The sequence below is a fragment of the Mangifera indica genome, unplaced genomic scaffold (assembly GCF_011075055.1).
Source record: "Mangifera indica cultivar Alphonso unplaced genomic scaffold, CATAS_Mindica_2.1 Un_0086, whole genome shotgun sequence".
Classification (NCBI taxonomy): Eukaryota; Viridiplantae; Streptophyta; class Magnoliopsida; order Sapindales; family Anacardiaceae; genus Mangifera; species Mangifera indica.
The window spans coordinates 1-110,641 of NW_025401178.1; the positions used below are offsets into that span (position 1 = coordinate 1).

Below are 110,641 nucleotides of genomic sequence, written 5' to 3' on the forward strand. Positions count from 1 at the left end.
TAGGGTGCATACCCAATCAGTTATCCACAGCAAATGGCAAAAACAGCTGCATAAAGAAGGTCAATGACTTGGCTGCCATGTTCAACACCGTCTCATATCTCATTCAGCTCATCAACACTCTCATGCCAGTCTCCAGGCTCTTTCTTCATTTATCACAACACCTATGATCTATCTATGACATGGTCACCAGTCCTTCTAGATATGGTAACCACCACAATCCCCCATAGAACATTCCTTAATCAAAGAATTTTCTCACATATGAGTACCACTCTGTCTAATACTACAATAGTTATAAGATTGATCACAATACCCCATCTTGAAGCAATGCATTAACCATCCAGTCATAATATATAACTCGTTCAAAACTAGAAAAAGCAATGCAGCTTCTAATTATCTTCTGGGCTTGATTACTAGTTCGGATACTATAATAGCCACATAGAAACACCATGGTAACAGCTATCACCTAGATTGTCCAAGCACTCAATCAACCTTTTTAGATCTCCAAATGAAAGGCTCTTTATCTAAACTGTGATAAGCACTGATTTTCAGGGTTTGTGGTGCCAAACAGAGCTTGTTGTGGCAATGGGAGATATGGAGGGAATCTTACCTGCCTTCCCCAGCAGCAACCATGTGCTAACAGAAATCAATACATCTTCTGGGATCCTTTCCATCCAACCCAAGCTGTCAATGCAATTGTAGCTAGGAGTTGCCATGGCAAGTCAGCAACCAAATGCTATCCTATAAGCATAGATCACCTGGCACAACTATAGAGAGGAAAAAAAGACAAAAAAGAAAAAACTCCAATGCAATTGTTAATCTAATTTTCATGTGAATGGTGCCACTGAGAACTGGTATTATTATATGGCTTAACCATTCTATCTTGTTTAAAGCTTCACAAAATTAATTTGGAGAACATCTCAAAGTCTTGCTCAAGTAAGATGCTTGGTATCAGTCTAATTATGAAGTAAATGGCATGTTCAAGAGACAATATCCTCATTTATTAGCAAAAAGAGACAGAACAATACATCTATCCTAGTTGTAGAGCGGATACTATCAAGCTAGTTGAGAGACAAAAGCAATCAAAAAGAGAAGGTTGATTCAACCTAAAGTACCGTTTCCAAGACAAACAACAATAGAAGCTAAAGTCAAAATACTCTGCTGGTGATTCAACCATATCCACAACAGACTATTTTGTAAGGCACCGGCTATAAAGTAAATTTCTTTTAACTGATTACTATAGGAGCAGACAGTGAGAAATGCAATATTTGTGCAATACAAACTGTTGTGCAAGTTAAAAGTTTCATTAGAAATGCAGCAAAAGTTCTAAACGCATACAAAAACTAATGGATTATTTGACACAGAAAACACACTACAACAACTCAAACAACAAAGTCAAACAAGGATGAATGCCACACAAACCGAGAAGATAGCTAACAGATAAAGAAGTTATTATAGTTTAATGTATGCAACTTGCAAAAGGTGTAAAAAATTAAGAAAATTTTTTTCCACGCTTGTTCCCCAAACATCACCTGCTATGTGTACATCCTTTTTGAATCCCATCACTATTCAAGTTATCAAGTACAACAGTGCCCAATATACAGAGCCCTGATACACATGAAATCATATTTTTTTTATAAACAAAAACTGCTCCATGGACTGCAGCATGCAAAACAGCTAAATTTGAATAATAACTCAGCTTATAAGCATAGAGATCCTCATAAAAATTTGTATACAGGTCAAAAGATGGCTTTAGTAAAATAAGGGATAAGAAATGAAGATAATTCCCCCATAAGTCTCTGTAGCACATAAAATGGAAGCCATCCCGTTAAAATTTCCTTGTCAGCCAGGGGAAGCATCAAATCTGGGCTCATAAAAACAGACCTGGCTGTTGTATGACTGAAGAGCACACCCAGCAATCCAAGACCATATCTTCTTATCCACATCATAGAGAAGGCCCTTCCCCTGGTTCCAAGATGTGAAGCAAATCAAATTATCCTGTCCAAAGCACTCAAATCTCTCAGCCGATAGCCTTAGTAAAGCTTGAAAGTACTTCAGCGGCATCCTGCTTATTTCCACCCACATAATTTTCGCATGATCCAATTCCCAAATTCTCATACTCTGGAGAGTACTATAAAGACCAATCCTTCCAACTAAAAACAAGCGCTTCTGTGTACCAGCAACGAGATAGCCATCCAACAAAGACCGTGGGAACTTAGCAGGAATGTGTTCCAGCAACCTGTGTCTAGCCGATACATCATCAGCCCAAGTGGTGAAAGAGATTCCAAGTATAACCGAGAGTCACAATACGCCATCTTTGAGGAGCAAAGGTTAACTGCAGGCATTATCTGGTGGACAGACCACCTGTCAAGTTTTGAATCATACACTTCAGTAGGCAATGACTTATCACCATATATATCACTAGTGGCAATCACTTTGAACGACCGGTCAATGCGATCAACAACCATAATTAACTGTCTTTGCTGATTATAATGCATACTTGGCAATGTCCTCCAAGTTTGGGTTAGCGGATTACAGATTAATGTTCTGAAAGTTAACCCATCAAGCCCAGAAAAACAAACTAGGCCACCTGAAGAACCAACCAACCAGAATGCCACTGAGGCAAAAAAGCAAATGGAATCCTATACCATGTTTTCAGTGGCAAGCTAAAAACAGAGCATTGTGTTGTCTGTGCGTTCTTCCAAAATGTAAGAAGACAAGGCCCATGCGATGGCACCTGTGAATGGAATTTAAGAAAACTACTATCCTGAAGAATTGAATTCCAGCGCTTACAAACAGAACGAAGCCGAAAGATCATAAATGGAGGAACCCTAGCCAAAATCTCATTTAACAAGTCTTCTGGTAACAGTGACCAGATGTTGTCTTCCATTTGAACATCTGGTTGAACCGCTTTGCCAAACGTAGCAGCTGTCTCCTCATCTAAACCACGAGGTTTAGTCTTAATCACCTTTTGCCTAGAAGGGCTAGTATTTCTAGACCCTACACGACCAAAGGACTCGTATTCCTTGATCCACCACCCCTAATAGGTGACCCTTGCTTAGGACACCTCTCTTGTGGACTAGATAGTCCAGACCCAGATTCAGAAACTTGTCCAACACCATCCATACTAAACAATCCTCAAAAACCTAAATCTCTCCAATAACAGTTCTTATTCTTAACTAAACCCAACTCTACAACCTTAACTCCTAAGTTACCCAAACCTTCAAATTAAAATGCTGATTTTAATAAAACATCCTGTAAGAATGCTAATACAATGTCGATCCCATGCACCAAACAACAAAACCCACAAACCAAAGCGCTAAAACTCAAACATAACCAGCGTTAAATTTCACGTCAAATACCCATCAGATCCCCAAATTACAATCTCGTAAATGTAAAACGACTCCATCAACAGATAAAAAGAAAAACAGAAATCAATGCGTCAACATCATAAAGGTTCAAGCTCTTATGGTTTTAGATTATGGATTACCTTCGCATTCCAAAAGATTCTTCCTCGATTTGGCTTTTCTGATGAAATGCTTCACAGAGCTCACGAGAAGGTTAAAAGGAAATAAAAATATATATAAACGAGACTTTGAAATTAGCGAAGAACCTAACCTCCACAGTTTCTCTTAACATTTTTCCTTTTTTCTTTTTCTTTGTCTTTATTTGGTAAAATAATTAAAAAGAAAGTATTGCAACCACAAAATTTGAGATTTTCCTGTGCACCCCTGGGGTTTAGAAAAACAAATGGACACCCAGAGATTTCACAATGAAATATTTACACCCTTATATAAAAGAACAATGTTATATATACATACTGTTATTATATAATTTAGATATATAGATAATATATTATCATATAATTAAGTGTTATTTTATCTACAATTTAAATTTATCAAATCACATCATGACACGTTATTTGTATACCTAAATTATATACTAAAAATATATACATATAGTTTTATTATATTCAAACAAAAGAGTAATATTATATGTACATATTTTTTATACACAATTTGGATACATAAATAATATTTTATTATGTGATTAGATAGTCTAAATTAAAGATAAATAACAATTAATTATATGATAACATATCATCTGTATATCTGAATTATATATAAAATATATATATATATATACATAATTTTATTCTATACGAAAAATGATTTATGATTATTGTAAGGATAAACTATAACTACATGATAAAAATAACAAAATTTTAATTTCCTCCATTTTTATCTAATTATCAAAATTTAGTTAACATGTGAATGAAAACTTGTGGATCTTTTCGTTCGTTTCACAAACCTTAGTGGCCCAAAAACTGTTGTTGCCCTTTGTCCAATCAATGCATGCCACCTCATCAAAAAGGGATCAACGCATCATTGGTTCATTTTGATTAGTCTTAGAAGTAGGTTTTGATTATGATTTATTTATTTTATTTTTTTATTATTATTATCACCAATTATTAAGACATAATAAAAGAATCCCTCCTTTTTGTACGGTGAAAATCAACTTGATGGATAATAATTTTCTAATTTTCTGTTTTTCCATTTTTAAATATCTTATCTAAAATATATATTTTAAATTTTCGTTTATTAGATTATGCATCAAAATCTTCATTTTTATATTGTATATGATACATTGTATATTATATTATATCGGATGGTATTTTTTTAAATATTAATAATAATAAAATAAATATTTTAATTCAAACCAAATTATTTGACAAAATAAATCAAACCATCTTATAATTTTTAATTAATTTAATTTGATTTTATAATTTAAATTGAATTATATATATTTTTAATTATTTTTAATTTGTATTATATTGTATAATATATATTAAATATTATAAAATATTAATAATAATGTTTTCAAAAAAAAAAGGGTGAATATTTGGATTAAATGGACGGTGAAGATTGATGGGGAAGTAACGAAGAGAACATGTTAAAGAAAGAGAGAGAGGTAATTGGGGTCCACTAAATGGCGTTTGCATATGATAATTGGGGTCTACTAAATCAGAGAGCGTCGTGGCTGTTGAAATCTTTCATTACAATTTTGGACCTTTTCGTGTTCTTTCAAAACTTGTGTATGGTGGACCGGGGCAGAGGCCCTACAGATTCCGCGCAGCTTTGACAATTTCAATTTTGAATTTTAACGTTAACAAAAGCACCAAAAGCAAAATGATTCCACGTCATGTCTAGATTAATTAATTTTTTTAATCCACATGGTGTTGTTGCAATTTTTCAGATTTGATAAGATTTTGATATCTACTATTATGTAATATAAATATTAAAAAATAAAAAAATAAAATCATTGTTGTGAGAATTTTACCAATGAGAAATACATCGAATATAAGTAAACTTAAATATAAGAATATGATAAGATATAATGGAAAAAAATTGTTAATTATTTTATACCGTGGTTTAATAAGAATGTTCAATAATTTCTATCTATGATGTCATTATTATTGAGTACTAAGCGAATATGGAGCAATAAAACTAAAAACAACAGAGATTGTGTGTCTTAGTCTAGTTATATGGTTCTTCCTCCTTCATTTTTTCATCCGAGAATTTATATTACTGGAAGTTAGAATTACAAATGTAATTGTTTAAGATAATACAATAGTTAATTGTTTGATAAGTGTCGTCATCGTCTTTATATAGTAGAAGGGTAATTATACTCTATCTTACAATTGTCGAAATTGAAGGGAGTGATTATAGTAGGTTCGATCGCTATTTCTTGTTTTGTGACTTCTAAAAGAAAATGTGTCCTACTTGAGGCTCATCATGTGAGTTGTAGGCTGAAACAATGTTTGTTCATTAATTGTTGGTTACCGTTAAAAGTAATACCCATAAGTTTAGTCGATGAAGAATTTCGATTGCATAACATTTAGCATGTGTCATGTCCTACACCCATATCTGGAGAGTCCCCTATGATTTATGGATGTTCCCCCACCTTAGATAGAGTGAAAAGATGTTATGTGACATTTAGCATGTATCATGTCTTACCAGCATTTTGAGTTTTATGAACCTATTGCAGCATACCTATTGTGAATATATACATTTTTAATTAGGAACCGCTCACATTAGTTGGACGGGTAAACTTTTATAAAAGATAAGTCAAAATTTTATAAATATGACGAAAACTTAAACCTGGACTTTCTCATTGAAAGTTCTAATATCTACAAATAATTGGAATAACAAAAAGAGTGGATTTTATAATGTACTTAACTTTTAGTGTTCAATTAGTTAATCAGATGATATATTATTTTATGATTTTATAATATTTTATTTTTAATTCAAAATTATATGATTATTTATTGATATATTATTTATATACCTAATTAAATATTTAAAATTGGTTTACCATAGGTTTATTGATTTAGAATAATGGGCTAAGATTACATGCTATTGGCTTATTCAAGACAACTTGATTTCATAAATATGCATAATCATAATTGCCCAAGTGGACTTTGTTATTATTATTATCCAAAAATAGAGAAAATAGGGAGATATTAATTAAAATAATTATTTGCTATATATAGTCACTTTTTTTTTAATTATACATTTATAATCTAAAATATAAAATATTTAAAATACTTTTAAGTTTTATACTTATCCAATCAAAACTTATCTAGTCAAACATAAACTTATTCAATTAAAACATAAAACTCACTTATTTACTTAATCAAGACTGAGACATGAGATGAAAATAACTTATTTTTAGATGACTTTAATGGTTAAAAGGTTAGTTGAGAAGTTGGTTGGGTGGTTGGTTAACCAACTAAACATTCAATTAACCAATTTATTTTTAAAAACATAATTGGTTATATGGTTAGTTAACCAGTCAAATATTCAACTAACCAATTTGTTTTTAAAAATTAGTTGGTCAATGTTTGGTCGACCGACCAATCCATCCAATTAACCCTAAATCTCAAAATCTTATCTCTTTAAAGATAAAAATCAAATTAAAAAATGATTATATCTGTATAATAAAAAATATATAACTGTATATATAAAATAAAAAAAGGATATTTTAATTGATATCCCGAAAATAGGCCATACTTATCTTCACTTATTGATAGCTCACATCAATTGGACTCTAAAATAATGTCACAAAGCCAACCCACAACTTTCCAGGTTTATAATGGTGAATGAACATCTGGATAACAATTACCTAAGAAATAGCCTATTTATTTGTTTTTTACAAAGTCAAGTGGCAACCTCATTTCTTTATTTGTGTAATTGAATATTATTTTATTTTTAATTTAAAATTATGTAATCATATGATGATACATTATTCTTTATGCATATAACATTACTCTAACTAATATAACTAACTAATTTGATTAAATACATTTTTTACTTAGCCTTTAAACTTTCAAATAAAAAAAATTTGAACACTCAACTCTATCAATCCCTATTTCTCCTTAGCACTTATGTTAAAAACATAAAATCATTAATCAATGGTTTTAGTGCCCACTTAGAGAGTCGGAGTTTGGGTTTGAATTTGATTATTGTTTGGAGTTGTTAAGTTATGAATGTAGTTGAGATCGAAGATAGTGGAAACATATTTACATTAAATTGAATGATTTTCCAGTCAGTTTGAGAAGTATATATGAAATATCTATGAATTTTAACACAACCAATGTTACCAAATTGACATTAACTCTATGTTCAAGTGGACAAATAGTTACAATTTAATCAATTACAAAATTGAATTTTATACTCAAACCATAATAATTGAATCGCATATCATATCATATGATATATCTTTTAACAAATAAAATATTAAAATATTAATAAAATAATTAAAAAATTAAAAAATTCTCATATAAAATCCTATTACACTATCATTTTTTTTTTAAAGTTGTATCGAGTTATATCAATAATATATACTGTTTCGTATGATATATATTGTATCGTATGATATAACTATTATAACATATTAATTTGATATACTTTATGATATGTATTATTTTCTCATATATCGTATTATAGAATACTGATATTATTACTCAAATGTTAACTTTTCAATTGATTACATTAAAAATAAGATCACGATCAATTCTAATAAGGTAGAACATTATTAATCAATTGATAATATGGAGCAAGTGCCAAACTAGTCAAAGACATTCTATTTCGACAAGCAAACCGCAATTCAAACCATCTTTTCCATTGACTAATGGATTATCAGGAAGAGAACTACCATACAACAGCAAACTTTACAAAAATATGGCAATGTTGGGCACAAAAACAGAAGCATGGCCCATGAAAGCAAAAAATTTGAAAAGAAAGATAAGTATAAATGCATTTTGTTGAAGTGATTAGTGAGTGATTAATAGGTGGAGCCTATTTTGTGAATAAAATTTGCTTGAATCACTCACTAAATGTCAAATGAATTGAAACACTCAATTTTCAATTATGAGAAATGGTGCTTCCTGTTTCTCCTCCCTAATGACCCCAGCCCATGAGACCATCACCCTTTTGGCAGGCCAGCTTGTAGACTACTTTTCATTTTGATTTTGATTTTGGACAAATTTTCATCCTTCCATTAATTAATCTGTTCATATGTAAATAATGGAATTATGTGTAGCAATAAAATTAAGTATACCCACTTTGAATACACATTTAGTGCGTGTTATCAAGTGATTTTGAAATTAATTAATAAAGAGTTTTGACTCTTTGTCTATATTTTATTTAGTTTTCATCGAATTTAGACATTATTAATCAAAGAGAAAGTGCTGGAGGGAGAGATATCACTTGGACGAAGAGCGATCAACCGTCGTTCATCAGAAATTCATTGGCGAAATTTGAAACCCTAGGTAAAAGGGAAAATGTCATTTCTCAAAACTTAATTGTGGGGAAAATTGTTATTTTTCTAAATCAATGGGGTAAAATAATATAAAATTTTATTTTTAAATTTTATTATTAAATGATAATTTTATCTTTAACTCTAACTGAAATTTTTTATAGATTTTAACTCATAGATGAATGTTCGAGTTTTTGAAAGTTGAAGTAGTGAAACTTTAAAATTTTACTATACCTTGGGTGAGAATAAGTCCTTTGGCCTATTAAATACCATTAATTTATAATATAATGTTAAATTACATAAATAATAAATGATTAAATGCAGGGAAATAAATATTTTCAGATAAAACCTAAGAAAATAGGCACAGAAGGAAAATTTTGCTAATATTTACAAAATTTTAACAATATAAAAATGGATTTTTGTTATTTTATAAACTTTTAGAGTATGGTTAGATTCGAATCAATTTATTTAAACTTGAAAATAAGCTTGAGCTTGAGTTTGAAATTTTAATAATTTTAAGGTCAAACTCTAGTTTAAGGAGTGTTCAATTCACTAAACTCATGCGTTTGAAAAAACTAGATGTGAATCAATTAAAATGACATCGATTTTATTGATACATGTAAAAATGGTGTTACTTTAGTAATTTTTTTCTTTGTTCTAATATTGCATCGACTTAAAGTTTGTTTTTGTTCGACAATATAACTGAACTCGAACTCCATCTCAAGCAAGTCAAGCTCAAAAACTCTAAAAGAGTGTTTAGTTTGAATAATATTTTATTACTAACAATGAAATATTATTAAAAAGATATATTATTTAGAAGATTACCAAGTATAAATTATTACTATGTTTGATAAATATGAATAAGTATAAATAATTACTGTGTTTTGTTGGATATAATAAAAAAATACCAAAATATATTTTACTTAAATGTCCTTAATACATTATTCTAAAATATTATTCATGTTACTTATTATATTAATTTAAAATGAGGACATTTTAATCTTAAAAAATTAGTAAACAAGCAAAGAATTATAACAAATTCAATATCATCTTAGTAATATTTTATTATCTAAGGTAAATTTGATAAGAAGATTATCTCATATATTATCTGTTACATCATCACTATTAATAGAAGATTACCGTAATATTTTATTACTTACAAATCAAATAAAGTAATAACAATAATAAAAGACATATTATCAAGAGAATAATTTATTCTTTTAAATCAAACAACCCTTAAAGGAAGCTTGACAAGCTTGAACTTGGTTTGACTTGATCCAACTCTATTTCATCACTTGTTGTCATGACAATGAATGATTCATCCAAACGAATCGTCTTCATCTGGACAATTCGTTGATCAACCCTTCATCTTTGTCTAGACGACGACGATTTATGTAACATCCGAATTCAGGTGTGTCAGTAAACTCCACTCCCAAAATTACCCCTAGAATGGATTTTACAACTTGTTGTGTAAAGAAATTGTAAAAGAATTAGAGAAAACTACTAAATGAGCAATATTTTTCAAAGGGGGTAAAATGGTCATTTTACAAAGATTCAAGGGACAAAGTGGGAATTAAAATTGAAGGGCACACTTGAAATTATATGGTGGTGCTAAGGGTTTTTGGTAATTGGCTAAGGATAAAATAGTAATTTATGGAAAAGATTAAGGGCAAAATGGTCCAATAGGCTTATAAATTTATTTCTATTCATTTTCTCTTCCATTTTTGCCGAGAACCTCCATTGTTGAGCTAAAAACTTTCCTTAACCAAAATTCGTCCAAAAACCTAGCTAAACCACCTAATTTCCAGAGGCCCCAGTTATAAAAAGTGTAGATCTGTCAATTCTGGTCAGTTCTAAGGTAAGAAATTTAATTTTTAAGATATGTAAAATTTGGGAGTTTGATGGATGATCATATTTTTGGTTGATTAAGGTTGCCAGAAAGAAGAAAAGAAGGTGAATAAGCTTAAATCACCAAATCAGCAAAGAAAAGGTAAGAATTTCATACTTTACATACTTGAAGTAAATTTGAGTTAGGTTATTTAAATAACCTTTACTTATATCAGTATGTAAGGTATTAGAATTAAGGTGATTTATGCTTAAAAGGATAAAGAAATTCATTATGATTCAGGATGTAATTTTTGGCCATAAGGGTAAAAAGGTAATTTTGGCCATAAGGGCAAAAATGTCATTTTATGCGATATAGGTTAATGTTGTTTAATTATGTGCATGTTATGTGAAATAACCCTTATATTAAGCCTATATTGTATAATTGAAATTAATTTGAGACATGATATATATTTATATATAAATGCATGAGAAAATAACATGATGTTTGAGAAGGAATGAAAAGAATAAGGGAAAATAACAAATGCGCATATTTCATAATATGGATATATATATGCATACATGAGGAATCATAACATATGCATGATTTAGAAAAAAAAATAAAGAAAGAGGAAAAATATTTTCTAAGTCATGCATGCTTTCATAATGACTCATATGATACAGGAAAACAGAAAACATACTTAAAATCCTTACACGCCAGCTGTACTGTGTGGACAACAAATAAAATAATCGGTTGTACTGTGTGGACAGCAAATAAAATAATCGGTTGTACTGTGTGGACAACCAGCTGTACTGTGTGGACAGCAAAAGAAAAATATCAGCTGTACTGTGTGGACAGCAAAGAAAAATATTAGCTGTACTGTGTGGACAGCAAAGAAAAAAAAATGCGTGTAAGAGAGAATTATACTTGGTATGGTGACTGCAAGTACTATCATATGTAGTCTAGATTGATCAATGAGAAAGAGAGAGAAACAAATTAGTAAATATTTTATAAAAGTCATTTGCATTAGAATTATGCATACAAGCCTGTGTGGCTGATAAAGAGTTAAGAAAGATGTACGAACAGAAAATAGAAATGTCATGACACTCATACATGCATAAATCATAATGAGTGATTCATATCTGTATAATAAGGAAATGAATAAATGTGTGAAAGAAAAGAATTATGATATGTGTTAAATGCGTGTTCTGTGTCAATTATTTTGTTGTAAATAGTTCAGACACGCTGAGTATGGAAAAAATTATAAAAGATTAATACTGGTATGAAATACTTTAAGTGTTTAGTATGATTTTCTTACTGAGCCATAGTCGCTCAGTCCGTTTAATTTAATATTTTACAGGTAAAGAAATGCAACAAAGGTTCCCGGGGAGCACTAATGAGACATGAGGCTAAGGCAGGAAGGCACCATAATTTTGTTGACTTAAATGTTATGATGTATATGTAATATATATATATATATATATATATATATATATATATATATATGACTAGTTTGAAAAATTAGTTATAAAGTTTCTGTGGGTGATAATTTTTTTTATGATAGTTATTATTATGTACTTATTTTATTTATTATGATTATGTGATGAAAATCCAGTCGATTGGTAGGACTGGTTTGTGTGAATTACAAATTGGGAGTGTTACAGGGCATAATGAAAAAGAGAAAAATATTCCCCGGGCCCTCTAAAATTGGGGAACTCTTGCCATTTTTCTGTAACACACCCAATGGTTAGGAGAGGTTACAATTTATCTTCAGGCAAATTGTCATGATGACTGACAACAAAATTTTGACACCAAGAGAGATGGCTGAGAAGGAGAGATGGGTGATAAGGGTCAGTTGTCGACTAAAATGGAGATGGGCAGAGAAGAGAAAAAAAATCCTATAAGAGATTTAGTCACTTTTCAAACCTTAGATGGAAAAAAATATTATATTTTTAAACCTATGAAGAAATATGATAAATTTTTAGTTTTTTTAAATATTTTTGTTAAATGACATTTTTATCTTCAACTCTAATAGTATATTTTAATCCATGAGTGAATATTTGAGTTTTTTAAAGTTAATAGATGGGAATTGGGATTTCCACTAAACCTTGGGTGGCAAGCAGTATTTGGCCAATTATAAATTAGAAAGTGGTCATATAAAATGCTCAAATCAATTAGCTTTTCGTTTGAAATTTTGAATTATAATTATATTATAATGACAAGCAAATTGACATTATTAAACACTACATGAAGGCATGAATAGGCCAAATGGATGCAAATCTTTGCTATTTTTTAATCAATTATTGACTCTCTGAATGTTTTATATTTTTCCCAGAACTTATCTTATTGTATTTTAATCATTAATTATAATATGGAATCTTACAATCAAACTTTACTATAAAAATAATATTTGCATAGTCAAAATATAATAATGGGTAATAACAAATTCACAATACAATAAAATTATATATACTTATTTTACATATATAAATACATATACACTTATATGTATTATCATATGATTAGATAATTTTAAATTAAAGATAAAGTAATGTCAATTATATAATGACACATATCAATATATACATATTTATGTATATAAAATAAATACATTTAATATTATTCTTTACTGTAATACACTACATAAAGTAAAAATTACCTTATTTATACAATTATAATTTATTTTCTTTTATTGGGATATTTATTATCAACCATTTTATATATTAAATCATGTTTATATATTAATTTATACATAATACACTCATTTGTGTGTCATACACTTGTTTGTGCATTATTTGATTGATGTATAGGCGATCGAATGATGCATAAATCTATGTATCATCACGTTGATTTGTATGATATTATTCGACATTTTCATTGAATTTTGGATGGTTTGTGAAAACTACTAAGGAGAGAGATAGGGGGAAGGCTGATCAATAACCTTCTTGAATTTGTTATAAAAAAAATGATTACTTAAAAAAAAAATGAAATCTTAAAAGAGAAAATAAACTTTTTAAAATTTCAATAAAAAAATTGTAAAATTTTATCTATAATTATAATGTAAAATTTTAAGTGGGTGATAAATATTTAATTACTGTTCATCACGACAGAACAATTTTCAAATCTGAATCAAAAGTTTTTTAATTTTTTCCAAATGAAGAAAAAATCAAACAAATAAAATAATTAAGTAAACACATACTTTGCCCTACAAGGACACGTGTCACCCATACCCATACCCCTTGCCCCTTGACCGGAACCATCACCATCGCCTCGATCAATCACTTTAATTATATGTTACACGTGCTCTCTTCCTCTTCTTCTCCGGCTTTTCCTCCGCTTTTCCTTCACTTTCTCGCCATCTAAACTCTCCCGAACTCCAACTCTGTTCACATTTTGCTGTTCTTTGGTCCTGGATTTGAGTATTTATTGACCGAATAGTTTCGGAGTGAGAATTAAGGTTTGAGCTTTGTAGTTTTTTGTTTTTAAATGGGGGGCGTGACGTCTTCGGTGGCGGCGAAGTTCGCTTTCTTTCCGCCAAGTCCGCCCTCGTACGAGGTGGTTACGAGAGAGGGGGACGGGGTGACAGGGAAGCTGGGGATGTCGGGGGTGGTGTTGAGGGAAAACGTCGACGTTTTGAAGCTGGACACGAAGAGAGGGAATCAGGTGGTGGCGGTTTATATTAAGAACCCTGCGGCGCAGTTGACTTTGTTGTACTCGCACGGTAACGCTGCTGATCTGGGTCAAATGTACGAGTTGTTTTATGAACTCAGTGTCCATCTACGAGTCAACTTGATGGGGTCAGTATACTTCTTCTTAAATGTATTTTATGTTAATTTTTGGGGTTGCGTTTGTTTATATTCGTTGAATTTGTGGTGGTTTCTGCAGATACGATTATTCCGGGTATGGCCAATCAAGTGGGAAGGTATTGCTTTTGGATTTTTGTTATGTTTGGTTGCTCATAAACTATGAGAAAATCGGAGAGATTTAAATTTTGGGCCTTTTTATTTTTTCATTTAGCTTGCTTTAGTGTTCACGCAGATCTTACGTATTTACTAACTTCTTCTTTCTTGTTTACTAGAGTCTTTTTAATAACTAACTGAAGTACTGGATTCGATTTGACTATTGGGTTGTTAATCTATGCTCTGAACAGCCAAGTGAGCAAAATACTTATCATGACATAGAAGCAGTGTATAGATGTCTTGAAGAGAAATATGGGGTGAAGGAGGAAGAGGTTATCTTATATGGGCAATCAGTTGGGAGTGGACCGACTCTAGATTTGGCAACTCGACTACAGAGATTGAGGGCTGTAATTCTACACAGTCCAATCATGTCTGGTCTTCGTGTTATGTATCCAGTGAAGAGAACCTACTGGTTTGATATTTATAAGGTGTTTTTCCTCTGTATGATGCACTCTTTCAGAACTTTGAGGTCTTTTGATTATCTGGAAATAACTCATTTTAGTTATCATATTGTTTATGCTGCAGAATGTTGACAAAATACCTTTTGTGAATTGTCCAGTCCTAGTCATTCATGTGAGTATTTCTTCACTATTAAGTGATGGTTTAAAGTAATAGGATTTACCTTGTTCATATGATGGCAATTTTTTGGGCAAATGGAGAGGAAGATTTCATATTTTTATCTGGATATATATATATACATACACACACACATGGTAAGTTATTTGGAGGTATATTCTAGATGGGAACCATATTCATTTTTAAGCTAGTGTATCCTGTAGATCACTTTTTGTATAGTCTAGGGCTGCAAACCAGTTGAGGGCTGCAAATGAGTCAGGCTTGACTCGATTATTGTCGAGTTGAGCTTGAGCTACCTGTTGCTACCTTGGTGAGCTTGTTGGCTCATGGCTTGACTTGAATATAATATCAATTAATACCTAAAAATTTAAAATCTTATACTTACATCCCTAAAATTATACTCATTAACTTTGAATATGAGGAATAATTGATAAATATATAAGTTATAGGCTTATTTGTAATTTTTCAAGCTTAGCTAGAGTTACCATTTCTATCAATTGTTTGAATCTGCAACTCTTGATCTCGCCAAGCTTGAGTTTTATATAAGCCTAATTGAACTGAGTTGGAGCCAAGCAATACTTGACTAGGTTCAATTGCAACTATCGTATTGTCAAATGTTTTACTGGCAACTGAGTCTTGTTCTGAAATTCTGTTTAACTTATCTGAATAGGCTTGACTAGATAAACTTGACGAAGAATTAAGGCTAATCACCAAATCTAACTAGTTTAATCATCTTATGTAGTTATGTTCTATTATTAAACAACCGTCTATCAATTTTAAGGGGGTGCCTTCTAGGGCAAAATACCCGAATCAAAACCAAAACCATTGAGTATTCGATTTTCAGTTTCAGTTCTTACCCAAAGTTGGCCTTCTTCAGGTAGATTTCAATTCAAATTTTTGTGGAAATGGCTTGTTATGCTTCCACCTCTTACAAAATTGGATCTGACTCAAAATAAGACTTGAACCAAAGGTTGGGTTCCTAAACTAGTTTTTTTTTTTTTTCTAATTTTGCAACAGAACGACGTTGTTTTGTTGAAGAACAAGACAACATTGTTTTGTTACAACATATAAAAGACCACAAAAATGCCATTGTCGTGGTTGAATTCCGCTGTGGCATAAAATCAATTTCGTTTCTTATACCTTTTACTTTCTTTCACTTCATCTCATCTAAGAACAAATTGATTTTTTAACGTTTTGAAGTTTTTTATTTGTATGAATAGGGAGTGTTGAGTACCTGATGAACATACGTTTCCATTTGTATTGTAATTAAGGCGTATTCAAATTAACTTATTTTAAGTGGAACTGGGATTCATGGGGCTGTGATTAGGTTTTGTGATAATGTTTTTGTGTGTACTAGTTTGATTGACTTGTATGGTAATTGTAAGGAGATTGAGTGTGTACACAAGGTGTTTGACGAAGTGACTAACAGAATTGTTGTTTCATGGATTGCATTGGTTGTCTGCTATGTGAACGTTGGTGATTTAGCAGAAGCGAAGAAGGTTTTTGATTTAATGCTGGAGAGGATCATATTTTTGTGGAATGTGTTGATTAGAAGAGATCCAAAATTTGTAGTGGGTTTGCTGGATGTTGTGGCGAGTGGGTTTGTGAAAAAAATTTGCAAATGAATTTTAGTTGTTAAAATTCAATAGAGATTAAAAATTTTCAGTGGGTTTTTTCGTGTTGTTAGATGGAGAGTTTTGTAGGTTTGTGAAAAAAAGTGTTTACGAAATTTATTTGTAAAATTTTCAGCAGGGATGAGTGATGAGAAATTACAAGACAACTTCAAAGACAATTTTTCAGCAAAGATGAGTCGTTAAATTGAACAATGCCTGAAACCGGAGCCTACCAGATAGGTTTCAATTAGGAACTTGTCTGTATAGATTGCGGTTCTAGTTTTAGTTTTGGTTCCCGGCTTTTTCATGAGGGTACTTAGACCTAGGGCTACAAACAAGCTAAATCGCTCGCAAGAGGCTCAATTCGAGCTTGCGGCTTGGCTATAATATAATATTAATAAACCCTTAAAAGTGTTAAAATCTTGTACTTACACCTTGAAGCTTACATTTACCCCTTCCTTGTTAAACTTTTATAGCATAGTATGACAATTTTCATTTGGCCTCGTCAGCTTGTAAAGTTCGTATATACAACGTAACACCAGACTGTAAATACTAGGATACTTGATAAATATGTATGTTATGGGGTCTAACTATAATTTCTCGAGTCTAGCTCAATTCAACAGTTCCTATCTCAAGCTCAAGCCTTTCTTAAACCCAATTGAGCCAAGCTCGAACTCAATAATACTTGGCCTGGTTTGATTGCAGGCCTGCCAAGACCTGTTTACCTATAGTGCCTTCAATATATCATCCTTTTGATATCTTATTAAGGAATTTTGCTTTGTTCATCTGAATTTGAGGTATGCTTAGATTTATTTGAGCCCATGCACAATGAGATGTATGACACACTTCGGTGTTTTGAACTCGTATTTGCATATGAACACTTGTTATCAATCTCTCGCATGTTTGATTTGTATTAAAGCTTTTGGCAGGGCTTAAATGGGCATGCCCTCTAAATATAACTCTGCGTAACTTTAACATTTAGGCTATTGTTAAATAGTAGGCTTGTTATTCTCTATGGAGTGAAATTAGTCTCACACAAATTTCGCATCATAACTTTTGTAGATTGAGAAACAGCCTCATTCACCAATGTGTGCTGCTCTCTGACTTTGCATGCTCCTTGCAGGGAACTGCTGATGATGTTGTTGATTGGTCCCATGGTAAGCAGCTTTGGGATCTCTGTAAAGAGAAGTATGAGCCATTATGGATTAAAGGAGGGAATCATTGTGATTTGGAGCTTTACCCCCAATATATCAAGCATCTCAAGAAGTTCATATCAGTGATTGAGAAATCACATTTGAGAAGTGGATCTGGGCTTATTATGGATCAGTCTGGAAATCCCAGGAAGAGCACAGATTTTAGAGATACATTCATACCAAGTCTAGATCAGAGAGAGAAATACAGACCATGTATTGACCAAGGAGAAAGACCACGAGTAAGCATTGACCATAGAGAGAAATCAAGAACCAGTATTGATCGGAGAGAGAAATCAAGAAAGAGTGTGGATCGCCCTGAGAAAACTGTTAATGGGACAGAACTGCCAGAGAAAGCCAGGAACAGCATTGACCGGTCAGATAATCTAACTGGCTGTTTTGCTTAGTTTTTTTCCTGCTCCTTAAAGCATTTGTGCCACCATGGACTGGTACAGATTCTTACAACAACATGGTTTCTTGACTGTTGGAACTGAATTATTTTGGCAGGTTAGGAGACATGATGAGATCGGTAAGACTATGCAATATTGATTGTTTTAAGCCTACAGCAACAAGTGTCTAGAAAGAGGAAAGGTCAGTCCACAAACTGAAGTTGTAATTTGCTTCACGTTTTATTTATTTGGTTGGTCTTTGCGGTTGTCAAAGTGAAATGAAAAATGCCTTATTGGTTCTTATGTGCATTTTCAGAGTGAAAATAGGAAATTAATTTGATCAAGCATATTATGTATCTCTCTTTGTTGTCTTTCCAAGCTAATAAATTCTGCTGACTCGCTTGCCCACTCATTGTTTAATTTTATTTGGCCATGCCCAAATCCTTAACGTTGAGTTTTTCTGCCAGTAATAGTTCCAAAAGAAGTGACAATTTAGCGTAGTAAGAAAAAATTCCTGCCCAAATGCCGGCATAGGATAGGGAACCAGAAAGCAATATTTTGCAGTAGGTCTCTGATTACTTTGGCTTGTACTCACTCTGTAATAGACTTGAAGTTAGAATTTCAGCAATGATTATAGCTGTATGTAAATATCTGAGTGTTGCAGAAGCCTTGTTTGTATGATTCAAATAACTGAAATCAACATATTTCAAAGGACTTTGAGTTCTCTGACAACCATCTTGAGGGAGTATTGTCACATTTATTCACTGTTACTTTCTTGCTTCAGAAACTTTTGTTCATCATGCTGATTTATGAAGAAAGTTTTGCCCTTGTCATCAAATTAGGGTTTTTTTTTTTTTTTTCGGTATGCAATTTTTTCAGGTTTTACAAGCATGAAAGAGACTTGAATTCAAATCTTCCGTCTGAAAGTTCTAATACTCTACTAATTTTAGTAATCTATGATCAAATTATGTCAAATGTTTGCGAAAATGTCATTGCCGATTAAATTGTTCTATGGAGGAAGCAGTATATTTTTGGAATGGTACCATTTTCTGAAGTTGAAGAGGGATCACATCTTTCCAATGCATTTGATTGAGACTTCGCTTTGCATTCCATATGGAAAGAAACCAGAAGAAAAGTAATTGGTTTCAGGTAATACTCCTTGATATGCTTGGCCATTTTCCAACCGGCACAATTTTTTCATCTAAAATCTAACTTCGTTAACAGAAAATTGAGTTATGACATTGTTTAGGTTCTACAATTACCATATTACCCTTCCTAATTAACAAAACCTATCAATCAATAACCCTTCATCCTCATCGTCTCACCGCAATCCTCCTTGCCCGGTCATTCTCCACCCCGCTAAACCAAAATTAATCCTCCAAGATGTTACTTGATTTTTAGTTTTATTATAAGCATTGTTACAAGCATTTAGTTTTAAATACTTAATTAAATATTTAAATAATATTTTATTAGATAATTAGATATTATTTTATCTTTAATTTAAAATTATTTTATAATAAAATTATGTGTACTTATTTTGAATATATAAATAAATATATATTTGATATATATTATCAGATAATTGAATGATTTTGAATTAAAGATGATGTAATAATCAATTACGAAATGACACATATAAGTATGTACCGATTAATGTACTTAAAATATGTATATATAGTATTACTTATCATTTTATTTTATAACAGTATATCATTTAAATACTTAATTAGAAATTCATCAGTAATAATCTTTCAACGCATATTAACCATTTTAAATTGAAAATACACCAATTTACTTGACAAAAAATGAAATTTTAAACCCTACGCCAATGGAGAATTCAAACCTAACTCCAACTTTTGTAGTTGCCAATGATGAAATTCGATAGAGATGCTCAAATCACGAACTAAACTAACAAATAAACATTTTCCTTCTACTATGAATAATTTGTAAGCCCGAAAACATAAATATCAAATTGTAAAATTCAATAAACAAAAATGCGGATAAAACAATACGATCACTAACTTGTAAAGTTATTTTAGAGATAATTATGATTAAAAATATGAAGGAAATAGAATATTCGAAACCAAAATCATTGAAAATAGTCAGACGAGAATATTACATGTATGATGGATAGATAGATAAAAAGGAAAAAAAGAGATAAGTCGTCGATACATAGAAACACAATTTTTGTAATTTGTGATTTTTTTGTGGTTAAAATTGTATATTAAAAAAAAGAGATTCAAATTACACAATTTAAAAAAATAAAACTAAAATAATTAATTTTATTTTAAGGTAAGAGCGATGTCACATTTATATATTTTAAACACACAAAAGATGTATACAGATGATATATTATCATATAATTAGATATTATTTTATTTTTAATTTAAAATTATTTAATCATATGATAATACATCATCTATATATCTATTTTATGTACTCAAAATATATACATATAATTTATTTTAAGGAAAATTAATTACTCATAAGATAATATCGATAATTTTATTTTCAACATAAAATAATGTATAAAGATGGTGCATTATTATTATTATTATTATTATTTTTACATTTAGATTTTAACACCATTTTGTGAAATAATAAAACTATACTATTATTATTTTTTATATAATTTAAATATATAAATAAAATATTGGTTTGAGAAATGAGAAACCTATCATGCCAATGAAAATATTTGAGCCCAGAAAGAATGGAAAATTTATGAGCCCCTATAATTTTTCATTTCTTTTTAGGCCAAACAACTATTTCCCACCCAAGGTTTAGCGTTTTCTCAAATGTCCCCCCTTTAACTATGGAAACATCAAACACCCACCCATGACCGGTTAGATTTAACCAAACCCTAACGCCTAACATTTTTATCTCTTTTTGCCCCCCTAAACTTTAAAAACTAAAATTTTCCCCCAGCCTAAGTTTTAAAAAATCGTAATTTCACCCTAGGGTTTGGTTTTGAAATCTCCGGTGACCGTTCCGGCTCCGTTGCCGACGGTCTCTCCCTCCCGAAGCAGTCTCTCCTTTCGGCGAATGCATTCCTCCCATTTGGAGGCTCGATCGGCGTCGGAAACGGGAAGAGGGACGAAGAACTTCGTCGGGGAAGACGAAGTTCTTCGTCTCTCTAGACGAAGACGAAGCCGTCGTCTTCGTCTCCCCAGACGAAGACGAAGTCGTCGTCTTCGTCTGGGAAGACGATTGTCTTCCCAGTGGGAGGACGATCGTCTTCCCAGACGAAGACGACGGCTTCGTCTTCGTCTGGGGAGACGAAGAACTTTGTCTTCCCCGATGAAGTTCTTCGTCTCTCTTCCCGTTTTCGACGCCGATCGAGCCTCCAAATGGGAGGAAAGCATTCGTCAGAAGGAGAGGCTGCTTCGGGAGGGAGAGACCGTCGGCAACGGAGCCGGAACGGTCACCGAAGATTTCAAAACCAAACCCTAGGGTGAAACTGCGATTTTTTAAAACTTAGGCTGGGGGAAAATTTTAGTTTTTAAAGTTTAGGGGGCAAAATTAGATTCTATTTTAGTTTATTTTTAATATTATAGCAAAAATGACGATTTTACCCCTACCACCGTTAGGGTTTGGTTAAATCTAACCGGCCATGGGTGGGTGTTTGGTGTTTCCATAGTTAAAGGGGGGACATTTGAGAAAACGCTAAACCTTGGGTGGGAAATAGTCGTTTGGCCTTCTTTTTAAACACATAAGGACAATTCCGAACAACGGATGATGGATAGAAGGATACGCATAAAAACCACGAGGTTTAAGCAGGGTTCTAACTTTAAGGCGGCTACTTCCTCTTCTGCTCTATGAATTCATTTCCATTACAAAGCCATTTCATTTCATCTCCAAATTATTCGTTTTCAACTTACATTCCATCATTCATTTTCGTTGAGCAATTTTTACTTATCAATTGATGTCCAATACCAAAACCTCCGTATTCTCTGCCCACATCTTGAGTCTTTGTCAAAGCAACAAACCGGAGCTTCTTTTTCAAAGCCCGGAAAGTATTTCCCCAGTTATGTTGAGAAACGTAGCTAGACGAGTAATTTTGAGATCTTCTCCCCTTAATTGTAAAAAGCCCTTTTCACGTCCTTACAGCTTTCTGGGGTTTTCTCAAGACTCAAATTTTCGTGAAAAGTGCAAATTTGGATGCTTGCAGTTGGTTTCTGGCGGAACTCATGGACTGGGTTCTCGTCCAATTGGTGAGATTCTTAGTAATGAGGATTATTCGGGTAGGCCACGTCTTGGATTTTTTAAAAATGATAATTGGGGTAATGTATTGTGTTTAAGAGGGTATACCAGTGTAGCTGAGGCTGTTTCTTCAACTGACATTGAAGAAGATGTGTCAGTTGTTGACGAAATTCAGGAGTTGTTGCAAGAAATGAAGAAGGAAGAGCATAAAGAGGGAGTGAACACTCAAAGTAAAAAATTTGAGAAAGGAATGGGGTCTACAAAGTATCAAAAGCTTAAGCGAAGGCAAGTGAAAATTGAAACTGAGGCGTGGGAACAAGCAGCCAAAGAATATAAGGAGCTTTTGAGGGATATGTGTGAGCAAAAACTTGCACCAAATTTGCCATATATGAAGTCACTTTTTCTGGGATGGTTTGAACCTATGAGGGATGCTATTGTTATGGAGCAAGAGCATTTTAGAATAGGGAAAAATAGGGCAGCATATGCACCATATTTTGTTCAGTTGCCAGCTGATATGATGGCGGTTATTACAATGCATAAGTTAATAGGGGTTTTGATGACTGGAGGTGAACGTGGACAAGCTCGGGTTGTGCAGGCTGCTTGCATGATTGGTGATGCCATTGAGCAGGAGGTGGGTGAGATTCAGTGTTATATTCAATAACTGACAATCTAGACTTGAATGCTTTGTTACATTTGTTTTGAGTATGATTAAGCATATGATTTTTAGTAGGCCAATGTAAACATAGGCATGAATGTTACCTGGTGAAAGTTAATATTTCCTAGCCGGGTGTCAATGTAATGCATTGTATTTTGGGCATGCCATTGTGAGCCTACGCAGTGCAACGTCATGCCATCCACCTCCTCTTTTTCTTTTAAACCGAGTGCTGATGCAGCATTATTTCCTTGATGGTTCAGGTTAGAATTCATAAGTTTTTGGATAAAACAAAAAGGAAAAAAGGTAATAAAAATAGTAAAGCTGCAGGAGAAGAATCTGACGCTGCTATTACAGAACAGGAGAAGTTGAGAAAAAAGGTCACAGATTTGATTAAGAAACAAAAGCTTCCTGCAGTGAGGCAGATAGTGAAGGAACAAGATGATTTTAAACCATGGGCTCTTGATGTGAAGGCTAAGGTCTCCATGCTCTCTTACAATGTCTAGTATGAGTTTGTGTTCTATATGATTATTTCTTTTTTTTAAATATGTGGTGTTTGGTCTTGTATTTTCCAGGTTGGAAGCCGCCTGATTGAATTGCTGATGCAAACAGCTTATATACAGCCTCCAGTTAATCAGTTAGCTGATATCCCACCTGATATTCGACCTGCATTTGTGCATACAGTAAGAACTGTGGTAAAAGAAAACAAGTGAGTAGTCATTCCTCACTGTCACTCTGACAGATATATTTTTCTTGTTAATCACCTCAAACCAGTGTTTTTGGCTTTCCTTTGAACAGGGCCACTAGCAGAAGATATGGTGTTATTGAATGTGACCCTCTAGTTTTCAAAGGGCTGGAGAAAACTGTGAGTGAATCCTTGCATTATTGTAGTTCATTATTTTGGAGATATTGGAGTTGCTTGTCTTCAAATATTTCTCTTTGCATTCAGTTTTTCATGCATGAGGAACTATAAATGTTGTTTCTTCAACAGGCAAGATATATGGTGATACCTTATATGCCAATGCTGGTGCCTCCAGTCAAATGGACAGGGTATGGAAGCTTAAATTCACGTTGCTAGTTTTGCTAACTTTTCTCTTATCTTACCATGGAACATTTTGCATTTCGTGTAGACTTTATAAAAACTTTACCAAGCTTTGAGACTAATTCTCCTTAAATAAACCTAAAGGCTTGTTCAATTGACACTGAATCTTACTTCTAATGGCCAGACATAAATTAATAATACAGAGACAGAAACTGAATAACTTGGAAATCCAGTATTGATCTTCATAATTGGGGTCAACCATGGCTTTCAAAGGTTCACCATGCCTTTTAGATATATTTATAAACAGCTTGTCAGGCTAATTTTAAAAGCTTGCATGGTCAACCCTTTATTTGCTACCCTATATTAATGTTCTTTGCAGTTATGACAAAGGAGCACACTTGTTTTTGCCATCCTATGTCATGCGAGTACATGGAGTTCGACAACAACGTGAGGCGGTTAAAAGGGCCCCCAGGAAACAACTAGAACCAGTTTTTGAGGTTTGAAAAATATTTAGAATTCCTGTATGATTGAATTTATATTTTTTCTCTTTGATCTGAAAAATCTACTATACTTAGCTATGGGAGTCCCTCTGCTTTAAAAGAATGCTTAATCTTAATCATTTGTCTAAATAATCTGTTCAGGCCTTAAATACACTCGGAAATACCAAATGGAGGATAAATAAGAAGGTCCTTAGTATTGTAGATAGAGTATGGAGTGGTGGAGGCCGTCTTGCTGATTTGGTGGATCGTAATGATGTGAGTTAACTCTGTTAGTTTTATCCTTTGTCTTCTTGACTTTTCAATTTTTCCTGTTCAGTATCTTCTATGAGATCCAGTTTGATTGATTCATAGCTGCTAACTTCCGCTTGGCAGATTCCTTTACCAGAGGAGCCAGATACTGAAGATGAAGCACTGCTTAGGAAATGGAAGTGGAAGGTCAGAAATGTGAAGAAAGAGAACAGGGAGAGACATTCTCAGCGATGTGACACGGAACTTAAACTTTCAGTAAGATCATGTCCCTTGATCTTTGGTAAAATATTCAAAAACATTTCCTCCTAGGATTTATGGGAACTTTTTACAACTGGGGAACAGGTAGCACGGAGAATGAAAGATGAGGAAGGTTTTTATTACCCACACAATCTTGATTTTCGAGGGCGTGCATACCCCATGCATCCATACTTAAATCATCTTGGTTCAGATCTGTGTCGAGGTATTTTGGAGTTTGCAGAGGGACGTCCTCTTGGCAAGTCTGGCTTACGCTGGTTGAAGATACACCTAGCTAATCTTTATGCTAATGGTGTGGACAAATTATCTCATGAAGGTCGATTGGCTTTTACTGAGAACCACTTGGATGATATATTTGATTCTGCAGACAGACCACTGGAAGGAAAACGTTGGTGGTTAAAGGCAGAAGATCCTTTTCAGTGCTTGGCTGTTTGCATGAATCTTGCTGAAGCTTTAAGAAGCTCTTCCACAGAGACATTTATATCACATATTCCTGTTCATCAGGTATCCATTTCATTATGTCCCTGGAATTGTGTTATATATAGGGTTTTTCATGTGAATGTTATGGATTTTTATTGGTGACTATCAAATTAATCATCTGTTCTGTTGCTTTTTCCTTTATGATATCAGTGATTCAGTACCTCATCTCTATCTGTATTTTTGGTCACCCTCTGGTTGGAATCTGGTATATTATTATGGTTGTAGAGCTGAAATGTTTTTTCCCTCCTTGTTTTCTCTAGGATGGTTCTTGCAATGGTTTACAGCATTATGCTGCACTTGGAAGAGACAAGGTTGTGGTTTTTCTGCATTTGGAAGTTAGAATTAAAGTTTTTATCTACATACTATTTTCTGATTGGAAATTCTCTTTTCAGTTGGGAGCAGCCGCTGTCAACCTGGTTGCAGGAGAGAAGCCTGCGGATGTTTACTCAGGAATAGCCGCTAGGTAGGCTGTTTTTCTCTTTATGAAAAAGGAATCCTTCAGGTCACTGCTTTCTTTATTTTGTTGAAATAGTGAGATTCAAATGAGTATTTAAATTGCTTCTCCCAGTGCCACTGTCTTTCAAGAAGGAAGAAAATATGTAACCATAAATAACTGTGCTTTTGTTGAAACAATCTATAAGTATAGGTTTATCTGAAATTTGAAAATATAAAGAATATAGTTTTAGTGACAGAAGTTAACTTTTAATTTGATAAAGGAGGTCCTGAACTCTGGAATTTCATACCATTTCCTGACAGAATAGAGGAAGCTTTTCATTCTGGAAAAAAATTGGGAAAAATGTAGAACTAGTAGCTGCAATGAGCATGCTCCCATACTTAGTTTTTGATGACCATAGTGTGATGCTAACTCTTCATTAGTTTATTCTGAACACCTGTAGAGTTAAAGTAGGGAGAAGTCTGGCCATGAACTTGTTTGACATTATATATCTTTGTTACACAAGATCTTATTATAATAGCAGGTGTTGCAATTTGATATCAAGTTCTTGAAAACCAGAAAAACTGACAATTAATTGTATATGCCTGATAAGTCTAACATTTTAAACTGACATCTGCGCTTAATTACTGTTATTTTTGTTTAATTGTAGATTCTGCTTAATATCTGTAAAGATATTTTCATCTTATATCTAATATTTATGGTACAGCAATACCTGTTAAATTATTGATTAAGTCTGTCAAGGAGCTATATAATGATAAGAGGTCATATTTGCTTTGCAGGGTATTGGATATTGTGCGGAGAGATGCCCAAAAGGATCCTGCAATATTTCCTGATGCTTTGCATGCAAAGATCTTAGTTAGCCAGGTTTTAAGCTATCTTTTTTTTTTTTTTTCAAATTAGAATGGTATCATCAAATGGATATAGAATTTAGATGAAATTAAACTAGTTGATAACCGTGTATATTATTTGGTAGATACATGGTAGACTATATGCACTAATTCATGAGAGAATTGGTTATTTGGGAGTGTACACTGCCATTTACAGTCCATTTGATGTGGTTTCTTTAATTCTATGTAAATTATTATTTAAAGAAAGTATAAAGTTAAATTTCTGTATAGTATCGGTTATCCAAAAGAGGCTTATCGGAAAAGTTTGCCTTGAATGTTAAACAAGTTATGTCGGCACCTGTAAACTTCTTTTGTTCATAATGAAACAACATAGTAAGAACTGAAAAGAAGAAAGAAAAAAAAGGAAATTTATATTAAAACACTCTTTTGAACTATGGATAAGCCATAGCAAATGCATTTGCCTGTTTTGGTTTGTGATTTTGTCTTGTCAATGATAATTGATTTTGATGGCTGGAAATCATCTAGGTGGATAGGAAACTAGTAAAGCAAACAGTGATGACATCAGTATATGGTGTGACTTACATTGGTGCTCGTGATCAAATCAAGAAAAGGCTGAAAGAACGAGGTGCAATTGCAGATGAAACACAGGCTTTTGGTGCTTCTTGTTATGCTGCAAAGGTAAGACAAGTACTCATTCTGTTCTACTTTCCTTTCATTCCTCAAATTTCAATTGCTTGCTCTTGGAAATCCCATGAGTGTCTGTTCTTGTAAGGATTTTATCTTTAATGGCAAGATTGCATTTTTCTCCTTGAACAGGTAACTTTAACTGCTTTAGGAGAGATGTTTGAGGCTGCACGTGGTATCATGAACTGGCTTGGTGAATGTGCTAAGGTTTGTCTTTTTTCTTTTTAATGTTTATATCACACTTGTCTAAAATATGCTAAGTAGTCACTATGATTATGTTAAAATCCCACTGGTAAACTGACAAAATTCTCCAAACATAGCATCAAACAGAACCAATCCACAACCAATGTCACAAAACACAAATGATTCAAGAAGAAACTAAGTCTCATTCTTCAAGCTGGAAATAACAGTAAACCTCACTCAATTACAATTACACCTCTCTTCACACACTTCCATTTCTCATTTAAACAAAACTCTAGCCATCTTGCCTTAAGATACCTAAAACTCTCTTTTTTTTCCTCCCCTTTCACAATTTTTCCCAGCTCAAATTATAGTTGTGAAATCACTCTACTTCTCATCTCTTATTGCCACATGGCCTTCTATAACTGTTTTAACCTGCACACAATTTTCACCTTTGTGTGCATTGACAAACTGCACTCCCAAGCACAAAATCCCTTACAGAACTCTTCGGTCCTCCCCAAAATAAAATTGTTAGAATCTTTTTATGGGGGGAGAACTATGGAATTCAAACAAAAATTGAGGAATTAAGACTAAATTCTTTTATAAAGTGTCATGTTTTAGCATATACCCTGGATGATTGGTGGGATCCAATGATAAGTCATTGGTAATTTTCTTCAAGCACTTATCCTTAGTAATTTCACCTTTGATGGCCTCAATACCTTTTACCCTCACCTTTGATAATGACAAGAGTTCACTCGACTCAATTGGTTGCTAAGACAAGGTGTCAGCTACCTTATTTTAACGCCCTAGTTGATTTTCTCAAAATCAAATCCCAAAAGTTTCATAAACCTAGTTTTGTTGATTAGCCCCCAACCCTTTGCTCCATTAAAAAATGTAAGCTTTTTTGATTCATGCAGATAATGAAATGTTTTCCAATCAAATAATGGTGCCACTTCTGAACCATGAGGACAATAGCCATTAACTCATATTCATAAACTGATTTAATATGGGCTCTGTCCAAAAGCGCACGGTTGAAATAAGCGATAGGGCGGCCATCTTGCATGAGGACAACCCCTAAACTAGTCCCCAGAGCGTCCATTTCTGGCATAAAAGTCTTGGTAAAATCAAGTAAAGCCAAAATGGGTGCCAATAATAATAAAGCTCACTTAAGGCAATGAATGCTTTATGTGTTTCTTTTGACCACTAAAAGCATCTTTCTTCAGCAAATGAGTTAAAGGTTCAAAGACCTTCCCATATCCTTTTACAAACCCTCGGTAGTATTTGGTAAGCTCCAAGAATCCCCTCAATTTTTTTTAATATTTCTCAAACAAAACTACTTGGCCGTACTCTTTGCTTTGGTTGAATCGGCTGCCACACCCTCAACTGAGATGACATGCCCTATATTCTAATTGATTTTGACCAAAATAATACTGTTGATGAATAGATGGTTATCCCTTAATATGCTTTGCATCATTCTCAATTGCTCTAAATGAGTCTCAATCCTAACAGAATCCCAATCCTTGTTGTATACAAATATATCATTGGAGAACACTAGAATGAATTTCTGTAATTGGTGAAAGAAAATTTCATTCATCAAGGATTGAAAAGTGTTTAGTGTATTTGACAGGCCAAACCATATCACTAAGAACTCAAAATGGTCTTCATGCATCCAAAATGTTGTTTTCTTTATATCTTTATCTTGCATCTGGATTTGGTGATAACCAAATTTGAGGGTCTAGTTTGAAAAGAAATGTGAAATTGGAAACTCATTTGGTATGCTCAGCATATTCAATACCTGATAATCTACGCAAAACCTTCATCAACCATCCTTTTTCCTTACTGATAAGATAGGGTTAAGAAAGGGACTTATGCTAGGCTTAATGATCCCTGCCACAAAATTTCTCCAACAATCCCCTCCACCTCTGTATTTTGAAAATGGAGGTAGTGGTAGGGTTGTATGTTTGGAGATTGAGCTCCCTCAACTAATCTAATTGTATTATCTTGCGCTTTCTTGGTTGGAAGCTTGGTTGGTGCCTTAAACTGTCCCTTAAATTCATCCAACATGACCACTAACTCCCTGCTGATTGTCCCTTGTTTCTCGATTGATGACACTAAAATTGTTGTTAACTCTTACCCAATACACTTCCCTTCATTGTCTTCACCAGACTCCTAGCCTAGACTTCTAATTTAGTTAGAGATTGATCGCCTTAAACGACTACCTGTGCAGATAAGTTTCAGCCACTTGAGTTGTACCATCTACTTCCATCGCTTTCGTGTGAGCCTCTTTCACCTAGTGTGATTTAACATCCTCAACAAATAATATCAACAGCTCAACGGAGTCTCTTCCGATAAATCCTTCCCAGCCTTCTTTACTTGTGATTCCATCCTTGTTCCAACTATAACCTATTTTAAGCCTTGCTCTGATACTACTTTGATAGAATCCCACTGATAAACCTGCAAAATTCTCCAAACACAGCAGCAAACAAAACCAATTCACAACCAATGTCACACACTAACAATTCAATATCTTTTCAAGCTGGAAACAATAGTAAACCTCACTCAACTACAATAAGAGCTCTCTCCACAGTTCCATTTCTCAGGTAAATAAAACTGACCATCTGAGGTTCTGGTAACCTTCCTAGCCTAAGCTACCCAGAATTCTCCTTTTTTCCCTCCCTCTTCAGCACTTTTCCCTGCTCCTATTATGGCTGCCAAATCATTCTACTCTCTCCTCTCCTCTCTTGCTGCCACGTGGCCTTCTATAACCGTTTTACTCGTCACACAGTTTTCACCTTCGTGTGCTCCTTTCCTTCCTTTAGTATAGACCTTGAGAAGTCTATCAGATTACACATCTTTAATTGTTACAGGTTATTGCATCTGAAAATGAGCCAGTAAGGTGGACAACTCCACTTGGCCTTCCTGTTGTGCAGCCTTACCGGAAATTAGGAAGGCATCTAGTAAGTATTAGATACTATCAGCAATATTCTAATCAGCTTTGTGAAGACTTTAAAAACATGTTCAGTCAATTACCTTATTTATAAATTTGATTCAGGTCAAAACTTCCCTTCAGATTTTAACTCTACAACGTGAAACTGATCAGGTATGTGCCTTTGTTGTCTGTTTTATTTTCAGTAACCATGAAACAAATTTTGTTTTGCTTTCTTTTTTTGTTAGAATTGTTTATTTTGCTTTCTAGATATTGTTTAGTGGTGTCCGTCTTCCATGCCTAGCACATCTAATTGGGAAATTCTCTGATAACATGCTTCTGCAACGAGCTGTTCTATTCTTGGATCTTAGCATTACCAATGAGAAGCATGCTATTCTATAGTGTAATTTGATTCATCAGTTACTAGGATTCATTTAATATTTTAGCCGAATCTCAAACAATGTGGTTCTTTTTCTTCTATAGGTCATGGTCAAGCGACAAAGGACAGCTTTCCCTCCAAATTTTGTCCACTCCCTAGATGGTTCTCATATGATGATGACTGCCGTTGCCTGCAGAAATGCAGGCTTAAATTTTGCAGGTGCTTTTCATTGTATTTTCTGCCGTTTAGCTACTTAAATTCAATATTTCTTATTATTGTGTACTTGTATATGATTACAGGGGTTCATGACTCATATTGGACACATGCATGTGATGTTGATGAAATGAACACGATTCTTCGAGAAAAGTTTGTTGAACTTTATGAAAAACCGATACTAGAGAATGTAAGTATTGTCATGTCTAAATGTTCATGAATAATATAAACAGAAAATTTTTCCATTATCAGATATTATCATAAACAAGTTTTAATTTAGATAGGGATATATCCAAACTTTTCTTCTAGTTTGTCGATGTAATCAACTCTAAAGTGATGCATCTGCACTTCCAGCTGGTCTTTTTTTTTTTTTTTTTAAATGGTAAAAGATAGAATACTTATGCATTTTCATTATGGCTTTTGATAACCCAACATTACCTACATTTCTTTGATTAATCATTGTTTCAAAGCAAAGTAGATGTGATATAAGATATGGTAATATCAATAACCTTGTAAACAACCCCAAAAAAAATAAATAAATAAATAAAAGAAAAAAGGAACAGAAGGAATATGGATATTGTATTCTATCTTCTAATAGAGTGGTGATGTAAATTGTTGTTTGTTTTGTGCACAGTTATTGGAGAGCTTTCAACAATCGTTCCCAACATTGTCTTTTCCCCATTTACCTGCGAGGGGAGATTTTGATCTACGTGAAGTTTTAGAGTCTCCTTATTTCTTCAATTGACTTCTTATAAGAGCCTCCCTTTTCCTGATATGCAAGCAAGCCCATGCTTCAGAAGATCAATTTTATGACTGACATGTAGCATGTGATTCGGCATGGTGAAGGAAACTTGTCTGTGTCAGAAAACATGACAATTCTTGGAGACTTGCAGCACACGCCTGTATATATATGGAGAAAAGCATCAACAGGATCACCATATGGTATGTATAGCTTCACTTGGTCCTAAACTCAGATCTTGTGATGCCCCTATAGAGCGCATTCATGCATTCAGTTGTGGTAGAAGTGTAGAGCTGATACATTGAATGAGTCTTCTGATCAAAAGCTCAGAGTTGAAATTTTATGTTACTTGAAGGGTCTTCACAGTTGATTTTACAGATTCACTTGGGGGACGTAGACGGTTGCGAGTGTGGGATGATGATTGCTCTGTTAAATGCTGCTGCAGGCTGTTAGGAAAAAATTGCTGCCGTAAAAAATGCAGTTTGATTGCAATCTGTAATGATATTGTTATTTACAATTGTAACTCAATTCATCCAAGTCCCAATGATCATGCCATACAAATGAATAAGAAAGAAATATTAAGATCAGACATGCATATTCTATTGTGTGATGCACAAATTTTTAGCCTTCTCCCATTCCCAACTCTCTCTTTTGCACTCAGCTGATATTGCTGCAGCTTGGGTTCAATTACGATACCTCCTAACTGGACTGAAACTGAGCCCCTAAATGGTTATCAACATGGCATCACATAATATACGACTCAACCCATTTAACTGTTCATCCTTGACCTCCAATTCAAACTTAGTAACATCTGATCATCATAAAGATTTTCATCTACTACTTAAAAAGTTGTTTTCTAGTACAAAACATTGGCATACATAGACAGAATGAAGCTAAAAATAAAATATACAACTTGTCTGAACCATTAGTGCACTTTAATATTGAAGAGAATCTACCAAACCGACAGAAAAAATTACAATCCGTGGTTGAGCATACACTGTTAGGCTCAAGTTGCCTTAATGTAGAACCTAAGTTTTGTACATAATCTTTTTACAATTACTTCCCATAACTATCAGTCAATTTTGGGTTACAGAAAATAAAATATACATGATCTCTCAAAATTTTTACTAATTCAACTTGATCAATGACATTAATGGCATAATCTTCAGAGTATCACCTAGAAGCAAAAAATTACTAATGATACCTCTTCAACTTAATTTCAGTTGTTGCATCTTATAGACCTAGACTCAACTGTCTCACGGTAAAGTTTTTTGGTGCCCCTTCAGTGAAGTTTATTAAACCGGAAGTCATGCACTACAAGCATCTCAATTCAGTACCCATATCGCTCATTAAGTGCAGTTCGTCCATCTCCGGATTGTCCTATATGATGAACATGAAAATCATAAAATCATGAGAAAATAACAAATAATCAATTTTGCTGATATAGACATGAAATACAGAAATGAAGGAATTTACCTTCAGGAGGCACCCATGATTCATAGTCTGAACTGCTATTGAGAAATGCAGGCTTCTCAGGCCCAAGCACTCGTTTAGGCTTTTTCTTATCTTTTCTCGGTTGATTCTCACCCGGCATTTCTCCACTCTTGTAATTTCCCTCATCATCTTCTCCATGATACCCTCTTTTATGTTTCAATAGAAGTGCCACAGCATCCTCAGCCTTCAGTTCAGTTCCAACAGAAGAAGTCGTTGACTGATCAAGAGCTTTATTTTCAATACCTTCAGGCTGCTCAACTGGGAGCTTTTTCCTTAGAATCAGACCAGAGGTAGTGGACTCAATCCTAGAGTCCACCTTCAGCAAAGCATCATCTGATTTGCTCAGCATTTTTTGTCTGTCCTTGTAGCCTACAAATTGATCAGGCTCTTCAATATTTAAAGTAGCCTCTTCCTTTGGGGCTTCCTGTGTTTCGATGTCCTCTATAGCCCCAAGCCATTGAGGCTTTGCAATAGTATAAGCACCAGTTTTCTCCTCATTTGTATCACTGACAACCTTGTCAACTTCAAGCTTCTTGTTTGATTCCACAGGAGTGACTGGAGTTGTCTCTTTCTGCATGGAGACATTTACTGATTCTCCTGATCTACTTTCCCTGGGTTCCTCCGGAGCTTTCTTCTTGACAGAAGTAACTGGCAGTTCGGATTTGAGGGGTTTTGGCTCCTGTGCTTTTGAATCTCTTCTTTTAGCAGCTTCTCCAGCCGGATCAGCAATTTTCAACAAGTAGAAGATCCTATCCAGTTCGGATTGTAGAGTTGATATTTCCTTCTGAAGTTGTACTGTTTCATCAAGCACTGATGGCAAAATATGGAAAATCAGCAACAATATAGTAAGTTTCTTTTACAAAGAATTAGCTGAGCATAAACTGAAAAGGGAAAAAAAATACACCATCCATAAAGAAACTGAAATGAAAACATAAAATGGATTACCAACAGTTGGCATTTAGTCTATGAACAGGAGGTGACAACCAGGTGCAAATTAAAGAATTTGAAATTTGGATCATTAGTGTGGGTAACTCATGACACACTTTTATATGATTATAGATAACTTACCAATACTATAGTCTGCATATTTGAATAAACAAATTACAAAAAGAAAGGTACCTTATATGATAACATTACATCTCATTATACTACATACCCTTACTGCCATATCCGCTTACCCAAGAACAATTGTGTTCAAATAATAACAGGCACAGACAACTTATGCAACCATAAAGGGACAAAAAATTCAAGATGCTGAATGAAATTTTATATATGAATTATTAAAAATCAAGCATAACCATATGTCTAGCGGTTTTATCAGGTGTAAAATTCCCACCTAGCTGAGATGAAAGTCCAGACATGAAGGCATCAAGTGCATCTCCAGATTCAGTTTCTACTGAAGTTTCTGATGCCATTTTGTTCTTCTCTTTCTCAAGCAACACTTTCTTGTCTTCCATTTCTTTCATGATTGCATCTCTCTTGTCAAGAAGAGTATCAGCAGTTTCAACTGATTGGTTTTCACCAGATTTCCGAATGGGCGCCCGCTTCTTTGTCCGGTCATAGAATTCATCATCATCATCACTGGGCAATGACAAGCATTAAAAAATGAGTGGTATTACTTCAGCACAAATAATCATGATCTCTCTAAGAAATAGCATAGTTATATCCTTTCACAACTTTAAGAAAGCCAAAATTCAGCCTCTCATTTAATAACTAAGCACACTATGCATTTTCATTGAAATTTGTGAGGAGATGCAGTCACAGTACGCATTTTCATTCATGCTAAAATCATTGAAATTTGCCACTCAAAGAGAAAAAAATTCTGATAAAAAATTACCTCAAATACTCTTCATCATCTTCTGCATCTCCCATTTTCTTGCCACGAGATATCTTTCCAGATCGCGCACCAATACTTTCACGTATACTATCGTTTAATGTCTCTTCCAAGTTTTCAAGTTCTTCCATGAGCTATAAAAACTTTCATGTCAAAAGGAAAAAAAGAAAGAAGATAGGAGAGAGTAAAAAAGGAAAAAAAAAAAAAAAAGAGAACTGGCCCCAAAAACAACCAGACTTTTAATATGACTGGGGCCAGATAACAATTCATTTACAAAGACCCCCACCTGTGTTATTCTTTGTTCATTCCTAGCAATCTGAGTTTGTTGGCCCTGTGTTAACCCACCTTGAGCAATATCTTTAGCACGAATTTGATCTATTTCTCTCTTCATATGAGCTATCTGTAGTTAAAAATGCAGTGCATAAGCAAACAAGCAGGAGCAATAATCCGAAATAGAAAACACAAGAAAACCACAAGTTCAAAGTTTAATGGCTATTAAGCCGCATTTCACTATGCTGTTGATGAAGTACTGATATAAGTTTGATTAATTAACAAAAGCTATTATAAAATCCTAACTAACGGATACTGCAAATCACAATAAAATATGGCATGGTTGGTATGCATTGCATAACAGGAGAAAAACCATGCTGCCATTTCCAGCTTATAATGATAGTGGCAACTGGCAACCCAACAATAAACTGAACTATAATCGTTTGTATCACTCAACAGTAGAATACAACTATTATCAAAAAGGTATTCATGCAACACAACAACATGGGTGGGATTTCTGTACAAATGTGAGGAATGCTCAAAACTATATATCTTCTTCCTTATAATAGGACCACAATAATGATAAATACTATCAAGGAGAAAAACATGACAGAAATGAAAGTTAAGCAAAGAAAGAAGAATGAGAAGAAATATATCAAGCACTAGTTAATTTTGCAGAAAACCAAATTGCAAGCAAAAACACCTCCAAATTCCCCTAGGAATTAAAAAGTCTTAAATTGTTCAAACAACTACTTCCTCACTACTTAGATTGTATTATGAATTGTAGTTTCTTGAAAGATCCGGCTATGAGGAACAACTTTCCTACTTCTCACTCACTTTTTTATCTTTATAGTGTTTCTTAACTCTTATCCATCACTCAAATTAAGAGTACCATACCCTCCTTATTTAGAGGTTTAAACCTTCATCAAATGCAACCTTGGCAACCCCCCACTCCCCCACTTTCTTTTCTTTTTCAATTGAAGCTCTCAATTGTCCTGGTTAATTTCAAGTAACCAGCTGCTAATTGAGCACTTTGCATAACAGAAATATTAGAGGAAAGGATAAAGTTAAATGTGTGGCAATCCAAGTCTTCACTTAAAAAAGAACAATGGCTAAAACATTGATGTTTAAGGAAAAAAATCGAAACAACGCCACCAAAGTTACAGCCAGAAGTTGTTTTAGACATTTTATTGCTAGAAAGGAAGTATAATAAAGATATAATCACTTGCCTTTCCAATCCTCTTTGTTACTTTCTCACGGGTTTTTTCCTGCTTCTCTGTAAGCTGTCCTTTATAAGTTTGCCAAGTTACTTCATCAATATCATCCTAGAAATGCAAAGGTAAATGAGTAGGAAAGACTGACAATAAAAGCACATTCTGTATTTCACATCAAAAGAATCCAAACTTTGAATCAGTAATATACAGAATATAAGGGGCAATCGATGTAAAAGTTTCTGAACTTCAGACTAGAATTTGTAGTCAGTCTAAAACTTTTCAGGAAACTTAGATTTGAAATTTATTAGAATGTATGGATAAGCATTCTCATCCAAAATTATATTAAATTAAAGAAAAACCTCAGCTTCTTCAACAGCATCTTCTCCCATGCCCCATGAAATACCATCAGCAAGAGATGCATCCACTCTTGCTCGTTGAAGTGAATTCTCTTGATCTAACAACTCTTGTCGGATCTTAGATTCTCTAATTATTTTCAAGTCCTTTTCCTACAACAGAAAACCAGGTAATACAATATAGCAATCAAAATACATGCAAGTTTAAGCATGAATTTTTTTTTTAATTTATTATTATTATGAGATCACAAACACAGAAATTTATCAGTAACCTCAGCCAAAAGTAACACCAACATATTCTATCCACAAAAGTTAAGATCCATCTAAAGGATCACAAGAAGATCTATACAATGTTGATAGAACAGCTCAAAACATCTAATGATCAAATTCTTTCTCTGTATATGGTCTAGGATCAATGATATCACATCCTTTATGTAAATTATAACACAAGTTGTAGACCATGAGATCAAGATACTTCCAATGGCTGAGAATGCGTGTAATATATAAAATTTTTCAGGTGCATTAATTATGTATGTTAAATTCCATCTTATTTGCAAAATATGCCTTGGTCAACTAGCTTAAAACAGTAGAACTGTGTCACAATTTGTGGAAAAAGTATGGTGCCATTGATCTCTCTCTCTCTCTCACACACACACACACGACCGAGTGATTAATACTTAGAAGAAAAGGAATGAATGTAGAACTCTAATATAAGGAGGGCAGTTTGCAAATTCTCAAAATGGGGTACTTGAAAATAAATGAAAAATAAACTCCAGAGCCAAGTAATTTCACAATTGACAAGTAAAATCTGTAACAGGAAATTATATCATATTCAACTGCCAAATAACTAAAAACACACACACACATATATAATTGAGTCATTTATACATAGAAGAAAAGGAGGAAATGCAGAACTCTAATTCAAGGAGGAGAATTGTAAATGCTCAAGATTAGGTAACTGAAAATAAATGAAACAATAAACTCCAGAACCAAGTAATTTCACAATTGTTAAGTAAAATCTGTAACAGGATCTTATATCATGTCAAACTGACAAATAATGATAAAACATATATCGTCAAAGAAGCCTTACTGGTGGCATCAAGTCAGATGGTCCCTGAAAAATGTATAATCGAGATGACCTGTGAAAGAATAATCATAAACAATAAAAAACATCTACACTTGTTAATCATGTAATTAGGAAAATCATGAGCATTTACTGGTTATATCCACAATTTTTTCCATTTCAAAATATTTAACATACAACAGATAGCCTAGTCGAGTAGTAAAATATGTTGACATCACACAGCATGACAACAATGCATCTAAGCTGGACAATTACCACAAGTCTAATGTAGTGATAACAAAGAATAGATAAAATAACACCATTCACAAAGGGGAAATTGAAACTGCTAAATGGTCAACTTTGCAGACAAATAATGTTAGGGAAAAAAACAAGGCTTGTCAAAATTTCCAAGTCCTGTTTCAGCGTTATAGATCACCCAAATAGTTTTTGATAGAAAATCAGTGCAATTGGCTCTCAATCGTAACTTGATGCAGAATCAAATTCACATTTGAAGTTTAAGCTGTTTTAAGATGTTATTATAGAATTCTTTATGACCTGTTTGCAAGTAGCTGCTTCTAAGGAGCTTGTAAGGAAGCTACTAGCTTCACAAGTATAACGGCAACACTATTGCCATAGTCAAACCACCCATGTAGCACAGAAACGGAAACGGAAACGGAGAAACGCGGAAACGGAAATGTAGAAACGTTTTTTTTTTTAAATATAGGAAACAGAAACGTGGGAAAACTTATAAATATGAAAAATATAAGGATTTTTTTATAAATACTAAATTTTTTATAACAAAGATATATAAACTTATATAATATAAAAATAAATAATAAAAAAAAAATGAAGAAAAATAATACTATAAAATAAAATTATAGAACCTATTGTAAATTGTTCTTGAACAAACACACATAAATATTTAAGAAAAAAACAACAATATACACCAATCTATATGATATGTTGGGGAATAGATGAGTAACACATTGAAGAATAGAGAGGAGATGAATTCAATATGAGATTTAAAGACATTTTCGTTTTGAAAATACAAAAGATATATGTTTAATCGATTTCACAATTTTTCTTCTAAAAGAAATGTGTTTCAAAATTTTTCAAAAATTTTGAAATGACCCGAAACGTTTTCTACAAGTTTCAGAAAGTTTTGAAAACAGAAACGTTTCCAAAACGTGGAAACGCACCCCATTATAAGTTTCCGTGCTACTTTGCAAACCACCATAGATTCATCAAGATACTACTTAGTGGGACTAGTACCCACAAAACATGTCAGAATTCCTAACAGATAAAGCATAATCTACTATAATATTTAGATACCTGGCGTCTGAAAATCACACTAATCAACTGCAACACAAAATCTGAATAAGGAGCATCTAAAAACATAGAGAAGGAATGATATCACAAAGTCATTGTAGTCATGTTAGATTTCACTCACTGGCCAAAACGAATGACATCACCAACACGTAGGTCCACATAAACCCTTTTCTGCACCTGTGAATGTTGGAAAATTAAAGGACACGAAAAAAAACAGGATTATTGTATAACACTTGTTAAAAACAAAGAAAAAGTATTACAAGTTGACCAGCATTCCTATTAGAAAAAGGCATAAATGAGTTTCACAGGAAAGACTATTTAGATAGACTAAGATAGTATCAAACAAACATGAACTTGATAAAAAGGGTAAGATATCATTCTGATACAATTTGTGTGCATATATTTCAATGTGAAATAACAGAATGCTAAAATTTGTGAAATCTCAAAAGAGTTATGTAGTTGCCATGGTTTGAAAATTCTAATTCAAATCACTAAAGTAAAATTATAAGGGCAAGGCAACGTTAAAATTTCTTTTCAATTCCTATGGTATGTTTTTCACACACAACTTGGAGTGGGTAACTGAAAAATAATTGCATTGCAACCAACTGAGAAAATTGAATTAAAGCATTCAATTAAAAAGTAGAAAGATTTGCCTATCTCTAACCATTTGAAAAAAGCAATACAATTAGACAAAATCTATAAACAAAACAATAAGTAAAAACAAATGGCATTTCGATACCTGATACTTGTTAATAAAAGTACCATGAGTACTGCCAACATCATACAGATATGCTTCTCCACTTCTCTTAAACTGAATAACTGATAAATTTAGGAACAAGAGACTAAGTTAGAAGAACAGTATAATTAACCAAAGGAAGCCAGCTTAGAAATATATTATTGGGTAAGAAAGCCTGAAATGATGCGTAGCAAAGAAGAAAATCAGAGTAAAAAATATCTACCTGCATGAAAGCGAGAAATGGTAGGGTGCTCAAGAACAAAATCACAGAGGTCCACACGTCCAAACATGTAAGCCCCCTTCTTGCACCTGAATATTAATAACATCATACACATCAACAATCAAGGAAACTGCAATTTTTAACGCAAATGCTGGCAATGTTAATGGGAACAAGAATTATGATGCAGTTTGAACAACAAGCTGGAACAGAATTGCAGCAGATGATAGATGAAGAGAGGAAGTGGAGTTGGCACAGAAGGCCGTTAGCTGTAGGAATAAAGGAGCAGAGTTACTTAAATAATACGGCATCATCGTTTGAGATTGTTGAGAGTTACAGGATATATTGTTGTTTTCTTTGGATGTAATTTGGAATGTAATAGCTGGAGACATGTGCGACACCGTTTCATGATTTTGCATTGTAAATAAAATGGAGAGGAAATGAATGAAAGTGAGTTTTGGCGCCTAAAGAATTTTTCCCCCTGTTTCTCTGTTCTACCTTTTCTGGAATTCTTCCCTCATTCTTTCTTCACTTAGTTCAATTGATTCGCAATGCTGTGCATCAAATTATTCGAACACACAGCTTCATATTTCTTCACTTCAACATTGTGACTAAACTCAACAGTTTTAGGACAAAAATGTTAAATTGATATTGTCTAATTCGTATTATAACATTCAACATCAAATAAGTAACAAGAACGAGCTACATAACTATTCACGGCCAGTAGATAAAGAATCATCGTTTCATTAGTTTAATAAAAAGAAAATAAACTTACACGTCGAATTGATCAACAATGAAGCCATCCTTGAGGACCTCGAAGTAGAAATTATGACAGGGAGGTCCACTCCATTCAGGAATCTTGTAGGGCACGGAGCCATGCTGAGTAACGGAATTTGATTTGTCTTGTTCTTTAGTATCCACTGAGGGGTTTTCAGAACTCGCTTCAGGGTTAGGGTTCTTGGGAGGGGGTGGGGCCATAGGGGCTATCGTTGTCGTCGTCGTCGTTGTTGATGTTGATGTTGACGAGGTGCCGGGTTCTTCGGCGGCGGGTTTGGACGGTGGAGGAGGCATGGTGGTTGCCGTCATTGTATCAAAAAATTGAACGAAGAATTTTGCGATAGAGAGGTGATACAGTGCTAGCAAATTTACTTATGGCTGATGGTGATAGCAATTTTACAGAGGCGGCGATCCGGCGGGTCGGGTCTGATATTGAAGGGGCTGGCCACGTACGTAAAATGGGATTGAAAAAGTTGGTGAAATATTTTTTCCACACAAGGTTTGATAGAATATCCTATTACACCTTTTAAGTTGAAAAACCATTTTCATTGAAGCTACAATTAATTTTAATGTAAAAGAATATTTATATTATTTCATCGAAATATTATAATAAAGTTATATTAACTATTATTTTATTATTAAAATTTAAAATATTATAATAATAAATATATTTTAGAGGATTTTTTAATAATAAATTATCAAATTTAGTTTTATATATTTTAAAAATATAATTATAATTTTAATAATTTATAATATAATATTTATATCTTTACTTTGTTGTATATTATTCAATTATTTTAGATATAATTATTATTTTTAAAATTATCAAAATATCTAAAAATATTATAATCACTCTTTAATTTTGTTAAATTACTAAAAATTTCTTTTGAAAAAATTTATTAATATTTTTAAAAATTAAATTCACCCTAATATATAATTATATGGCATTGATATATTTACTTATATTTGTAAATTTTTATTATTTTTAATTAAAAATAATATAAATTATGAAAAATTAAAGAATTTACAAAATTAATTTCAATTTTGGATTTAGGAATTAATGATTATAATGTTATTGGATCTTTAAAATAAAAATTTAAGACAGATATAAAATAAAATAAAATAAAATCCTTTTCCACATTAATGGGATTTATTGATTAATTTCTGCCTACGTTCCAGACTACAATATTAGCGTTATTACACAACATGCTCTTCGTTCAATGGAGAAAAAAACACACAGACACAGTGTTGTCGGGGCTTCATGTTAGATCCTGAACAATGACACCAAATTCGACGTCGTTTTGACCGGCATCACTACTTTCAGGTACTTGTAATTTCGTTTCTTTAATCATTTTCTCATCTAAATTTCAGGATCCCTAATTTGGTTTAGTATTTTTTTCTTTCGTAATTAAGTGTGAAGTTAAATCTAGAAGATGAAGGCAGGCAGCGCTGCCAAGTTGATTGTAGAAGCATTGTTGCAGCGGTTCCTCCCGCTTGCACGACGTCGTATCGAAACCGCTCAAGCTCAGGTCCGTCTTCGGTTTGATTTTGTCGGTTTTTCATTTGATTGATACTGTGGAGCGCTTGCATATGCATAATCGAATGTCATGGTTTCTGTAAGATTACTTGTGAAATATTCAAGCTTTGTCTTCATTTTATCTTTTAATGATGTGATTTAATAACAATGGATCAATAAATGGTATAAATAGGTAATTTGTCATTGGCGTCAACCTTATAAGATTTCATAAGATTTTGGTTTTTTTTTTTTTCTTGTCATGCTGGCATTTCCAGTAAAGGTTCATATCTCATGTTTTGTAATTAGCTTTTCTTTTCATGGGGAATTTGCAGGATGGACAATATCTACGTCCGTCAGACCCGGCCTATGAGCAAGTATTGGATTCTCTAGCTATGATTGCACGGCATACACCCATCCCTCTTTTGGAAGCTCTACTTAGGTGGAGAGAAACGTGCGTATTCTATCCCCCAATGAACTTCTGAGCTTTTATTTTTGTTTAACTTTCTTTTGGGGATATCAGTCTCTGAGCATAGATTTTTCCTCTTTCCATCAAGCTTCCTTTGTTGCGTCAATAGAAATGGTTTTTGTATCACTGGTCTAGTTATTATGCTAAGTAAATTGATTGTGTCTAGTATGAAATATATTGTAGCTGTATTATTTGAATCAACATTTTGACTTCTAAATATTAATTGTTAAATTTAGGGGATATTGTTCTTCCATTATTAGTTGTAATATAAAAACATCACTATGATATCAAAGCATTTTGTTCTTGAGTGGTACTCATGTCCTAATCACTAGTTCATTTCTTTTTTAAATCTTTATTCTCTTTGGGGATATTTGTTGCAGTGAATCTCCAAAAGGTGCAAACGATGCGTCAACATTCCAAAGGAAGGTTTGTATTTTTTTTAGTGGCTTGCAAATCTCAATACCATGAAACTCAGCTATGTTTTATTATATGTAATGCATGTTGTGGATACTGCTCTTAGTACTATACATACACTCAAGTTTAGTTTGAAGCTAGAAATCAAATTGGTTGTTGATTGTTAAAGACAGACTACCTTACTCATGAGATAAATCTTTTTGAGTTGGTATTTAGCAATGGGATTACTGTACATAATGAATGGGATAAAAGTTAGATCCAATCAAATAATAAGCGGGCCTTGTTTCCTTTATGAGTGAATATCTACATTTGAACCATTGAGGAATATTTTAGTATATCTTTTTTACTAGTATAATATATCTACTTGATACTGGTTTTTTGCATTTAGTGTACGGATTCAGTCAAGGGTAAGTAGGGTTGATGTTACCTTGAGTTTGTCGTGATCATACCCGTGATCCAAGCTCTGTTTTGCCTGAACTAAATTTACATGTCCAAGTCTGAGCTGGCCTGAATTAGATTAATTATTAAATTCTTAACAATTAGTTTAATTTGTTTTAGACATTTTTTGTTCTTTTGAAAAAAATTTTTTAGGCATCTTAAAATAGATTATTGAGATATTTTCTTTTGCTTACTTTATTATGTGTTGATGTTTTTTATATAATTTCCTTATTAATCCCATCCCAAGTTATGGAGATCTATCTGCATATATGGAGATAAAGCTTATTTCCCTTAAAATATCCAGTAAAGGTAAAAAAAATTATTTAATTTACATGTCTCTACCTTATAAATTCAAATTCTATCTTTTACTCATTCCTAAATTATTGTCCACTGCGATTGGCTCTTTCTACCTCACTATTGATATGTCATATTTTAAAGCTTTCCCACCAACTAAAGCTACCTGTTGGTATGTTTTTTACTGTTTTCTATTTACTATACTGTCTCATGGCTCAATTATTGTTTATGTGTTTCTGAATGCAAATTCTGATGCGGGCTTGACTTAATTTATAGAAATTTAAATCATACTGTGTGGTTTTTTCTCATATGGATTCTAAAGTAGGTTTGGTTCTTTTTTCTCTTACCTGATAAAAATGTGATAGGAATTTGACTTATGAACCATATATCTTATCTTTATGAGACACTGCTATGCATAGCTTGTCAGAGAAATGGAATTAATTGATCACAAGTTCAATAATATATTTGTATGGGGTTCAGCTTGCTGTGGAGTGCATATTTTGCTCAGCATGTATTCGCTTTGTGGAGTGCTGCCCCCAAGAAGGACTTACAGGTTTGCTCATTGCATACCCATAGTTATTATCTTCATCTGTGCTTATTATTCTAAAATGAAGTTGCTTGTTTTCATGGCAGAGAAGCTTTGGTCTGGGCTTGAAAATTTTGTATTTGACTGGCTAATAAATGCTGACCGGTAAGACTGCAATATACGGATTCACAACCTTTAAAGAAAAATTTAGAACTGCATATTATATAAATTTGTTGTTGGGTAAATCTCTTGTTTGATTGAGGTTATGTGAGCTATATTTGCCAAACAAATTTTTGGTCTCACTTTTCATTTTCACCTCAGCATGAGATTTATGGAAGCACTCATACTCTTTTTACACTTGGATGATGACCATCCCATGGATGCTTTTCCATAGTTTTCATGCAACAGTTATTTTGCATACTTCCCCATTAGAGGCTTTATTCTGTGGAATATTGCACTTGTCATTGATGTTATTGTTATTTTCTTCTCTATGGAAAAAATATACTAGTGAGAAGAATACCTGATGTTGTTCTAGTTAAGAATTTTTAGTTAACCACCCGATGTAAGATTAAGCCTATGGGGTTGATAACTGTTTAGAATGCTATTTAATGTTGATTTGTTTTGTGTTTAGTTTGAATTATTCCTATAACATGACTGAGGTTAGACACTATTTTTTTGGCGTTTGCTTAATATATTGTTAGTGCAGTGTTGTAAGCCAGGTTGAATATCCCTCATTGGTTGATTTACGAGGCCTTCTCCTGGACTTAGTTGCTCAACTCTTGGGTGCCTTATCACGAATCAGGTAACTAGTTTATCGCCAAATGATGATTGAAATTGATGGTGATTAACATTTTTGAAAACTGTTTAACATTCAAAGGCATCATTTATCTTTAGTATTGCTTAGGTTGCCTCTGTATGTGTGTGGTTTTGTTGAACTGCATATCTACGTATGGTGTAAATATGAGTGAAGCTTTCTTATCTTAAACTTAACAAGCAAGAGAATAATAGTAATAAAATATCACTCTGTGGATAGAGAGTTATCAGCATTCTTTTTGGGCGTTATTTAATCGGAAGTTTTTCCCCTATGAGATCCATTGTCATGCGTTAGAGAACTCCTCTGACCATTCAGATTCATTCAATCTAACACAAACAATTTGACAAGATCAAACTGTTTTGTTGCTTTCAACACACCAATATTCTGTCTTATTGTAAGATAGATAAAAAATATGCCAATCCTCCCCTAGGTCAAAACCCCTTGAGTGATTTCCCTGAATATTTCCTTGTATTCACCTCCTATTCTCCTCTCTTTCTATAGTCCTCTCTCAATTTCAGTTTCCATTTTTCCCTCCATTATCCTTAATTACAGTTTGTCAGTTTTGCCCTTATTGGAGCGTATTTGTATGTCTGGATTGATGCCTTTGTCTTGCTATTTTGTTTAAATTCTTCAGTTATTTTATCCGAAATTACGGAAGCGAATTCATTGCCTGAATATCTGTCTTTGACTCTTTTAATTCTCCTTTTGTAAACTTGCTTGAGTAGTGGTCTAACATCATGCTAGCTTCATAATTGTGCTTTCAGGGTATGCTGCCTTATTGATAGCGACATTAACTTTTACTGACTTGATTTTTCTATCCTTTCTCTCTATATTTATTTATTTTTTTCATTTTCAGTGAAGTCCTTGTTATGCTAAAACAGGAATCGAATTTGACAGCTTAAGAAGTGTTGATGATATTGATTAATAATAATTATTTTCCTAAAAATGTAATCTCCTTCACGCTTTAACTGGTTGACCGAAACATATTCTCAAGTTATGACAGAAAATTTGATGCTGGAGGTCACATTAATTTGCTGTGCTAACTAGAGTAAAACTTGTCTAACTTCTATTGTTTTTTGTTTTTCTTTTGCAGGTTTAGTTCTGTAACTGAGCGCTTCTTTATGGAACTCAATAGTCGGAGACCTGATGCTAGTGTTGCCCGAAGTGAGACTCTTAGTATCATTAATGGGATGCGCTACCTAAAGCTTGGGGTATGTGTATAATTACATTTTCTCTGGAGCATACTGCAATGAATACTGCAATATGACAATAACTATATTAACCAGGTTTTGACTGAGGGTGGACTCAATGCATCAGCATCATTTGTGGCAAAAGCAAACCCTCTTAACCGTACTGCACATAAGCGCAAAAGTGAGCTTCACCATGCACTATGCAATATGCTGTCAAACATCCTAGCACCGCTTGCAGATTGTGGAAAAAGCCAGTGGCCTCCTTCAGGTGTAGAGCCTGCACTTACTCTATGGTATGAAGCTGTTGGGAGAATTAGAGGGCAACTCATGTATTGGATGGACAAACAGAGTAAACATGTATCAGTAAGTGGGATCAGATTATCTCTTTCTTTTTCTTTTTGAATTTGTTGTTCTGTAATCTGAAAAGTTATTAATAATACTATTTCCATTTTTTACCATGAAAATTCTGCAAATTCTATTTCTAGTCTTTACCATGAAAAGCGTGGATACTTCCTAGTTACAAGCTTGTTAGTTTTATATTACAGCTGAATTTTCTGTTTTGCTACAAGCCTCTGGATGAACTACCATCTGCACTTTATACTTGCTCATATTTATTTATTACTGAAATTTTCCTTCTATTAGGTTGGCTACCCTTTGGTGACTCTTCTTCTCTGTCTTGGTGATCCTCAAGTATTCCACAACAACTTGAGTCCACACATGGAGCAACTCTACAAGTATCTAAGAGTGAGTTTATGCATATAAAGTTTAGCCTAGCACAATTTTTTTTTTTTTTTGTCTATGGATTGTTTTCTCTAACATTCGAAGTGGATTGTTTTGGAGGATTGATCCTAGGTTTATATACTGTTTTATTTGTGGTGCTAAGTGACTTTGTTTGATTTTATTGTGCAGGACAAAAACCATCGGTTTATGGCCTTGGACTGTCTTCATCGACTTTTGAGATTTTACTTGTGTGTTCATGCAACTAATCAGCCCCCTAATCGTATATGGGACTATTTAGACAGTGTGACCTCTCAACTTCTAACTGTTTTAAGGAAAGGAATGCTTACTCAGGATGTCCAACACGATAAGCTAGTAGAATTTTGTGTTACCATAGCGGAACATAACCTCGATTTTGCCATGAATCATATGATATTAGAATTACTGAAGCAGGATAATTTAAGTGAAGCAAAAGTTATTGGTCTTCGTGCTTTACTTGCCATTGTCATGTCTCCTTCAAGCCAGCATGTAGGCTTGGAAATATTTAAATGTAATTATCAACTCTTCATATATTCCAAACTGTTGATATGTGGCTCTAATTTGGTAACCATAACATCATTTATTGTTGTTGGATAAGCAGTTCATGATATTGGGCACTACATACCAAAAGTGAAGGTTGCTATTGAGTCAATTTTAAGATCTTGTCACAGGACCTATAGTCAGGCTCTTCTAACTTCTTCAAGGACTACCACAGGTAATATTTTGTTTTGGAATTTGCATATGCAAATGGCATTTTTTGAGAGCTGCTTACTTCTAAGTCAACAAAAGGGAGACCATAAATTATGAAATCGATTTTTGTTTGATAGCATAGATTGATATTAATGCATAGTTCTCTTTCGTCACAGACATAATTTGGTTAAATGAGTAATTGTTTCAAGTAATCCAATTGATGTAGGAAAGGCAAGGTTTTAGTTTAGAGGGGTAGAAATAGAGATGAGTAAGGAGAAAGAAGATGGAGAACTTAAGAGGAATTTGGGAAGAAACGTATAAACTTGGTTTGTGGGGGGGGGGGGGGGAGAGGCTGATGTTTATAATCAATGATGACAAGTGTCTAGTCTCTTCAAAATTCTGTATAGGTGATGAAGATCACAGAAGAGAAAATTTATGAGAAAGTTATAGAAGTGGAGAAAAAAGACAAAATTTGAGGGATATCAGTTTTAATTTCTCAATCTGTAATTTTAATCAAATCTGAAAAATTATACGAGCCTACGCCCCCTAGTAATTTCTTGTTTTTTTCCTTTGTTTTAATGTTTATGGGTTTGCAGTTGGCTGAGCCTTTGCTCAATATGAGGCTTTAAGACAATTAGAAAAATTGAGCTAACTGATGTCGGTCAGGGTGAGTTGGTCCTTAAATTGCTTGTTAGCTCTTACAAGCAAAATGGTTTTAAATTTAATTTAAAAAAAATATCATATGATTCTTTTTTCCAGGGCATATGTATTTACTGTGAGACTTGGACCTATTTTTCATCTTTGTAGTAAAACTTGATTTATATAGCCTAGGGCATATGGTTACTTGCAGTTGAAAAGGATGAAGGAAACCTTGGTTTATGCAATTTACTGGATTGCTCTCTGTTTATACTGAATGAAAATTTATGCTATTTTGCTGCAAGGGTACATACCTAATGAATTTTATGCCTTTTCAGATGCTGTAACCAAGGAAAAATCTCAAGGACATCTCTTCCGGTCAGTGCTGAAGTGTATACCATACCTGATAGAAGAAGTTGGCCGAAGTGATAAAATAACTGAAATAATACCTCAACATGGCATAAGTATTGATCCTGGCGTTCGCGAGGAAGCAGTGCAGGTGCTGAACCGGATTGTAAGATACCTTCCTCATCGTCGCTTTGCAGTTATGAGAGGGATGGCCAACTTTATCCTACGGCTTCCTGATGAATATCCTCTCCTCATTCAAACATCATTGGGTCGCTTGTTAGAACTCATGCGTTTTTGGAGAGCTTGTCTGGTTGAAGATATAGTAGAATATAGTACTGAAGATGCCAAGCGTGTTGGGCCTAAAAAGGAGGGATTTAAGAAGCCTTCTTTCCGTCAACCAGGAGAGATTGTTGAGTTTCGTGCATCAGAGATAGATGCAGTTGGTCTAATATTCCTTAGCTCTGTGGACAGCCAGATTCGCCATACAGCATTGGAGTTACTGCGCTGTGTACGTGCCTTGAGGAATGATATACGAGATCTCACAATTCAAGAGCAGCCTGATCATAGTATGAGATATGAACCAGAACCCATATATATTATAGATGTCCTGGAAGAACATGCGGTGAGATATACTAGGCTTGCTGTTGTATTTTGTTTTATTTTGTTTCAGCAATCTTGTAACCATTTACCTGATAAATATCTTAAAATTTTAGGATGACATTGTTCAGAGCTGCTACTTGGATTCTGGTCGTCCATTTGATTTGAGACGAGAGTCTGATGCAATTCCTCCTGATGTGACCCTTCAATCTATAATTTTTGAGAGTCCTGATAAGAATAGGTGGGCTCGGTGTCTTAGTGATCTCATCAAACATGCGGCTGAGCTTTGCCCAAGATCTGTTCAGGAAGCAAAGTAAGTAAACTTTCTTTATATAATGAACCAAAATAAGTTGTGTTACTTGAAAAACTTTTGTTGTGTTGCATATTATCTTTCTTATTATACATAGCTGAGTTTACTCATAATTTAGGATGAAAGGTAGAATCTGTTGGGAAATAATTGGTTGACTAGTTGTGTTGAAACTTGTTCTCCTGTGTATGTTGATGGTATTTTCTTCCTGCCTCTGCTAACGTGCTTTGCAGTTTCTGATCAAATTTCTGTGTTAATCAATTCCATAATTAAATAGTCTATGAAACTCATATTAATTTGATCTTAATTTGCAGGCAAGAGGTTGTGCATCGTCTTGCTCATATTACACCTATTGAGTTAGGAGGAAAGGCTCATACTTCACAAGATGTAGACAACAAACTGGATCAGTGGCTGATGTATGCGATGTTTGTATGCTCATGTCCCCCAGATACTAGAGATGCTGGTAGCATTGCGGCAACCAAAGATCTTTACCATCTTATTTTCCCCTCTTTGAAGTCTGGTTCGGAAGCACACATTGTAAGTGAATATTAAAAAGAAATCTTCTGGTTTTTCATGATTTGATATATAATTCAACCTCATTGTATAATAATGTCTTAATAAGCCCCTCTTCTGAATTGTGAAAATGAAAGACAAGGATGAAGGGATTATTTGTATGCTTTATATGATTTCTCTGGTTCACATGGATTTGAAATGCTTTTCTGCTGAAGAACGTGTGCTTTCAATGCATTCATTCTCCCAAATTAACCAAGATTGCAATGCATCAATTGATTCAATTGTCCAAAATTAATCTAGATGGTAATGCATCTGCAATGTCAGTTTAGCTAGTTAGATCTTTTGGGCTTGTATAAGAGGTTTTGGGGTCAAATGCCACTCACATTGAGACTGGGGGGTTCTTGTTTTAAATTTGAAATTTAAAAAAAGAAGATTAAGAAAAGTAATGAATCTATAATCAAATAAAAGAACTGCTGAATAGCCCTGTGCATATATGCAAAATGTACTTGTCTTTCTGTTGTCATCAATCTTTCAGAATTCGCATAACTCTTCCATTGTTGAATAAAATAATATAACTAGTGAGGGAATGAAACAAATTGTTATCAATCCCATTACCTCGTATTGTGGAGTGAGAGGTCTGGGGACTGTTCCAATTCATACCAGCTTAATGGCAGTAGGATGGAAACTCTCTATTTTGCGCATATGGGTAGGGTGTGTTAAAAAATCTCATTGGTAACAAGAATCTCAATTACCTCTCAGCTGGGAAGTTGTAAGGCCATCTCATGGTTTTTGAGATGGTGCCAACTAGCTATATACCCTTGTGTAACTCGGAAATTTTAGATGATCATCTACGTATTTACATATTTATTCTCAGCACTGTCTTTAAATTATATTTGCCATATTCCCAGGTTTGACTACTTCATTCCATTTCATTTGGGGTGGAGGTGGTAAAAGAACATGTGATATACATCCAATGTTCCATACACCTATAGTATGATGACATTGATGGAGCCTGAAATTGTCATGCCTACTAGATTTTATTTTATTTTATTTTTGGTTTACGCTACTTAATATGCAACCTTGCAACATGTTATATACTTGCTATATGTTCAAAACTGTTCTGGTAATATAGTAAAGGATGGAAATAAAAGTTTTATTGTCCAACTTGAGTGCATGGTCATTAGGTAATACTCAATAATGAGATGTGAATTCAACACAACATGAACTACAAAGATAGAACCAGCTAGGTTGATTTGTAGAAAATTACAGGCATTTTAGCTTTTAGTCTCTTATAGTTAAAAAATTTCTTCTTTATTTTTTCGCGACTACATCTAGATCTAGCTAATGCTTTAATTGCTTTTGTTCCTTCTATTGTAGCATGCAGCCACCATGGCTCTTGGCCACTCACATCTGGAAGCATGTGAAATAATGTTCAGTGAACTGGCATCTTTTATTGATGAGGTCTCTTTGGAAACTGAAGGAAAGCCAAAGTGGAAGGTATGATATATGATTATTTGGTTGCAAACATCTTTCATCTGTTGTTTTGTGAACGTTAGGGCAATTTTGCTGAATGTTGTAACATATACATATCAACAGTGACTATCAATCCTGGTCCTGTAAGTGGCTATCTAATTTGCTATACTTTGATGGGTCATGTGATAATGTAGACTTCATGTTGTCAACGTGTGAGTGACTGCAACAAGTCAGTAGTAATATTAGTAAATACATTTTTAGTTCTTATCAAGTGCAAAGAGGCTTTTCTGAAAAGGATTATATTGGTCAAGGGGTGACTTGAGTAAACCTAAATAAGTATTTCAACTTGGCAAGTTAGAGTAAAACGGAGTCTAGAAATTGCACATGCATAAGCCTTGTCAGGGCTAGAAGTGCTAGGGGTGCTAAATATTGTATCAAATAGAATGATTGATTATGATTCAATTGCATGGTTTCAATTGGTAATTTATTGTTGCATATGGGATTGCATTTGCAGGCACCTTAACTTATATTGGTCATACAACTGCTATAAGTCCTATCCTCCTCCAGCTCTATAAGATATTGGAAAAGAAATGTCTAACCATGACTTTTTTTTTTTTTTCAAAGACTTCTTTTTATCTTCCAATTCTGCTTCAGCCTGTTAATTATCTTGTGTTTTATTCAATAGTTGGTTGACAAGCCATTTGTTACTTGTTTCTTTGTGGAAAGTAATCTTACTTCTTTAAGATATATACAGGGAAATCGACATATCCTTTCTTTTCCTTGGAGATGCCATCTGGTTGTTTGGTTTGATTTATGTAAATATCTGTTGCTAACTGACTGAAGTTTGACAGTTGACTCCAAAAATAAAATTATTAATAAATACTAAAAATCTCTTGCTCTAGAAGTTGCTTAAAATTATTTCATTTCCTGAAGTTTGAAGTATAGTATAGACTGCATACAGTACATCTTTTTCTTTTTTCCTTATAGGAGCTTACAGTATATCTTACTCCTGTATATGCAGAGTCAAAAACCTCGTCGTGAGGAACTTCGTACACACATAGCAAATATATATCGCACTGTTGCTGAAAATATCTGGCCTGGCATGTTGAGCCGTAAACCAGTTTTTCGTCGCCATTATCTGAAGTTCATTGAGGATACAACTAGACAGATCTTAACATCATCTGCTGAGAGCTTTCAAGAAACACAGCCTCTCCGTTATGCACTTGCATCTGTTTTAAGATCTTTAGCTCCTGAATTTGTTGAGTCCAAATCAGAGAAATTTGATATCAGAACTAGAAAGAAATTGTTTGATCTTCTTTTCTCCTGGAGTGATGATACAGGCAGTGCATGGGGTCTGGATGGTGTTGGTGATTATCGACGTGAAGTTGAACGTTATAAAGCTTCACAGCTTACCCGATCTAAAGATTCTGTAGATAAAGTTTCATTTGATAAAGAATTGAGTGAGCAAATTGAGGCCATCCAGTGGGCTTCCATGAATGCTATGGCTTCCCTTTTATATGGACCTTGCTTTGATGACAATGCTAGAAAAATGAGTGGCCGGGTAATATCTTGGATAAATAGTTTGTTCATTGAGCCTACAGCCAGGGCTCCATTTGGCTACTCACCAGCTGACCCAAGAACACCATCTTACACTAAACACACAGGAGAAGGTGGACGTGGAGTTGCTGCTCGAGATAGGCATAGGGGCGGCCATCATCGTGTTGCTTTAGCAAAATTGGCTTTGAAGAATCTTCTTCTTACAAATTTGGACCTTTTTCCTGCTTGCATTGATCAGGTAATCTTGTTCTCCTACTGTTGTGCACCAAATGCCCCCAAGTCTGTATGCATAGAATTCATGATTGGGGAGATTGATTAGTTATTAGTGGGTGTCATATTCCACTGACGAACCTTCAATTTGGGAGAAAACTTTAGCTTGCTGAGTAGGAGTAAAGTCAGCTGTTGCAATGCATAAAGATCTTTACAAGAAAAAAGAAGTATAAAATGATTGTGTTTTAAAACTTTACCTGCCTTGAATAAATATTTGCATAACCTTTCATTATTTAGATCCTTTTTAATATTTATGCTAATTTTCTTCTGCTGCATTAGATTGCTCTCTGTGCTTTACCTGTGATCACATAACTAGCTTGATTATATAAATCATGACTAATGACATTTTCTTTATGCGGAACTAATCAACTTTTACTTTTAGTGCTACTACTCTGATGCTGCCATTGCTGATGGCTACTTCAGTGTGTTGGCTGAGGTCTACATGCGCCAAGAGATTCCAAAATGTGAAATTCAAAGGCTCCTGAGCCTCATACTCTACAAGGTTGTTGACCCAACTAGACAAATCCGTGATGATGCCCTTCAGATGCTTGAGACACTTTCTGTCCGTGAGTGGGCTGAAGATGGCATTGAGGGTTCAGGAAGCTATCGAGCTGCTGTTGTGGGCAATCTACCCGATTCCTACCAACAATTTCAATACAAGCTCTCATGCAAACTTGCAAAAGATCACCCTGAGTTGAGCCAGCTCCTCTGTGAGGAGATCATGCAGAGGCAACTGGATGCTGTTGATATCATTGCACAGCATCAAGTTTTAACCTGCATGGCTCCATGGATTGAGAACCTGAACTTTTGGAAACTTAAGGACTCAGGTTGGAGTGAAAGATTATTAAAAAGCCTTTACTATGTGACCTGGCGCCATGGAGATCAGTTCCCTGATGAGATTGAAAAGCTTTGGAGCACAATTGCTAGCAAGCCTAGGAACATCAGTCCGGTTGTTGATTTTTTGATTACAAAAGGGATTGAAGATTGTGATTCAAGTGCTTCTGCTGAAATAAGTGGTGCTTTTGCTACTTATTTCTCAGTTGCAAAGCGGGTAAGTTTATATCTGGCAAGGATATGTCCACAGCGCACAATTGATCACCTGGTTTACCAACTGGCTCAGCGTATGCTGGAAGATAGCTTGGAACCAGTTGGGGCAAGTTTGAATAAGGGTGACGCCAATGGAAATTTTGTGTTGGAGTTCTCTCAAGGACCTGCTGTGGCACAAATTGCAGCAGTCGTAGACAGCCAGCCACACATGTCACCATTACTTGTCAGAGGTTCTCTTGATGGTCCTCTCAGGAATACTAGTGGTAGCCTGAGCTGGCGAACAGCAGGTGTAACCGGGCGAAGCGTCTCAGGCCCACTTAGCCCAATGCCTCCTGAGTTGAATATCGTCCCAGTAACTGCCGGCAGGTCTGGCCAACTTCTTCCAGCAATGGTAAACATGTCAGGGCCATTACTTGGGGTTAGAAGTTCGACTGGAAGTTTGCGTAGCCGTCATGTTTCCCGCGACAGTGGAGACTACCTCATTGACACTCCAAATTCTATTGAAGATCCTCTGCATCCTCCTGGTATTAGTTCTACAGAACTTCATTCGGCTTTGCAGGGGCATCAGCAACATTCACTCACACATGCAGATATAGCATTGATTCTGCTTGCAGAGATTGCATATGAGAATGATGAAGATTTCCGCGAGCACTTGCCTTTGCTCTTTCATGTCACATTTGTTTCCATGGATAGTTCAGAAGATATTGTGCTGGAACATTGCCAGCATTTGCTTGTTAATCTATTGTACTCACTTGCAGGTCGACACTTAGAGCTCTATGAGGTAGAAAACAGTGACGGTGAAAACAAGCAGCAGGTTGTCAGCCTGATCAAATATGTCCAGTCTAAGCGGGGGAGTATGATGTGGGAGAATGAGGACCCTACTGTTGTGAAAACTGAACTTCCAAGTGCAGCACTCCTGTCTGCTCTTGTCCAAAGTATGGTGGATGCTATATTCTTCCAAGGAGATCTTCGAGAGACTTGGGGGGCTGAAGCACTCAAATGGGCGATGGAGTGCACATCTAGACATCTAGCCTGTCGCTCTCACCAGATCTACCGTGCATTAAGGCCTAGTGTCACAAGTGACACATGCGTATCACTCTTACGTTGCCTTCATAGATGTTTGGGAAATCCAGTGCCTCCGGTTTTAGGATTTATCATGGAAATATTGATGACTTTGCAAGTAATGATGGAGAATATGGAGCCAGAAAAGGTGATACTCTACCCCCAACTCTTTTGGGGGTGCGTGGCCATGATGCACACAGATTTTGTTCATGTCTACTGCCAGGTCCTTGAGCTCTTTTCACGTGTGATTAACCGTTTGTCATTCCGGGACAAGACAACTGAAAACGTGCTTCTTTCAAGTATGCCTCGAGATGAGCTCGATACGAATGGTGATGATGGAGATTTTCAGAGGACGGAATCCAGGGGCTTTGAGCTGCCACCATCCACTGGGTCTCTCCCTAAATTTGAAGGAGTGCAGCCTCTAGTGCTTAAAGGACTTATGTCAACTGTTAGTCATGGTGTCTCTATTGAGGTCCTCTCACGGATTACAGTGCATTCATGTGATTCCATTTTTGGGGATGCTGAAACAAGACTCCTAATGCACATAACAGGTTTACTTCCCTGGCTTTGCTTGCAGCTCAGCAAGGATGCCATGGTGGGGCCTGCTTCACCGCTCCAACAACAGTACCAAAAAGCTTCCTCTGTGGCTGCCAACATTGCAGTATGGTGTCGATCAAAATCATTGGATGAATTAAGTTCTGTGTTTCTTGCTTACTCTCGAGGGGAGATCAAAAGCATCGATAATCTCCTTGCATGTGTCTCCCCGTTATTGTGCAACGAGTGGTTCCCAAAGCACTCAGCTCTCGCTTTTGGACACTTACTACGGCTATTGGAAAAAGGTCCAGTCGAATATCAACGTGTTATCTTGCTCATGCTTAAGGCATTGCTCCAGCACACGCCCATGGATGCTTCCCAGAGTCCTCACATGTATGCAATTGTGTCTCAGCTGATAGAGAGCACTTTATGTTGGGAGGCATTGAGTGTATTGGAAGCCCTTCTGCAAAGCTGTAGTTCATTGACTGGTTCACACCCGCATGAAGCAGGGTCATTCGAAAATGGAACTGATGACAAGATGCTTGCTCCCCAAACCTCATTCAAGGCTCGAAGTGGTCCCTTACAGTATGCCCTAGGATCTGGGTTCGGCGCTGGTTCAACTGCAGCTGCTCAAGGAGCTGCAACCGAAGTGGGGATGTCACCTAGAGACATGGCATTGCAGAATACACGTCTGATGCTGGGCCGTGTGCTCGACAACTGTGCATTAGGGAAAAGAAGGGATTACAAAAGGCTGGTTCCTTTCGTGAGCCCCATTGGACACCCATAAGTTGCAGGTACTCACTGTGATCACATATGTATTTTGAATAGAAATGTGAGAAAATTTTGGGGGCTGACTTGTAAATAGGACCATGAAAATGGTGCAACCCGTAGTTTCAGCATTTTAAAAGCCCCATCCCCGAGTAAATATTCGTTGTATCTCTTGTTTTTGTAAATTATAACTTGCTTTTCTCACTTAAATTCCAGTTATGGTAAGTGGGAAATTAATTAAATTAGCTCTTTTTTATAATGGATGGATTCAAAAATAATCTCGAATAAGCAATACTATGTATATATATTTTTTATACATAATTTAAGTATACAGATGATATATCATCATACGATTAGATGTTATTTTATTTTTAATTCAAAATTATCCAATATGTTTATATAATTTTATTGATCTTATATTTTAGCTAATTTTTAAAATTAAATACAAAATTATCTTCGTCTCAAACCTTTTTGAAAAGATGTTATATTCTATACGGGATTTATTACTCACTTCTCACTTTTACCATTTTGCAAAATAAGCTTGTTCGAATAGATAAAAAGGTATAAAATCAAACGTGAGTAGAGAGGTTAAGAATTTTGATGCCGGGAATTTACAATTCATGGTTTATATGATTTGGGATAATTATACATAAAACTTTGAAAATTTTTAATTTTTTAAAATTATTATTTACAAAGAATTTAGAAACTATTATGAGGTGGAAATAAAAGTTTTATTACTGAATTTTTTTATTTAATTTGTGAGATAATAAAAATTTTTAATAATTTTAATTTTATTACAATTCTATAATTATTTATTGATTTTCTCGATTAATATAATAAATAATAAGAAGAATATTTAAGAATTATTATACCTCAAAATATTTAGGACAAATAATATCTTGGTATTTTTTTCATTACATCAAATCAGGTATAATAATTATTTATATTTATTAATTTTTATCAAATATAATAATAATTATATTTAGTAATATTTTATAATCTATATTTTATAATTTTTTATTTTTAATAATTAAAAATTACTAAAACCAAATGAGGTGTTTGATTTAAGTAATATTTTATTATCAAAATTAAAATATTATGTTAAAAATAAATTATTTAAAAGATAAGTGAATATAAAATATTACTATATTTGATAAAATTTAGTAAAATTTGACAAGTATAAATAATCTTTTTAGGTAAAAGTAATAAAAAATATTTGTATATTATTTTAAGAATAATTATTGTAAAAAATATTTTTTATATTATTTATTAATTAAAAATAAAATTATAATATAATTAATATTATTTTAATAATATTTTAATACTTAATCTTAATATTATAATAATAATAAAATTATTTTTATATTAATTATATGTTATTATTAATAATAAAATATTATTATAATATTTTTTATTTATAAATAAAATAAAATAATATAAAAATAAAAAAAATAATATTTAAAACCCGATAACCAAAGGCATTTGGTTTGGGTTTTTTAAGAAAACCTTGATAATATATCTTTTATTCCCTTGTTTGATTTGTCAGTAATAAAATATTACAGTAATCTTCTATTACCAATGCTAACGTGGTAGGTAATATAAGTGGTAATCTGATTATCACATTTACCTTAGATATTTAAAAATATCCGAGGTAATCTTGATTTTATTATAATTATATTATTATTTATTAATTTTTTGAGACAAAAATAAATTTATTTTTAATTAATATGACAAATAATATAAAAATAATTATATTTAAGGGTATTTAAGTAAAATAATTTACTAGTGATCTTTTATTACCTTTAACTAAATACAATAATTATTTATACTTATCAAATTTTATCAAAAATAGTAATCATTTATACCCAGTAATCTTTTAAGTAATCTATTTTTAATATAATCTATCTATTTTGATAATAAAATATTACTCTAACCAAACGTCTCTTAAGAGAAATCTTATAGATATAAGTCACTTTCCAATTCGGATCTTTTCGGAACTCTGAGGTGTTAGATTTGTACTTCTACAAAAGACAAACCAAATCCATTTTCAAACATCAAGCAACACAATAGTCTGGCATAAGATGGTATACAGGCCTCCACACAGTTCTTATTAAATTACAGTTTTTAGTGAACGTCGATGGAAATCCTAAATTTTCTTTCTACAGGGATTTTCCCATGTCAATTTTTTACCGAAAAAATGGCCATACCTCACACTCCACTTGGTGCTGACATCCGAGTAAGACGACATATCACTCAAGTGGTGATGCATTCTTTATAGAAAAGGCATTGGCATCACAGTATATGGCCACTGAATTTGAGAATACAGCAAGCACAATCATGAAAACACTAAGGATCTTGTCCTTTTTTGTTGCTGTGTGGTGTTGATCCCTGAAATGGCCAAGGAAGATAGTGAAATTAATAACAGATTTAGACTGAAAAGAAGTTTTAACCAGAAAGCTGTGTATGTATTTTTAGTATATAATTGAATATATATAAGATGTGTTTTTATGTGATTAGATAATTTTAAATTAAAAATAAAATAACACTCAATCATATAATGATACATCATTTATAATCTTAATTGTGTACTCAAATGTACGTGCACATAGTATTACTATGTGAGAGCAACATTTTTTATTTTTTTGTTTGTGCAACAGTTTCCCAAGTTATTTCTATGAAATTTCATAGCGACACGAAATTTACGTGAGAGTGATGTTACGTATATATATTTTTGAATATATATTAGACATACAAATAATATGTTATCATATTATTGAGTGTTATTTTATATTTAATTAAAAATTACTTAATTATATGATGATATATCATCCGTATATCTAATTTGATATTTAAAAGTATGTATAGGTGCTTTTATTGTTTACGTGGAGTAGGGCTAGATACGAGCCGAGCTAAGCCCGAACAGGGCCCAACTCGTTTTCAGTGAGCCCAAGCTCAAGCTTGGGCTCGGGCTTAGGCTCAGGCTCGCCGAGCTCGCTAAACATATGTTCGTATTCAGTTGGTTTCATAATTTTAGTGTTCAGGTTCGGTTCGCACTTAGCTCGGGTTCGCTTTGGGCTCGTATTTCAAAGAACAAACAGTGTCGTTTGTTCTAAGTTAAATGTTTTTTTATTTGAGTGCTTGGATCGCGAGCCGAGCTCGGCTCGCTTAACTGGTGTTCGGATTCGCACTCGTATTCGTTTTTTACTTAAAATTCAGACTTGTGTTCGGGCTTGGGCTCATTCAAGGCAAGCTCGGGCTCTGGCTTGGGCTCGTTCGAGCAAAGCTCGTTTCAAACCCAAATAAGCTCACTTCGAATCCACCCCTAACGTGGAGAAACAATTTTTTTTTCTCCAAAGAAACTTCTCCATGTTGCACGGGTGGCCCTTACAATAATTAAACATGAAAACTTATGCCAAATCCTAGTCTAGTATGCAAAGCTTGATATAAATTTTTCAGAATTTATAGCCGAAGTTTCGATTTCAGAATCAAAAACTCACCTGAGCGTAATGGCAGCAGGAAAAATGTAACCAAGGCCAACTGCAGCAGTTGCTCCAGTGAATTGAAAAGCATCCCAGATGCTGGGGATGAAATTTGAACCCAAAAAGATAACAGTGATGAGCCCTGTGGTGATCAGTGCAAACCGCATATTAGAAGACGCTAGAGGCCTTGCTGAGGGGAAGAGGAGGCCATCCATGTTGAGCCGCAATGGGTAGAAGACAATGGGGAAAACAAGCATGAGGTGAGCAGCATAACTAGCACGAACTGCATCGTTAAGTAGGGAGCTGTAGGGAATGCCGAGGTTAGTGTCAAAGTTGGCAAGCACATCATCAAGAGTATTGTCACCAAATAGAAGGAACCCACCCAAAGAAACTTGTCATTATGTACACAGATGAGCAAAAAGCAAGTGATGTACGCACAACTTCTTTAGTCTGTGTAGAGTCCTCGAGTTCATTGTCCATACTGTGAACTGCAAAATAAGCATTCAAGAGATCAGAGCTAGAAGTAAAGCACCCCCCATTTGATTGATGGGAAACAGCGCTCTCCAGAAGGAAGTTTCAACTAAGCTAGGCCTTTGAAGAAAAAAAAAAACCACATCATCTGTGTATCCAATTGCGTACTCAAAAGTATGTACATGTAGTATTGCATTTTGCAAGAATATACAAGATTAGAAACTAGTCAGGTTATATCGGTGGTCATCCCTATATAACCTGACCAGTGTCTGAATCTATAGGTTGCCCCTGTATAGTTGATCATCCCTTCTTGGGGTTTCAGCACTCTTGTGATCTACTATCCACTTCTGTAACTTGATCTTATTCTCAATATTAAATCAAATTCTAATGGTGTTTATTATCAATAATTAGATATTAAGTAATCAGCTTGCTTATCATTGTAGTGGCAGATGTATGCTGTCACCAGAACAGGGACTACAGTGAAGAGCTTAAACACAGATGGCAAATCAGTTACATCAGGCAGTATTCTGGGCATCTGTATCCCTCCACTGATCAACTTCACAATTGAAATGCCCACAGTGATTACAAGAAACACAACAGCCAGTGCAAATGAGAAGGCGGATGTGAATTTTAAAGAATCTGCAGCCACAAAATTTGACAAAGTGAATGGGTAAGGCTAAAAATTTATGCAATAAATAGAATACCATCTTCAACTTAAACTCCACAATGACTGAACAGATGTATGAGATTCTGATGATCAGACAATATAAACAACAAAGATAAAAAATTCAATGCTGCCACATATACCAATGATTCGTAAAGTGTATGCATGCCAATATTATTTTAATGAATATTAAATACTATCCTATAATGGATCATTTTATAATACATATGAACATATGGATAAAGATCACCTCATAGTTACCCAATAGTTGCCATCCCTATCCATGTGACCATAAGGACCAGGCACTAATACCTTTCAATAGATAGAAAATTCCTTTACAAAGAAGTATTGTTGATATAAAAAACTACACAAATGCTGAGAAAAACAACAAGGTGGGGGAGACAAACAGACAATGATTTTTCACCACTATCTCAAAACCCAGTGTCGAATGTAATTCCAGCTTAAGGGAGGTTCGCAGGCTGTTTTTTTATGTTGCCAAAAAGTAGTACATATTATCAAATTGATTCAAACACAATAAACAACGTATTCACATCCAAGCAAACACGGCCTAAAAGATGCTTTATTTGTATATGCATCACTAAATTATGAAAAGATACAACACCAACTTATATGTTAATTCTATCAAATGAAGGAAATTCATTACCAATTCGCTTGAAGCGTGCCAATGGAGAAAAAATGCCAAGTGTTACAATAAGAAGAATACAAGTACGCCCATTCCACCAGTGATCTCCAAACCACCCTTCAAGAAGGCCATAAAAGTGAACTCCGCTTGAAGATGTTCCAGACAGCACATCACCTTCAATATCAATTAATATACAATACTTACAGCTTAAGTGTGAAAATCCCCCAAAAAAAATCATAGAGGAAATAAAAAATTCATTCAAAGCAAATTATCAGAACAAAGCAGAAATGAATATAAAACAACAAATAAACATGAAACAAACAGTAAAATATAGCCATACCAATGATAATCATGTATACGACGAGTACACCAATGTTGTTGACTAAAACACAAACTTGCACCAAAATCTTTCCACACTTCCCAAATGCTTCCCCTATAAGACCACCATAAGAAACTGATTTCCCTACCCAACTGAACCTAAGCAACAACTCGATTGAAGCATCGGTCAATATGTCCATAAAGATGATCAAAGCAATCCCAAGACCAAGACCGAGCACCTTCAGGGTAGCAGGCAGGGCCATGATTCCAGCTCCAGCAATGGTAGTTGATAAATTAAAGACTGCCCCCAGTAAATGAAGATCCATTAAATTCATCAAAACTACCCTCTTCCACCTGCTTTTCAGGCAACAAAGGAGCCTTCTCATCAACAAGCTGTTTACCCCTCCTTGATTTCTTCTCTTCTACTGAAATGTTCCCAACCGTCATCTTTCTACAGCCAAATTTCACAAAATCTCAGACTTCAGTTTTTTAGTACACCCCAACAATATCTGTATACACCAAAAACAAAATTAGCTTCCAATTCATAATCCAGTAACTTTAAAGACCAACTTCAAGTTTATATGTGATTTTAACAGTCCTAACCTGTGATATTTCCAAGAGTTAAAGTGAATATGATGAGTACACGGGCTGACAAAATCAATCCTTTTCAGGCAACGAAGGAGCCTTCTCATCAACAAGCTGTTTGCTCTTCCTTGATTTCTTCTCTTTTACTGAAATGTTCCCAACTGTCATCTTTCTACAACCAAATTTCACAAAATCTCAGACTTCAATTATTTAGTAAGCCCCAATAATATCTGTATACACCAAAAACATAATTAGGTTCCAATTCATAATCCAGTAACTTTAAAGACCAACTTCAAGTTTATATGAGATTTTAACAGTCCTAATCTGTGATATTTCCAAGAGTTAAAGTGAATATGATGAGTATACGGGCTGACAAAATCAAGCCTTTTTAGCTCAAATTAATATAATTCTCATTTACAACCAGAAAAGAGGGTAAAATGAGCAATCCAGTTCTCGGTAGCTGTTAAAACGGTCACCAATTGAACAAAAATAGATCAAATAAAACAATTCAGAATGAAAATGATATTAGTCAAGAGAAAGACGATATCCAGATATAAATCAATAGTTCTTATTTCAATCCTAAACAAGTCCGAATCCAATCCAATCCAATTCAATACGCAGAGAATCCGGACTGACACGAAACAGGGATGAAACTAAGGAGTTTAGAATTGTCAGATATAAGAAAATGTTGCTGTGAAATCTTCAACGGGACGAAAACTAAAAGAGAAGAGAGAAAGCTACACGTAAACAGCCTCTGATTTGACCTCAGCTTGTACGTATAGGTTTATTATCTGTGCGGTAATAACTGACTCACTCACTCACTCACTCACTGACTGAGTCACTGTAAGTTTCAATTCGTCTCTTCTCCATTTATTTGCCGCGCGAGGAAGCTTGACTTGAGTTTGAAAAAAATATGTGCTACACGTGGCAGTCTTCTATAGGTTGTATAATTTATTTTAAAACTTTCTTTTCATTTTTAAAAGCCATGAGATATTTTGGTCTACTCTATGTTTCAGTATTTTATAATTTATTTCATCAAAATTATTAAATTAAAGAATCAATTATTTTATATTTAAATTATTAAATTTAATCATTTACTACCGTATTTAAAATAGTTTACGAAAATAATTTAATTATAAATTATAATTAAATTTTGGAAAATTAAATTAGTTGTCAAATATAATAAGTTTAAAACAAAAATACTCAAATTTAAAGGATTAAAATGAAAATACCTAAAAGTCAAACAACTTAAAAAAATTATTTAATTATTTTTAAAAAATACCAAAAATATCTTTCATATCTTTTATATAAATCCCCACCATTTATATATTTATAACACCATTCAAATTTTCAATTTTACTCGATATTCAACATTATGGATTTGTTTGTTTTTTCTTTAAATTTCTAGAGCATCCAAATCATAATCTAAAAATTAGAAAGATTAGTTTTTAAAATTATTGTATTTAATGAATTAATTATTTTCCATTATAATATAATATATTTTAATACAAAATAATCAATTATTTATATTATCATAATTCAATAATCATAAGACTGTTAAAATGACATTTCAAATTTCTCGTATAAAAGCTAAACTATCGAACATATCAAATATTTTAACACAAATAATCAGCTTTTTAAATTATTTGTCAAACATCTACAATGATATTATGATTGTTTATAATTCGATAATTATAAATAGCATCAAATATATAATAATTAATTATCACATAATTAATTATTTTTATGATTATAATCAATAAAAAAAAAATCTATAATGAATTAATGGTTATTTAACTCATTAGTTTCCCTTTTTTATGTCAAACCCTCTTATGACGACTCTTTTTCTTCAGGGTTTTTTTTTTTTTTTTTTAAGTTTTGAAAATGTGATGATGGGATTTTTGATATATATATATATTTTGGAATGTTTATATTTGGTATTAAATAATTTATGAAATTACCATTCAAGTGGGAATGTACAGACTATTTAACCAAGAAAAATGGAGGAAAACATTGAATTTGAAGTTGTAAATGTGTGACAAGGTTGACAGACAGGCCTGCAATATTTATTAGGCCAAAAGACTTGCTCGCAATCGGGTATACTGAAACCTTAAAGTTTTATACTCTAATTTTTTAAATTTTAAATATTCACCTATAAATTAATTTTTGTTAAAAATTTCAGTTTACATTAGAGATAAAACTATTATTTATTTAAAAAATAAAAGTTTTATCACATTTTTCTCTTTCGATTTAAAAATCTCACAATTTTTCTCACTCAAAATTTAAAAAGTAACTATTTCCCCTTTGACATTTTTCCCTTTTCTTTCGGATGATTATTTGTTGTCTCCAATTGTTGGTTGTACTTTCTCTCAGTCTCTCTCCCTTATCTCTTCAACTGTGTCTTCGTTTCGGTCAAAGATGGTCAGAGAGAAAAGAGAGAGACCAAGAGAGAGAGAATACGAGAGGGGAGACGATTGATGGCTAGATACGACAAATTGTTGTTAGGAAGAAGAGAAAAATACCTTAAAGAGAAAATGAGTATTTTTCAAACTTTATATGGCGATAAATTGTGAGATTTTTAAACTTAAAAAAAAAATGTGATAAAATTTTAATTTTTTTAATAAGTAACAATTTTATCTTTCATTTTAATTGATATTTTTTATAAAAATTAGCTCATAAATAAATATTTAAATTTTTAAATATTAAAGGATGTAGTTTTTAGATATCATTATAGCTTGGGTGGGAATAAGTCTTTTGGCCTGCTTATTACAGGTGTAATTTGATTTGTCTTTTAATCATAATTAGGCATGCCGTTACAGTGTTTTAAATTGCATGAAGGCCAAATAGTATTCCCGCCCAAAGTTTGATAAAATGCTGGTTTGACCCTTTCAGTTTGAAAAACAAATTTCACACATGTCTATTAAAGTCGACTATTTGCTTTGATAATCAAAATGTATTTATGTTATTTGATCAAAGGCCAAACGACTATTTCCCACCCAAGGTTTAATGTTTTCTTAAATGTTCTCTCTTTAACTATAGAAACATCAAACACCCACCTATGATCGGTTAGATTTAACAAAACCCTAATGCCTGAAAATTTTATCTCTTTTTGCCCCCCTAAACTTTAAAAACTAAAATTTTCCCTCAGTCTAAGTTTTAAAAAATGGCAGTTTCAACCTAGAGTTTGGTTTTGAAATCTCCGACGACCATTCCGACTCCATTACCGACGACCTCTCCCTCCCGAAGCAGCCTCTTCTTCCGGCGAATGCTTTCCTCCCATTTGGAGGCTCGATTGACTTCGTCTTCGCCTTGGGAGACGAAGACGACGGCTTCGTCTTCCCTGACGAAGACGACGGCTTCGTCTTCCCTGACGAAGTTCTTCGTCTCCCAAGGCGAAGACGAAGTCGATCGAGCCTCCAAATGGGAGGAAAGCATTCGTCGGAAGGAGAGACTGCTTCGGGAGGGAGAGGTCGTCGATAATGGAGTCGGAACGGTCGTCGGAGATTTCAAAACCAAACCCTAAGGTGAAACTGTCATTTTTTAAAACTTAGGCTGAGGAAAAATTTTAGTTTTTAAAGTTTAGGGGGGCAAAATAGAATCTATTTTAATTTATTTTTAATATTATAGCAAAAATAATGATTTTACCCTTACCACCATTAGAGTTTTGTTAAATCTAACAGATCATAAGTGAGTGTTTGATGTTTCTATAGTTGAAGGGTGGATGGGAACTTGAGAAAACATCAAACCTTGGGTGGGAAATAGTCGTTTGGCCTTGATCAAACTAACAAAGCTTGTCGAGATATCCATGTTATTTTTTTTATTTTTATCAGTGAATGCCTTTCCACTTTAACAGAAAATTTATATTAATTTAAATCAAATTTAAAATAAAATTTTAATCGAACCAATTTCATATTTTAACTCATCAATTTAAAGTTGGCTCTTTTAAATTTAAGTTGATCTGATTCAAACTCGATCTAAATCAAATTCAAATCTAAACTCATTAATTATTATTTTATTAAATAATATAATAATAATATATCATCATATAATTAAATAATTTTAAATTAAAAATAAAATAATATTCAATCTTATAAATATATATATATATATATTATTTATAAATATATATTTAAAAAATTGCAAATAGGGTCGAATACAATTTCTTATATAATAGATGAAGTCGAACCCACTAAACGGGCCAAACCAAACTACAATCCGAATCCGTATCCATTTAATTTGAAACCGGAATATATTCCAAGTTCCAGCAACTCCACCACTATGGACAAGTCGACGAAACTCAAACATACAGAAATGACAAATGTTCATGCGCACGTGTCAGATTAGTCTCGTATCAATCTGCCGCAAACCTCTAACTAGTGTTAACAAAATTTCAATATTAACCTCCATTTTTGGTACAATAATTTAACAAAAAGGAAACTCCTTAGGGTTACCGTCTGTTTCTTTTGCTTTCCAACTGTGTGAAAAAATCGAGGTACAAGCGTTTTCGTTCTGCTCTTTTATTATTTTAGTGATTTTCTTGAGAAAGTGACAGAAAATGAATTGGATTTGTTCCCAAGATTTGTTTGGATATGTTGGCTTTGAGCGTTTTTCGCTTCTTTGTGTTTATATTTTGTTTATTGATGTGAATTTGTGAAGTGGGTTATCGATACTTTCTAATATAAGAAAGTAATCAATCATTGAATGTGGGACATTCTTTTGTTTTTTATTTGAAATATAGTACTTATTGATTGTAGCGGTTAGGAATTTTCCTGGGATGACAGCTTAATATGTTTAAATTTTGGGTGTGTGTGCGAGAAGTGGTGTAATATGTGTTCTGTAGAGTACTGCTAACGCAATTTATGTGAAGTAATTATCTGATATGTGGGTTAGCTTTGTGGGGCGAAGTTGGGTTGCGGCAATAAATGGACGTGTGGGTTAGCTTAATATGTTTAAATTTTCGCAATTTATGTGACTCTCCATCTGCACACGTCCATTTTTTTATGAACGAGGTTGTTATTTTGGCAAGAATTGGTTTCATGATTGCTCGGAATTAGTTTTCACATTTTCACTTGCATAATTGTTGTTTTTGGAAAGTAAGTGGGCCTATTTGATGTGTGAAATGTGATATTTGATTGGTTAAGTGAGGTTGAGCTGTGGAAAATCATAAGAAGGATAAAACACAGGCATATATTGACTGTTGTTTATGAGTGCACATGTAATTTTGGAGTTTTAAATATTGTGAATACTAAATCCTGATTAATGTAATGTAAGAGTGGTTTCAATTGTGTGGGCATTTCTCTGATCTATGTGTGCCTTTTGTTAGTGGATATCAAAGTGATCTATCCAAGAAAGAATTAGATTGGATGCTGATTTAGACTAGCACAGATGTTGTAATCCATATGTTCTTTGCGAGGATAGTTTCTGTGAAAAGTACTCCTTTAAGTATCCTTGCTGAAACTAAATCTGGCTGTTAGTCCTGCTATAGCAAATTAGATTTTTCTTTATTAACCTATGGCATGTTCATGTAAATAATAGGCTTTGGAATATCTAATGATGTGAACTTTATACAAACTTTCGAAACTTTTCTGCCCGTTATGGGCTTGGATGTCATTGAATCTTTGTTTGTCCTGGTAAGGACTCTGCTTGTTGAACTTGATCCTGCAAAATCCTCAAAACGGGGATGTTTTATTGCTGCACAAAGCAAGATGACAGGGTTAATGGTGCTTTTTATGCCAGTGTTCTGCTTTTAAGCATACGTACAATCTATTGCAATGAAAAAAGAAAGATAAAATGGAATATGAAAAAAATAAAAGAAAGTTCCATTTGCTGTAAAAAGTTCAATATCTCAGTTCTTCTTTTCTTTTTTTTCCTCTTTCCTTACTGAGATTAATTTCTCTCTTTTTAATTTTCAGGTCTTGGGATTGGCAGCCTAAGTAGACCACTGAAATGGATACTGATATGGACAGGGAAACAAATGTCTCTGTTGTTGTCAATGTTGGTGATCCGGAGGCAGAATTGAATGGAGTTGACTTATTTGAAGGGATGTCATCTAATGGTGAGGTGGTCGGTGACCTAGGAAGTGCCAGCGAGGTTATAAGCAGAGTGGAATTAGATATAGCTTGTTATTCAGAGAAATTAGTGAACTTAGATATACTTATGATGTATGTGGCAACCAGAGAAAATGAATTTGAAGCATTTGCTTCAGACAGAGAGCATATCCTGGCTGATTCCCCTGAGAAGGCTCTGGAATTTGATTTCTTATCTGGAATACTAGATTCAGAGGTTAGAGAACTTGAAAATTTCATGAATGCTCTTGAAGTAGATATTATCAATGCCCGTGAGCTCATATCTTCATTTAGGCACTTGGGAAGAACTTCCATGAAAATGGAAGAGAAGTTATTAGATTCTGAAAATTCATTGAAGCAATCACGGGAACAGATATTCGAAATTAAAAAGCAATCTGCCCAGTTTCATAGGACCTTGTCATATCTTGATGAAGAAGGAAATTGTAAGCTATCGATTCTATTGACTATGTCTTATTTATTTATTTTTTGTTTATCGGGCATTGTTTTAAAACGAACTTATATTGAAATTCTTATAAATGAGACTGGTATGCATCTTCCAATGTGAAATTGGATTATGCATGGCTGAGAAAATGCTTTTTATTTGTTTATTTAATTTTCTTTAATTTCAAAGGACACTATGGGCTTTAGGCCTTGGCTATATAAGAGAAATAAAACACAGGCTGTAGGTATTGACTTAACTCTTTCAGAGCATTGTCATGCTTTACTGGCAATATTATCCTGCTTCTTGAAAAATAAAATTGCATGGTACATAAAGAAATTGTTGTTTCATACTTATCAGAAAAATAGAAGCAATGCTATTTTCTGATCATGTGCCTTTTTAATGGCAAGAAAAGACTTGCAATACTTAAGCGGAAAAAATTAAAATCATTGCCTCACCTTTTTATTGCATGACTATTGGCAGGGAATGGTGGCAAGGGTACAAACTTTTCAAAAGGTAATCAAGTGCTGAATGCGAATGCAAAAATAAAAATGCAAACTGCTGAACAACAAAGGCATTTTTTGAGAATGTTAGAAAAATCTTTGGCAAGAGAGATGGATCTTGAAAAGAAGTTTGCTGAATCAAGACAAATTGATGAGGAGCTGAAATTGAGACTAATCTCTTTGGCAAGAGAGATGGAAGAAGAAGCTATAAATGCTTGTGAAAGGTTGTTTGAGGCAGAGAACATTGCTGAGATCCTGAAGGGAACTTCTAAAGAATTACTTGGTCAACTCCAGCTTGTTCGGTTCAATATGAATGGTTCAATTCAACGAGAAACTGAGCTAAGGTCAAAACTTAATAGTTCAATGGAACAGTTGGAAGTAAAAGAGAATGCCTTGCTGAAGCTAGAAAGCAGAAATGCAAAACTCAATGACTTGCTTCTAGTACAGACAGGCCGCTCAAAGGAAGCTGAAGATAAATTAAGTCTTGCCAATTCTGAGAACTTCACTTTGAGGGAGAAGGTAGACTCACTTGAGAAGCAGCTAAAAGAAGGGCAGCATAAGGTAGATTCTCTTGATCGGCAAATGAGGGAAAGTGATATTCAGCTACAGCACGCTGTTGCATCTGCTGAAGCTAGCCAGGAGAAGCAAATTATGCTGTATTCTACAATCAGAGATATGGAGAACTTAATTGAGAATCTGAAGTTGAAAGTTACAAAAGCTGACAATCGTGCTGATAATGCGGAGGACAAGTTAATTGTATTATCTGAAACTAATGCTGGGCTAACTGAGAAATTAAGATTTTTGAGGGATAGACTTGAATGTGTGGAGGCATCTTTGCATCAAGTTGAGGAAACCAAGTTGGCAACTGCTAAGGACATTGCTATACAAACAAAAGTAATAACGGATCTGTTAATGCGACTGGCCATAGAAAGAGAGCGCCTTCATCAGCAGGTGTGGAGCTTCTTTCACTGTAGATTTGTTTTCATGCTCAAAGTTAGTCTTAATATTTTTGTAGTGTCTATTGTTACCAGACTTGGTTTGTTGGTTTAGCACTTGGGTAATAGAAAGACAAAGTATGAAGTGCTTTATAACCATCAATGATTTATATTGACAATGGAAAATCTGATGAGAAATTGCATTTCACAGCGCAGCAAAGCCTAGATAACCTTTTACAGTGTACCGGTCATCTTTCACCTTACTCTATTTTTTAGATATGACAAATCAGAAATTCTTGGTACTCGATGAATTATTTATGATTTTAACTTATTTTGAACTGTCTGTTTTATTCACTTTGGATGTTTTCATAGTTCATATGATATCAGATACAAATATTGCTGTTCTACATTTGTACCAACTTACATTTTCTTATAAGATTTTCTTCACAGTTTAAAAGGAACAAAATTTGGATTTTGTTGTGGAAAGTTTCAATTGTCATTGGGAATAACAGAGGTTTCACCTTTTTTTAAATTCAGATCAAATACTTCTGACTGAAAAGTATTTTATATTGTGACATGCAGATCTCTTCATTAACATTGGAGAATAAAGCCATGGCAGTGAAGTTGCAGCAGACTAACAAAGACCCTGGTATTCTTATGCATGATTCGACTATTGCTTCTGTGACAGAAAGTAAGGAAGAAGTAACTGAGTTGTCAGCTGCCATTTCCGAGGTATTCATTTACTAATTTTTTTTTTTTAGTTTTCTTAATTAGTTAATTGCACTTTTAATGATTAGAAGTAGATAATTTACCTTATACTTTCATTTTTCATTTCACATACACCAAGTCTATGCAAACATCAATTGTGTTTCTTATAAATTTGATAGCTTCTTTTTTTGGACCTTGCTTGAATATGGTGTGCTGTTAGGGTATCTCATATATATTCTCCTCCTCTCTTTCCTTCTTGCTGTTAATAGTTGTAGTTCAGTGAAAATATAGTTATGCTAGTTGGGGGTCTAAACTAATTGGACCTACGAATTTTTGGCTGATGGAAAATTGATTTTAGCTTTCTGGCAGTGAAACAATGGATATGTGGTTTGTGTATCTATACTCATAGGTTTATCTTTTATTAAGTTACAGGCCGTGATCTTGTATCATTTCTGTTTGGCATTCCTATGCCCTTTTATGCATTTAATTTTGAGCTCCTAATTGGTCTTTACCTCTATTTCACATTTACTTCATTTTGTACAAATTGGGATGGGAAAGAAAATCACCATTACTTTACTAGTAACCCCTAAGGTTCCCATTCTATGTAGAAGGAAATGATTTTTTAGCATCTTTTGATGAACTATTAGTTGATGGGATCAGAAGGCTTCAAATGCTATAGGCCTAGACCTCGTCTTTTCCATTCCACTCTTTTCATTGTTTCTCTGAGTACTAAAAATGTAGTTACCATAAACTGTTTTTGTGTTTTGTCTGTTTCCAGCCTGAGAATACTCAGAAAAATGAATCTATTGATAAGATTGAAGTGGCACCAGTAGACTTGACATCTGAGCATGGAACTGTCAGGACAATAGCTGCAGGAATTCTTAACTACAAGCATGTCTTCAGGGCATTGTTTATTGTGCTAGTTTCTGCAGCAGCTTATTTCTTCATAAAACAGAACTCCCAATTTTGATGGTGATGCCAGTCCCAGAGTTTGTCATGGCCTGGTTACGAGTAAAGAAATTTAAATGAAACATTGTGTAAGCATCATTTTGAGGTTGATCAGCAACTAGTCGATAAAAACAAAACAAAACAAAATGGTAGGAGAGGAGAGATATAGTTGATGAGAAATTTTAATCAGTTTCTTGCTACACATATCTGGCATGGAAATCTGCATGAGAATTGTTTTTGTATTCTCAATTGTCATCTTTTGTGCAGCTCTGAAACTTTCGATTACAAATGTCTGCCGAATCAGCTGGTACAAAGAGGCTAAATTCATGGTAGAGTTCTCATTCCACATGTTCAGGAAGAAACTTTTGACCCAAGTCAATTGGGAAAACACCTCCATTTACCGGAGCTGGTTTCATTCATGGAGAGGTCATTACTGGGAAGTTGCTTGCTTGTATTGTTTTGTCCTTGGCAAAATGAAAGAATTTGAGTTTTTGTTTCTCTGTAGTTGTCAGAGCTTCATCTTTTTTAACTATAACAATGCAATTACTATGTGATTTTACCACAAATGGGCAATGCAAATTTTGGTGTAATGTTGTAGAGTAAAATTGAAATTTGTATTTTCTAATTATTGTATATCTGAATGATGAAATCTGAGATCTTAAAATCATTAATGTTTTACTGCAACTGTTTGTATGCCCCATTACATAGAAGCTTCAAACAAAACTGGTAACTAGTTCATGACCCACCTCTTGTTGGCCATGACTATCTTGGTATCGCATCAGATTTAGACCTGAAGATGGTGCTGTGGCTTCATACGACCAGATCTTGGGATTCGAACATTGAGGCAGAGCCATTGTTGGAGCTATGAATGAAGTCCTCAGCTATGGAAGGGCTGGTTAGCACCAAAAATTTTTCTGAAATACAATTGATTGGGATATTTTGTTGTGAAACTATAGATTGCACATCCTGATTCTGGGCTCATATTGTTGCTTATTTTCTTCTGTACTCTCATTAAGTAAAAAGGCTGCATCAGGCACATACCCAGCCCTCTTCATTTCCCAGTTTAGTAAACCAAGATTCTCATATATCTTTTCACATTTGGGATGAGCCTTGTCCCCAACAAGGAATGTAAGCACCTCATCTTTTACCTCAATCCAGCTGCAACCAGGCTCTTTTTTAAGCCTGTTCTGCCTCATCATCTTCCTCACATATGAAACTTTGCCCCACATACCGGCATTAGCATAAATATTTGATAGTAGAATATGAGCGGACGAGTCCTGTGGATGCATTTGCAAAATCGAATTGGCTGCCTCTTCTGCCACATCAACATCCCCTTGGATCTTACAAATGCTAAGCAGAGTTCTCCATATAACATCATCGGCTCCAAAAGGCATCTCTTGAATTAGTTTTAAAGCCTTGCCAACTTGGCCTGACCTTCCTAATATATCGACCAAGCATGAATAATGCTCCAGCTGAGGATCTAAGTCATATTTACATAGCATTATCTTGAAGTAGTACAGCCCTTTTTCAACAAGTCCCATGTGAGCACAAGCTCGGAGCACTGAGACAAAAGTTGTGTGATTTGGCTTCACATTTTCATGTTCCATGTTCTCAAAAACCTCGAGGGCATCAACTCCATACCCATGCTGAGCATAGCAAGAAATCATGGCATTCCATGTCATAAGGTTCTCCTTTGGTGCTTTATCAAATGCTATCCGTGAGTCTTGCATGTTTCCACACTTTGAGTACATATCAATGAGAGCTCTGGATATATAAACATCTGACTGCAATTCTTCCTTAATTACTTGTGCATGAATTTGCTTGCCAAGTCCAACAGTAGCCAAATTAGCACAAGTATCTAGAACTATAGCATAAGTGAAGTTATCTGGCTTTACACCCATTTCCAACATCCTCGAAAAATATCTCTGAGCATTTTCACTTTGTTTTTCTCCTGAGAATCGCGAAATTATTGCATTCCATGAAACTATATTTCTTTCTTTCATTCTGTTGTGGATCTTCTCAGCTTCCTCCGTCAATCCACACTTGCAGTACATATCAACAAGTGCGCATCCAACAAACCAGTTCAACCCCATTCCTGATTTGATAGCTCTGTTATGGATCTCCATGCCATAATTCAAAGCTTGCTGACTGGCACAAGTTTTTAATATACTGCCATAAGTGAACTCATCAGGTTCAATCCTTGCACGGAGCATTGAAACAAAATAGGATAGTGGTTTCTCTTCATTTCCATTCTGCTCATAAGCAGCAATAATTGCATTCCAAGATACAGTATCCCTTCTTTCCATTTCATCAAAGACACGACAAGCTTCAGTCAGAGCTCTGCATTTACCATACATGTCTATAATGGCATTTGCTACACAAATATTTAATGTAAGAGAACTCTTAATAGCAAGCCCATGTAGTTGAAGCCCCTCCAAATACCCTTTAATCATTGCACAAGCACTAAATGCCCCTGATAAACTTGTATCATTGAATCCAAGACCAGACTTTGTCAAAAGGGAAAATAACTGCAAAGCTTCATAGCCTTGACCATTTCGTACATAGCCAACAATAATGGCATTGTAAGATTGCAAATCATGGTTGGGTAATGCGTTAAACAACTTTCGAGCATCTAGGATATCGTAACATTTTGCATACATGTCCAAAGTGGCAGTTCCAATAACAACATCCGACCCAAAACTGTTCTTCAAAGCATGGGCATGCAACTGAGTACCTAACCTGAATGCAGAAAATCCTGCACTCAACTTGAGGAGACTAGCATAAGTAGATTGACTAGCCTCAATTCCTTCCTTCTGCATCTCCTTGAATAATTCCAAACCCTTGACAAAGTCATCATTCTGAGCACAACCAGTTATTACAGAACTCCATGAAACCCTATTCTTCTCAGACATTTCACGGAATAGCAAAAGCGAATCATCCAATTTCTTACACTTTGCATACATATCTACCAATGCAGTCCCTGTGTCCACATCCCTATCAAAACCCGTTTTCATCGCAATGTCGTGAACCTGAACCCCCATATCATAGTCCTCTAATATTGAGCATGCTCTCAAAACAAAAGAAAAACTTCTCCTATTATATGCCACACCTGATCTCCCCATCGCCATAAACAAACAAGTCACCTTGAGACAATCCCCCGCGTGCAGAAACCCTGAAATCAACGAATTCCATGAAACTACATCTCTTTCAGGCATTGCCTCAAATAATGAACTTGCAATCTCCATTTCCCCACACGCAGCGTACCCAAAAACCACTGCATTCCAAGAAACAACATCCCTGTCGGGCATTAGATCAAACACCCTGTGTGCAAGCCCTAAATTGGAGCATTTTATGTACATCTGGATTAAACAATTGGTGACAAAGATTCTGGGCTTGTATCCAGATACAATCATGCGAGCATGGGCTTGTTTACCTGGGTTTTGCACTCGTTGGTGCGTACACGCTTGGAAAATGTGAGAGAAGGCTTTTGTTTCCCATTTTGTGGGGACTTTTGTTAGCTTTTCAGGTGCTGATGAAGAGAACGATGAGATTAATATTGGTTTGTATAGGGATTCTGATAAGAGACTTGTTACACGAAGATAATTTCCCATGATATTTGTAAGTCATGCTTTGGCGGGGTTTTTGACCGTTACTAAAAGAGTCTGGGAGGTAGGGACGAAGCGGTTGTGTCTGGTTAAATCTAAAACTATCCACTTCAGCCCAGTTTACGGTGCTCACGGGTTGTGCTGTATCGAAACCTATCAATTGACAGGTCTTATGGGCCGGTTGGCCCAGAAGCACGAGTAGTCTCATGGCACAGCTAAGACCCCAAATCGAACTTTTGTAGGTCTTTAATGAACCGATCCATATGCCCCGCCAGTTTAGCACATCTTGCAATTTTACAGATCGTGCCCTTTTAGGTCGTATAAAAAAGAAAAGGGGACTGGACTGGGCTGTGCTACAAGCCGATTCAGTAGGGGTGTTAAAAAAAATCTGATTATCAAATCAAACTAATTTTTAAATTAAAAATTAAATCAAAAAATAGATTATTTAAAAAGTAGTTTAAACACTAATTTAAAAATATAGAAAAAAACGATTTTTTAATTCGGTTACTGATTTGTCAAAATTTTAAACCCAGATAATCAAACCTTACAGCTTTTAAAAAAATTGAATAAAAAATAAACAAAATATTAAATATATTTTTTTAAAAATTAAAAAAAAATAGTAAAATAAAACAATCCTTTAAAATTCAATTCAAAACGAGTTAACTAAAAATTCAATTCGGTTAATTAATAATTTTTGGTTTGATTCAAATAAATTGATCTTTAAATCAATTCAATTTCGGTTAATGATTTTTTTCGAATAAAAAATTTAATTTGATTTAAAAAATTGTCAAATTAATTCAATTAATCGGTTTGGAACACCCGTATAATTCGGCCCCTTGACATGTCAAGCTTGAGGCATTATCATTGAAGGACACATTTTACATGAATTCATAAGGACAAAAGTTTTAACATGGCAAAAAGGAGACAGTTCCAAACAAAATAAAGGGTCTAAACAAGTCTAGCCAAATAGAAAAAGTTTTACCTACAGATTATTTGTATAAATAACTGAAATTCCAAAATCGCCCTAACATTACAAATCAATCAGTTCCTAACATAATTATAATATCATAAAATAGTAGAAAATAAAAAAATTAATGTTCCTATCTCAATAAGCTTACCAACAATTCATGAGGCCAGCTTATGTGTTGCATACAATTTATGCAGCTCAATTGCTGACTTAATTTCAGCTGTTTCCTGTATGAAATTCTGGCAGTACCAAATTTTCTGAGAATTCCGCTGAACACTAGCCTTACAAGGTCCAGCCGGTAACAAAAGCAAAAGGCGTTGAGTATAGAGCTGAATGCGGTAGCAGAGCAGCAATGCTGCAGGTTAAGCAGTTGACTTACCATCATACCTCCTCCCTATTTGTTTCCAAAATGAAACATAGTGGCTGCACAAACAATGCAAGCCATACACTGGCTGCACAAGAGCATAACTGTAATGCAGTTAAGTTGGAAAGGCCAACATAGGAGCACACTAGCTTGGGACGAGATGAAACATGGGATGCAGAGATCGATCCAAAAAGCTCTGGATGTTACCATAAATACAAGATACAAATTTGTTTCCAACTAACCGGGTTTTGCCTTTTTCTCTTTCTAGAGGACGATTTGGGAGTACTGAATATTTATTTTAACACTATAGATTGCACATCCAGGTTCTGGACTCATCTTGCTGCTCAAGTTCTTCTGCCTCCTCATTGAGCAAAAAATCTGAATCAGGGACATATCCAGACCACTTCATTTCACCAATTAGCATGCCAAGCTCCTCATAAATTTCTTCACATTTCGGATGAGCTTTATCCCCAACAAGAAATGTATGTACCTCATCTTTTACTTCAATCCAGCTGCAACCTGGCTCTTTTTTCAGCTTATTCTGCCTCATCATCTTCCTCATACATGAAACTTTGTCCCACATTCCAGCATTAGCGTAAATATTTGAGAGAAGAATACAAGCAGAGGAGTCTTGTGGGTCCATTTGCAAAAGAGAATTGGCTGCCTTTTCTGCCAGATCTACATTGCCATGGATCTTGCAAATGCTAAGCAGAGTTCTCCATATAACATCATCTGCTTCAAAGGGCATCTCTTGAATAAGTTTCAAAGCCTCTTTAACTTGGCCTGACCTTCCTAATATATCCACCATGCATGAATAATGCTCCAACTGAGGATCTAAACCATACTCACTCAGCATTATATTGAAGTAATGCATCCCCTTCTCAACGAGTCCCATGTGAGCACAAGCTCGGAGTACTGAGACAAAAGTTGCATGATTTGGCTTCACATTCTCATGTTCCATTTGCTCAAAAACCTTGAGGGCATCATCTCCATAGCCATGCTGAGCATAGCCACAAATCATGGCATTCCATGTTACAAAGTCCCGTTTTGGTGCTTTCGCAAATATTATCTGTGAATCTTGCATGTTTCCACACTTCGAGTACATATCAACGAGAGTACTGGATATATAAACATCTGATTGCAATTTTTGTTTAACAATTTGGGCATGTATTTGCTTGCCAAGTCCAACAGTTGCCAAATTAGCACAAGTATCAAGAACTGTTGCATAAGTGAAGTTATCTGGCTTTACGCCCATTTCCAGCATCCAAGAAAAATATCTTTGAGCATTCTCACTTTGTTTTTGCCCTGAGAACCCAGAAATTATTGCATTCCATGAAACCAAAGTTTGTTCTTTTGTTCTGTCATGTATCTTCTCTGCTTCCTCCATCATCCCACACTTACTGTACATATCAACAAGTGTGCTTCCAACAAACCAGTTCAACCCCATTCCTGATTTAATAACTCTATTATGGATCTCCATACCATAATTTAAAGCTTGCTGACCTGCACAAGCTTTTAAGACACTGCCATAAGTAAATTCATCAGGTTCCATCCTTGCATGGAGCATGGAAACAAAATAGGATAGCGTTTCCTCTTCTTTCCCATTCTGTTCATGAGCAGCTATTATTGCATTCCAAGATACAGCATCCATTCTTTCCATTTCATCAAATACATGACAAGCTTCAATCAGAGCTCCACATTTACCATACATGCCTAGAATGGCATTTGCTACACAAATATTTGATGTAAGAGTACTCTTAATTGCTAGCCCATGAACTTGAAGCCCTTCCACATGGCCTTTAATCACTGCACATGCACTAAATGCTCCTGATAAACTTATTTCATTGAAACCAAGACCAGATTTCTGCAAAAGCAAAAATAACTGCAAAGCTTCACAGCCTTGTCCATTTCGAGCATAACCGACAATAATGGCATTGTAAGATTGCAAATTATGATTGGGCAAGGAGTTAAACAACTTTCGAGCATCTTGTATATTGTTACATTTTGCATACATATCCAAAGTGGCAGTTCCAACAATTGCATCTGAAGCAAAATCATTTTTAAAAGCATGGGCATGCAACTGAGTACCTAATCTAAATGCAGATAATCCTGCACACAACCTGAAGAGACTAGCATAAATGGACTGACTAACCCCAATTCCCTCCATTTGCATCTCTGTGAACAATTCCAAACCCTTAACAAAGTCTTCATTTTGAACACAACCTGCAATCACAGCACTCCAAGAAACCCAGTTCTTTTCAGAAATTTCTCTAAACAGAAAAAAGGCATCTTCCAAATTCTTGCATTTTGCATACATGTCTACCAAAGCACTACCCGTTACCACATCCTTATGAAAACCCATTTTCATTGCAACGCTATGAACCTGAACCCCAACATTACTGTCCTCCAAAATCGAACACGCTTTCAAAACAACAGCAAAACTCCTCCTATCATATGCAACATCCACTCTCCCCATCTTTATAAACACCTCAATAACCTTCACACAATCCCCAGCCTGCAGATACCCTGAAATCAATGAATTCCACGAAACTACATCTCTTTGGGGCATGGCCTCAAACAATGACTTCGCAACCCCCATTTCACCACACGTAGCATACCCAAAAATCAACGCATTCCATGAAACAACATCCCTCTCAGGCATCTTATCAAACACCTGATACGCGGAGTCCAAATTGGAGCATCTTATGTACATTTGAATCAAACAGTTGGTGACAAAAATAGTGGGTTTGAACCCAGATACCATCATGCGAGCATGAGCTTGTTTTCCAGGGTTTTGCGCTCGGTGATGGGTGCATTCTTGAAAAATGTGAGAGAAGGTTTTCGTATTCCGGTTGGTAGGTGTTTTTGTTTGCTTTTGTAGAGTAGATGTAGAGAAGGAACAACTGGGTACTGCTTTGTATAGAGATTGCGATATGAGTGAGGCTAGCCGAAGATGATTTCCCATGAAATTTGGAAGTCATACTTGGGCGGGGTTTTCGACCGTTACTTTCGAGTTCAAGATCATGAGCCTCAGCTCCTCAAAAGGATTCTTCGACTAAACGCACCGTTCTCAGTTGTTTTTTTATTAACAGAGGAGTCTTTATGAGATAATATAATATAATTAAATAATAATATGTATCTTAAAATATATTAAATTAATATAATATAATAAATATATCATATAATATAATAGATATTATGATTTAAATTGTATATTTTTTTATAGAAAATAATAATATAATAAAAATATATATGAGAAATTTTTAAATTTATATAAGTGTTTGTGACATTTTTTAAAATAATAATCTAACAAATAAATTTTTTATTATTTTATTTTTAAAATTAAAAGACATATCTTATAATACGATATAATAAACAATACAAAAAATTAGTTTTTTAATATATAATATAATATATGATTCAACTATTACAATTGTATTATATAAGACATAACAACTATAAGACAATATACTAAAGACATGTTTATAAAAATAAATGATAATTTATATCGGTACTTTAACTAAAACTATAAGAGAGTGGAGACCAGTTAAACTGCAATTGAGCCAAGTAGAGTAGAGTTAAGTATTGTTTGGTTTGAGATTAACTCGAGTTTGATATAAAAACGATTCACTTGAATTCGGTTTAAGTTTAGGATGAATACAGTTAATTCAAGTTTGGGTAAAAAAATTTAGTTAAACCTTATAGTATATATATTTATCAATTATTTTTTATATTCAAAGTTGAGTAAGATTTTAGGGAGTAAATACAAAATTTTAAAACTTTTAAGAATTTATTGATAGTTTACTTAAGATAAACCATCAACACGTCTCCAAACATAATCAAGATTAGAATACGAGTAGTATTAGATATACAACTTTATATATATATAATGATATATCATTATATGATTAAGTAGTTTTAAATTAGAGATAAATAATACCGAATCACATAATGATATATTATTATTTGTATATAAAATTATATATATTATTTTATACGTATTTTAATTAATAAAAATTTAGATATTGACATCTTGGAGCCACTCATGTAACCATGTAAGAGATGGTTAGACGAAATAAAATTTACCTATATATGGGTGGAGAAAGAAGAAATAAAATTTATCTTTAAGATTGAATATGATTCAAATAGATTTGGACTCAACTCGTCATTTGGATCGAATGAATCAAGTTTGAAACAAAGATTGAGTTTATTTTTATAAACGAATTGAGTTTAAATCGATTTGAATATTTAAGTTTGAGTTAGGTTTAAATTAAATCTAAAATTAAGTTATTTTTAAATCGAATTCAAATATTAATTTTACAAATCAAGTTAAGTTTGGGTTAAAAGAAATTTTCAATCATCAATCTTAAGCAGACCATCGTTTGGACTTGACTTTCAATGAATTTAGCCCTATGTTAAAATATTCTTAAACAAAACTTCCAGGACAAAAACGTTATTAAAAAAAACTCTATAATATAAAAGGTAATTCAACCAAAACTTAGGGATGGCATTGAATTATTGCCAAAAAGTCTTCATTATCCAACTTCCAGGATGTTTCCGTCTACTTTCTGTCAAAAAGAAAATTTTGCAGAATTTAAAGCATCCTCATGCCACCTTCCTCCCAATTTCCATGGTAATTCATTCATTTTCCTCTGAACTTTCCCTGAAGCTTCAAAGAAATCTTCCCCACTTCACACTTCCTATATATCCCACACATACAACTGCCCTCATCACCATTCTCATATACGCCATTGGGTCCATCTGTTGTTCCCAGGATGAAATTCAGATCACTGTGCACAACCGTGCTGCCCCTCAGTCACGCCGTCCCCGTCGTGTGCATAAGTGATCATCAGGGGTGGCCACAGCGAGTGCTCTACTCCGACGAATTGATATTCAATTTCACCGTCATTGCTCCGATGCTAATCTTGCGGCTTCCGATGACATACATCGATGGAAATCTAGTACCGACAGTTATATTTGACGATCAACAGTATACTTTCCAGGCATTCCTTTTTTGCATTGTGGGGGCCTGTTATGGCTCTGCTTACTCCATTTTTCTCCGGGAATCAAAGCCAAAGATTGCAGGCGTTGCTCATACTTTTGCTGTAGCTTCCATCGCCATAAGTGTAGCACTTTTCTTTTGGGCCTCTGCTTTCTCAGGATTCAGGTCCTGCCTTCGATTATTCCCTAGTTTTGCTGCATAAATTGCCTTTTACAATAATTTTTTCTGCGTTGGTTGTATGCACAAATTAAGTATTCTGTATATCTCAAACATAACAAGAAAAAGGCCAAAAAACTTATTCCCACGCAACGTTTAAATTATTGACAAAATCCCACCGATTAACTGTTACCGTTAGTTACTCCGTCAGATACAAGGGTAAAAGTGACTATTTAATGATAACATTAAAAATCGTATATTTAGCATCCAGAGATACGCTCATCTCTCCCGGAGTCTCCAAAAAGCCAAATCAGTACACTCTCAAGTGTATCGAGCTTTTAAAAGAAAAATATCTGAAGTCAATGCGATCATCCTAATATAGGATTGACTTTTAGATTTGAACTAAATTTATTTAAATTTAAATTTTATTTAAATAAGTTTTAAATAAATTTAATTTAAATAAATTTGAATTTAAGTTTAATATTTTTTAAATTTAAATTTGAATTTTAAAATATTCAATTTATAAATTTAAAAAATGTGATATAAAATAATATTATTTTAATTTTTATATATTAAAATAATATTATTTTAATAAAAAATAAAAATAAAAATTTAATTTAAATTTAAACTAATTTCTTTTTAAACAAACCAAACTTAAACTTAGGTTTTATTTCAAACCCATTCTTAGGAGCAATACCCTCAACAGTACAGTCAGAGGATAGTTTCAGCGAAAAAAAATCAATTTTATGAGAATGTTAATGCATATGGTTAAATTTCGATCGAGGATCGAGAAATTTTGATACGGAATCAACAGTTTGGATCGTTTTAGAGACTGTGAGAATTAGATCCTGACGCGTGGAGGGTGCAATCGTCATTTCACTCTAAACGGTTAAAAATCTTCAATTAAAAATTATTTTTTCGAATTGTAAATGAACTTGAAGGCGACACGTGGACAATTGGCTTTATGCTTTAGGCAGGAGAAGAGAATTCATTTCGTTTCTCTTTCGAAAATCCAGTGCAAGTTTGTCTGAGGGAGAGTTTTACGTGGGTGAAAATTAGAGATGATAATTTGAATCCGATTTTAAGGATCTCGATCTTTTTCGACCCTAACGGAGAGGAGATTTTCTGATAAAAATAGGAAAAGGGGTAGGGATGGGGATGAAAAAAATCTCCATAGTCAGGGACGGGTCGGGGACGGGGATACATATTTCCCTGCCCCGCCCTGCCCCTTCCCTCTCCTCCTCGCCCCGGCCCGGCCCATCCCTTAAATCTAATATATTAATATAATAATTTCTAAACTATTAAGTTCTAGAAATTTGTACATTATGATTTATTAAAACTATAACTTTAATTTTACTAATTTTTGAATTATCAGTTATCAGCTTTTACTAATTTCTGAACTATTAATCTAATATATTAAAAAGCCGCAGAATCTCATTATCATAAAATGCAAATGCACCAAATTAATTTTATTTCAACTTCAAAACTTAGTTAGTCAATCCACCAGGTTTTACACAAAAAAAATAAATTATAAACTTGATAAAATCAATTGAAGTGAATGAAAAGTGTTAAATTTAATGTTATTATAAAATTACCCTAAATCACATACATAAAGAGCTACTAATGAAAAGATTGATTATTGCATATTGTTAGATTTTATGAAAACTTTGTATTTGAACTAAAATAATAATGAATATTTTGTAGCTCTTGTAGCAAGTGATATTTTGGGAGAATATGATTTATTTTATTTATTGAAATACATAAAGGAATTAAAATTTATATTTACGGGTATTGAGAGGAGATTTTTTCCTGCGGGAACGGGGAGGAGATTTTTCCCCGTGGGGACGGGAAGGAGATTTTCCTTCGCGAGGAGGGGACGGGGATTATTTTTTATCCCCGTAATAGGGATGGGGAGGGGATCCCCTCCCCGCCCCTCCCCATTGCCATCCCTAGTGAAAATCTTCAAAGAAAACACAACCACGGCAGCGACGACGACGACATCAACGAGTACGACTAGGAAAGACGTGCTAAGGATCAATGATTTTTTGAGTTCTCTTTTACGATATTTGAGGTATGCGACGACGGTGACTTATATTTCTTTCTGAGACCGAAAATTTTGTTGACAACGTCTTACTGTTATGGAACTGTTCTCCAGCGACATTTTAGATCAATTATTATGAATGAAAATTTGTTTCGAGTTTCAAACACTGCTTCGAGAATTTTGCATGCTCCTTCATGTTTTCAACATAAAATGCAGAATTCCGAGCAAACTAACATTCAAAAAAAATTCTAATTAAATTGATATAATTTATCAAATTTCATTTTATAAATAAGGGGTAATTTGTAATTTCAATCAAAGAGTATAAACGTGTGATCTAAAATTTATCAACTTTTCAGGGCATCTGTAATTCATTTTTAATCTAACAGAATTGGAAGGAGGGTGAGATTTTAAATTGTTAAAAATTAGCGGATGAGATTTGGCCGAATTTAACCTTGCTCAGGAATAAAGGATAATTTTGTAATTTTAATTAAAAAGCGTATATAGGTTTCTCTAAATTATTTATTGAGAAGATATGAGTAAGGATGCAAAATAAAAGTAATAATTTAGAGTGTTCATGACAAAAATAGTAATTTAGACAAATTTCAACTTGCCAATTAAGATATTGGACTTGTTTTTATAAACAAATCGAGTTTAAATTGATTTATACATTCAGATTTGAGTTAGGTTTAAATTAAATCAAAAATTAAGTTGTTTTTAAGTTGAGTTAAAACATTGATTTTACAAAATGAGTTGAGCTAAAATTAAAGAAATTTTTGGTCGTTGATTTCAAATAAACTCTTGTAGGATTTGACTTTGATCGAATTCAACCCTATGTTAAACTATTTTGAAACCAAACTTCAGGGACAAAAACGTTATTAAAAAAATTTTGCAAGATAAAACAGTTAAACCAAAACTTGGGGATGTACTTGTTATTATCCCCAAGTAAAGTTTTCGTTCTAATTACCCAACTTCCAGGATGTTTCTGTGTTCTTTCTCGGGAAAACGCCACTCTTCTGTAAAAAAGAAAAATTTGCAGAATTTAAAGCACCTTCATGCCGACCTTCCTCCCAAGTTCCATAGCAATTCAACCACACTCTACTGAACTTTCTCTGAAGCTTTAAAGCAATCTTCTCCACTTCACACTTCCTATATATCCCACATACAAACTACCCTACCCTCATCACAATCCTCATAAACCCAATTGGATCCATCTGTTGCTCTCAGGATGAAATTCCAATCACCATGCTCAACCGTGCTGCCCATCAGCCACGCAGTCCCCGTCGTGTGCATACGTGATCATCAGGGGTGGCCACAGCGAGTGCTCTACTCCGACGAATTGATATTCAATGTCACCGTCATTGCTCGGATTCTAATGTTGCAGCTTCGGATGACATACATCGATGGAAGGCCAGTACCGAATTTTATTTTTGACGATCAACAAGTCACTTTCTACGCCTTCCTCTTATGCATTGCGGCGGCCTGTAATGGCTCTGTTTACTCCATTGTTTTCCGGAAATCAAAGCCAAAGATTGCAGGCGTTGCTCATACTTTTACTCTGGCTTGCATCGCCTTAAGTATAGCGATTTTCTTGTGGGCTGCTGCTTTCTCAGTATTCAGGTCCTTCTTTTTTTTTTATTTTAAGTAAGTAATTAGGGGGTCTCGAACTCGGGACTTCTCTCAGTAAGTTCTACGGTATTCAAGTCTCGCCTTGCATTATTCGTTAGGACTGTTTTTTACAATAGTTTTTCTGTATTTGTTCTATGTATGAATTTACTATGTATACATATATACCTCAAGCATAATAAGAATTGGGAGAGCAAAATTAGTATTAGGTTAACAAAACTGATAAAGTACTAGAACGTTCAAAAAAATATTTGAGTTTGAGTCTCGATCATATTTATAAAACATTCATTTGATTTACTTAAAAAAATAATAAGAATATTAAAGTCTATTGTTGCATAATGTTCTTAATTTCAAAAGTAATTAGTCAATACAAAACTTTGTCCTCTCATATTCAGATCGGTAAATCTTTAATGGTGAAATATAACTAAATTCACCAAAACCAAGATTACATATCAAATAAGTGAAGAAAAATTATTAGCGGAAGCCTACCTTAACCCTAAAGGTGGCAAAATGGGCGGATCACACGGCTAAATACAGGTATATGTTCTAGATTTTTGGATCTGTATTTAGGAGTAATGATTTTTGTAGGTGGGTATGCTTGCGGGTACCCATGGGTCAATTTTTTTTTTTTCTATTCATTTTTTTTTTCACTTTAATATCAAACTTATAATATATCTTATACAAATTTTACATATTTTCTTTCCTTTTGCCATGAAATGAACTCAAATTCACCCTAAAATTAAAAAAATTGTTGTGTTAAAAATACATTTAAAAAATATGAACATTAAACATTTTGTTATAAATATTCATTGTATGTTTAACGTTAAAATTCTTCAAATTTATAAGAAACATTTTTATAATTTGAAGTAAATTTTTGTTTCTCCACATAATATTTACGTATTTGAAAAGAAAAATATTGAAAATTAAGAAAATAATATATGAAAATAATAAAAACAAAAGAAAAATAATAAAAAAATAATATTAACGGAGAACTCGTAGGTTGACTCGTACCCATCAGGTGGGGTACAAGTTTAGAAATCATCACCTATATAATTTGATTTGTACTAGTTTACTCGCATCCATATCGATCCGACCCACACTTGGCCAGACTTGCCAAGTCTACTAAATCTGTAGCAAAGTGAAATCACGTGATTGATCGTCTTTTATGTTTAGAATCTATTTGGTGTGAAAATCTCTTTGCATTACTCAGTAAGAAAGTCTCTTTTTTATGTTTTTCTAATAAAAATGCATAATTTTTCATTGACAAATCTATTCCATTTTCCTCAAGTGTTTTTTTTTAGTAAATAATTAATTATAGAGTTTATAAGTATGGTAAAGACTCGAATCTAAATCTTCTCTTTAGAAATTCTAATATTCTACAAATTCTGTTAAGCCTTGATTTATCATCAAACTTGTTAAACTCCATATTTTCAAATAGAGTTTACAAATTTTTGAAGGCAAGTCCACTACTTTGATTTCCATTTATCCTACCTCTTCAAACTCAACTCATATGTTTGTAGTGATCCAATTAGCTTATCCAAGTCCATCTTCTCCATATCTCTACACTCTTCAATGGATGTGACTTAGAATACACAACACCTTCCTAACAAATTTAGCATTAGAATAAATTTTACCCGAGACATAATTCATTTGAAATACCACAAATTTGAGCATAATAGTCAACAATACTTTCACCCTTGAGCATAATTAGGTTTTCAAAGTTTGTGGTTAATCTTTTAAGCCGAGTCATTTTTTCACCGTTTTAGTTGCTTCATTTCTAATAAAAAGTTTATCGCAAGAATCGTTAGCAATGATTTCATATTTACCAATAACTTTCATTTGATTAATTGAAACAACGTTAAAAATGACATAGATAATTCTAAATTTTGAGTTAGCAAATTCTAACTAAGTATTAGTCCATAGTTTAACAAGTTTGGGTTTGAAAATACCATCATCAATAACTTTAGGGGGTGATCACCGTTTGCAACAAATACCCAAAATCTTTCATCAATAAATTTTAAAAAAAGAATGCATCCTTTCTTTCCAATATGAGTAATTAGTTCAATCTAATATGAGAGGTCTAGTTTTAGAGTCACATTCATGAAACATATCCATTCAAAGGAAGTAACAAGGTTCATTAAAGTTAAAAACAATTTCAACAATAATATTTTAGAGATTCAGATGTCACTTTGATATCAATTGAAAATCTACTATATGAGTTTGATTAGACACTTTAGACTGTGTTAGGGTTATTAGTCTCTCACTTCACTCTTAAACACACACAATCAACACTAATTAGGTAGAACATTTTTTTATATACATTCAATAAGATTACAAGATTTCTCTAATTATATATATATATATATATATATATATATATATATATATATATATATATATATATATATATATATATATTATAAATTGTTTATATTCTAAAATTCAGTTATTTTATATATTAATTCGATGTTTGAAACCATTGTTCTTTTTTTTTTTTTTTTTGCTTCCATGATTCTAAAAAAAGATTAGATATAAATTATAATGGTAGTTTATATTTGTTTGAATTGGTTATTTTTTATTTGGTGGGGGTGTTTTTTTATATATTTTTAAAATTATAGTGTTTTATAGTTTTTAAAAATTTTATGGACAGACTTCAAATAGATTCTAAGCCCAACTCAATTTAATGAATTAGGCTTGAACTAAAATTTTGAGGCCCAAATAGACAAACTCAAAGTATGAGCTTGAAAATCTTTTTGGGCTCAAACTTAAACAGATCATATTTAATTCAATAGGTCTGATTGACATGCCTAATTGCTAGCATTTTGTTCTAGTGAAGGATCATATATTGTTATTAAGTTTGAGTACTTTTACATCGTTGTAAATTGGACACTTATACAAAGTAGGCTTGAACTAAAATTTTGAGGCCCAAATAGACAAACTCGAAGTCTGAACTTGAAAATTTTTTTTGGTTCAAACTTAAACAGATCATATTTAATTCAATAGGTTTGATTGACATATCAAATTGTTGGCGTTCTGTTCTAGTGGAGGATCATACATTGTTATTAGGTTTGAGTACTTATGCATCGTCGTAAATTGGACATGTATACGAAATAGGCTTGAACTAAAATTTTACATCGTTGTAGATTCTAGCCCAACTCAATTTAATGAATTAGGCATGAACTAAAATTTTGAGGCCCAAATAGACAAACTCGAAGTTTGAACTTGAAAATTTTTTTGGGTTCGAACTTAAACATATCATATTTAATTCAATAGGTCTGATTGACATATCTAATTGTTGGCGTTCTGTTCTAGTGGAGGATCATACATTGTTATTAGGTTTGAGTACTTTTACATCGTTGTAAATTAGACACGTATACGAAATAGTATGTTCATTAAGAAAATCATAATTAATTAAGGCTATTTTGCATGTTTATATTGACAATCAAAGGTGCTTAACAATGAATATGTCTACCATTTGACCACATAGTGATCAAACAAGGATTTTTTGAAGAAACTAGGTATGAGTTGCGTTTGTTCATGATTGTAATTATAGCATTAATTACTGATAACAACATTAGTGAGCAAATGCAAGAATTAATGCTATATATCCAATGTTATGATCAGATTCAGTTGTGCTCAAGTTGCATTGTTGGACTCAATCAATCATTTATATCCATTTTATAGTGAATTAATCTTTATCCACTTCAATTATACTATAATAAATTAATACATCAGTAGCAAACGATGATTTTCTCTTCTTCGTGAATTCACCTAGATAAAGACTAATTTTTTTTTTGACAAAAATGAATCCGAAAGAAGGGAAAGAGAGGAAAAGAAGATGTTGATTGTTGGAGAAAGAGAAGAGTCGTTGAAAAATTGAAGTTTTATAAAGAAAAATATAATTTTTTAAAATTTAATATTAAAAAATTATTAATTTTTAAAATTTAAATAAATAAGATAATTTTTTATATTATTAATTAAATAATATTTTTATCGTTAAAATAAATTTTTTTATTAATTTTAATAATTTATAAATAAATATTTAAATTTTATTGATAAGGGTTTGAAAACAAACTAAATTTTAGGTGAAAATAAGCCTTTTAACCTATAATAAATTAATACATCAGCAGCAGAAGAAAGAAACAAACTTGTCATTTTCACTTATTAATGGAACAAGTCTTATTTACGGCTCTCATCGTGTCCACAAAGCCAATCCTAATCAAACGAAGCACTAATGGTCCTTCTTCACTCTCGAGAAACCTAGTGGCTCTTGGAAGTGGCATTGCCTCGTATTTCTAACAAGCAAAGCTCCCTTTCTCATGAATCCTTTTCATTAAGATATTTTTTATCTTTAAAACAGTGAGGGTGGGGACTTGGAAATATTACTTCAATCATTTTGAGCTTGAAAATGGTAGTAAAAGATGTTGGAATTTTGCTAGCCCCTTGGTTTTCTTATATCTATAAGGGAAAAAGGACTATCTCTTACCTAAATTTTAACACAATCTCAAAAGTATACCTATAATAGATAAAAAGTTTCAAACACCTATCCATCTCTAAATCGTTATTAAGTTTTTTTGTTAAATATAGGGGTAAAATCATTATTTTACTGTTTATATTGAAGTTATATAATTTTATAGTATTTTTCTGCTCCGATTTTAAAAATTAACATTTTATTCTTATACCTTAATTTTGAAAAATGACTTTCTCTCCCCCTCCTCCCAAAATCCCTAATTTTTTTCACTCTCCCTCTGACACTGACTATGATGTGGCTGGAGGGAGAGTGATGAGCATCGTCCAGAGGCAACCTTCCCTGGATAACGGACCATCATCCATTCTCTGGACAATGCTTGTTGTCCATTTTGGACAATGCTGGTCGTCCATTTTGGACGACACTTGTCATCCAGAATAGACGACTCTCTATTATCCAGAGATTTGGACGACGAAACATCATTTAGATCTGGACAACGAAACACATCTAGATTTGGACGATGATGGTCATCCAGATTTGGACGATGAAATGCGTCTGGATCTGGACGATACTCGTCATCCAAATATGGACGATGGTTGTCCTCCTTGGAAGATGAGATGATCGTCATCCAAAGGTCAATCTTGGGACGAAATCTCCTTCGTCATTGGTAGGTCGTCACTGGAGAAAGTGGTTGGATTTTAGGGGGGAAAAGTGAATTTTTTTTAAACTTAATTCAGGAGAAAAATGTTAGTTTTTCAAATTAAAGAGAGAAAATGAGATAAAATTTTAATTATTTTAATATTATTGATAAAATAACGAATTTGTCTCTTAACCCTAATAGAAAATATGTGAGTGTATCCTAAGAAACTAAACTTTGAGTAGATATTTAGGTTTTTCATCCGTCATAGGTATACTTTTAAGATTAGACAAAAACTTGGGGTGGGAAATTGTCCTTTTTTCCTATTTATAATATTAAAACATATATATTTGCATCAATATTTGTCACTTTCTCTTTGGTTAACTTTGCGCATGTGTGTGTGTGTTTGTCATGCTCTAAAATATAAGTTTCGAGCATTAAAACTTTTAGAGAGAATATCAAGATTCGAACTTCTATCACATTTATAAAATCTTCACTTATCTAGTATAATAGTTATGAATCAAGTTATTGTGCCTTAAGATATACCTATTTAACTAATTTGGACGAGTTCCTTGCTTTTTAGAAAAAAAAAAAATGTAAGTTTCATGTTGGTGGCGGCGGATAGCTGACGGTGGATCGCCTGTTTTGCCAAAATTTGGCCATGCATCTACATCATACTGGATGGTCACTAGCCAGCAAAATGAAAATGAATATTATCCCTAGCATTTTCAAGAGGTTAGTAAGGAGTTCTAGGCCTGCAAGAACATTATACATGGCCTTAATCTTAAAGAGAGTAATACTATCAAGTGGGGTAACTCTCTTTTTTGCAAAACATTTCATCTCTTAATTTGCAGTGATTTCAGTACTCTCAAAAGAGTAATGTCATGTATGGAAATAATGTGCATAACTTTGTATACAAACAATTATATATCATCGTGTGATTGAATAAATTTAAATTAAAGATAAAATAATATTTAATCATATAGTGACATGTTATTGTTTGTATACAAAGTTATATAAATAGTAAAAGAAGCTTGGCCAAAAGACTTATTCCCACCTAAGGTTTAGTGTATTCTCAAACTTTTACCCGCTAAGTTTCAAAAACCTAAATATCCATCCATCAACTATTAAAATTAATAAAATTTGCTAAATCTAAGAGTAAAAACACCATTTAACCAATAATATTAAAAAAATTATTTCATTTCCTCTTTTAGTCTAAAAAAACTAATAATATGCTCCCATCCAAAAGTTTAAAAACTTACATTTTCTCCCTAGGATTTGCATTTTTTTCCCCTGTTTCTTTGGCAACTAGAGCCAACTAACCTCCATGCGGGTGCACCCTCCCATCTCCTGGACAAAGATGAATAATCAGCCAATCGGAAGTTGGTTGACGATTTGTTGGCACAAATATGTTTTTCAAATTTTTTGGGAGAAAAAAATTATTAGTTTTTTAAATTAATGAGGGAAAATGAAATATTATTAGTTAAATAACGTTTTTTCTTTTAAGATTTAACAGATTTTGTTAACTTTAATAACTAACAGGTGAGTGTTTGAGTTTTTGAAACTTAATGAATAGGAGTTTGAGAATACACTAATCCTTAGGTGGGAATAAGTCTTTCGGCCAAAAAAACTTCATGGTATTCATATCTATATGTATTGGTGGCCTCCTAGGCATGTGCCGGACTTTATACATACATATATACGTTTACTTTTTGTCCCTTACATAGGGAAGATACAGGAGAGCCAGCATAAATGAGAAATATCTATGTTACTTAAGATTTAAGAGTTGTGGAGACAACAAGATTGAACAAGATAATTGTGGTCTGAAATCTAGTGATCAACGAAACCAATAGTGGCATCATTTTGAGTGATTGAAGATGATTTTATTCTCTGCATGACATGAAATATGGGTCAAAAAACATCGGATTATGCATCAACATTCAAGTTAATGACTCTATATTTCACAATTACCATCATTCTATTTCTTGGCTTTTAGGAAGATAGCTTTGTTCAATGCGAAAAATCACACCAACCAGAAGCCACTAAGTTGTGATTCGTAATTCAGCGTAAGCAATTAACAAAACACGTGTCGGGTATCTATGACTAGAGTTTGCATATAAAAGTTGTATTAAAGTGTAAGAGTATAAGAAGTGCTAAAAGTGAGTTAAATTATAGAGCATAAATAGAGAGAACAAATAGCCTCTTCTTCACCTTGTAATCTTCTTTGTTCATAATGTAAAACTTTTCTTCAAATACAGTCTGGTTTTTCTTGATTTAGGGTCTCCATATGTGTTCTTGTGTTCCATTTGTCATTTATTCTCTAGGTCTCATAACACTAACACTTGATCTAATTTTTGTCACTCTTGACATTTTGAAATGCTTGCTTCACGTAAATTAAACTGAAACTCCTCCCTTGACTAGAGCTCTTCCTTAAATTGCTTCACAAACCCTCAAATTAGTCATGAACCTCCACTTTGGTACTAATTGTTTACCCTAATGTGTATAACACCCAAAACCATGAATAATATAACAAACCTAAAAAAGATAATGTTTGAACCAACCCAAAGTGGCATACTCCAAATCCCAATAAACTAATAAACCATAGATCAAACTTGATAATTGTGTCATTTTTAAACTTGAAGGGGCGTTTGGTTTGGGTAATATTTTATTACCAAAATAGAAATATTACATTGAAAATATATTACTTAAAAAATTACTCGGTATAAATGATTAATATATTTGATAAAATTTGATAAGTATAAATAATTATTGTGTTTGGTTAAAGGTAATAAAATATTACTAGTAAATTATTTTATTTAAATGCCCTTGAATATAATTATTTTTAAATATTTTTTATATTATTTATCATATTAATTAAAAATAAATTCATTTTTGTCTTAAAAAATTAATAAATACTAATATAATTATAATAAAATCAAAATTACCTTGATAATATTTAAATACCTAAAGTGAAGGTAGTAATCAGATTACCACCTATATTACTTATCACATCAGTATTAGTAATAAAAAATTACTATAATCTTTTATTACTGACAAATTAAACAAAAGAATAAAAAATAAATTACCAAGATAATCTTTAAAAATCATAACCAAACGGCCGTGAAAAGTCACAAAAAAACTGCTCACTAACACTCTATCCCGACAACCTAATTACAACTTTTTAATAGCTATTGGGTATTCTATCCATATCTCTCACTATTTGTGATTATCTAATTAAATACAAAATAACCTATTTATAGTAATTAATTGATGTAGGACAAAAAACTATTTACATTTTTTTATGAACATACGATATTGGACAAAAAGATTCAAGTCATGTTGGCGCACTACTTAAATTCATGAATGACAGAGCAAGCCTAATTAAAATAGAAAACTGACAAGTATTTGGTTTGATCCAAACCAAAGTGGTTTATTTTAAAACCCAATTCTTTAATCAATGGATCATTACAACTATATGATTTTTGAAAAAAAAATTATAAAAAAAAAGTTTTTTTTTGATTCTATTATACTTATAAAATATTAACTTATTTAATGAAGTAGTTTATAATTGATCACTGTGCTCTGGATTTACTCATCAAACAATTATAGGTGAGATGTCCGATTACAAAAAAATATGTCTTTTTAAAAATAGAAAATCCACAAAAACTTTTTTCAATGATTTAATCTCAAAAAACTCAATTACACTTAATAATTCATTATTGTTTTATTGTTGTCTCTAACTATTTGAAATTACCTCATCAAAAAAACAAAACAACTTATTTATAAGAAAAAGGCTCCTTACAAATTTTCAAATAAACAATGTGACAAAAGTGCCTTTTTCGGCTTTTTTTGATTCTGTTATACTTGTAAAATATTAACTTATTCAATGAAGTAGTTTAGAATTGATCACTGTGTTCTGGATTTACTCATCTAACAAATATAGGTGAGATCTCCGATTATAAAAAAAATAAAGAAAACTTTCTTTAAAAACATAATGTGAGACAAAATTCAAAGTACAATCTCAACGTTACGGTGTGTACACAAGGTATCCTGAGGACGATAATTTGACATAAACAACTGCAAGTTAAATAGATTTTGATTCCAATTCTACAATGAGTCTAAAAAATTAAAACACAACACTAATTACAAATTGTCTTATTGATATTGAATCCAACTCTAATGTGTTTACTTTCATGGATGACTGAGAAATTTATTCTTATAAACACATCACTGCCGTAGGATTGGCATAATTTTTTTTCAGTGACATCAGATTCTTATATTCAAATGTGTATCTAATTTCGAATACCTAATTAGACATTTAGATAGTGTGTTATTATGTGATTATATAATTTTCACTTAAAAATAAAATAATATTTAATTTCTTAATAATACATCATCAAAATATTTAATTAAATACATAAAACTAAACGTATATAGCATCGCTAGTATGTATTAAACCCTATAAGGGTAAGGAATTAATAAGAGGGGTGATTAAGATAGTTGGAAATGATTAAAATGAGAGAGGACGACTAAAATTACGACAACAAACAAAATTACAGGAAAAGGACTGTGATAACGATGAATTTTCCAAAACTTAAAATATAAGGAAATAATAATTTATATACATATATATTATTTATGTACATAGATGATATATTATTATATGATTAAATAATTTTAAATTAAAAATAAAATAACTCCTAACCATATGATGATAGATTATATATATATATATATATATATATATATATATTTCTTGTTTAAAAAAAGAAAGTAAGGCAAATGCTTAAAAGTTAAAATTACCAAACCACCCCTATGACCCACGAAAAAATGTTAGTGTATGGAGACAATGTTACAAGTACGTAAGCAACATGAAAGTTGTTGTAAATCTAATTAATCAATTAATTAATTGCACCCACTCAACATTATTTTAATAATTATCTTGTATTAAGTCAAGCTTATCCGTTGTCCACCAATCTCTACGGATTTCAGCACCCTCTTCTACCACATAACCTTCTTGGTGTTAGTGGGCATGAGGTATCCAATTTTATATTTGCATTTTAGCTACTTTACATATTGTCACAATGTCACCAATGAGATCACTAATTTCTTTTTTATTTCTGTTTTGATTGAAAAGTCTTGGTTATAATGATTCCTCAGCAAGTATGAACATAATAGACTTATTGGAATAACTTATTTAAATTTTATACTTCAAGTTTTGTTTGTGAATTTATTTCATTTATTTTTTTGGAAATAATTATTTCATCTTCTATTAAAATTACAAAATTATCTATACCACTTTTAAAAATTATTAAAACTTGATGTAGTTTTAAAATATTATATTTTGATTAATTTTTTAGAGGTGTAATTATCATTTTTAAAATTACTAAATCATATATTGAAATTTTAAAAATTTCAAAAATATGCTAAAACTTTTTTTAAATAAACAAAACCCTCACAATTTTTTTAAATTTCATTAACATTTTTAATATTTTTAAAATTATTGTTTGCCCCCCAAATTTTGAAAAGGGAAATAAGAATGTAAGTGGTAAAAGGAAAATAAAATGAATAAAGATAAAAAGATAAAATTGAAAAATTTACACAAAATGATATTTTTATCTTCTTACTTAACGAAATTTACTAATGAAAATAGATAACTGGTGAGAATTTGATTTTTTGAAACATAAATAATTGAAATTTGTCATTTCAGCAAGCCTCGAGTGGAAAATAGTCTTTTTACCTCCTTTTTTTAAGTAAGTATGATACAATATTACATTCATATAATATATACATACATACATACATACATATATATATATAATTTAGGTGAATAAAGTCACTTTTTGACACAAAGTGAGTAGTAAATCTTGATTCATATATATGATATTGAAATCAAGTTAATGGGTGGTGATCATTTAAATTAGAAATATAGATCATAAGGAAGCATTAAGTAAAGAAGAAATGTCTCTGGTAGGTTGGAGAAGTGGGGTGCACAATTGGTACACTTGACAATATCCCGTATTATTAATGAAAGTCCCCTCAAATAAAATAACCCTAGTGAGAAAGAAAAAAAAATATAGAAATGAGGTGACAAGACAGCCAATAAGGATAGAAATTGGTGAAGAAGCAAACCACGCGAGCTTGCCTCTGTATGGCATCCCCACAAAAAATGTCATGCGCTCATTTTATAATTATATTATTCATGACTTTGTTTATTTTAGTTTCTGGTTAAATCTAAGTACCCCTTCGTGCATGTGCCTGACTGGTTTTTCTAGGGCTTCTGCTTTTTCCCTTAATATTCATGGCCATGGCTTCCTTCCAAATTTTAGTTGTGGCCAAGAGCATAGATGAAGTTCAAGTTACTGCAAAATCACTGTAAGAGTTCATTTGGTGTGGATAGTGGAAGAATAACATAAAGATAAAGTATTATAAAGATTATTTTGTGTAAATCATTAGTATGTTTAGAAAAATAGATAGATATAAATAATTATTATATTTGATCGAATATAATAAAAAATAAAAAATTATTATTTTATTTAAATATTATTAATTATAATTATTCTAATTATTGTGTTTTCGGATATTGAGAAGGATTCTATAAGTTGCAAGCTTAGTGAGGAGAAGTTTCAGTCATGGCTTCCTTCCACATTTTAGTTGTGGCCAAATACATAGATGAAGTTCAAGTTGCTGCAAAATGACTTTAATGGTACATTCGATTCAAATAATATTTTATTATTAAAAATAAAATATTATAAAGATGATTTAATATAAATTATTAATATATTAAATAAAATATTATAAAAATTATTTAATATAAATTATTAATATATTTAATAAAATAAATAATTATAAATAATTATTATATTTAATTAAATGTAAAGAAGATAAATTAAAATATTATTTTAGTTAAATATTTTTAAATATAATTATTTTGAATATTTTTCGTGTTACTTTTATTTATATACATAAAATAATAGAATGAAAAGGAAAGAAGAAGGACACTCAAGAGACAAGAAAAGAAAAAGGAGTCTAAATCTGTCTGATGATATTTTTGACCAATCAGTGCACTCAATTCACAGAAAGAGAAAGAGAGGGCATTTGCCACCATAGAAATTTTGTTTTGTGTTTGCGATCCTTCTTTTTTATTTAGTGGAATTAAGATTGCAATTCAAAGTACATCCAATTTGTCTGCATCGACTTCCCCCACCACCACCTCCCCAAAGTGAATTAATCTTTTCTATAATTTAATTAACATTTTTTTTTTTTAATTTTCAGCTCATCTCACTCGTCAAGATAGATAACCTCATTAACAATCTTCAAAATATGCGTTTGACTATCTCAAGGACATTTGTGGCCGTAACATGTCTATAATCTTTCAAAAACCACATAATTTATGGTTGTGCATAAAGTCATGCACTCTCATAAGCCCAATAGCCTAATTTTTATGAACCTCCCATTTTCTAGCGAGTCGTTATTGAAATGAAATGATAAAATGTGACAATTTATCTCATTCCAACAATAATTCTCATTCTAGATTTCGACAGGTCTTGGGTATAGATTTCTGAAATCCTCATTAAAGTCATTTTACCTTGAATTGTGAGGAGATAGAAGATGTGAAAAACAAAGTAACGTGCCTTCAGCCTAACAGCTTGGGGTGTAATTTACATTCAAAGACTCAATAATTCACGAGATTCTACAGTTCACACAAAGTATCATTTTTCATTATGTTAGAGATTATTGCACCGTTTTTCACATCATCCATCCCCTAATGAGTCAAGGCAAATAATTTCACTAATGATCTCCACAACCTACGCCCAAAATCAACCGAATTATGAATAAGTTTCATCTCTTGTGAACATTTTCAAAAGAAAAATCCACATTTTACATAAATGGGTTCAAGGGAAATTAATTTCAAGCCTTATGTTAATCTTTAAGGTATGGAGCCAGCAAACATTATAAAGTTTGCAGCTGAAGTCAACATTGTTTTGCCATACTAATAAATAAACAAATGTAATTGATGGAGGAGAGAAAGTCAGGATTAGAATTCTGGTCTCCCATAAGAATATAAAATTGGACCACAAGAAGTCACCATTAAAATGTGGCAAACTTTTTTTCTCCTAGTGTTTCATGTCTAATCCAATTGAACAAAGAGAACGAAAAGATATGCTTTGCTTTTTGGTAATATATTTTTAAGTCATGGCATGAAATGTATCTTAATTTATTCATTAATTAATTCACATTAATTTATTAATTTTTTTATAGTCATGAAGGTTCAGAGAACTTGTGACATGTTTGGCCAAATCCCATAGACTTATATTCTATTTCTATATCTTTTTCCAGTGGTACTTCCCATCTTTTTAGTTGATTTTCGCCACAAAATTACTGATATGATATCAATTTTTGAATAAAAATAAAGTCTAAGTTCTCAATGAGTTCCTGCCTTGTTCACACGTGGTTTTCATTTGGAATAGCAATAAAGTTGAGTGCACTCAATTTTGAGTATTTTATTGGATATTTAAATGATGTGTTATTATATAATTAAGTGATTTTGAATTAAGAAGAAATTAATACTCACACTACAAAAAAAATTTATAATAACGAGAGAAAAATAAAGTATTCGATCATAATAAGCATTATTTTCATGGTTTTTATATTTTCATTAAAAATAAGCAAATTTATAACTTTAACAAAGGGATAATTATCTTTAAAAATTTATTTTCTACCATTAAAACTTTTTAATAACATTAAAACTCTAACGATAATAATACTTTTAACGGGAGAAACTGTAATAACTAGTGACGACAAGATTTTTTTTTTATTATTAAAACTTTTTAACAACAGAAAATAGATTTTTAATTATCATTTTTTCTTGTTAAAATTATAAATTTACTTATTTTTAATAAAAATATAAATAATTAATCCTTAAAATTATAAAAATAATACTTATAAGGATTGAATACTTTTCTTTTGTTATTGTCAATTTTTTTATAATATTAATTATATAATAATATATTATTTAAATACAATATTTAACCGGTTATGATGGTTAATTTGGTGTCAAATATGAAGTGGGTGTTGAGTCATCAACTCCTTAAATAATTTGGCTCACTCTGACTATGATTTTGGCAGAGGGCTCCCCTTTTTTTCTTGCCTCTTCTTTCCAATATTCGTTAGGTGACAAAGTCCTATTGGCTTAAACGGTGAAACCCGTGTATATAATATAAACAATATAGTCATCCAATTAATTCCAAAACTTGACTTCTTTAACACCATTTACTGTCTCTTCTACTTTCTCCAGCCAAAACGTTTCCCCATTAGAATAATTCTTCTCCCCACCATTCCAACCTTCCTCTTTCTCTTTCATGTAAGCATATACATAAATTAATAAAATTATATATATATACTTTAAATATATAAAATAAATACATAGATAATACAATAATCTATGATTAAGATAAATTAATAACCAATCATATAATTATACATAATTTATAAATATATTTTATGTATTTAAAATACGTACTTATAATATTATTCTATGTAAATGTATGGAGGTCAAAATGATTATCCTCCACTATGTAACGATGTCCATGCATATCATCCAATACATGCATATTTTAATTATCTATGATAATAACTTATGTGGGAGAATATCGCGACTATATTATTTAATAATTAATCAGTCTGAGATTTAGCTTACAACGTGTTTCAAGAGAAAACACAATTTGTTATACTAAAGTGGACAATACCCATTTGCAAATTCGTGTAAAATAGTAGACAATATTTACTTGTAAGCCATATTTGCTTTTATATGCTAAAAAAGAATCATATTTACTTGCAAACTTGTGCAAACAATATCTATTTAAAAATTTGATTTGTTTGCAATATGATTATCAGTATTCTACAATACACGATATATATTTTATGATACAGATAAAAAACGATACTTATTATAAGGTGTATTGAATTAATCTGATATAGTAGACATATTATACAATATAATACGTATCTTACGATATGATATATATTACAGATATAGATCAATTTATACTTTTTTAGAGAAAATGATGAAGTAGTACAAGTGTATATGAGAAATTTAAAATTTTTGAGGATTTTTTGATATTTTTCAAAATAATGATGTGTTAATAAAAATTTTTTATTATTATATTTTTAAAAAAACCGTATCATACGATACTTGATACATGATACGAAAAATTAGGTTTTTGATACACATTATAATACGTAATTCGACTACCATGGTTTTCAAGCCCAAAACAAATAATATCCATCAAGTTATCTCGAATATTAAGCATGATTATTAGTGTTCAATGATATACAATATGTATCCTATGATACATATGATACTGGTAAAAAATAATATGTATCATAAAGTGTATCAAATTAATATGATACAAGGGATATATCATATAATATGATACATATTCTATAATACGATACTTATTATCGATGTAGATTAATATATCTTTTTAGAGAAAATGATAATGTAATAAGGGCATATATAACAAATTTTAATTTTTTATAGTGATTGTGATATTTTCAAAATGATGACATTTTAATTAAAATTTTTTATTGTTTTATTTTTTTAAAAGTTGTATCATATAATACGATATGATATTTGATACAAGATGTGAAAAATTAGATTTTTAATATACGATATAATATACGATTCGATTACTATGATATTGTGAGTTTGCAAGATGTGAAAGTTCAAAATATATGAGAATGAAAAAAGGAAACCTTTTGCATTCTCCTTCTATTTCACACACATCATCTTCGTTAACATAAAACTTCTTATATAGAAGATAGGGTATAACAAAATTGCATGAGTCATTACAACCACCATAGATCATCATTCATTTTTTGGAACCCTATTTGAGTCAGGCCTCTCCTTCGAAACTAAAACAACCACATCGAGAGAAAAATTAACATTTTACTAACTAAAGTTATTCTCATGCTTCCTTACCTAACATTTTACCAAGGATTATATTGTAAAAATATTTTGACTTTTAAGTCTCAATGGGAACTCTTATGACATTAACAAATATAAAATAAAATGTTATGTTATTTTACAAATAGTACATGATCTCAATGATTTTAAGTATATAATCAAAGACCTTGTGAATGTAATGCCAAATTGCCAACAAGGTAGGGACCTCAACCTTTCTTCTTCCTATATAAACACCTTCTTTCTTCAACCTTCCTCCCCCCTTCAATTCTTCTCTTCATCTTCCTAAATTTGATTTATTCTTCTTCAGGTTTGAAGCCATGCAGCCTAGTGATGTTTCAGGTCTCCATTATCTTCTTTCTTCAAACCTCTCTCCGTGTTCACCTCATTTTACCATGCCTAATCAGAACTACAACACGCCCACTTGCCAGTTCAACAATTTCTTGAATCCGCTGTTAAATTTTCATTTCTCTCCTCAAATCCAGGAATTCAGCACCCAGCAGTCTTCTTCTTTCAGCAACAACTCAACTTCTGATGAAGCCGACGAGCAACAACTGAGTCTCATCAAGGAGAGGAAGCAGCGGCGGATGATATCAAATAGAGAGTCTGCAAGACGATCACGCATGCGCAAACAGAAACACCTGGACGAGCTGTGGGCGCAGGTCGTCTGGCTCAGGAACGAGAACCATCAGCTGCTCGACAAGCTGAACCGTATTTCTCAGAACCATGACCGGGTCCTGAAAGAAAACGCGCAGCTCAAAGAGGAAGCCATACAGCTTCAGCAACTTCTCACCGCCATGCAACTTAAAAGCCCTTTCTCTACCTTGACAGATTTGGAAGACATTCAGTGCAACACAGCTTTGCTAAACTAAGATAGAGTTCATGGCGATGATAACATTTTTGTCTTTTACCTTTTTTTTTTTTTTCTGGGTTCCCCTCTTAAAGCTTGTATGAGATGATGATGAAGATGATATAAATATGGCAATAAAATTAACAATTTCTCTCAGATTTTCCATTTCTGAAAATTCGACGTTCATCTCATATATTCTTACTGAGATCTATGGAAAAATACTGTTGCCTGTGACGCCAGATTTCAGACTGTAATGGTCATAGTGAAATAGATTTTAAAAGATTAACAGGGATGTTGATAATGACATACATATATATATATATATTAGTGAAACGGATTTCTAAAGTGGAAAGCTGTGGAAAATGAAAGTCATCAGGTGTCAAGAACAGAAAGAAGAATGAGTGGGTATTAGGTAAAAGTTTTGATTCATGGTGCAAGAATTTCCATGAAAAAGACATATACTTATTCATATGGAAAAAGCTAAAGCTACATCCACCCTACTTTAGCTTTTTGAGAGCTGCCCTAATTATTGTCATAAACAAGGGTGGATTTAAAGAGATCTGAGTTCAACTTTATGTTAGTTTAATTTCGGTTTAGTTTTAAAAAATTGAACTAAAATCTAGGTTCAACTTCAATAAGTTTGTCTTAAACTAATTTAAGCATAGTTGCCCGACGTTTAAAATTAATTAAAATGATATCGTTTTATATCTAATTTTTTAAAGTTTGTTAGCTCAACGAGTCAAATACTCTTAAACTCAAACTCGTTAACACGAAATCCTTAGGCTTGAGCTGGCATCCACCTCCAATCATAACACAACCTTATTTATCCTTGTTTTGTTTTATATAATTTTTTGAAAAAAAATTCACTCAACTATTGAATTCCCAATTTTAATGTACACTATAACTTTTTTCTTTCATTCCAAAACAAAGGAGAATAGGTGTGCACGCTCTGGTTTAGTGTGATTTAGAAACTTTTTTAAACTAAACCAAAAAAAAAAAAAGATTTGAAAAAATTTCAAATAAACCATTTTAAGTTTTAAACCAAATCGAGCAAACTGAAAAATATGGATTGGTTCAATTTAAATTATGGTTTAAACCTATTTAAAATTATTCACTTCTAAATATATAATATTTAAAAAATAATAATTAAATTTTAGTTTTTTAGAATATGAAATAAACATGTAAAATAATTATACAATAAAAATACAGTTAAAATGTAAAAAAATAATAAAATAAATATGAAAAATAATTGGTACACCTAATTACTTATTAAAAAATTCTATTAAATATAGTTTTTTATATATATATACACACAAAAAAAAATACGGCTTGTAGTTTAGTTTAATTTGAAAATCGTTCAAATTGTAAACCATATTTTAAATCAAACCAAACCAAATTAAACTGTATCTTTTAAGTAGTTTAGTTCAATTTTACGATTTGAATTGAATTATATACATCCCTATAAGAGAGAAAAAATTCCTGTTTAACCCGGATAATCAATTCTTTAGTTTTACATTTCCAAACACAGCAATGAAATATTTCATCATTGGCGATATTTGTCAATATTTTGTTTGATAGATGGTTCTAAATGCAAATTATTTAGTTACGTATGAAAACGCTGCGTGGTATTTGACTCAAAAGATTAATGCATGGCAGGGCTCTGCACAGCTGAGTTCAATTTAGGCCTAAAAAAGGAACCCAACAAGGTGTTGGTTTATTTATATCGGATCACTCTCAGTTTTGCCTTTGCATGGCAGGGCTCTGCACAGCTGAGTTCAATTTAGGCCTGCAAAAGGAACCCAACAAGGTGTCGGTTTATATAGGGAAATTAAATTAAATGTTTATTTTACTTTTTTTTATTAAGTAAAAATATATATATTTTTTTATTCCTAAGTAAAAATATTCTAAATTTTTTAAAACATCACAATTACCCTTTCACCACATCTATATAAATTCTCTCACTCTTATTATATACACTTTTTATATCACTTAAGCACTCACTCTCACTCTCACTCTCACTCTCACTCTTACTCTTATTTTTACTTAATATCAATTACTACAGATTCGTTCGGAAGGAGAAGTTCGTATTTCTAAATCAAGTCCAAAAAATCAATTCGTGAAAAAAACATTTATATAGATCTTAACTCAAAACTTGATTTTATTTGTTAAATCAAGTTTGTATGTCACGTAAAGGGGCCATTTGAATATTTGATAATAATTTAAAGGTTAAATAAAATGTTAAAAAAATATGGAAGACATTTTGATATTACACAATATATAAAAGATTTAAATAACATGTTAAGAATAAATATATATATTAAAATACTCTAAAATGTCAATAATAGAAAAAATCACTCAAAAATATGAAAAAACAGATCTGAATTTCGAAAACTACACGTTTGAATAGCTTAGGAACAAGAAAACCAAAAAGTTGATCTGAAATTTCGTAATTACATCATAAAACATGTCTCAAAAAGCATAAAACTAAAAAGATAAATGTCAAATTTGAAAACTGCATATCAACAAAGTCTAGCTCGGTCACAAACAAACTCAAAATCATAAAAACTGAAAATCTTACATTTGATAAAATAAAAAAACTGCATAATAGAACTCCAAATTGAGCACAACCAGAAAAGTTGGTTGTTGGTATAGAGCTCGAAACTGTTGATATATTACAGGTCACGTAACTCCTCCCAGATCAAAAGTTATGGGTGTTCAAAGTTTATCTTCTATAGACCCTATAGTTTTAGAAAAATCAATTTCCACTCAATCCACAGTTTTCATGGTTCAGTGTAAAATTTTTCACAGACCCCTGTGGATCTCCCCCTTTTCCCCCTCCCCCTAAAATTTTGAAAACGCTAAATTCCCCCCCCCCCCCCCCAACCCCACGGGCGCCCGTGGGAGATTAACGTAGCGTTGATAGATCTAACCCATTTTCTAGCCAAAACTCATCTTTTCAGCTTTTAATTTCAACACAAATCAAATTTGCATATCTAATAACACAAAACCCCTTAAGAAATTTAAGCAAAACAATCAAGAATCAAAACATTATATGGATTGTTCAAAATCGAAACCCTAAACATTCAAATCTCAAAATCTCCCTCAAATCTCAATACTCCTAAGAATAAATTAATTTAAACAAGAAGTGAGATGATGTACTATCCTTATTTATCATTTTCGGTTGCAGAAAACACGAAAAATTGATGAAAAAGACTGAAATCGGTTGCGCCCACGGGAGATCTGAATTTTTCTCTGAATTTAAACAATAAATCAGTGGGAAATGTGAGGTTCATATATAAGGATAGTTTAGTTATTTCCCAAATTGAGGGTATTTTTGTTAATCCTTAGAGTTTTAAACAATTTCACTTAACACCATTTAATTTCAGATGTTTGTTATAGTTTCCCATTTATATATATTGGATCACTCTCAGTTTTGCCTTTGGAGCAAGCCCAAATGCATATAATTACACTTCCATTCCAAACCCCCAATGGGTTAACAACATAATAAGTACAGTTTTGAATACCCAACATCGAGTACACACAACATTGTTCTATCTTATGTTCTGACTAATATTTTGTTTGCAGTGGATTAGAATTACCAGTGAAGATCATGCACGAAATATGCACATGAGAAACAGTTTCAATATGAGATTAGGTTTACCCCATAAGCCTTCCACCTTACTTTTGTTCTTTAATAATGTATAGATGACAGTCTTTTGTTCTTTTTGAAGAGACAAATTGATATAATTAGATAATGTAAATACTAATTCATGAAAAATCTCGAAATTGTTTCATACTAATTACAAGTGTACATAATTTTATTGTTTGATTAATTATTTTTATATCCCCTTCTTACTTTTTTATTTCTCTCTTATCGGTTCTCACTTTAATCTCCCTTTTTCACCTGTATCACTCTCTTTCTTTCTCTTCATCTTTTGATATACATTTTGTCGCCATTGTAAATTATTTGGGCTCCCGTTGGTCGACTTGACCTGGCATGGTGTTATGCACAAGTTTTTAAAAAATTTATTAATTATTTTTAAAAATTTATTATTATACAGAAAATCCAAATAATTTACATAAAAAATCCGAAAGCATTCATTAATGTTATTAAAATTTAAAAAGTAATAATAATTTTATATAGAGATCCTCATAATAGTGTGACAAAGAGAGTCTCTTTGTCAATCTGTGCGACAAAAAGATCTCTGCCTCTTTATCGTATCACTTTTTTTCGTCGGCTCAAGTGAAGATGGAGGTCGAAGAGAACACTGAAAATGATACCGAAAGTAGAGGTTCAAGAGTGGGGGTGAAAATACTGTTTTTGAAAGTTTTGAGGGGTGTTGTAGTTTAAAAAATGAAAACCTTAAGTTTGGGGAAAAATGTTACGTTTCAAAGTTTGAGAACTTTAAGTAAAAGTGAAATTATTAGTTGTTAAAACCTAAGAGAGAAAATAATGAATTTTATATATTTGTAATATTAATAATAAAATAACGATTTTACTCTTACTCCAGTAGAAAATTTAATAGTAGTTGGGTTATGGGTAAATATTTGAATTTTTCAATTATCATAGGCGTATTTTTAAAATTAAACTAAACTTGGATGAGAAATAGTCCTTTGCCTTAAATAATTTGCTAAATTTAATTACAATTTGAGAGGAGCATACGGATTTGGGGTGTGAGTGATACTTTTTTAAGTGTTGCCATAAAAAAAAGTTGTACAAAAAATGAGGTGATAACTAATTTTTGGTTATCATTTTAAAGATAGATTCGAATCGAGTTAAATTTAAGTTTAAACTAATTTAAATTTGACTCGGTTTAAGAGAAATTGAATTGTTCTTAAACCAACTCAAGTTCAACTCGCTCGAAGAGAATCGAGTTTAAGCTTATTATAATATTGAAATAAATTGAGTTTAAACTTAATTTGATACTATAACAAAAAAAAAAAAAAAAAACTAAAACAATATCGTTTTGAAATGTATTAATTAAAATAATATCATTGTAATTTATAAAAAATATTTTTTTTTATACTTATAAGTTTAACAAATTAAACATCTCTCGAAATCTAGCTCAATAATGGTAAACCCTTACAAGTCGTTTGGTTCTAGAATTTAAAGATTACTTTGAGAATTTATCTTTTATTATCTTGATAGTTTATCTTTTATTAATTTGTTTGGTTTGTTAGTAATAAAAAAATATATTAATTTTCTATTACTAATGCTAATGCAACAAGTAATATAGGTAATACTATAATTACCATTTTCACTGTAGATATTAAAAGATTAGCAAGATAATTTTGATTTTATTATAATTATATTATTATTTATTAATTTTTTGAGAAAAAATAAATTTATTTTTAATAATATAATAAATAATAAAAAAATATTTAAAAATATTTATATTAAAAGATATTTAAGTAAAATAATTTATTAATATTATTTTATTATTTTTAATCAAACACAATAATTATTTATACTTATTAAATTTTATTAAAATAATAATTATTTATATCTAATAATCTTTAAATAATATATCTTTAAAATTATTTTTTTATTTTGATAATAAAATATTACTCAAACTAATCCATCTTTACTGTCAGTATCATTGCAGCAGACTCATTCATTTACTCTAGAGTTCGAATAAACTTGATCCGGAGTCAACCTTATCCTTTTATTTCGCTTCCCATTCTTATTTCGTTTATATATATATATATATATAAAAACCGCGTAATCAATCTCAGTACATCCACCGGCAAAGCTACTATAAATCTGATTTTCCCCTTTGAACTCTCTGTTACACTCTCAGATCTCAGTATTTCACTCCAGCTAGTTAACGGTCAGATCTCGAAACCCAATGGCGGTGGCCATCAGAGGAGGCCGAGGAGCAGGAGGCGGTGGACTTGGTATGGGCTTACGTGGCTTTTTCTCTTACCGGATCTTTGTCTCCGCCATGTTCTCTCTTCTTTTCCTTGCTACTCTCTCCGTCATTCTCACCACTCATCCCTCCACTTCTCATCACGACCCTGTGAGTTCTCTTCACTTTCTCTTTCATTGCCCTTTCTATTTACTATTTCTAATTTGGATAATAATTTCGTGAAATTTCTGAATAGGCGCTTCCGAGTGTTGGTAATGCATATGTTCAACGAACCTTTTTAGCATTGAAATCTGATCCACTTAAGACGAGGTTAGATTTGATTCATAAACAAGCCAATGATCATATTGCTTTAGTTAATGCATATGCGGCGTATGCCCGGAAGTTAAAGTTGGATATTTCTAGGCAATTGAAGATGTTTGATGATTTGGCTCGGAACTTTCCGATCTTTCTCTCAAACCCACTTACAAAGCTTCTCTTTTTGAGCCTGAGGGTGCTGTTGATGAGGATTGTTTGAGGCAATTTGAGAAGGAAGTCAAGGATAAGGTCAAATTTGCTAGATTGATTGGTGAAGCTAAAGAGAGTTATGATAATCAGTTGAAGATTCAGAAGTTGAAAGATACCATTTTGCTGTTAACGAATTGCTGGTTAAGGCGAAGAAAAA

General features: G+C 32.9%; 10 protein-coding genes and 1 pseudogene across 16 annotated transcripts; 6 read left to right on the forward strand and 5 right to left on the reverse strand.

Annotated features, from left to right (window-relative positions):
• Positions 1–1,429: 1,429 nt before the first annotated feature.
• Positions 1,430–3,616, reverse strand: LOC123207538 (F-box/kelch-repeat protein At5g15710-like). The gene is given in 4 exon segments (XM_044625047.1): positions 1,430–2,228; positions 2,231–2,611; positions 2,614–3,009; positions 3,012–3,616. Coding segments are annotated over 4 exon segments (1,278 nt in total). The 5' UTR covers positions 3,124–3,616; the 3' UTR covers positions 1,430–1,839.
• Positions 3,617–13,933: 10,317 nt separating this feature from the next.
• Positions 13,934–18,777, forward strand: LOC123207536 (alpha/beta hydrolase domain-containing protein 17C-like). 2 transcript variants are annotated; one of them, XM_044625045.1, is made up of 6 exons: positions 13,937–14,439; positions 14,528–14,564; positions 14,793–15,029; positions 15,127–15,174; positions 17,914–18,356; positions 18,488–18,777. In XM_044625045.1, exons 1-6 carry the CDS (start codon positions 14,129–14,131, stop codon positions 18,558–18,560), a joined length of 1,149 nt encoding a protein of 382 aa, XP_044480980.1. In that variant the 5' UTR covers positions 13,937–14,128; the 3' UTR covers positions 18,561–18,777. The 2 variants fall into 2 exon arrangements, with proteins under 2 accessions (XP_044480981.1, XP_044480980.1); XM_044625046.1 differs by lacking the exon at positions 15,127–15,174 and having other exon boundaries at positions 13,934–14,439.
• Positions 18,778–22,081: 3,304 nt separating this feature from the next.
• On the forward strand, positions 22,082–32,757 carry LOC123207541 (DNA-directed RNA polymerase 2, chloroplastic/mitochondrial-like). 2 transcript variants are annotated; one of them, XR_006500375.1, is made up of 20 exons: positions 22,082–23,200; positions 23,485–23,700; positions 23,797–23,930; positions 24,020–24,086; positions 24,213–24,271; positions 24,643–24,760; positions 24,905–25,018; positions 25,136–25,267; positions 25,355–25,771; positions 26,008–26,058; positions 26,140–26,210; positions 26,981–27,065; positions 27,575–27,727; positions 27,866–27,940; positions 30,781–30,870; positions 30,966–31,013; positions 31,323–31,437; positions 31,518–31,621; positions 32,066–32,373; positions 32,549–32,757. XR_006500375.1 is itself a non-coding variant. In XM_044625051.1 (19 exons), exons 1-19 carry the CDS (start codon positions 22,292–22,294, stop codon positions 32,174–32,176), a joined length of 3,069 nt encoding a protein of 1,022 aa, XP_044480986.1. In that variant the 5' UTR covers positions 22,082–22,291; the 3' UTR covers positions 32,177–32,757. The 2 variants fall into 2 exon arrangements, 1 of the variants encoding a protein (XP_044480986.1); XM_044625051.1 differs by having other exon boundaries at positions 32,066–32,757.
• A 231-nt stretch (positions 32,758–32,988) lies between these two features.
• On the reverse strand, positions 32,989–41,943 carry LOC123207542 (kanadaptin-like). Its single transcript, XM_044625052.1, has 12 exons — positions 41,456–41,943; positions 40,687–40,772; positions 40,467–40,546; positions 39,849–39,904; positions 38,426–38,474; positions 37,342–37,488; positions 36,998–37,093; positions 35,785–35,898; positions 35,502–35,632; positions 35,001–35,245; positions 33,647–34,474; positions 32,989–33,550 (listed from the first exon to the last, which is right to left on the reverse strand). The coding sequence occupies exons 1-12, from the start codon at positions 41,764–41,766 to the stop codon at positions 33,501–33,503; spliced, it is 2,193 nt and encodes a 730-aa protein (XP_044480987.1). The 5' UTR covers positions 41,767–41,943; the 3' UTR covers positions 32,989–33,500.
• Positions 41,944–42,621: 678 nt separating this feature from the next.
• On the forward strand, positions 42,622–57,932 carry LOC123207540 (cell polarity protein mor2-like). Its single transcript, XM_044625049.1, has 18 exons — positions 42,622–42,781; positions 42,871–42,986; positions 43,306–43,424; positions 43,820–43,865; positions 45,066–45,138; positions 45,219–45,276; positions 45,818–45,913; positions 47,019–47,136; positions 47,212–47,478; positions 47,758–47,859; positions 48,025–48,382; positions 48,473–48,586; positions 49,536–50,167; positions 50,259–50,455; positions 50,764–50,986; positions 52,340–52,459; positions 53,457–54,230; positions 54,645–57,932. The coding sequence occupies exons 2-18, from the start codon at positions 42,891–42,893 to the stop codon at positions 57,690–57,692; spliced, it is 6,441 nt and encodes a 2,146-aa protein (XP_044480984.1). The 5' UTR covers positions 42,622–42,781; positions 42,871–42,890; the 3' UTR covers positions 57,693–57,932.
• A 1,795-nt stretch (positions 57,933–59,727) lies between these two features.
• On the reverse strand, positions 59,728–63,749 carry LOC123207548 (annotated as a pseudogene).
• A 4,389-nt stretch (positions 63,750–68,138) lies between these two features.
• LOC123207545 (WPP domain-interacting tail-anchored protein 1-like) lies at positions 68,139–74,021 on the forward strand. Of its 5 annotated transcripts, none has more exons than XR_006500377.1 (6): positions 68,139–68,325; positions 69,746–70,341; positions 70,821–71,791; positions 72,358–72,507; positions 73,262–73,580; positions 73,699–74,021. XR_006500377.1 is itself a non-coding variant. In XM_044625055.1 (5 exons), the coding sequence occupies exons 2-5, from the start codon at positions 69,780–69,782 to the stop codon at positions 73,451–73,453; spliced, it is 1,875 nt and encodes a 624-aa protein (XP_044480990.1). In that variant the 5' UTR covers positions 68,139–68,325; positions 69,746–69,779; the 3' UTR covers positions 73,454–74,021. The 5 variants fall into 5 exon arrangements, 3 of the variants coding, with proteins under 3 accessions (XP_044480990.1, XP_044480992.1, XP_044480991.1); XR_006500376.1 differs by having other exon boundaries at positions 73,262–73,520; XM_044625055.1 differs by having other exon boundaries at positions 73,262–74,021.
• A 51-nt stretch (positions 74,022–74,072) lies between these two features.
• Positions 74,073–77,292, reverse strand: LOC123207544 (pentatricopeptide repeat-containing protein At3g02330, mitochondrial-like). The gene has a single exon (XM_044625054.1). The coding sequence runs from the start codon at positions 77,040–77,042 to the stop codon at positions 74,382–74,384; it is 2,661 nt and encodes an 886-aa protein (XP_044480989.1). The 5' UTR covers positions 77,043–77,292; the 3' UTR covers positions 74,073–74,381.
• A 709-nt stretch (positions 77,293–78,001) lies between these two features.
• Positions 78,002–81,432, reverse strand: LOC123207539 (pentatricopeptide repeat-containing protein At3g02330, mitochondrial-like). The gene has a single exon (XM_044625048.1). The coding sequence runs from the start codon at positions 81,330–81,332 to the stop codon at positions 78,672–78,674; it is 2,661 nt and encodes an 886-aa protein (XP_044480983.1). The 5' UTR covers positions 81,333–81,432; the 3' UTR covers positions 78,002–78,671.
• Positions 81,433–103,436: 22,004 nt separating this feature from the next.
• LOC123207547 (basic leucine zipper 43-like) lies at positions 103,437–104,263 on the forward strand. Its single transcript, XM_044625058.1, has one exon. The coding sequence runs from the start codon at positions 103,581–103,583 to the stop codon at positions 104,130–104,132; it is 552 nt and encodes a 183-aa protein (XP_044480993.1). The 5' UTR covers positions 103,437–103,580; the 3' UTR covers positions 104,133–104,263.
• Positions 104,264–109,913: 5,650 nt separating this feature from the next.
• Positions 109,914–110,494, forward strand: LOC123207543 (probable galacturonosyltransferase 9). The gene is made up of 2 exons (XM_044625053.1): positions 109,914–110,130; positions 110,216–110,494. Exons 1-2 carry the CDS (start codon positions 109,960–109,962, stop codon positions 110,492–110,494), a joined length of 450 nt encoding a protein of 149 aa, XP_044480988.1. The 5' UTR covers positions 109,914–109,959.
• Positions 110,495–110,641: the final 147 nt, after the last annotated feature.

What these genes read in the sequence shown, in the direction of transcription:
- LOC123207536 (XM_044625045.1), top strand. Translation starts at nt 14,129, where the DNA reads ATGGGGGGCGTGACGTCTTCGGTGGCGGCGAAGTTCGCTTTCTTTCCG. An exon ending in ATGGCCAATCAAGTGGGAAG is followed by an intron (nt 14,565 to 14,792) that starts GTATTGCTTTTG and finishes TGCTCTGAACAG; the next exon opens with CCAAGTGAGCAAAATACTTA. An exon ending in GTCCAGTCCTAGTCATTCAT is followed by an intron (nt 15,175 to 17,913) that starts GTGAGTATTTCT and finishes TGCTCCTTGCAG; the next exon opens with GGAACTGCTGATGATGTTGT.
- LOC123207541 (XM_044625051.1), top strand. Translation starts at nt 22,292, where the DNA reads ATGTCCAATACCAAAACCTCCGTATTCTCTGCCCACATCTTGAGTCTT. An exon ending in CAAAGATCTTAGTTAGCCAG is followed by an intron (nt 27,066 to 27,574) that starts GTTTTAAGCTAT and finishes GAAATCATCTAG; the next exon opens with GTGGATAGGAAACTAGTAAA. An exon ending in GGCTTGGTGAATGTGCTAAG is followed by an intron (nt 27,941 to 30,780) that starts GTTTGTCTTTTT and finishes TAATTGTTACAG; the next exon opens with GTTATTGCATCTGAAAATGA.
- LOC123207542 (XM_044625052.1), bottom strand. Translation starts at nt 41,766, where the DNA reads ATGACGGCAACCACCATGCCTCCTCCACCGTCCAAACCCGCCGCCGAA. An exon ending in ATTGTTGATCAATTCGACGT is followed by an intron (nt 40,773 to 41,455) that starts GTAAGTTTATTT and finishes ATTAATATTCAG; the next exon opens with GTGCAAGAAGGGGGCTTACA. An exon ending in ATGCTGTTGAAGAAGCTGAG is followed by an intron (nt 37,094 to 37,341) that starts GTTTTTCTTTAA and finishes TTGCATTTCTAG; the next exon opens with GATGATATTGATGAAGTAAC.
- LOC123207540 (XM_044625049.1), top strand. Translation starts at nt 42,891, where the DNA reads ATGAAGGCAGGCAGCGCTGCCAAGTTGATTGTAGAAGCATTGTTGCAG. An exon ending in AACAGAGTAAACATGTATCA is followed by an intron (nt 47,479 to 47,757) that starts GTAAGTGGGATC and finishes TCCTTCTATTAG; the next exon opens with GTTGGCTACCCTTTGGTGAC. An exon ending in AAGGAAAGCCAAAGTGGAAG is followed by an intron (nt 52,460 to 53,456) that starts GTATGATATATG and finishes CTGTATATGCAG; the next exon opens with AGTCAAAAACCTCGTCGTGA.
- LOC123207545 (XM_044625055.1), top strand. Translation starts at nt 69,780, where the DNA reads ATGGATACTGATATGGACAGGGAAACAAATGTCTCTGTTGTTGTCAAT. An exon ending in GAGAGCGCCTTCATCAGCAG is followed by an intron (nt 71,792 to 72,357) that starts GTGTGGAGCTTC and finishes TGTGACATGCAG; the next exon opens with ATCTCTTCATTAACATTGGA. An exon ending in TGTCAGCTGCCATTTCCGAG is followed by an intron (nt 72,508 to 73,261) that starts GTATTCATTTAC and finishes GTCTGTTTCCAG; the next exon opens with CCTGAGAATACTCAGAAAAA.
- LOC123207544 (XM_044625054.1), bottom strand. Translation starts at nt 77,042, where the DNA reads ATGGGAAATTATCTTCGTGTAACAAGTCTCTTATCAGAATCCCTATAC.
- LOC123207539 (XM_044625048.1), bottom strand. Translation starts at nt 81,332, where the DNA reads ATGGGAAATCATCTTCGGCTAGCCTCACTCATATCGCAATCTCTATAC.
- LOC123207547 (XM_044625058.1), top strand. Translation starts at nt 103,581, where the DNA reads ATGCAGCCTAGTGATGTTTCAGGTCTCCATTATCTTCTTTCTTCAAAC.
- LOC123207543 (XM_044625053.1), top strand. Translation starts at nt 109,960, where the DNA reads ATGGCGGTGGCCATCAGAGGAGGCCGAGGAGCAGGAGGCGGTGGACTT. An exon ending in CCACTTCTCATCACGACCCT is followed by an intron (nt 110,131 to 110,215) that starts GTGAGTTCTCTT and finishes ATTTCTGAATAG; the next exon opens with GCGCTTCCGAGTGTTGGTAA.